General features: G+C 33.0%; 6 protein-coding genes across 12 annotated transcripts; 3 read left to right on the plus strand and 3 right to left on the minus strand.

Moving 5' to 3' along the window:
- The first annotated feature begins 474 nt into the window (after positions 1–474).
- Positions 475–19,534, plus strand: LOC148597795 (ubiquinol-cytochrome-c reductase complex assembly factor 1-like). Of its 2 annotated transcripts, XM_088561482.1 has the most exons (10): positions 475–633; positions 5,166–5,258; positions 6,630–6,704; positions 11,101–11,173; positions 11,866–11,923; positions 13,642–13,750; positions 15,254–15,334; positions 17,456–17,569; positions 18,791–18,852; positions 19,357–19,534. In XM_088561482.1, the coding sequence occupies exons 1-10, from the start codon at positions 535–537 to the stop codon at positions 19,358–19,360; spliced, it is 768 nt and encodes a 255-aa protein (XP_088417608.1). In that variant the 5' UTR covers positions 475–534; the 3' UTR covers positions 19,361–19,534. The 2 variants fall into 2 exon arrangements, with proteins under 2 accessions (XP_088417608.1, XP_088417607.1); XM_088561481.1 differs by lacking the exon at positions 18,791–18,852.
- A 303-nt stretch (positions 19,535–19,837) lies between these two features.
- LOC148597796 (phosphatidylserine synthase 1-like) lies at positions 19,838–57,116 on the minus strand. Of its 2 annotated transcripts, none has more exons than XM_088560569.1 (13): positions 56,924–57,116; positions 44,189–44,280; positions 43,528–43,572; positions 41,907–42,025; positions 36,775–36,933; positions 36,144–36,295; positions 34,232–34,291; positions 33,146–33,227; positions 31,378–31,490; positions 29,926–29,991; positions 27,590–27,689; positions 25,526–25,588; positions 19,838–24,420 (listed from the first exon to the last, which is right to left on the minus strand). In XM_088560569.1, the coding sequence occupies exons 1-13, from the start codon at positions 57,085–57,087 to the stop codon at positions 24,205–24,207; spliced, it is 1,431 nt and encodes a 476-aa protein (XP_088416695.1). In that variant the 5' UTR covers positions 57,088–57,116; the 3' UTR covers positions 19,838–24,204. The 2 variants fall into 2 exon arrangements, with proteins under 2 accessions (XP_088416695.1, XP_088416696.1); XM_088560570.1 differs by having other exon boundaries at positions 19,838–24,389; positions 56,924–57,102.
- Positions 57,117–63,780: 6,664 nt separating this feature from the next.
- On the minus strand, positions 63,781–73,287 carry LOC148597797 (uncharacterized). Of its 2 annotated transcripts, XM_088560572.1 has the most exons (6): positions 73,232–73,287; positions 71,526–71,586; positions 69,636–70,127; positions 68,275–68,362; positions 66,669–66,862; positions 63,781–64,373 (listed from the first exon to the last, which is right to left on the minus strand). In XM_088560572.1, the coding sequence occupies exons 3-6, from the start codon at positions 70,084–70,086 to the stop codon at positions 64,099–64,101; spliced, it is 1,008 nt and encodes a 335-aa protein (XP_088416698.1). In that variant the 5' UTR covers positions 70,087–70,127; positions 71,526–71,586; positions 73,232–73,287; the 3' UTR covers positions 63,781–64,098. The 2 variants fall into 2 exon arrangements, with proteins under 2 accessions (XP_088416698.1, XP_088416697.1); XM_088560571.1 differs by lacking the exons at positions 71,526–71,586; positions 73,232–73,287 and adding an exon at positions 70,835–71,148.
- A 1,197-nt stretch (positions 73,288–74,484) lies between these two features.
- On the plus strand, positions 74,485–77,313 carry LOC148597798 (protein transport protein Sec61 subunit beta-like). Its single transcript, XM_088562101.1, has 4 exons — positions 74,485–74,520; positions 75,604–75,680; positions 76,358–76,453; positions 77,092–77,313. The coding sequence occupies exons 1-4, from the start codon at positions 74,485–74,487 to the stop codon at positions 77,174–77,176; spliced, it is 294 nt and encodes a 97-aa protein (XP_088418227.1). The 3' UTR covers positions 77,177–77,313.
- Positions 77,314–78,913: 1,600 nt separating this feature from the next.
- LOC148597799 (failed axon connections homolog) lies at positions 78,914–92,177 on the plus strand. 3 transcript variants are annotated; one of them, XM_088560574.1, is made up of 6 exons: positions 78,914–79,100; positions 88,424–88,559; positions 90,000–90,196; positions 90,651–90,847; positions 91,031–91,144; positions 91,683–92,177. In XM_088560574.1, exons 1-6 carry the CDS (start codon positions 79,018–79,020, stop codon positions 91,772–91,774), a joined length of 819 nt encoding a protein of 272 aa, XP_088416700.1. In that variant the 5' UTR covers positions 78,914–79,017; the 3' UTR covers positions 91,775–92,177. The 3 variants fall into 3 exon arrangements, with proteins under 3 accessions (XP_088416700.1, XP_088416702.1, XP_088416699.1); XM_088560576.1 differs by lacking the exon at positions 78,914–79,100 and adding an exon at positions 87,077–87,296; XM_088560573.1 differs by lacking the exon at positions 78,914–79,100 and adding an exon at positions 88,071–88,239.
- A 266-nt stretch (positions 92,178–92,443) lies between these two features.
- LOC148597800 (neo-calmodulin-like) lies at positions 92,444–108,473 on the minus strand. Of its 2 annotated transcripts, XM_088560578.1 has the most exons (6): positions 101,033–101,083; positions 100,192–100,225; positions 94,999–95,142; positions 94,084–94,254; positions 93,223–93,303; positions 92,444–92,611 (listed from the first exon to the last, which is right to left on the minus strand). In XM_088560578.1, exons 1-6 carry the CDS (start codon positions 101,066–101,068, stop codon positions 92,580–92,582), a joined length of 498 nt encoding a protein of 165 aa, XP_088416704.1. In that variant the 5' UTR covers positions 101,069–101,083; the 3' UTR covers positions 92,444–92,579. The 2 variants fall into 2 exon arrangements, with proteins under 2 accessions (XP_088416704.1, XP_088416703.1); XM_088560577.1 differs by lacking the exons at positions 92,444–92,611; positions 101,033–101,083 and adding an exon at positions 108,371–108,473 and having other exon boundaries at positions 92,646–93,303.
- Between the last annotated feature and the right edge of the window lie 2,998 nt (positions 108,474–111,471).

The raw sequence follows: 111,471 nt of genomic DNA on the forward strand, positions 1-111,471 counted from the left end.
TGTGTGCCCCAGGTGGTGGAATGGGGTACCCCTGGCGTGTTACATGCTGGGGTTGTCAGGCTATAATACGGAAAACCTGACCGCAAACCATAGTGGTGCACCGTGTTGGGAAAGATGCCACGTTCCTCGCACGTTAAAGAACCCTGCTGTGGTATTCGATAGGAGAAGGAACCTTTGCGCTCCGCCACAGGAGGCTAAATTGCCCGACCTTACCCATCTCCCCTTTTTCCAGTGGCAATCAAAATTTGTCGACCCTATTATTCTTGTGTCCCATCCTTTTTTTTTCATTTCCTATTCATTTTATCATCCTTTCATGTTCATCGTCTGAATATAGCTGAAATATTGCTGCTCGGACGTTAAACCCCAACAAACAAACACAGTACAGTCAATTTCGTTTCGTTTCGGTTCATTTCGTTTACTTATTTTTATTTTAAGTTTCGGTTTGTAGTCGAATCTGCCTCATATAACATACAATGTTTCGTTCCCTTTTTCATTTGTCCCCTCGTCACAACAATCGACTTATGCAACTACTACATGTACACTGTACATATTAAAAAAAGAATGTTGTTATCCAGTAGAGTGCTTCAAATGTCAGCTAAATCAAACTGTTTACAAAAATTTAACCAACGTCAGGTAATTATGGGGACGACCGTCTTTAAATCCCTTTTGTTTAAGTTAGAACATAGATTGAAATATCAAGCCATTCAAAGGATTTTTGGTAAGGGACGTAAATAGAATTAAAGGATTGGGGAGGTAGAATTTGTGAAAAATCAAGATTTCTTGTTAAAAAAAATTACCACTTTTAAGGGGGTGGGTGAATGTCCCCTCCACCCACCTCGGATCTGCCACTGATATCAGAATTTATATATCGTGCATTCATCTGTTCTTGATAGTCATGAGTTCTCCATAGCGATATGCATAGGCAATTTGAAATAAAATACAGAATCACACACATCTTTTCACAAGGAATTTACTCACTGAGCACTTCCTCACTTCTATCAGGCTTTGATTTCGCCTTGTTGTGTATAAAGGTGTGTATAATATCAATAAAATTTAGTACCTATTTATTTTACATTTCTCTTTAACCCAAAAAGTTAATTCTTTAAGTACCCATCTCTCCCAACACACATTTTGAATGTATACAAACTTTTATTGAAATTGATAGGTGATATAATCAGCATTCATGTGCTGTCAGGATATGGCATGTCTAGTCAGTAAAAAAATCACATGGTGTGCAGTTCTGGTCATATCTTATTATTTCCTACCCAAAAACATTAAAAACGTCGTGATGTTATGAATTTTTTAAGGGATATAGAATAGCAATAATATGAAAAGAACATTTATTTTTGACGAATTATAATAGAAATAACCTTGTATATCTTTGCTTCTATGCTTGGAACACCGTATCACAGCAAATTAAAAAAATATAAGACATGATTAAAACTTTTTTAGCCATATCAAAGCTAATCAATTATAACATTCACTGGAAGTAATATATTGACCCTGAAAATATGAAATAGCAATGAAAATATATTGAATTATTTATTTTCTTTATTTTTTACTTTCGACTTAAGTCACTCTTGCCCTCCATACAAAAAGTCATATCTTCATCAAGAACTGATAATGTTGTACCCATAAAGTCATAATAAGTCACCCCTCTAAAATGTGTATTTCTCTCAATGTAATGATACAATCTTGCCAATCTTCTGGGAAAATAAAAACAAAGATCAGTTCATATTATGACTTAAAAATTGTAATTATTTAATAAGTAGTTCAACAAAGAGGTAAAAAAACATTGTTATGCTATTAAGATCTGATGACACCAGGATATCAGTTTCATGTCCAGAGCTTGATTTGTAAATCCTGTTAGCACCTGCAGTGATCTGTTGTGTTGGCATAGTAGCATGCACCATTCAAGTTCAAATGCCAATGTTTAGGTCCCTTTTCAGGTACATGTAGTTTTGATATGGATTCATCATTATGGAGTAATGGCATTGCCTATATTTTTTAGATGTGTCAAATTAATGATAATCAGATTTGAATGGTTGTGTATGTTGTTTTCTGTGAAGTATGTTGGATGAATGCTTAATGTTTGTAATTTGATATGCCCGCAAAGGCCTTGTGATTAGGAAATAAAAGTATTTGTATAAATTCAAGCATTGTAAGTTTCACCACAGTTATCATTTGTACATATTGGAAAAAGTATCAGTTCCCTATGGAAGATGGGAATACATTGTATTTTACCATAAGGCCGGAATTAATTCTTGATTGTTTACCCTTTCCCACCTGACCTGAAAATATAGCACAAATCAAAATAATTTATTTTCTTCCTGTGAAAATTTTTTTTTATTTTCTACTGGCTGTAATTGTTGCTGTTTCTGGAAATTTCATTTCCGATGTTGATATTTGGTTTGGTTTAAGAAGTCCATAGGATCACCTCACATGTACTTCTGTATGTCTACATCTAGAGGCATTCCAAAATTGCTTACCAATTCAATGCACATCAAAGGAAACATAACAAGATATATGTACTTGTCAACAATCAGTGTTCTCCCCAGGGCCTTTCAGCATCATGGCAATGTGATGCTATTATGATTTAATGTGATGCTTTCTGAACTAATTTTCCTTTAGATAATATAAAAAATGTGGTACTAGTACTATAATTTCAAAGGAAAAAATGCTACCCAAATTTTCAAGTTTACCAGGATACTGTTTGAATTTTCTAGAGAGAACTGTGTTTTTTCTAAAGATCTCTCGGCACAAGCTTTAATTTAGAAATTGAGGTACTTGTATATGTGTAATCTTGAAAGTATCTGAGCAGAACAACAAACATTTGGTATTCTTTGGAAAAACAATTAATTCAGTTAATAAGGAATTCAGTTTACCAGGATACTATTTGAATTTTCTAGAGAGAACTGTGTTTTTTCTAAAGATCTCTCGTCACAAGCTTTAATTTAGAAATTGAGGTACTTGTATATGTGTAATCTTGAAAGTATCTGAGCAGAACAACAAACATTTGGTATTCTTTGGAAAAACAATTAATTCAGTTAATAAGGAATTCAGTTTATGTGTTCGTAAGAATCAGGCAAAATGAGAAAAATCAGAAACATGCATGTCAATACCCAAACGATCTGATAATGTAATATCACTCAAGGATACTTTCTCTCTTTGAAAAGACCATTATTTGATCACTGCATCACTGGCTTTGCTCAGAAAATTTTTAATAGAATCTTAGAAAAATGAGATTTTTGACAGAATAGTCTGCTCTTCAAATGTTCATTTTCAGTGCATTTCATTGAAATGGTAACTCAATGGTCCAGCATGATATGGCAAATCTTGTCTGTTTTCTTGATTTTGATGATGCAAATAGTCAAATTACACATCAAAAAGATGAGTTTTTTCATTCCATGTATCATGCACTATGAACAGGATTTGCAAGTATAAATTATTAAACACTGTGATTTTATTTTTTTCCATTTTTTCATTTTTTTTATATCTTTCTCCTCATTCTAATCTATATAATACTAAAAGCCCAACTACAATGTATTTATAAACAATAATATAATAGAATATTGTAATATGTATGTTGGACTTCAAAAAATATAATTAAAAAAAATTATTTCTACTGAGACATGATCTTTAATATAACATTTTATTTGTTTTGATAAATAAAATGTTAAATTTTCTCTGTTCAGACAGTCATTTTGTATTACTTCCAGGACATGACTATTTTTTTGGGTTGGATGGAAGTTAAGATACACATGTACATGTACAATGTAATAAACATAGAGCTCACACCCCAAAGCGGTGCTCTCTTATATACAAAGGTTACATGTAACTCCTTGGTCTTTGTTGGTTTGTTGATCTAACATTGATCAGCACTCAATCACTTTTTGAAAGTTCCCCATGTTGGTGCTTCCACTGTTGTCTGTCTCAAGTTGTTACAATCACTTGATTAAAAGAGAAATTTTCCTATGTCCATGCATATACAAGTTTCAAATGGTGATCACACAAGGGTCTGATCGACTGAGTAATATAGAAGTATTGACAGAGCAGGTGTTTTGACCAAGCCACTCATATATTTCTTTTGATTTGTTCCCATCAATAAACCCCCTTTTTCTCAAACTAAAATGCATGTATGCTGATTAATTTGGTTTCAAATTACACTGATCCAAGTACAATGTACATTTGTAGTTATACATTTGTACATGTGCATATGTACATGTAAATGCACGAAGTTGACCAAGCTAACTTTTTGTTTCTTTTCAAGCATTTACTGAAATTAATGAGTCACCCATTTGGATAACTTGCAAAGAGAGTCTGAGTTTTTTAAGTTGCCTATTTATGTTTAAACACTTATTTGAATATGAAGAGCAGACCATGTGAAGAGGGATGTTTAGATAGAGAGTCAATTGGAAGAGCCATCTTCACATATTACATGTAGGGGTGGATAAAAAAGTCAACTAAAAGGTGTCAGTAGTTTCAATCTAGAACTTGATCTGGACTGATTTATGCTAATGTTCTGCCATACTTTTATACAAATATCAAATATCCCTACAAACGTATATAAAAAATATCGTTTTCAATATTATTTTGCTATCTTAAATGTTACTACTTGAAAAATTCTTCTCTAAAATACTGGACCAATTAGAACTAAATTGGAATGATTGTTCTTTAGATTATTTTGTCTAGAACTGATGTGGGATTTTATATCCATCCAAAAACATGGCAGCAGTTACTAAAAATAGAACATAGAGGTCAAACAGCAGTTTTTGCAGATACATGTATCTCTTGAACTGTTAGATGTAGCAAAATTCTGACATGATAAAGGTGTTCAGCATGATAAGATCTATTTGTTTTCAATTGTTCATGTAATTCTGTTAAGCCATTTTGGAGTTTTTTACCCTTTTTTAAGCTTTATAACTTTTTTTAATATTATTACTTTAAAAATATTCTACTCAGAAACTACTGGACAGAATTCAGTATTAGTTGATATGGTTGTTCTTTAGCATTAGGTATTTTTCCAACTTAGCTGCTTTTACAAAAACTAACATGCAGCTTATCAAGCTAGGTGAGCAATTCAGGCTCTAAAAGAGCTTCTACTTCTGAATACCATATAAAATACCATTTGTTGTACAGTGTTAACATCAGTTTAAATATTTTAGATATGTAATGCTGTTCTGCCTGCTTCCTTGTCCACTACACATGAACCAGCAGTGACCTTACATCAATACACTTGCCCAGTATATCCTGTATCAGTAAGTATTGATATCTATAAACTTGCCCAGTATATCCTGTATCAGTAAATATAGATATCTTTAAACTTGCCCAGTATATACCTGTATCAGTAAGAATTGATATCTATAAACTTGCCCAGTATATCCTGTATCAGTAAGTATAGATATATTTAAACTTGCCCTGTATATCCTGTATCAGTAAGAATTGATATTGATAAACTTGCCCAGTATATCCTGTATCAGTAAGTATTGATATATTTAAACTTGCCCTGTATATCCTGTATTAGTAAGAATTGATATTGATAAACTTGCCCAGTATATCCTGTATCAGTAAGTATTGATATCAATAAACTTGCCCTGTATATCCTGTAACAGTAAGTATTGATATTTATAAACTTGCCCTGTATATCCTGTATCAGTAAGAACTGATATCGATAAACTTGCCCTGTATATCTGTATCACTAAGTATAGATATATTTAAACTTGCCCTGTATATCCTGTATCAGTAAGTATTGATATTTATAAACTTGCCCTGTATATCCTGTATCAATAAGAATTGATATCAATAAACATGCCCTGTATATCCTGTATCACTAAGTATAGATATATTTAAACTTGCCCTGTATATCCTGTATCAGTAAGAATTGATATCAATAAACATGCCCTGTATATCCTGTATCACTAAGTATAGATATATTTAAACTTGCCCTGTATATCCTTTTTCAGAAAGTATTATTATATATAATATATATATTCTGTATCAATGTGTAATGTTTAACGGTCCACCAGTTCACTTGCCCTGTATATTCTGTATCAATATGTAATGTTTAATGGTCCAACAGTACACTTGCCCAGTATATTCTGTATCAATATGTAATGTTTAACGGTCCAACAGTACACTTGCCCAGTATATTCTGTATCAATATGTAATGTTTAACGGTCCAACAGTACACTTGCCCAGTATATTCTGTATCAATATGTAATGTTTAACGGTCCAACAGTACACTTGCCCAGTATATTCTGTATCAATATGTAATGTTTAACGGTCCAACAGTACACTTGCCCAGTATATTCTGTATCAATATGTAATGTTTAACGGTCCAACAGTACACTTGCCCAGTATATTCTGTATCAATATGTAATGTTTAACGGTCCAACAGTACACTTGCCCAGTATATTCTGTATCAATATGTAATGTTTAATGGTCCACCAGTTCACTTGCCCAGTATATTCACTGCATCATTAAGTAATGTCTATAATGGTCATATTGACCAGATGTCAAACTTATTTTTATTGTTAATGACATCTTTAAAAGAATTATGAACAAAATAAAATCTTAAAGGTATAGCTGGTCAACAACTTCTGTAGAGTGATTTTCATTATGTATTGTAGTATATACATACCAGGTCATTGATGACAAAAATCCGAGAATTGATTGGGCAACCTAAACTGAAGTATAGCAAGAAGGTAGGACATAGCATTGTTAGACAACTTCATCATTTCCTGTTGTTTTTTATTGTTGTTTTCTATCTCAGGCTATTGCTATGATATTGAATATCAAAATCATCAATATACATAATAAGAGGACTCAACAGATCTTCACATATGGCCCTATCAGACTTACAGTGAATTTTTTGTTGTCTCCACATAGAATTTTCCTTATTTTGTATATACATGTATATGTATGACTACAAAAAAATGTGCCCTCATATATACAGATTGTTAAGTCTATAAGTTAAACATATCATTTTTGTGTCAGAAACTAGTATATTTTATGTGTCTTATATTTGTGGTAGATCATACCCAATATTTCTTGTAGATAGATTTTCCTAGTTTTTTGGAGAGATGATATTTAATGAACATACTTTAGAATTTTAATGTAACAAAACATGGGTCACTGAATTTGATTTTGAGATAACTGAGCCTTAATAAAGGCAACTTTTTACATCATTTTACATGGATTCTGTAAGGAATTTTTCACTTTTTCGCAAACTATTAATAAACTGGTTGATATAATAAAAAAAAATACATATATAATGAACATTTAACTGACATTCTTTCTCATTTCCAAACGAAAATTGGGGACACCAAACTCATTTTTCTTGTTATAAAAAAAACAAACTAAAATTCTCATTAAATTTCTATGAAACAGCTACCCACCAGTAATCTCCCCTTGGAAGAAGATGTTTACAACTAATGTTTCTGATTTTACCAAACAAATGTTTGTGTTAAAATTGTTTTAATACATTTTAAGCATATTATTTTTACATCATTTTAAACACTATTGCTTTAATTGAAAATAAATTTGTCTGTATGATTTTGCAAAATGACAGAAAATAATACTCTGTGCAATAGGTATGTACTACATTGATATCAATCCATGTGAAAAAAGCTTGGATATAGTTGTCTCTACTGTTCAGAGTCAGATACCTGTTAACCTTCTGAGTCCTCTTTGCAGGAGATTTTGCATGACAATATTTTCAACAAATATTTTGTATCACATGTATACAAGTCAGCATATATATATATATATATATATATATGTATGAATAAGTATGGCAAGCCAAAGTGGACAAAAATAAATATTGTCTAATATTAAAAAATCATTTTTTAATATTAGAAATTGATTTTCTAATATTAGAAAATGGGTTTGTTGTATTCAATTACAATTTTTTAATATTAGAAAATCATTTTGTAATATTAAAAAATGTGACTGATTTTGCAATATTGCAAAATGATTTTCTAATGTTACAAATTCTTTTTCTAATATTAAAAATTCATTTTCTAATATTACAAATTCAGTTTGTAATATTACAAAATGTGTGATGTTTTGTAATATTACTAAATCACGAATTTGTATTATAAGAAAAGAATTTCTATTATTAAAAAATATTTTCTGATATTAAAAAATGATTTTGTAATATTAAAAAGTCTGTTTTCTAATATTACAAAATAAATGTTTTCTTAAATGATTTTTCATATTACAAATTCATTTTCTAATGTTATAAAACACTTTTTTAATATTTAAAATTCAATTGAATTTCTAATATTAAAAACAATTTTTTAATATTGGAAATTAATTTTCTAACATTAGAAAATGGGTTTGTTGTATTCAATTACGATTTTTTAATATTAGAAAATCATTTTGTAATATTAAAGAATGTGACTGATTTTGCAATATTGCCAAGTGATTTTCTAATATTACAAATTCATTTACTAATATTACAAATTCAATTTGTAATATTACCAAATGTGTGATGTTTTATAATATTACTAAATCAGGAATTTGTAATATTAGAAAATGAATTTTTAATATTACAAAATGAATTTCTAATATTAAAAAAGTGATTTTGTAATATTAAAAATTCATTTTCTAATATTACAAAATATTGATTTTTGTCCACTTTGGCCATAAGTGTTTAATATTTAATGCAGTTTTAACAATACATATACAAACCAAGGAAGTAAAGCCTGGTGAGAAATTTCTCAAATTACGTGTAATAAAAAATTACTATCTGGATACATTTTTTAACAGTTTTGTAAAATAATCCTCTTCCAGAACTGATAATTCCATTTTGGTAAATGTTTGCATGAATACATGTATTTCTTCTTTTTTTTGTGGGAGTTTTGAAAATAGCAGCCTAATTGTCATTGTTTTTTTACAGTAAGTATCCTTTTTGTTAGAAATGATAAAAGAATTTAATTAAATTGCCAACCTTGACCTTGACATAAATATCCATTCGAAATTGTAAACTATGCAGGATTTTCTTGTTGAAAGGGAAAAGTCTAGAGACCATCATTCAGTTAACCAGGCACATAAGAGATGTATGCTATTTAGGTGCAAAACAGCCAAAATTGAAAAAAAATATGAAAAATACTATAGTGAGAGATCTTTCAGGAGAAAACTGAAGGCAGGAGATTTGTGTCTCCTGCACAGGAGAATATATTTTTTTCAGGAGATTGGTTTATTTTGCAAGAGTCTCCTGCAAAATATGGGAAGGTTAACTTATGTGATTGTGGTCAAAGGAAGCTGCACCCCACAATGAGTAATCAAGGGAACCAAGGTTATAGCGGTAATCAAAAGAATGTAATCCAGGGACAAAGACCCGACATGGAAAACAGACATACACAACAAAGAACATACAGTAACTAAAATCATACATACAAAGTAACAAAAGCAAATGAGCAACTCAGACTCCACTTGAAACTGGGAGCATGTACTAGGTGCACCGGTAGGGTAAGCGTCCTTGGCTTTTCTAGAAACAACCGCCGAGTTGCTCATAAAAAATCAAGTCCAGGGTTGATGAAAGAGGAAAGGAAAACTATGACCCATTGAATAAATCAGTTTTCATGGTGCAGATGGATATACCATAACGATCCATGAGTTCATGATGACGACCATAAAACTTCTGTTGTGATGACTTCAATCTTGTAGCAACATAACCCTGTTCCAGAAGCCTATTTGTTAGAGTTCTAGTGCGATACAAAAAGTCTGCGAAGTTTGGGCAAGCTTTGACACAACACATGAGTTGAAATATGAACACTCCATACGCAGGTGCTGAAGGGATGTTGCCACATATGAAAGGAAAGTTGACAATTCTGAATGAAAAGTCATCACGTTTGTCATAAAGTTTGGTCAATAGTTTTCCTTTACCATCGATTTCTAAGTGTAGGTCAAGATAAGAGGCTGACTTCACAGTGTCTGTAGTATCCTTTATCTCAAGTTCTTTTGGGTAGATGCGATGTATCAAATCCCAGAAATTAGGATTGTTTAAAGATAATATGTCATCTATATAGCGGAAACTGAGATTGAAGGATCTAGCCAAAAGATATTCTTTCTTTCTGATCAGATCAGCTACAAAGTCAGCCTCATAAGAGTGAAGGAATAGGTTAACAAGTAAAGGAGCACAATTTGTTCCCATTGGAATGCTGACCGTTTGTTGAAAAACACGTCCACCACACTGGACAAATATGTGGTCGATTAAAAATTCCAGCATTTTGTAAACATCTTCCTCTGTATATTTGGAAGATGATTTTGAATTATTTCTCACAAAGTATGAGGAATCTCTACCAAGAAATACATATTTGTATCTAGGTTTATCATCTTTTTTGGAAAAACAACGATGTACAATGTTTTTAAGTTGGGATTTTAACTGAGATTTTATTCTGCCTACCTAACCTATATTTCTGTCTTAGGCAACTTACTGCTATGGTATGCATACAAAATTGACTATTGTAATAGTCAGTTATATGACTTATTGACAGTGTCCATACCAAAATAATGGAAAATTATGGATCTCACTCGATGATTAGTGCCAGTATTCTTTAGGATAAATAAAGACATTTTTTAAATTGGGTACCAGTGGATTGCAGGCTAATTTTCATGATATTTCATTATTATGTGTAAGGCTTACTTCAAAATTAGGTACAATCCCTGGGCCCAATCAGAGCAGCTATTTGATGGATAAATGATTGAATGATAGTTGACAGATCAATAACCAATGACCAGATTGGTTCAGGTACTGTAGTTTTGCTTAAAGAACAAATTGCTCATTCTTGACAAAAGTTGGCAACCGAAAGCCATATAAGTTATAAGATGAGTGGATATGGTGAACATGTCAAAGAAAAAACAACCCCACCGGGATAAAAAATGTCAGCTCAATGCCACCTATTGGTCTTCAAACCTCCACACCCCTTGCAGGCTGTAGCTGGCCCTAAAACAACATCATACACAGGTGCAGCTAGGAACACTTGCAGGCTGTAGCTGGCCCTAAAACTACATCATACACAGGTACAGCTAGGAAGGATGCATTTGTTGGAAGTTTCTGTATAATTTTGACTGTATATATATTTTGTATTTCAGCACCTGCGTGCTATAGGAACAACCATGTATGTGCATTATTCTAGGTCTATAGACAGTATACAGATGATGAAAGGTATGGCAAGATTTAGTCATCCCAAATAATGGGTTGATTCTTTTGTGCCACAACTCATTTGCACCAGTATATTTTTCAAACTTCGTACTTGAATAGTGCCAGAAAAATAAGAGTACTTGTGCACCAAAATATAGGTGTATTTGCAATTACCTTTAAAACTTGTTGTAAATATGACTTGACAACATGTCTCTATAGCAAAAAAAATCATTTATGCTCCACTTTATGTTCACTTCAACTGTAGGGAATTTACTTAAAATCAATGTATGCGTTTACAGATAATTCACTACTAAAATTTGACTGGATTAGAGTATCATGTTCTGAAAAGGTTAAAATTCACAAATTTAAACTCAGCAAAAGAGTAACACTATTCATTAAAAAAACATGTGTGTAATGATATTTCATTTTAAGAATGGGAAAAGTCTTTCAATGTGTTTCAAAATTTATGGTGGTTAATATATTTATTCACAGTCCTGAGTCCAATTTTCAAAAACTTCAAAACCATACTTTTTCTATCTGTGATCATATCATGCTGCACACCATAGAGCATTTTATTGGCACATGATAATTGAACAGAAATAGTAAACACTTGATTAATGCAGATTCTATAATTCATTTACATTTGATTTTATAATAATTCATAATTTTAGTTCACATCTAATGCTCAGACTAATTTTGTTATTGAATGTTTGCAGAGTTAGAATTACCTGATACCTTCTTATCTTGGTACAAAGTGGTTGTCCTGCATGTATGGTATGTATTTCTATATTTCTGATGGGATATTGTAACATGGTATGAACTCTCATTCAATAAACTGATCAATTCCAAGTTTTTTTCCTGGCAAAAAAAAATTTGGTTTTATAATGCTGTCGTAGCTTCTAAATTTTAGTTTATTTACAAAAACTTGGGTAAAATTTTTCTCATCTTTTTTCAAATTTTGACACATTGTTTCTAGGGACATGGCATAGGGCCCTATAGTTTTTGGAGGACTTTGCCTCACCCCTTTGGAAATAAGGGGCTAAATAGGGAAAATGGGTGTTCTCTTTAAAATTGATAAAAATATTGTTGATCCAATTTTTATGATTCAGATGTCAATCTATTTCTTTTAAGGGTAGGGTTGTCTTTAACCCTTCTGGTGTTAGAGGGAAAGGGGTACAAATCGGGCCGCCACCCCAAAAAAGCAACTTTTTTTTATTTTTGGTTCGATTTCTAAAAAATTCCTTTTATTGAATTCCTTATGAAACTATGGGCATGTGTTTTTCAAAGCAGACTTCAGATACCTCTTACAGTTTTCGAGTTATGAGAGGTCAAAGGAGCCACACCTTAGAAAATTAAAAGTTTTGGTCTGATTTAGAAAATTTTTAATTTAACTTCAATTTTTGTGCTGCATTGTGTCCAAACCAGTTATTGTGTCCATAACGAACTGTAAATTCCTGTGATTAAATGTGTTAAAAACTAATATCGTGTCCACACTTGTCCAAAGTGATCATAGTTGGACATGTTTTTTCTGGAAAAATCCCCAAATATGATCCAGTAAAATTGTGAACAATCTCACTTTCTGATAACCCTCCTCTCAATGCATGTGAAATCTTCATCAAATTTTGTTTAGCAGTTTGAGAGGAATTGCTGATGAGAACTGGGACTGATTAGAAATGGGACAAACAAATGGACGAACGGCATGATCACTATATACTGGTACCTCCTACTGTTCTAGTGCATATTAAAAAAAAAACATTTATTGAGAACTAAGTATTTAATTTTAAAATTTGTTTTATAAAATTGTTTAAAACAAAATGTATACTATCAATTTTGGTCAAGATGGTTAAACAAGTTACTTGTTTGTCATTTTGGGTTGGACCTTTACTGACTTGTACATGTATTCTAGTTTACCTGTTAGTTTTTGTAAAACTGTAGATATTTCATTGTTTTATCTTGTGAATATCATTAGCATTGTATTTACAGTGCCATGTATATGATGTTGTTGTTGTATTCAATGTCAAATCTTGCTACCCATAAATTATGTAGCTCAAAATTTTATTGAGTACATTTATTAATCTTGGTTCCCTTGATTACTTTTATAGCTATTAGCTTATAATAATAGATGCAAGTAAACAATTTTTTTTTATTGAGTATGATATTTAGTTACTAATGCAAAATGTGCTGTTATGCAGTGCAATGAAAAAGAATGTATATAGGTTACAGACCACCAATTCAACCAATGACCATTTGGTACATACGCAAAAATAGTGATGTGAAAAATTTCTTATTATATTTCAAAAATTAAAACTATCTGAAAGGAAAAACATTTCTGTTCATTTTATCTGTGCATTTTTGTTTTGGTGCTGTAAATAATGATTTCTGAATATACCACTATCTTCTGAAAGCAATGGGATTTCCTATGCTATTTATAAACCCTTCATATTCAAATTTATCTGCCTTATGTAAAAATGATATTTAAATTCATTTGACAGGATGATAATGTTGCGTCTTACTAGAGAGGGACCTGAAGGAAGAATGGCTAGAAATGGACTTGTTGCTGCTATGTGGAGAGATATTGATATCAAGAATAAAACTTTACTGGTACATATTGTATCATTACAAATCGTTGTGGAAATTAAAAAAAAAAACATCTTTATGTGAAACTCATGCTACTAATATTTAGTAGTTTCATTCGCATAACAATTTCTAAATCACATGAGGTTTTTTATTAATATTATAAAGAGATACAGACGAGACAATTTCAATATTATCTGCATATTTACCATTTCAAAGCTTTTCCATCTCTTCCAGACTCAGTGCTTAACCCCATCTCTTAATGCAAATTAGTACAGTATACTATAAACAGGCTTCCAGGCTCAGTGCTTAACCCCACTTGTTTATGCAAATTAGTACAGTATACTATAAACAGGTTTTATTAATCAGGACATTGAAGGTCAAAGGGGTTCAAACTTTTATTCTATAATATTCTTGTGAACATACTTTCATAAATATTGCTCCATTTCAATTAACAGACCATTCAAATGGATCTGCCTATGCATTTTGGGTGATGGCTTGGTATTTAGTTGTTTAACTTCAAGTACAATTATATTGAAATTTTCATATGTAATAATAGCATAATATTATTATACTCATATAAATAAAGTTATTTTTGTTTACGATTGCATAAAAATTGTAGTCATATATGTAAGATTATATTAGGCAGTCGTCGTCTGCTTCATTGTTCTTGTTCTCAGCAGACATTATATTTAACAATAACTTGAGTGTAAGTGAATAGATCCTTAAGAAATTCTACCACAAGATGCAATACCACAAATGGAATACTGGGATTGATATTGGGGTTGTGATTCAAGTCATTTTGAAATAATGGCAAAAGAGACGTTACTTTGATTATCCTAAATTTTAGAGCTTTTTTCATGATGGAATGGTATGTCCGTATTTGCCCCTACTCTTAAGGGTTTTACTTGTGTAGTGGTATCAAGCCTGGCCTTTGGAATTATTATTTTTTTTGAGGGGGAGGTGTATAGTTTCTGTTTGATTGACTGTCCACATATCGTGTAGGTGAGATCTGGGATGAGGGCAGAAGCCCCAGACAAAAGCCTACCCCCTGTAGAAATTTTTAAAATTAAATTTAGAAAATATATGTACCTTATTATTCAAAATACTTTGTAAAATAAGAGATTTTAATGTCTTAATGTTCATAATTAATTATTTAACTATGATAACAACCTTTAATTACTTTGAAATTGATTTCAATCAGAAAGTATTTAACATTAAATGTTTTGTTTTCATTGGAAGTCCTGAGATGTTTTATAATTATTTTTTGTTGATATACTGATTAGGATTTTATGTTTTCTGTGCATTAATCTCTTAAACTACTCAGTGGGAAAAAATGATGCATTAATAGGAAGATTGGGCATCATGAAAGTTATTTCTACTGTCAATTGTCTACATAATCCAAATTTACTAAACCATTCAAGGGGTTTTGATACAATTTTTTAGGAAGGTTTAGCTACATACATGTATGAAGATTGTAATAATTGTCAGTTGCTCTCCGTATTTCTAGATGCACTTGTTTATTTTCAGGAGCATGGTAGTACCAGGAAGAGAGCAGATTATAAACATTTACAACAACATTTCTATGGATCTTTGTTGTCTTATGACGAGGTATTTGTTACTGTTGTAGTTTTTATACAACTGTTAAAAAATTGGGTTTGTATAATGGTATAATGTTGTCCTTGTTGTTGTGGTACATAACACTTCACGTCCAGACAATAACTTCAGTAAAAATGTATACCACAAAATGGATTTGTTTAGGCGGCTGTGACTTGAACTGTTTAGCAATTAGGGACCAAAAAGGGACCATAAACAGGTATTTTCATATTGTCTGGATAATAACTTGAGTAAATATGAATGAATGGCTTTGAAATTGTGCCACAAAGTGACATTCCACAAAAGGAAGGCTGTGATTGATTTTTAGGATTATGACATATAAGTGAATGAATTGCTTTAAAGTTGTTGTAAAAGGTGCCATACCACAAAAGGAAGGCCGTAATTGATTTTGAGTTTTGTAACTTGAACTGATAAGGAATGAGGGACCAGAAACAAGCATTGTCATTATTTTCATAGAATGGATCTTTTTAAAATTGAACCAAGGGTTCCATACCACCAAAGGAAGGCTGGTTTGTGCTTATTGTGGAATAATGGGGCTAAAAAGGGGCCACTACAATTCTGTTCAAATTCTTTTCCTGTGTCAAATATTTATTCACAATAAAAATTCATTGCTTGAATGGTTTGTCCATACTTGCCCCTACTGTTCTGGTTTTGACCTAAGTGGTTGTATCAAGCTGTGCCAAGTGATGCATTTTATTTGTTATATGATGATAGATTGTTACTTGGTAGTTTTATGTTGTTTGTCAATATGTACATTGAAAAATCAGGGAGTCTTTAATAGTAGTCTCTGCCTCTACAAAGACTTTAACTAGATCAATCTTTTGATGTTTTTCACCACCTGCATATGGAGTTTTCATATCACAACTCATAGGTTATGCTAGAGCTTGCCATAACTACACAGACTTTTTGTATCATGCTAGACTTCTTACAGTTAAGCTTCTGGAACAGGGTTATGTTGCTACAAGATTGGAGTCATCACTACAGAAGTTTTATTGTCGTCATTATGAACTTTTGGATTATTACGGTCGTCTGAATATAGCTGAAATATTGCTGCTCGGACGTTAAACCCCAACAAACAAGATTATTATGGTGTATCCATCTGCACCATGAAAACTGATTTATTCAACGTGTCATAGTTTTCCTTTCCTTTCGTCTGACATGGACTTGACTTTTTATAAGCAGCTTGGCAGGTGTTTCTAGAAAATCAGAGGACGCTTACCCTACTGGTGCCCCTGGTCCATGCTCCCAGTTTTTAGTGGAGTCTGAGTTGTTCATTGACTTTTGTTATTTTGTATGTATTATTTTAGTTACTTTATGTTCTTTGTTTTGTTAGTCTGTTTTCCATGTCTGGTTTTTGTCCCAGGATTACATTCTTTTGATTTCTGCCAGAATCTTGGTTTCTTTGATTACTCTTACATATGCTAAATATTATTTTAAAAATATGTTGGTTTGAAAGACAATATTGACCAATATCTGTCCAGAGAATACTCATGAAATCAAAATCTGTAATCGCTGCCTCTCAGCCAAGATTGAGCCATTAAAAAGATAGAATTATTATATAGATTGAATTATCAGTGATTCATTGAATGTTACCTGTGTTAGAATTATTGTATAGATTGAGTTATCAGTGATTCATTGAATGTTACCTGTGTTAGAATTATTGTATAGATTGAGTTATCAGTGATTCATTGAATGTTACCTGTGTTAGAATTATTGTATAGATTGAATTATCAGTGATTCATTGAATTATACCTGTGTAAAAAAAAATTAAAAAATGTGAAATAAAATCTTGAATTTCCTTCTCGGACTTTCTCCCGTCAAAATGTCACAACATGAATCACCAAATTTGAAATTTATGTTGAAAATAGCATTAACTTATGGAGAAAATTTATATTATTAATTAGGTAATCAATTGGTTATTGTGCATAACCAGAATATAATCACTTGTGCCTAAAACCCATGAAGATGTAATTCATATGTCACATTTCAGGGTATACTGTGTCATGAATGACTAATGTAACATCTCATTTCAGGATATACTGTGTCATGAATGACTAACATATCTTCTCATTTCAGGGCATACTGTGTCGTGAATAACATTCCTTCATATTTCAGGGTATACTGAGTCATGACAGAGTATTAGCTGGTGCTGTGTGGAGAGACTTTTTTGAGTTGAAAGAAGTTGATGCAGAAAAGATAGATATTATGGTAGAGTACATCAGAAAACAGGTTTGCTATTTACATGTTCTTTAATAAAATGGAGAGGTTTTACACAATCACATAAAATATTCAGTCACTGTCATTATTGCCCATGGTCACAATAGCTTAAGCATAAGTATATTGGTGTCTATCAAATACGTACCACAAAGTTCTACACCATTAAAGTAAGGCTTGTATTGATTTCAGTATTATAACCATAACCTTTCTGGAATAAGAGACTAAAAGAAGCATTTTAGTGGTTTTCACACAATAGTTTGTCATAGTTTAAGTGTATGGACCTCAAAAGTCAGACTAGGATTGATTTTAGGGGTTATGGCACTAATCATACCAATCATGATTCCGTAATTATTTGCCAAAATATAAGCTTTTGCTTACACTATGTATAAATTGTACATTTCTTATATCTATTTAAAATTTTAAAGTTTTTTTCAGAAAAGTATCAAGTTTGAATATTTCACTATAATGTAGGGTTCAACCACTGTCTTATTAAGCTGCATCATCTGAAGCATTATCAGAATTTTTTGCTCAAAATGATTTTTTTTTGTAGGGAAGCTTAATAGCATTTACTTGGTCAGGAAACCAAGCTCTGTCAATCATTCACTCAAAACTCAATTAAGAGATTAAAGCAAAGATGTAGTGTCCATAATTGTCCTAATGGTTTGGGTTTGACATCTGCAGATGGGTTAAAGTTGCTCTCATTCAGAATTTTAAGAATTGATTATGTGATTTGTGAAACTTTTTACATTTAAGGTAGCTGAGTGATATGTATAAAATCACAAAAAGGTTACTGTGAAAGTATTATTGTTCGTGGGGTACCAATTTTTGTGGTTTTCATTGGAAGGCCAATCTACAAAGTTTGGTTTCCATTGAAAAGGAGATTTCCATTGATGTGTGTACTGAAAATCTCAAATCCATGAATTCAAGAATCCACTGACTTGTGTTTCATCCCTAATACACAAAAATTGATATCGACAAATCAAAGTACTTTCACAATGTTAGGTTTTTTGTAATTCATGTATTCCAATTTAAAATACAAAGTGTATAGTCATAACACAAAGAAAGTAAAGTGGTAGAGTAAATCTTTTTCATCTCAGAATCAATTATGAATATTGCATTTCAATTTTGTTTCTTATGTTCATTTTGAAAGGTCATTCTTTAAACTACTATTTCTGATCCTCAATTAAAATCTGGACTCAAAAGCATTTTAATTTGTTGTTATTCTATACAAAGAATGGATTTGACACTCCATGGGTATTTCTAGGAAAACAGAGTCGACCCCAGATTGAAACTCCGTGAGTATTTCTAGGAAAACAGTTGACCCGAGATTTCCGTGGGTATTTCTAGGAAAACAGAGACAACATTTTGGTTTTTTTGTCATTTTTTCCCTTTCTGGATCCTTGAATTTTATTTTTTTGATTACATATCAAATACTGGTTCCCTTGAATTCCCTTTAAAATGTTACTTATTCTCACATCGTTTGTGTTTTTGAAGTGTATACAAATCTTTTAAATAAGGTACAGTTAAGTAAATCTACACAAAACTGATCCTGAAGTTATCTTGTTTTGGAGCTTTCTGAATATTCCTTCATCTAAATATGATGCTGAACCTTCCTGTAAAATATTTTCAAAATCCCTGGATATGCTTACAAGAAAATATGAACAACAGATATTTCCTTTAGATATCCACCAAGTTTGTTATGCTGAATATTTTTCTATATGTGGCTGGTGACCCTCAATAAGCATCTTTGAATTTTTTTTTTACAAGTTTAACCAACTCTTACCTATTATTTTTTGTAGATAAAACATCTGGATGAACAGGAAGGTCACTTAATGTTGGCATCAGGAAGGATAACTCTACTCCCTTTCCAGCAATCTTAACACTCCCTGTCTATAGATGAATACTTAGAACTGTGTCTATTGAATGACCTCAATTATGGTTTTGTTTTCTGAATTAAAATTAAATGTTTACTAGGAATGTTTTATGATTCAAGAAAAAACTGGATTCTACAACACTCTAACCAATAGTTATTACGGACGTAGACCTAAGGTAAGGGACATCACTCTTGAAATCAGTGATATGTTTGTATTATATTCAATTTCACCAAAGCCTTTCAAGCTTTCCTTTGAAACAGAATGAAAAGTTACTTTGATGCTCACATGAGGTAGACGTAAAATGCTGAATACAAACGTTCAATGATTTGTATGAGTTGTGTCAGGTCTACCTCATTAAAAACTCCCTTTAACAGAATTCTCTAAACACATAGAAAACAACCATGGATAAGCTGTGATCGTTTTAATAGTGCATATATAAATAGTAAAAATAAACATCAAACTAATACTGAGTATTCCAACATAACAACAACAAAGAACATAATCAAGTCATCATATTGAAATTAATAGACGTGTTTGGCTATTTATGAAATCCTGCTACCATCACATGGTGGATTTCAATTTTTTCACCTTTTGTTTGTTGGGTACCAATTTTCAAGGTTTTCATGGGTAGGTCAAACCACGAAATTTGACTCCCAATGAATAGTATATTCCCATTGATGTGTATACTGAAAACTTCAAAACCATGAATTCAAGAATCCACGAAATTGAGTTTCTTCCCTGATCCATGAAAATTGGTATCAACGAATTAAAATACTTAAACAGTATAATGAGAATAGATATGGTCAGACAGCAACCCTACCAGGCTCAGGCCCTGTCAGGTCAAGGCCACCCACAGGTCTTATTTTCAAAATTTTTTCACCAATTTCATATTACAAATACTCAAATTGTAAGTTTTTTTTTATTAAACCTCACAATTAAAGAGAAATAAATTACATTGAAAGCATTGAAATAAACTGAAAAAAGAGAGATAATCCTTTAATTTGAGCAAAATTTGGTTGCTTTGTTAAGGTACTTTAAAAATAATTTTCTGAGCCATCCTTTGTCAATGTAAAGCTGACCCTATACTATTTGACATACATATACATTAGAACAATAGACATAAGTTGGACAAAATTTATCCTGTGTCACCTATATCATAGGATCTGTCTGATTTTTGCATGGACAGCCTCTTAAATGTTTGCAAGTCGGAGCAGAAATGGCGTAATTGTTATCATTAATCAACTTATACAGGAACAAATGGGTAAATTAAAGCCCATCATTTAAGTTTTTTGTGGTGCAATTTCCAAAATTTGGAGGTCAAAGGTCAACATAAAAGGCTCATTAGAGTTACAAACTTGGACATACAACTGTTTACATTGCAAATGTTAAACCAAAAAATTAAAAGCAAGTTTGCATCTGCTCTAAAAATTTCAGAATTTCTTGGGTCTTTATTTTAACAATGAAAAAGATAAAAATATAACATTTAACTATTTTCCACTATGCAGACATACCTTAACAAAACTATGTTCACAGTTGTCAAGTTAAAGTCAAATGATTTAAAAAAAAAATGACAATAATGCACTAATTTGGTTTCCCTATTGAGCCTTGGCCTCAAATTTAAATTGAAAGTAATTAAACCCTTCAAGGAGTCTGAAAAAAAATCAAAAATCTAAATCTACATTATTAAAAGTTTCAGAATGAGTTTTTATCAATACAGTTTTTAGTTAGTCACATTTTTAGGAATAATAAAGTAGCCTAAAATCATTTTATCAATACAGTTGTTACTTAGTCACATTTTTAGGATTAATAAAATAGCCTAAAATCATACTTTTTTATGGCAGTGAGTGGGTAGATTAATCATTTTTTTCAAACAATAGTTGAAAAATGGTTAAGTTTTTTGGGAATTAGAGAAACAGAACACAAACTATATTTTGTCAAGAGACTTGATCACCCACCATTTACAAGGAATAAAAGTGCCTTCCCTCTTCCTCATAAATTTGACTGACACAGCCCTAAATACATTTTTGTAATACAACTTTTCAATAATCAGTGAATACCATAAAACTGGTGTGATCTGTTGAAGTACACAATGAAATCTTTGGCAAAAATCTGCATTGATAAGCAGGAAAAACAATACAATTTATACAGACATGGCACTGAAAAAACCTTTATTTCACAAATTAAAATCTAACTTTCTGTTATTTAACAACTGTTAAACTGGTCTAGATTACACAGCAATCAGTTCAAAAAATTCCTGCGAAGGAATAGTTACCTTTAAGTAAATACATGTATCCAATAACAATGGCAGAAGTCAGCAATAAAAAAAATTAAAAGTTTTATTAAAGAAAGGTTTTCCTAATACATACCCACAAATAAATAATAAAATAGCACCAACTGGTTTACTTAGACATTCTGGTACCCAACACATTGGTTTTTCTGGTATCATACTGAACATAATGACATTCTGGTAAACGGTGGAATCTGGTACCACACCTAACTTCATGATTTTATAGTACCACAGCGAATATAACATTGCTAAGAATACACAATTTGTACAGGAATTTTATATTAAAGAGCAAACAAAACCACTTACAATAATATAATAAGCCACATACCAAATTTGAAATCAATCCATTAATTAGGAGTGGAGAATTTTTCCTATCATTCCATATAGTCAAATTCAAAATTTACACAAAGTCCTACAAACAGTAAGTTCACACTGCACAACAATCAAAATTGCTTACAACGTGTGCCTCAATTACATAAAGCCAAATTTGTAATCAATCCATTCATTGGGAGCCAAGACAATTATGACAAAATTTGGAATGATGGACTGACAAGGCGATAATAATATACCAAGCACTTGTTGAGTGGTGGTAAAAACACAACATAAGACGGTATTGTATGATGATATCATATAACAAACCATCCTATCGTATAATGATACCACATAACATACCACCCTATTGTATAATGATACCACATAACAAATCATCTTATTGTATGATACCACATAACATACCACTTTATCGTATAATGATACCACATAACATACCATCCTATTGTATAATGATACCACATAACATACCATCCTATCGTATTTCACTATAATTATGCACATATATGAAACAATAAATTTGATATGATGTGAAAGTTCAAGCTGGATATGGATATTTTTTTCCATCAGGTAAAAGTTTTCAACCAAATAATATAATTGGTAATATTTCGGATTGGGAAAAACATTTTTTTACATGAAACCCTTTTTGTTTCACAAATAGAGCCAAGAAGTCCTGAATGAAATGAAGATTGTACACCATAATAATGAAAATAAGCCTCATCATAGTATAATCCCCAACCAATGAAAACAGAGATAAAAGAGTTTTTTCTGGATTAATTACAAAAGGTCATTAACAGCACAACAGTTATAGAGATTTCAAATTTAGCAGAAATGTCAAATATACATGTATGTCTCTTATATCCATACTTTTAATGTTATGAGTTTTTAGGAACACATTTCACAATGTCAAATTTTGGCTTGTATACAACTAATAACTTCAACACTACCAAAGCTTAGAAATAAATAAAATGCTGATTACTGGTAACAAAATAATGAACACAATTAACAAGACGTATAGTTTCATGTAAAATTCTTTACTCTATATTCAGCTTAAAAGAGATATAAACCTTCATCAAGGTAAGCTACAAACTACAACTATATACTGACAATTAAAAAAAATATTTTACATGGCACAGCTTGATACAACCACAGAGTTACCCTGAACAGCACATCATTCAAGCTTAAAACAGCTCTGAATTTGGATTGTAATTAACATTTGATACAGCAAAAGTGTACGTCACAGAATAACTAGCACCCACCTGACTTAAGCAATATTCTATTTTTTAGATTTTATTCTGACTAAAATATTCCCTATCATACCATATAGTGAAAAATGAGAGACTTCCACAAAACAGGAATTTGATAACAGACAGCACCCACAATTGCTTACAATTTTTGCATCATCTATATAAAGCCACACACCAAATTTAAAATCAATCTGTCCATTGGGAGCTGAGATAATTGCATCAAAATCTGGATGAACAGGATAATTCCTATATACCACTCACTCATTGATTGTGGGTAAAATATTGTTTGAATGTGTGTAACTCTATTTGTCCTCTTATTCCTAATCGGCCATAACCCCCCTAAATTAATTCCAACCTTCATTTTGTGGTATGATATAAAACAAATCAATACACCCATACTTGTCTAACAGTCAACTGTCTACAACAACACCATAACATTACACATCCAAAACTTTTGTCACATAAAAAATATGTCACATCCATGAATTAAAACTGACTCTAAAATAATGTCTATATAAAAAATGGATCACATTCTATCATTGTACACTAGAAGACAGTATTGCACAACACATGTAACACTAATATCCAACATCTCAATTAATACATATACAACACTGAACTCATATGAGTGTAAAAGAAATCAAAATATATATTTACAAAAAAATGTCCATAGGACATGACCTTGTTGACAATAAGAATAAAAGATACAAAATGCCCATAAAATAGTAAAATTTATATACCAAGGTTTTTAAGCCCTAATCTAGGTGTGGTTATTGAACAAATGGCCAAGTACCGATATTAGATACAAATTACTTTTATATGGAACAGAGTAAGCAAAGTTTGATTCATATGAAAATCACAACACCCCACTTCATCTCCAATAAATAAAAGATCTACCTAAAATAAGACTTAATGCCCAGCACTAAACTGTATTTGTCTGTTCCTCAAGTTATATTTATTATCCGTTAATTTGTGTACACCATTAGTCACGTTTTTGTTCTGTTGAGGTTTGTCTTTACAGTTACCGTTGAAACATTTGGTTAGCTTGGGGGATTCTGGTAGTTTACCATTCTTTTCTTCAAATTCTAGCTGAGCTGGAGTCAAATAAAACCCTTCATGTAAAGTCTGAAACATAATACAGTGTAGTGAAATGGTTTACTTGGGGACTGTTACCCTAAATTCAATAATGTGAAAGTACTATAATTTGTGGGGTACCACTTTTCATGGTTAGGCAAAACCACAAAATTTGGTTCCCAACAAAAAGGAGAATCCCATATGTGTATACTGAAAACCTCATAACCACAAAATTCAAGAATCCACGAACTTGGGTTTCTACCTTAATCCACGAAAATTGGTATCCACAAATTAAAGTACCAGGTACTTAATCACAGTAGTACTTGGACTAAATCATAAAACAAACATGAATCATAAATGTACACAGCATACTGAAACTTGTGATTTTTATATGATGTGTATTTTTTGTATTTAGTAACCAATTAGTCCTTAACATAAACAAAAAGTGTTCACCAGCCAAAAAAAGACACCTAACACTAATCGGTAAATGGATATTTTTTATCTGTTCTAATCAATCCAAACCATCATAGACATCATCAGCATTTTATCAGTTCTAATCAACCCAAACCATCACAGACACCTTCAGCACATGGTTAACTTTTTTGAAGTTTTAGTACAGTATAATTTAGGCATAAAGGAATATTCCTATACATAAATAGATGTTGTTACATACTACAATGACACCTTTCTGTTTCTGGCCCTGTTTTTGTCCATATCTGTTTATGAAACATTTTTGTAATTTACCCAGTTTCTCTTACTACACGTTCCTCGCACGTTAAAGAATCCTACTGTGGTATTCTCCCGGAGTAGGAACCATAGGGCTCTGCCACAGGAGGCTAAATTGCCCGACCCTACCCACCTCTCCCTATTTCCAGTGGCAATCAAAATTTGTCAAGCCCTTTGTCCTTGTGTCCCATCCCTTTTTCATTTCATCATCATTTCATGTTCATTTTATCATCAATTTCATGTTCATCGTCTGAATATAGCTGAAATATTGCTGCTCGGACATTAAACCCCAACAAACAAACAAACAAACAATCTTACTACCTACCACAATATGTTTATATTTGTATTTCTTAAATAGATGCAGAACTGAAGATTTGTACAAAGAAATTTATAATTTGAGCAATTTTTTTAACAAATGATGTATACGTACCTTCCATCTCCAGGTCTTGGCATAAACAGCACATAAATATACACATAAACCACTGCCTGTTATCTGTAATAGAATAATGATGTAGTCAAAAGGAAAGTGTATAACAAATGGCAATATCAAGGTAAAATTTGGAGAGTATTTTACAGTTCACAACAGAAATAGGTATTTTTTTTTCTGTTTTTCTACCTGTGCACCAATTTACTGTTCATATGACACATAAGATCATTTTGACTAATACAGTAGACTTAGGGTAATTGCATAGCAATTTGTCAGAAAAAAAAATATGCAATTGATGGAAATAATCATTTAAGGGAAAATACCTAATGTTTTCATGTCTTAATAGATTCATGCCTTAGAGCATTGTCAGAGAAAAGTAAAAAATACTATCAAAAAAATAAATTTCTTAAGATAAACTGTAAACACAGAAAAATGTCTTTTCTGTCACACAAGGACACTGTTATACTAAAGTTGATTGATGGTGACATTGCTACTAATTTTATATATTATGCACAATTTACACTAATGGGTGGGGGGAGCACAGTTAAAATTTCACCAAGCAGAGCGATACAAAAAACTTTTTTCAGGTTAAATTTTTGAAATATTCTTCTAGGGTGAGTGCAATGTAGATATCTTTTGTGGTAAAATTAGCGAGAAATTAAAGTATCAACCTAACACTGCCTAAATCTACCCCTGACCACCCATGCTTTGCAAATTTTAGGGGGGCACACGCCCGCCACGCCCCCCCGCCTGAACCCGCCCGATCAAAGTGGACAGATTTCTAAGGTATGCTTTATTGTTTGTATATAAAGAATTGTGATGTTACTGATGTAAAATTTCATTTGGGGCATATGCATAAAATTGATATGGAACTGTGAAGTAATAACATTAATGCAACTACAAACCAAATACATTGACCTAGTACAAGTGATTCATGGTTAAGGAGGTAGACCTAGGGTAGGGGACATAGGTCGTGAAATCGGTAATATGTTTGTATCATATTCTATTTCACCAAAGCCTCTAAAGCTTTCGTTTGAAGCAGAATAAAATGAATCCAAGTTAATTAGATGCTTACAAAGATTGATGTAAAATGCTGAATACCAACATTTTTTTAAGAGTTGTGTCCCTTTCTCTAGGTCTACCTCCTTAATTGACCTTATCAGAAAACTTGACACTAAAATCTTTAGCAAGAATTTTCAGTCAACAGACCTTGACTACAAGGGCATATGCAAAAAAACAGATACAGAATTGTGAAAAAGCGGTGCTAATGCAACTGTATACCAAACATGATTGACCTAGCACAAGTGGTTCAAATTAAGTTGACCTAATCAGAAAACCTAACAAATTCTTATCAAGAAATTTAAAATTTCAAGGTCAAAAGACTGTGACTATGGACCATATGGCATGAAACAGATACAAAATTGTAGTATAATAATGCAAGTCAACTGCATGCCAAATACAAATAACCTAACACAAATGGTGCATATTAAACTGACTTAATCAGAAAACTTTACAAAATCGTAACAAGACTGTGACTACAGGGTATATGCATGAAACAGATACAAAATTGTAGTATAATGATGCTAATGCATCTGTATGCCAAATATGACTGACCTAGTATAAGTGGTTCATAACAAACTTACCTAATCAGAAAACTTAACATAAAATCTTACTGTGAATTTTGAAATTTCAAAGTCAATTGACTGTGACCGTTGAGGAATATGTCATGGAACTGATACAGAATTGTGGTATAATGACGATAATGCAACTGCATACCACATACAATTGACCTAGCACAAGTGGTCCATAATGAACTGACATAATCAGAAAACTTTACATGAAAATCTTAACATGGATGCCAACAACGCCTGAAAAGTAACATTTTAAGTCTCGCTGACAAAACTGAGGGATTTTGCTAATGATGCATTTTTACTTTGAAATCAAAATCTATTTAATCAATAGGATAATCAATTAGTCATTCAAGCCAAGAACACTGAGATTTAATTTGTACACAAATTTTAAATCTTCCCAGCTAACGTACCACAACTAAGAGAAGATAATTCTTACCTGTATAACAAACCACAGTAGTAAGTAGATAATAGATGTCTGTTTAAATGTCTCCAGACCAAATTTACAGCAACAAATTGCTTCCGTCAGAGTTATGGCACTGAAAATATAATTTATTGTAACAATACATGGGGATAATTCAAATTCTAATATGACGTTTTCATATCGTCAAACAGTTTATGTCGGTACAACCCCACCTTTAGCACCTATGCAGAGTCTCTTTTTCTTTCGCTGTCCCTTCGAGACAAAACACTCATTTAAAAACATTTACACGATGATTTAACAGCTGAGAGTTACCTACTTGAAATCAATTATATAAATACACACATTTAACACATACAATGGCATAAATGTACAAATTTATCTAACTTCAATACGGGGGAGGTTAAACAGAACAGCCGTTACTTTGGCTATGCCTAGGGAAAATTTTGCCACAAAAATTACTGTATTTGTCATTAGAAAAGAAATAATTCCTTCTGGGGGTAGATTTGTACTGATTTTAACATGAGTTTGGCATTTATATTCTCATTTAACACCTCGCTGTCCCTCGGTGTTAAATAATCGAATATAAATGCTGTACACATGTTAAAATGAATACAAATCTACGAATTGTTTCTTAAATATAAGACAGGCACATCTAACATTTTGCTTGTTACTAAACATGAACACATGATTTTTTTTCTACTTGTGTTTCATGAATTAAGCCATTAGTCAGAAACATATGTGTTTTTCATGTGTTTTTAATGGTGGTCCAAAACATATGAAAGACATATTTTTCAGGTGTTTTTAAATCATTACAAAGCTAGAAGGCCTGTTTATCACAGGAGCCCTCACTTCATTTGTTAGTAGTGATTTTTTTGTATGAAGACATGGTTTGCAGATTCAGAAATCCTTCCAAGACTTGTGTTGCTCATGGTCTGGGGATCAATTTTGGGATCAGAAATTCCTAAACATATGCATATCTACATATTGTATCCTGACCACATAGTGTCGTGAAATTCTGTTTGGTAGTGTCAGACTAGTTGCAATGAGGACCGATGAAAGTATTAATGGACACATAAAAAATACTAATACCCCCATAACAAATCCCTAACTTTGTTGCTTGTGATATATTTCTGACAAAAATAACAAAGTCTAACTATCACCAAGTTCTGTAATATTTCATGAAAATAAGATCCTATGACCTTGCACACCATCATTATGTGTAGAAACATCCTGCAAAATATATTTTAGATGTAGTTCAAAAACTACAGAAAGAGATAGCCATACAAGCCATATAGCCCTCTTTTTGACGGAAATAAATAAGTTTAACTTTCACCAATTTCTGTAATATTTCACGAAAATCAAAATCCTTTGATCCTGCACACCTTCATCATGTGTAGAAATATCCTGTAAAATAATTTAGATGTAGTTCAAAAACTGTATGAGGAGAAAGACAGAAAAAACATGATCCATATATTTCTGAGTAAAATGACAAAGTCTAACTATCACCAATTTCCATAATATTTCACGAAAACCAAAATCCTTTGGCCCTGCAAACCTTCACCATGTGTATAAATATCCTGTAAAATATTATAGATGTAGTTCAAAAACTACAGAAAGATATAGCCATACAAGCCATATAGCCCTGTTTCTAAGTAAAATGACTAAATGTAACTATCACCAATTTCCGTAAAATTTCACGAAAATCAAAATCCTTTGGCCCTGCACACCTTCATCATGTGTATAAATATCCTGTAAAATATTTTAAATGTAGTTAAAAAACTATACACGGAGATAGCCGGACAAGCCATGACCATGTGTAATCTGTATGGACGGATGAACAGGGGTAAATTAATATGCCCCCCCCCCCAAAGTTTGTCGCCCGGGCATAAAAACATATATTGCAATTATTTCTGTGTCTTCAGACAGATTAAAAAAATGAAGTTCATAACATTTTGGAACAAACCATTAACTGATTAGAATGATTAACAAAGTTATACAGCTATGAAAATAGTGTCATTATTTAATGAGAAGATAATGTTCTTCAAATTACATTCTAAACAATAACTAGGTATGTTTGAAACAGAAACTATGCTCCATTTCAGAGTATGAAGTCCATTTATTAAAATTTAATTGTTGAAGATAACAGGTAGTTCTTTTCTTCTGACATCCATGGATGATGTGCTAGCTCACAGAAACCCTTCTTCCTTTCAGAGAATAAAATTAATGATTGAAGATAACTAGTAGTTTTTTTTCTGACATCCATGGATGATGTGCTAGCTCCGAGAAGCAACAATCTGCAGACAGTCATGGACATACACAGACAAATAGAATATGTAAGATACGTAACTTACCAGAACATCCAACACTGCATGCCTACTCTTCTACATTGTACATCTGTTACATATACATACCACTGTCTGAAATATACAAACAAAAATGATTTAAGGTATTCATGGTATTATGATTGCATTACTAGCACAGAGTCAATTGGGTATTATCGGTTTTATCAACTTTAAACCAGTATTTAAACTTTTGTGGAATAAATATGGATACAGCACAAATTGAATGTGTGATTTCTTTTTTCAGTTAAACCATGCACAAAAAACTGAAACATAAGTGCAAAATGAAGCAATTTGTAAATTATAAAATACTAAAAAATAAAACAATTTGTAAATTATACAATACTAAAGAAAACATTTAATTTCATTACAAACTCATATGATGGGAAAAATCGGCCACACATGTCAACTTAAATCACTTCTACACCTAAACTACTCAAATTAAAGCTTCATACTTCATTTAATATTAATTCCATTACATTTTATCTACACTTTCATTACTAACTCACACAGATACAAAAAAATAGACCATTAATGATAAATAATAAAAAAAAAAAATAAAATAATAATTAACCTGTATTTCATAGTACTTAACAATTGCAAAGTTTCATAGAAGTTCAATGATCTGTTCTTGTTATTAAACCAGGGGTGATATTTACCTGATGGTTGCTACTAAGATGATGCAAATGAGAAACAATCTCCACAGTGGGGTGATATTTACCTGATGGTTGCTACTAAGATGATGCAAATGAGAAACAATCTCCACAGTGGGGTGATATTTACCTGATGGTTGCTACTAAGATGATGCAAATGAGAAACAATCTCCACAGTGGGGTGATATTTACCTGATGGTTGCTACTAAGATGATGCAAATGAGAAACAATCTCTGGAGTGGAGTGATATTTATCTGATGTTTGGTGCTGAGATGATACTAATGAGAAACGATCTCCACAGTGGGGTGATATTTACCTGATAGTTGATGCTGAGATGATACTGATGAGAAACAATCTCTATAGTAGGTGATATTTACCTGATGGTTGGTGCTGAGATGATACTAATGAGAAACGATCTCCACAGTGGAGTGATATTTACCTGATAGTTGGTGCTGAGATGATACTAATGAGTAACAATCTCCACAGTGGGGTGATATTTACCTGATAGTTGGTGCTGAGATGATACTAATGAGTAACAATCTCTGGAGTGGAGTGATATTTACCTGATGTTTGGTGCCGAGATGATACTAATGAGAAACAATCTCCACAGTGGGGTGATATTTACCTGATAGTTGGTGCTGAGATGATACTAATGAGAAACAATCTCTGGAGTGGAGTGATATTTACCTGATGTTTGGTGCCGAGATGATACTAATGAGAAACGATCTCCACAGTGGGGTGATATTTACCTGATAGTTGGTGCCGAGATGATACTAATGAGAAACAATCTCTGGAGTGGAGTGATATTTACCTGATGGTTGGTGCTGAGATGATACTAATGAGAAACAATCTCCAGAGATTTATAGGATGAGATTCTGGTACCTCTAATATATGTTTTAAGAAAAATGTATTCAGTTCTGCTATCTGAAATCAAACAACAAAACTGGTTAAATAACACAATCTCATACGAAAACACCACGAAAATAAGTATGTTTATAGTAATGGGGGTAATCATAATTTTAAACAGAAGAAACTCTTCAAGCCATTTGTTATGCTTGTAAATAGATTTAGTATAATAAACCTTAAAAATTTCAATAATTTAAACAGTTGAATGTTGTATCTTCAATTTCACTGGACCATAAAGCATAGGTGTAATGTCTACCGCTTGTGGTGGTAGCCTCCAGATATTACATAAAAAGTTCAATTATTCACCGCTTATGTGCCCGTGTCAAAGCTCAAACCTATGATAAAATTTAATTTACTATCATTGTAATATTGGGAATCATTTCTGTGCGTTATCTTTCAGGAGAAGGGATCCAGGATGTCCTAGTGAAATTGGAAACAAGTTCCAATAAGATCTTTTGCTAAATATAAAACATGTGAAAACAAAACCTTGGCAAATCTCCCACTTTGAGTTGGAGTTCTCCTGCTCAATAATTTACATAGGCTTACACCTATGAGAAAAAAATTACAACACTTGATTGTTACAATGTTACTGGGAATTGATAAGACAGCACTACTATAATTTACAGGATGTTAATTGGAAAGAGTGAATATCAAACTATGAGTTTATTAAAATCTGGTTAAATACTAGAATGTGAGCATCAATAGTTGATATCCCCTGTTGCCCTCCCAAGAAGCCATACAGGAAACCCTAAAAGTAATTAATATGGAAATACAAAACAAAAGGTGCACAATGGCACTATCTGATGATGAATGTGTGCAAGTTTAATCAAATTTGCAGAGGATTTAGGGTTTAGAACAAGTAAGTCATAAAGTCCATGATTTGCACCAGGAAAATGCAAAATAGGTAAACAAGGACATCATTTGATAAAGAACATGTGCAAACTTAACAACAAACGTGATGACTTTTCATTCAGAATTTTCAACTTTCCTTTCATCTGTGGCAACATCCCTTCAGCACCTGCATATGGAGTGTTCATATCACAACTCATACATTATGCGAGCTTGCCGAAACTACAGAGACTTTTTGTACTGCGCTAGAATTCTAACAAATAGGCTTCTGGAACAGGATTATGTTGCTACAAGATTGAAGTCATCACTACAGAAGTTTTATGGTCATTATCATGAACTTGTGGATCTTTATGGTGTATCCATATGCGCCATGAAAACTGATTTATTCAACATGTCATGGTTTTCCTTTCCTCTTTCGTTTACCCCAGACTTGAATTTTTATGAGCAACTCAGCGGGTGTTTCTAGAAAAACAGAGGACACTTACCCTACAGGTGCACCTAGTCCATGCTCCCAGTTTTTAGTGGAGTCTGAGTTGCTCATTTACTTTTGTTACTTGGTATGAATGATTTAAGTTACTTATGTTCTTTGTTGTGTATGTCTGTTTTCCATGTCTGGTCCTTGTCCTGGATTGTATTCTTTTGATTACCGCTACAACCTTAATTCCCTTTATTACTCTTTCATCAAATTCTATTCTGCAGTTTTACAAGAATTGCAGAAAGAAATTTTTGGGATGGACTGACAGACAGACAAATTAACAGATAGATATAGCTCCCCATTTTAAGCAGTGTGGGTTTGGATCACTATAATTCTATTCTACAGTTACCTGCCAGAATATAACAATGATACAAATAGCTATGATTCTCATGTATGATGAATTAGGATCCAACCATCTGACATGGGTCCAACTGGAAAAAGAAAACAGTGACAAAATAAGCAATCATTCTAAGAGCATAGGATACATATCCCACACTGAAGAAAAATCATTTAGCAAGAATTGAGCAGAAACTTCAATGTTATGTATTGAGAATTCAATATTACTAAATGAAATGTTCTGAAGCAAATACCAAATGTCTCAAACCAAACTAAAAAGAATAAATTTTAAACAACTCATAGCCTTATGTCTCCCGCTGCCGCAAAACAAGTTGAAGTCCCATAACTCCTGTAACGTTTATTGATTCAAAATGGTGACATAATATGATCAACTACATATGGTGACTAACAATCCTACAAAATTTGAAGAAAATCCTTTGAGCAGTATCCAAAGAGCTGCATCTGCAAAGCATTCCTATTGTATAGCATGTACAAATTCAATGAAGTCCCATAACTCCTGTAAATTTGTTGAACGAGAATTGTAGCACAATATGATCAACTACATATGGTGACTAACAACCCTACGAAATTTGAACTAAATTTGTCAAGCAGTTCCTTCCACAAGTGTAACCGTATGGATGGAAACCTGCATGCGCTAACAAGCACAAGTATTTCTACGTCCCCTTCCATGTAGCAGCGGAGTACAAAAAAGTTTTAAAGAATAAGCCACAATGGAAAGTAATCTACAGTAGTATGGTCATGTCTTAAGGTAGATCTAATTTTTTCATTGAACATCTTTTCAGGTATCTTCCAAATTTGTATAGAAATATTCCCTTCCAATGCACAAAAAAAATTGTTTGACATTTATTTTTCTAATTATTTCAGAAAATGCTTTGAAAAAACCTATGAACATAAAAATTATTCACATCTCTTCTTATAAGTTTTTTCACAAGGCAGATGATAATTGGCATGAAAATACTTAAGAGATTTGTTATGAGAAGTCTCTTCTATTAAAAATAACAAGAAAAAAGTTTTTTTAACCTAAAATTTTCTTTTAGGATCTCCGTTGTGAGAATACATAAAGCACTGATTACTTTACCTGGCTGGTGTAAACTGTAAAACAGCTCTCCTGATCTTCCCTGATGTAGAATGAATGTCTCTAAAATATTCATTAACAACTATTACAATATCAGTCTTAAGTTTAAGTGTTTATGAGAATCAGGCAAATTTGGAAATATCAGAAACATGCATGTCGAAACCCCACCAATCTGACAATATAATTTCATTCAAGGATGCTTTTGCTATTTGAAAAGACCATTATTTGATCTCTGCATCACTGGCTTTGTTCAGAAAATTTTCAATAGAATGTTAGAAAAATGACCTTTTTGACAGACTCATCTACCTTTAAAATGTTCATTTTCTGTGCATTTCAATAAAATTGTAACTCAATGGCCTAGCATAATGTGGAAAATCTTGTCTGTTTTCCTTGATTCTGATGATGCAAATAGCCAAATTACACTATCAAAATAATGGGTTTTTTTCACACCATGTTTCACCTACTGCATGATTCTTACAGGGACTGACACTTAATAAAAAAAATTCAGTTTGTTTGTCACAACCTGGGCAAACCTGTCAACAAAAAACCCACTGAATTTTTTTTATTTGTTGAATGTTGATCTTCTGATTCTCTTTCTATTTCCTGATTTTTGATAAAAATTTATTTTTGATTTTATTGATAGGTGTTTCCACTTGTTAGCAATGTCAGTATTACTGGACTGATAGGTGTTTCCACTAGATACAATGTCAGTATTACTGTACTGATAGGTGTTTCCACTTGTTAGCAATGTCAGAATAACTGTACTGATAAGTGTTTCCACTGGTTAGCAATGTCAGTATTACTGTATTGATAAGTGTTTCCACTGGTTAGCAATGTCAGTATTACTGTACTGATAGGTGTTTCCACTGGTTAGCAATGTCAGTATTACTGTACTGATAGGTGTTTCCACTTGTTAGCAATGTCAGTATTACTGTACTGATAGGTGTTTCCACTTGTTAGCAATGTCAGTATTACTGTACTGATAGGTGTTTCCACTTGTTAGCAATGTCAGTATTACTGTACTGATAGGTGTTTCCACTTGTTAGCAATGTCAGTATTACTGTACTGATAGATGTTTCCACTTGTTAGCAATGTCAGTATTACTGTATTGACAGGTGTTTCCACTAGATACAATGTCAGTATTACTGTACTGATAGGTGTTTCCACTAGATACAATGTCAGTATTACTGTACTGATAGGTGTTTCCACTTGTTACCAATGTCACCATTACTGTATTGATAGATTCCACTTGTCAGCAATATTATTGTATTACATTTAAAATGTTTTGAAAATTTAGTCCAAAGAGTTACTGGTGAGAGATATAAGAATCTAACACCTGTTCAAGTGCAATATAGGGAAATCTCAGACACCTATGGGTAAGGTATAATCATTCTCTAACAAGGCTCTGCCAAGTTGGAAAACTATTATATCCTACCCAAGGGTGTCTCCGATTTCACAACCTTGCATGAGAAACACTGGTGTCTGGTTCTTTTTCTCTCATCAAAATTGTTTTCCTATTGTTTTGAATTGAAATGATCCACATTAAACAGCTGATCATGACATATCAATATGGCCAGTGATACATCATGACCAGGTGTAAATTACATTAAAATAGTCACTGAACAAATGAATGAAATAATCAATCAACAGTTATTCACATTAAAATTCAAATGAATTTTCAAAAAATAGGGAAATTTAAACTCTTTATATATGATTGTGCCATTTTTTAGGAACATGTTCTGTCTCAACCCTTGAGTGAGAAAAGGAAATCTTGCAAAGTTCTTTTTAGTGAAAAACAGTTTGATTTGTTACCTTCGAAAGATAGAATTGGCTCTTTGTATTTAGATTAGGATTATATAGCTATTTTCTTATCTGTATTTTTCCAGCAGCTCTGAAGGTGATACAATGTACTTACTTAATACTTTCCCAATGATAACTTCTCATTTCCATCTTTTTACAGATGACCATTCCAATCCATATGCCCAGTCCGTTACATATAAGTATGTCCAATATCAGGGAATCCCACCAGCACTCGGCAAAGTTAGGTAATAAATGGCAGAACACCATCTAAAACATGAAAATCATAAAAGTGATAGAAACATCTATGTTCCCATGGTCAGAGATGCAAAAATCAGGACTTACCAGACATTTCATATAAAAGTATGTTCCCATGGTCAGTGATTCCAAAATTAAGACTTAACAGACACTTCATATAAAAATGTGTTCCCATGGTCAGTGATGCCAAAATTAGGACTTAACAGACACTTCATATAAAAATGTGTTCCCATGGTCAGTGATGCCAAAATTAGGACTTAACAGACACTTCATATAAAAATGTGTTCCCATGGTCAGTGATGCCAAAATCAGCACTTACCAGATATTTCATATAAACAAAAATTTGATGTTGAATTTCATACATGAAACAGACAGACAGAGCAAAACAATATGTCCTCACCACAATGAGGGAGACATAATTCATCACTATTCAAAATTGCTTAATACTTTAGTAGCTTCTTAGCATTCAAATGTTTCTTAACTATTTTTACCTCAGAGAATTCCCAGAGAACACTGATAGTCCATAGTATTCCATAATGTCTGATCAGTAAAGCCTTCAACATCCAACCAAGGAAATGTGCGACAGCAAACAGATCTAAATGTGACCAGATTCTAGCAATATCTATGTGAGAACAGTTTACAGCATAATCCTGCAAAATAAAAAAAAATTAACACAGAGAAAAAAAAATTCATGAGTCAATCTAAATAAAACGTATTCAACAGAAATAACTCATTTTCCATGAATTGTTGTTTTACATGTTATCATCACTGTTTTCTGCTACAAAGTGGGTTTAACATTCTAACTTGTGGTATTAGATAGAACAGGATGTAACTATCATGACATGATTGTTCAAGTACATATAGAATTAACTAAACAATGAGAGATGATACGCATGAGTTTCCTATTGGCCCAAAATTGAATATTATAAATATTTACTCAGAGACCATAGAGTTTCGCAGACAGACAAGTCAAGAATACTACACCTTCTAAAACTTTGTTGCATGAGGTAAAGTTAAGAGAGGAATGTTTGCCTCAATATTAGATACTATCACACACTGAAAAAAATGTTACCATCAGTGAAGAAAAGACATTATGTACTAAATATCTCAAGATAACATAAAACTTTATCTATTAAAGGCATCTTTATATCCATTTATATCTGATAGATGCTTGCCTCTATATCCTTCTAACTTTTTAAGAGCTAAGCTTAGTATGGCAATTTTAACAAAAGTACAAATAGCAAGCTCACTGAGAGAATTTCCTCTGCTTCAAATGGACTTAATGAAAATGTTTGTACGATTATCTCCTTTTATTATCCAACAGTAATTGTGTTCCTACATGCATATCTACATATGATACCCATCCTTCCTGTAATATTTCATCAAAATAACTAAGCAGTTTAGAAGTAGTTGCACTTATGAGGGTTGAATCATATAAAATCCTTAATTTGGGTAATCTCCCTATGGAGTTCTCCAACAGTAATTATATTCCTTCATGCATATCTTAATATGAAATCCAACCTTCCTGTAGAATTTCATCAAATTCCCTGGTGAGGTTTGAGGGAAGTTGCACATACAAGGTTTTAACATGTAAAACCCTTACTTGAATTATCTCTTCTTGGAGTCCCTTGGAGACAGTAAATATAGTCCTTCATACACATCTTCATATGATACCCAACCTTCCAATAAAATTTCATCAAATTGCCTTGAGTGGTTAAGGAAGAGTTGCGCTTCTGAGGTTCTAACATGTAAAACCCTTAATTTCAATTATCTCTCCTTGGAGTCTTCTGACTGTATTTATATTCCTTCATTCACATCTACATATGAAACTTAATCTTCCTTTAAATTTAATCAAAATCCCTTAGGAGGAGTTGTGCTTACAAGAAATGTGGATAGACAAGGTTATTCCTATTAACCCCAATAAACTTTGTTTGTGGGGGTTATAACTATGAAAACTGTTAGCAGTGCACGAACTTTGATACCCCCACTCCCCTACAATAACATAAACCTTTTGACCTTCAAAATAAAAGGTGCACCATGGAAATAATGTATTGAAGATTCTGTGAAATATTCATTACATTCCATTGAGTGGAATAAGAGGAGCAATGAATTAGAGATGAGTTACCCCTGTCCACATATTTATAAATGACTTCATCATGTTTTGCTACCTGAAACCTCCAAATTGATTTTAGTTCAAATTTTTTAAAAATAAGTGAGATGTATACTGGAAATATGTAATAATTCTGTTAAAGTTTAATAACATTCCATGCAGTGGTGTAGAGATGGATAATAGATGGTTACCCAATCCCCATATAAATGTTTATGTGTAACCTCCAAATTGATTTGGATCAAAATTTAAAATAGAAGGTTTACAATGGGAATATGTAATAAAGATTCTGTTAAAATTTCATTCAATTCCAATCAGGAAGAGTAATAGATAAGAGATTGGTACCCCTATGGGTAACAAAAAGAAGGAAGGAAGTAGAGACAGAGGGAATGTTGGACACCCATTTCTGTACTGGTATATACAAGTTCAAGCAGAAGAATAATAAACATAAATGGTTTTATAAATCTTGATATGAGTGAAAAGCTAATTCTTGTGTCGTACCTCCTTCAATTTTCACCCAATTATATTTGACATATATGCAGAAGAACAATGCATGTGTGGTCAGCAGTAAGGTATAGGCATTTATAGGGAAATAAAGGATGAAAAATGGATAAAATCAACAACAAAAAATTAATTCCAAATTTTTGTCTAATTTGTTCATAATATTTACAGTTTGAATTACATTGGTTTAATACATCAAAGTATGTTACCCTCAACGACATAAAGTAAAAAATGGCCAAATTGCTCAAATTTCACCAGAACAGGAGGTGCACTTTAATACTTGTCAGCAATTACACTGAGAGGTAAAAAAAAACTACTGGTACAGTGTGGGTAACAAATTACTTAAAAAGTATGAACTTAAGGTGGTAGACCTAGGGTAGGGGACATAACTCATGAAATCATTAATATGTTTGAATCATATTCAATTTCGTCAAAGACTATCAAGCTTATATTTGAAACAGAATGAAATCAATCAAGTTACTTTGATGCTTACACAAGATTGATGTAAACTGCTGAATACAAACATTCTAATGATTCGAAAGAGTTGTGTCCTTACCCAAGGTCTACTCCTTAACAGAGCATGTATGCTATCATAAGTATATACTATATACATTTCAACTATTGAAAATTGTGTTTGAATTAGGTGTACTGTGCAAAGTTTGGATAACATTTGTTCTATACTTTTGAGTTAAGGGTCACACAATAGTCTGAGATTGCTTTGATGTCCAATGGCTGATTCACTAAACAAGCTGAGGCCATGGGATTACTCTATTGGCTCTCGAAAAGTAAGAACTGGATATGTAATGAAAGTTTATACAAACAAAAATATAATGTATGTGCTTTTCTGCAGTAATTGGTGTTTTAGAATGAAAATTAACGAAACATTGTGACCTTGAACTTATTAAATTTCATGATCATGGAGTCAAATAATGTGATGTTTTGTCAAACTTAGCAGTGTGCAAATTTCACATAGAGTGAGAAACATGTCAATAGTGCTATCTTTGTATATGCAGCAAAATAACTGTCCTTCTTTGAATTTACAGAATTTTGATTTCAAACTAAATCCCATGTTTTTGATAGAGAACAAGCTCTGACATCCCACTACCCCAACTTGACTGGCAATCTCAGACAGTTTATGTATATCTTGTATTTTATATGATCATCTTTCCAATACAATCAAGACAGAATAAAATGGATTATAACATTACACTACACTGCATTACACCATTAATATTCCATGTCATCACTTGATTATTGGCTTCAATGAATGATTCATTAAGTGTATAATTATTGGAGTTTTTATTCATTTATCCAACAGGTTTCTGTAATTAAGTAGTTTTTCTTCTTGATTATGTACAGTCAGGGTTTGACACTACCTTCATTTATTTGGTGGTCAACTGGACTACTTCAGATGTAAAATAGGTAGTCTGCAGATGGTAATGACGGTACTGTTCTTAAATCTTATGAAAAAAAGGCAAAATTTAGGTAGTCCATAGGACTACCATGGAAATTTTTTAAGAAGTCCTCTCCAAAATTAGGGTGGCACAGGCTTCTAGACAACTGTTAGTGTTGATCCCTGTGTACAGTTACACAACAGTAGCAACCAATGTAACAACATAAAGAAACAAATCTTGATGTAAATGAGTAAGTTTTCTTAAAGGAAACAAGTAAAATGTTCAGTTTCTGGGAATTGTACACATTTGGATTACTTACCTTTCCTGGAAATTGTACAAATCTGTATTATTTACCTTTCTGGTAATTGTACACATTTGGATTATTTACCTTTCCTGGAAATTGTACAAATCAGTATTGTTTACCTTTCTGGTGATTGTACAAATCTGTATTATTTACTATTCTGGGAATTATACACATTTGGATTATTTACTATTCTGGAAATTGTACACATTTGGATTATTTACCTTTCCTGGGGATTGTACATATCTGTAATATTTACCTTTCTGGTAATTGTACAAATCTGTATTATTTACCTGTCTGGTAATTGTACACATTTGAATTATTTACCTTTCCTAGAAATTGTACAAATCTGTATTATTTACCTTTCTGGTAATTGTACAAATCTGTATTATTTACTATTCTGGGAATTGTACACATTTGGATTATTTACCTTTCCTGGGTATTGTACAAATCTGTAATATTTACCTTTCTGGTAATTGTACAAATCTGGATTATTTACCTTTCTGGGAATTGTACACATTTGGATTATTTACCTTTCCTGGGAATTGTACAAATCTGTAATATTTACCTTTCTGGTAATTGTACAAATCTGGATTATTTACCTTTCTGGGAATTGTACAAATCCAGATTATTTACCTTTCCTGGGAATTGTTCACCGTATGTAGTTGTACACCGGTCAAATCTGCATTATTTTCTATTTTTGTGAAAAGTACATCCTACAGATCTATTTAATGTTTCAATGAGTTGTACACCCTCCACTTCTAGATTATTTTCTAGGAGATTTCTGGGAGTTGTACACCCCTCAGATCAGAGCTATTTACCTTTTCTGGATGTACACCCTTCAGATCTCGAATATTGACCTTTTCTGTGAGTTGTACAGCCCTCCAATCTGAGCTATTTACCTTTTTTGTGAACTGTACACCCCTCAGATCTTGACTATTTACCTCTTTTCTGGGAGTTGTACACCCTTCAGATCTGAGCTGTTTACCTTTTCTTGGAGTTGTGCACCCTTCAGATCTGGACTATTTAGCTTTTCTGGCAGTTTTACACCCTTCAGATCTGGACTATTTATCTTTTCTGGGAGTTGTACACCCCTCAGATCTAGACTATTTACCTTTTCTGGGAGTTGTACACCCTTCAGATCTGAGCTGTTTCCTTCTTTTTTTTTGTGAATTGTACACTCTTCAAATCTGCGCTGTTTACCTTTTCTGGGCCCTTCAGATTTTGATAATTTACTTCTTCTAAGAGTTGTACACCCCACAGATCTGGACTATTTACCTTTTCTGGGAGTTGTACTCCCTTCAGATCTGAGCTATTTACCTTTTCTGGGAGTTGTACACCCTTCAGATCTGGATAAAGCCATTCTATCATTTTTCTGACATCCTGTCGGTTTTGGAACAGTATAAATATCAAAACATGGAAGTACAACACACTCAAACCTGTAAAAACATTAAACAGTCTTAGTGAATAAGCTGGTAGACTTTGAGTTCTCTTTTAAAGGAGCCACCACAAGTTTACTGTAAGACACAACTTAAATAACATTAAGTTTATAAATATGTAAAGGGAAATATAGATAAACTGTGATCATTTGTCACTAACTTGATATCCACAATCCCCCATTTGACAACCTGCACCTTTTGACCAAAAATTTAAAATAGAAGGTGGGCAATGGGAGTTTTTGATGAAGATTCTGTGAAAGTTTCATTCAATTCCATCACATGCTATTCAAAACCCCCAAATTGATTCAGATCAATATCTAAAATAGAGGGCACACAATGGAAACACATAGTAAAGATTCCGAGAAATTTTCCTTCTATTCCATTCTGTTACTGTGATTTAGGAGGAGTAGTGGATAAAAGGCGAGTATCCTTGTGTTCCCATATTCAGCGATGATGAAGTCAATTGTTATATTAAACCTCCAAAATGATTCTGATCAAAAAAGAAAGTGCACAATGGGAATATGTAATGAAGATTCTGTGAAAGTTTCATTAAATTCAACTGGAGTTAGTAACAGATAAGAGATGGGTTCTCCTCTGCATAAGGGAAGGAAGGAAGGGAGGAAGGACAGGCTCCCGTATCTGGGGAGTAAATATAATTTTTTTAGTTTGTGACAAAAGTCATAGCCTATCAGTCTCGTCACAAATTTCAAGTATTGTGGCAAGCATGATGGGTTTTAAAATGGTATCAGTAATACTTTCTTAAAATCTGGCACTGTTCTTTATATCAATGATGTGACAATCAGTATGATAACATAATGTTAAGGATTAGGTAAATATTTGGAAAGAAAGATTTTGATGCAATTCTTTTTGTTAGACAAGCTGTATGGAATCTGACCAGGGCGCAGAATGAGGGGCGCGGTGTAGGGCTGTCGCCTATTTAGTATGTTGGTGCCTCCTCATCCTGAGGTCAGATTTGTCCTTAAATGTTGTTGGGGGTATCTAGCTCATGGTGAATAGTTTAATGTAGTAAGTTCCTTTGATTAGACACATAACCAGTAATAGTTAATAATAGTTTAATATTACGTACAAATTAATCAACAATTATTTAAATGTACAAGTCCAGATATTGCAAAACTGTATCTACATGTTTAAGTTGCAATCCTTATGTGACACTAATTTACAAAATACATGTTGCCTGTTCGAGGGCTAAAACTGAAATCTTTCTCTATATCCCTATTATTTCCATTGTGAGAGTAATTCATCGTCTTTTCACTCCTTTACTGCAAATACAAAAGATGTAATTTCTGAACACTGATGTAAGGAATTCAGACTCATGTAAGAATCTAATAACGATTATTTATACATTTACTATAACTATCAAAAGCGTTCCTTGGTGTATCTTGCGTATACTCTCAAGATGTTACACAGGGAAATCTTTAAATTTTATACTTATTCATACCGGAAATTGTTATACAGACCAGAGACAACAATAAACAACTCACCAAAAACGATTCTCCATACACCAGGATGTGGTCTGGTAAATGGACCTGCAATAGTGTAGACCATGATTTGATATTAACAATGTATTTATACCCCAGCCAATTCCTTGCTAACACAGTTTATTCTCTTTAGCCACAGTACAAGTAGAAACCCTTAAGAAAGTTCTATAAACACATATCACTAAATTCATTGTCAAGCATTATCATAACGTGAAAATACATCATCCTTCCTTTTTATTTTACATATTTATTATATTTCTTAAAACTAATATAAAAACACTATATAATATTAATGTGTTGTTTAAACATAGTTTGTATGAAGCTTAGGAGCAGGGTAAAATGTGAGGCCAAATCACACTGTGTACTTATACAGGCTGTATCTTTCAATGATACCTTAATATTATTTTTTTGTAATAAAAACAATACAATTGTTTTAAATATAAGTAGAACTTGCTTTATTGAATTGATCACAATTTTAACCCATCAAATTGACTTCTTACTGTTGCACTGATTGCATGGGAAATCCCTGAATTGATAATAATCTTTTAAAATTATGGACAGGATCTAAAAATGCAGGCAAAATTGTAGATCTACAAAAAAACGGAACAGCTGTCATCTAAACCTTGTATTTGTATATGAAGTGGTGATTGATGTATTAACTTACCATTAGGGAATGCTAATAGACTGATGACAAGGAAAAAAACAACAACACAACAGAATCCATGCCATATATTATCTTCTTGTCCAGTGTCATTTCTGTAATTCAATAAAAAGTACAATATAAGAAACCAAGCTTCACTGAATATTATAAACAATCTTATCTATGATTTAGTCATTTTATCTTCTTCTGCAGTGGCTAAATAATTGATTTCACAAAATTAATGATGTGATACTAACATATGGTATTGAAAATATGTTCTTGTGGTAGGTTTTTGATATTATTATCTTATTGTCTATAAATCTGTATCTTAGTGAAATTTCTGACCTTGTTTTCCAATAACGACAACAGTACTAAACAGGTTGAATAACTAGTATCTGCAAGGACCTGACAACAGTATTATACAGTCTGAATAACTAGTATCTGCTAGGACCTGACAACAATATTATACAGTCTGAATAACTAGTATCTGCAAGGACCTGAAAACAGTATTATACAGTCTGAATAACTAGTATCTGCTAGGACCTGACAACAATACTAAACAGTCTGAATAACTAGTATCTGCTAGGACCTGACAATACTAAACAGCCTGAATAACTAGTATCTGCTAGGACCTGACAACAATATTATACAGTCTGAATAACTAGTATCTGCTAGGACCTGACAACAGTATTATACAGTCTGAATATCTAGTATCTGCTAGGACCTGACAACAGTACTAAACAGCTTGAATAGCTAGCATCTCCTAGGACCTGACAACAATATTATACAGTCTGAATAACTAGTATCTGCTAGGACCTGACAACAATATTATACAGTCTGAATAACTAGTATCTGCTAGGACCTGACAACAGTATTATACAGTCTAAATATCTAGTATCTGCTAGGACCTGACAACAGTACTAAACAGCTTGAATAGCTAGCATCTGCTAGGACCTGACAACAATATTATACAGTCTGAATTACTAGTATCTGCTAGGACCTGACAATACTAAACAGTCTGAATAACTAGTATCTGCTAGGACCTGACAACAGTACTAAACAGTCTGAATAACTAGTATCTGCTAGGACCTGACAACAATACTAAACAGTCTGAATAACTAGTATCTGCTAGGACCTGACAACAATATTACACAGTCTGAAAAACTAGTATCTGCTAGGACCTGACAACAATACTAAACAGTCTGAAAAACTAGTATCTGCTAGGACCTGACAACAATACTAAACAGTCTGAATTAGTAGTATTTGCTAGGACCTGACAACAATACTAAACAGTCTGAATAACTAGTATCTGCTAGGACCTGACAACAATATTATACAGTCTGAATAACTAGTATCTGCTAGGACCTGACAACAATATTATACAGTCTGAACAACTAGTATCTGCTAGGACCTGACAACAATATTATACAGTCTGAATTACAAGTATCTGCTAGGACCTGACAATACTAAACAGTCTGAATAACTAGTATCTGCTAGGACCTGACAACAGTACTAAACAGTCTGAATAACTAGTATCTGCTAGGACCTGACCACAATATTACACAGTCTGAAAAACTAGTATCTGCTAGGACCTGACAACAATACTAAACAGTCTGAATTACAAGTATCTGCTAGGACCTGACAATACTAAACAGTCTGAATAACTAGTATCTGCTAGGACCTGACAACAGTACTAAACAGTCTGAATTACAAGTATCTGCTAGGACCTGACAATACTAAACAGTCTGAATAACTAGTATCTGCTAGGACCTGACAACAGTACTAAACAGTCTGAATAACTAGTATCTGCTAGGACCTGACAACAATATTACACAGTCTGAATAACTAGTATCTGCTAGGACCTGACAACAATATTACACAGTCTGAAAAACTAGTATCTGCTAGGACCTGACAATACTAAACAGTCTGAATAACTAGTATCTGCTAGGACCTGACAACAGTACTAAACAGTCTGAATAACTAGTATCTGCTAGGACCTGACAACAATACTAAACAGTCTGAATAACTAGTATCTGCTAGGACCTGACAACAATACTAAACAGTCTGAATAACTAGTATCTGCTAGGACCTGACAATACTAAACAGCCTGAATAACTAGTATCTGCAAGGACCTGACAACAATATTATACAGTCTGAATAACTAGTATCTGCTAGGACCTGACAACAATACTAAACAGTCTGAATAACTAGTATCTGCTAGGACCTGACAACAATACTAAACAGTCTGAATTACTAGTATCTGCTAGGACCTGACAACAGTACTAAACAGCCTGAATAACTAATATCTGCTAGGACCTGACAACAATACTAAACAGTCTGACAGTCTGAATAACTAGTATCTGCTAGGACCTGACAACAATATCATACAGTCTGAATAACTAGTATCTGCAAGGACCTGACAATACTAAACAGCTTGAATAGCTAGCATCTGTTAGGACCTGACAACAGTATTATATAGTCTGAATATCTAGTATCTGCTAGGACCTGACAACAGTACTAAACAGCTTGAATAGCTAGCATCTGCTAGGACCTGACAACAGTATTATATAGTCTGAATATCTAGTATCTGCTAGGACCTGACAACAGTACTAAACAGCTTGAATAGCTAGCATCTGCTAGGACCTGACAACAATATTATACAGTCTGAATTACTAGTATCTGCTAGGACCTGATAACAGTATTATACAGTCTAAATAACTAGTATTTGCTTGGACTTGACAACAGTACTATACCGTCTGAATAACTTGTATCTGCTAGGAACTGATAACAGTACTAAACAGTCTGAATAACTAGTATCTGCATGGAACTGACAACAGTACTAAACAGCCCAAATAACTAGTATCTGCATGGAACTGACAACAGTACAAATTACAGTTTCAATAACCAGTATCTGCTTGGACCTGACAACAGTACTATACAGTCTGAATAACTAGTATCTGCTATATATTTATGACCAGACACAACTACTACAATGAAACCTCTACACCAGACATTTTTTTTCTCTTCAGTTTACATGTATTTTTATACTTGTATTAACCAAATCATTTACCTGTCTAAACTTCACAAAAAAGAGGTTCAGTTTAGACAGGTTTCACTGTATAACAGTACTGTCTGAATCTGAAGAATGTGCTCAAATGATGCAATCAAGTAACATCACTACATCAGTGACATTGTAATTCAAATTTAAAGTGCTTGAATGTGATTTGAATGTAGTGCTATATAGTTCCCAGTACTAGAATGGTAACTTGTAGTCAAGGTGCTAGTATGGTGCTCTGAAGAAAAATTGATGGAATTGTGCTTTAAAACAGTTCATGCAGAAAAATAACCAGTTTACCTGTACACTGCCATTACAGTACAATACAATCACAAATATGGGACATTCATTCCTTACATATATTGATATTTATCCAATGCTGCCATGTTTCAAGTGATTCTTTTTCCCCAATATTGACTCTCATAACAACATCAAATAGCCCTCTTCTTAATTGTCAGGGGACAAACTACAGGAAATATTTATGAACATTGAAGAAGATTTATATTAATGTCTCAATCTGCACATAATTGATTCATGGTCTTGTCAATCACAACCCAGCTTATCATACATCACAGCCTAGGACAGGAAAATACTTAGTACATAACAATCTTCAACCTTGGGAGGGATAAGACCTTAAACCTTGTTAAAAACAACAAACTTACAATCATAGGCCACAACCCTGGGATGAGCTGGAATTAAAAACTAATACTAATTTGAATCTTGATGGAGGCTACTTTCACACAGCCCTGAACCTTAGAAGGAATTAGAATTTGTACCTTAATAGGGACTTATTAATCACAACCCTTACTCTTAGATCAGATAAGCAATTTTTTTAATCAAATCATCAAGAAAATAATGTAAACCATGAAACTCAATCATTTAGACAACATGAATAAAAGCAGTGGAATTTTGAAATAGCCGCAGCATGAGTCATAAAAATCCAAAATAAAATACAACAAATAATACAATAAATAGAATGTTACTAACACTGATAGAAAATCAATTAACGAAGGGTTTAACAATACCACAGAGAGTTGAAGATGTCCAGCCTATCTTAACTTAATCAGTTAACCATTTTCTGTAATAACATTTTCAATTTACACCACAGATCTGGTGGATTCAGTCATCTCTTCAGGAAGTTTGTTCTTCAGAATAAGGATTACATGTATTTTGTACACTTGAAAAAGTGGGAAAGCAGAATATTATATTTAGAGGGTTAGTACTACACGAGTGGAAGAAATACCCGGTCTTCAATAGAGACTCTTTCAATGGCTGGTTGAAGACAAATACTGTAAATTTTGGCTGTAGTTTCATTTTGGTTCATTTGGCACCTCTATTAAAACTGCCAAAACTAAACACACAAAAAATAATGATTTTGAAATCTATTGGCAGTCAATATATATCAATATATTGGTAGGTGAGGAACAAGATTAATATCATGATATATTTCTGCATAGAAATTAAATTGACCCTTTGTCACAGTAATGAATATTACACTGGTAGTGTTAGATTCTTTTTCTGATTCCACTGTGAAGATAACACAAAAATGACACTTTCTGAATCCAAAATTAAACACACCAGAATTTTGACTGAAAACCACCAAAATTTTCCAATTCATGGTAGACATTTCTATATAATACAATCCATGCTGTCTTTTCAATGTTTGTTTTGCTTTTAAGGAAACATAGTTATGGTAATTAGCTTGACAATCATTACACAAAATGAGCAAAGAGAATCTAATACATGTAAGGCACATTCTACATGATCAATACCTACAATGGTTTCAAACAGAAGACTAGAAATGAGACAGAGTGATGGGTGTACTGTCAAAATTATTACAATAAAAATATCTTTTTGTCTGATATAAAAATGTGGACAAAGTATAACTTAAAAATATAAAACCACAGGCAAAAAATGAAGATGTTACATGAGTATAAATAAATAACTTAATCTTCTGCTGTCAGTAAGGTTACTTGTAGTATGTGCTACTAAATGAGTAATCAAGGGAACCAAGGTTATAGCGGTAACCAAAAGAACACTTCTTAAAATGTGGTAAGTATTCACGACTTCCTTATCATTAAGAGACTGGTAGTAAGACACTAACTTAAATTGCGAAAGCCAACACATTGGGTTTCATGTATGGTGTACCAAATGGTTCAAAAGTATTTATTTGTGGGTTTGCAGTAAAAAAGGTGATTAACCAGTATTACAGTAGCGATTAATCAAAAAATAATGTTGCATATCCGGTATTTGATATAGCTTGTTAAAACCGAATAATCAACAATAAATATCGATAATGCGATTGTTTTGTGAAATTTGCTTGATTAGTGGTTAGGTGCTATTTTTACTGTTATCATCAATATGGTTCAAAAGTATTTTTACCAATTAACCCTTAATTGACCTTAAATTAACAAAAGAACTAAAAGAACATATACAGGTAGGAGGCAGGGTCATGTGTCAATCTGTGTGAATGGCATGTTGTAAGGGATGTAAAACGTGACACATTTTAGTTTAATATATGTTATGACTTTCATTAGTATGTAATTGAAGAATGTTTATAATTTTTTTCAACAGGTTATAAGAAATAACTTGATTTGGGTAGTTTACACCTACACATCACAAAGAGGTTCATAAAAGTGAAAACTGGCCCAAACCAGATTATTAATCTGTTAAAATATCAGAGACATTCTTTATCATTTAATCTCCCATGAATGACAGTCTTAATACTAATAATTGAGTTGTGTAATTCCTATACAGAATACTACACTTCCACAGGCAGCACTTAAATGACGCACATGCCACTTTTGTCTTGTACAGTTTGCAAACCTATTCGATGGAATATATTGACATGTGTTGGCATAGTATCATGTTACAAAATGAAGTAACATTCAATTTGTCTAATGGAAGAACTACAAAAACTTGCTGTTCGTGTAAGTAGCCCCAGCCCAATTCAGTTAAGGCAACCAATCAACATCATCACATTTCAGACATATTACTGTCAATTTAAATTATATTAAGCTAAATAGCGATTATGCGATATTATTACTTTTGAAGCGATGAAGACTGTAAATATCATATAATCAATATTTTTTATTGATTTATCGGTTTATTCTATCGTATAGCTGGAAATTTTGTTGATTAAACAACATTTTTTCTTGATCAATCAGTTTATATTCATCGCCAACCATTAAATAATACTTTTGAACCATTCTGTACACCATATTCATGGACTATATTCAGTTGTGAATATCCTCAAATCCTTCAATAGTTACATATATGATTTGTTAAATGACAAAACACTCATATGACTTAAAACACCATTATATACTTAGGTTGACGATGGTGTTTCCCACAGTACAAAAAATACATGATAATGATGACAAGCTTTTACTTGTTTTATTGACTGATTCAACCTTCAAATCAATACCATGTAAATAGATCATGAACTACCACAGCCTTGATCATTACTGAGATTAACCTTGATACAATAAATCTTATTGTCAGGAAATCAATTAATATGAGAACAGCATAAAACACTGTTTCTATTTGTGCCAACATGGTGAGAATAATGATAATGTTGTTGTTGAAGAAAGTCTTCTTTTTTTCAACATGATATTAGGTTTTGCCAATTAGCTATACGATGGAGGGGCAGAGCTATCCAAACTAAAATAACAACTACAGTTAATGATGTATGGAGTGATGCTGTTATGGACGATATGTCAACCTAAAGGAGAAATGAGAGATTAGAACTGTAACCTCTCTGTGCATGCATTAAAAGTTCCAAAAATTTCTTCAGAATTACAAATGTACATCATTTCTGACAGAACTATTTTGAGCCATCAAAGTTTCAGATCACCTACATATATGGGCATCACCGAAGCTCTGTTCCTATCATTATCTAAAAATTCTCAAGCATCAAAAGCATTTAGGACAACATACTCAAAGGGCTACATTTTGCTCTCTTTTTAATGACTAAAAATTGAGGTACACATAAGTGACATTAAATGTGACAGACAACCGGATAATTAAATTTCTTGTATGGCATTTTAAATTCCATCAATTCATCAATCTCCAATTTCAGGGAAGCCTAAAATGTGCCAAAATAATAAAATCTGGAAATGAAGATTTTGAATGCTTATTATGTTAGGTCTTCCTCAACATGACCTAGAAATTTCTTTATTGATTTAGACTTCTATGACATAATACCAGTAAATGCATGGTCATTCTGGGTCAAGATATACTCAATTATTCTTTTGTTTGGATAGCCATTTTATATTCATTTTTAATTCTTACATTTCTTTTCAATTTTTTTTTATGCTCCTTTCTGATATAATGGTTAATTAATCTAAATTTTTTGGGGATTCAAATATTGAAAGAAAAATGTGCCAAATACTGTCCAATTTGGAAATATTTGATAAAAAAATTTCAGAATTGTCGAATTAGGGACATCATAATTTCAATCAATGGAAGACAATAAACGTGGCTGATTTAGAGCTTAAGGAGGTAGACCTAGGGTAAGGGACACAACTCTTAAAAATCAATGGAACGTTTCTATTCAGCATTTGACATCAATGTCACGTAAGCATCAAAGTAACATGGACTGATTTCATTCTGTTTCAAATGAAAGCTTTACAGACTTGAGTGAAATTGAAAATGATACAAACAATTTTCACTGATTTCAAGATTTATGTCCCTTACCCTAGGTCTACCTTCTTATTAACAAATTTCCCTGTACCACAATTCAAGCAGAAGACCAAATATGAATTTAACTATTCCTCAACCTTCAATTTAGGTAGGCTAGTGATTAATTCACATAGCTCTGTAGCTAGAAATCTGCCCTACATTATACCAATGTGTCCTACTCAACTACTAGAGAACACCTGTGTCTCCAAGACCAGTTTATCAAAAGATGGTTCACTGATATGAACAATTCATCTAGAGAGGAATATTACTCTAAATTTAAACATGAATTTCAATTGGAACCTTATCTTTTAAAACTAAAATCGGCGCAACGGATACATATTTGTAAATTAAGGGTTTGTAATATTAAATTTCCTATAAAAACTGGTAGATGGCAGAATATACCAAGGGACGCAAGAGTATTGATAAGTATTGATAAATTTATCAATTTTCATTCAAAAAATCCAGAAGTTGTTAATTTGATTTATCATTTATATGTTCATGTAATGATTCATTGTTTTTGTCATCGTACATGTATGTGACTGGTATTGTGTAATATTTATATGTATATTTATATGCATTTACTCCTGTTACACAGTAATCTGCGGCTGAGTTTTCTTAATAATAAACAGTAAACAGTAAATCTTTTAGACACTGTCTTTTAATTTTGAATAGGTGTCAATTATGATGACCTTAACTTTTAAATTTGCCATTCACAATAATAATTAACAGCTATTTAAACTTAAAAAGACAAAATAGATCACACAGGTGTCTTATGGTAGTAATGTAGAGCACACTGGAATAATGTAAGACAGATTTCTACCTAGAGAGCAATTTAAATGACTCACTGGCCTACCTAAATTACTCACTAGCCTACCTAAATTTCTATTGAATTGAAACACCTCTCTTTCAACTAGCTGTAAAACCTGCTATGTACAAACACTAGCTGCCATAAACTGGATGACTCAAAGAGAAATATTACCATTTATTTATTATTGATAAGCAAACATTTTGTTCAAGTTTTCTTAAAACTTAAGTGGTTAATGCACACCACAATTTTCCTAGAGGAAAACTTGTAAATTCAAATAACCTCACAACCTGCAAAACAACTACAATTCACAGAGAACAAATAAGTTTATATGATTTATACATGTACATGTATACATGTTTCTGTGCTACACAGTAAAGACAGATGTTATACACATTCGTATGCAGATGATGGTGAAAGGAAGAGCAGATATAAACATTGGGTACCAACATGTATATAAAAATCAAGAACATTTTGTCGTTAGGGAAATTTTATTAATATATTAAAATATGATTTAAATTCATTTACCGGTACTACAACTGTATCAGAATAAAATGGACATCTTTTTTTCATTTTGCGAAATAATTAATCCAACAGTTGGATTGTAAACCACAAAGAAATATATGGTATTTAATGGAATATTAACAGAAATCCTACCATATTGTGGGGCAAAATTTATCATCTGTAAACACACAGGAACTGATGAACAGACCAAAACATGAAAAGGAGAGCAATACATTATACCCAGTCACTACTTGTGGTGGCGAGAACAAAATTTTAAATGATCTGAACTTTTCATTTTAGACAACTACAATTGTATCATACTGCATACCGCAATAAACGGCAGTCTATCTAAAAGTTTCAGGATAAACTGTGACTTTAAACCAAAATCCAAAACTCTCTTTACGTAAAGATGAAATGATGTGCAGGGCACAACTTGATATTACCACAGACTGACAATGAGGTTGAACCTTGAACCCTGTAGCAAAATATTCCAAAACAGGGGCTTGCTCCCAGTATCAAATATGCTGCCCCTATTAAATAAACATGAAAAGGTGATCCCAGTTTTTGGAGGTGCCGATATAAACCTTTGCCAATGTGCAGAAAAAAAATGTCTTTCTTGTAAAAACAACGTGACAAGCCCAGATGAAAACTGGTTTGTCTAGGGATTAAATAATAAATTTATAGAGTACTAATATGTTCTATTTTATTTGAAAACAAAAAGCTTTGCTGGGTGAAGCATGATAGATATGCAGCCATTTTAACTCTGTTCACTTGAGGCAAGTATGGCACACTAAACATAGTGACTTACAGTTCATTATTGACACAACAACTCATCTGGACACAATATTGCACAATATTCTGAAATTCAATTTCAGGCAAAGAAATAACATGTCTGTTTCTTGCTACCCTACCTACCCTTTTTTTGCCTCTACCCAAAACATTTTATGGCCATTTTGGCTCAAGTACTGTTAAAGTTGAGATTGTTGCCCCATTAACTCAATGTAAAATGTTTTTGAAAAGGAAATAATTTCCCTACCTACCAACCCTATTGTTTTCTTGCCGACAGCAGGAAACAATATTATAATTATTGTTAACCTAAGTATAAAGGTCTGCTTCAGGATGCATTCATGGATCACTTTGTACCTCGTAATCTCAAAAGCAGTAAATGATAGAGATCATTTGGTATTGTTCATTCTAGACCAGGGCCTTGCACCACTGGCGCTGATATTTTATGTATGGCACACAAAAGTGTGTCATGTGAGCCCTGCAGCAAACAGTATTTTGTAGGTCGATCTCTGAATTCCAGATTTTTCTGTCCCATGTCCTGACGCGAGCGCCAATGGCCTTGATAGTTTCGTAGTGTGGTAGTACTATACAGTTAGGTCAATTCTGCAGATTTGGTCTCATTTAAAATTTCAAAATCATGCAAGAAATAAGCTATAGTAAAGAAATCTGGGAAAAATACTTGTTTCTGGCTCCTTTGTGGCCGCTCATTCTTACTTTGCTTCAAGTCACAGCCCCAAAAATTAATCCAATTTTTCCATTTGCTGTATGGCACATTGTACATATAATACAGTTTCAAAAAGATTCACTTAAAAGTTATTATCTAGACATCAGGAAAATGCATGTTTCTGTCCTCCTTTTTGGCCCCTAATTTCTGAAAAGTTCAAATTTTTACCCCAAAAATCAATCAAAGTCTGACCATTTTTGTATAGAATATTGTGGAACAATATCACAGACACTCCAAATGGTTGGAGTCATAGCCTCCAAAATCATTATCAACCTTCATATTGTACTTTAGGATCTTGATGTAAAATTTGATAAAGACCGACAAACTTATACTCAAGTTATGGCACGAAAAAAAGCGTCTACTGACAAAGATGACACAGACGGAGATGACATGGACAGCTGAAAAGGGTTATCATCCATGATGACTGACAATTGGAAAATGAATCTGGATTGGACCTACCATTATTTTATGAACAGCCTATCACTTTCTTAAGAAAAACTTCTGCTGCACAATTAATTTGTCAAATACTGTCAATTTAATAGGTCTAAATTTGAAGAAACACATAAAAAAATTATAAATGTACCATTGTTAATACAAAATGAGTTATCTCCCCTATAATTTTCAGTTATTTTTTGTTATTTCAACAGTACAGTATATTTCCCGAAAGTTTTGTTTGCAATAGTTAAAAGCAATACTATTTATTGTAAATTGTGACGATTTCTGGAATTTGGTAGCTGCATTATTGAATTTTTGTTACATTTCCTCATGTACTGCACCTCATAGTATGCACTTAATAAAAAGAAAAAGCTGTCCAAGTTTCATAAGATGTGACTAACTAACAAGACTTACTAGCTGCGCAAGACATATTAAGTGCTAGTTTGACTAAGTGAAGGACTGCATTCAATCTACCTCAGTCTAAGGAAATTGATGTTCCTCGAGAAGTATTTGTAGGGAAGATATGCATAATGCATTTCATGATAATAGAAAAACATAAAAATGTTTTCTGAATTATTTTTTAGAATTTGAACTTCAGCATTTCAATTAGGTTTGGAAGAATCCACCACAAAAAGGGGCTTACAAACATCAATTCATTACATTGCATGCACATGCTGTTCAACTGAAAAAGGCCCTGTATTACTGGAGTGGTTGTCTTATTCATACATTACGACAGTAAAACCCATCAGCTTGCTAAATATGTCACAAAATTGTCCTTTCACCTGCCTCGCCTGAAAACCCCCCACGGGGATTTTTCAAAAGTTGGCAGGTATGCTTGTGTAGAGAGATACTTGTATGATTGTCAGACAATGGTGATACTGTTTTTCTGATCGTATTGCAATTGCCTTCTTTTTACTATTAGATGAACAATGTAATTCCCTACACAATGACACGAGGGCTTATGGTTTCAAAGCAATGTCCTCTCGAGGAAAACTCAAGATAATTTAAAACTTCAATGTCATTGAAATCAGTCGAAGTTTCAGGACCTTCTAGTAGATGAAACTTCATAGGTTCTAGGTTAGAAACTAGAATACCACAATAAATCACTGAAACTACTGTTGGATAGTGACATGTAGAGTGGGGTATACCAAAATATCTGCTCAGGAGCTTAACTCAAGATGTCACACAATCTAAATCTTCCTGCACAGATACTTGAAAGTGAAAGAAGTTCCACTAAAAATAATTACAAAAAAAGAGTAAATGGCAATTTTGACATTATACAGTTAAAATTATATTATTGACTCCTGAACTAAAGGCACAAATCAAACAAAACCAAGTCAGGAACAATTCATTAGCGACATTGTAACAATCAGTCTCGTTCTTGATTTATGAAATGCCATCTGACAGACAGACATGTCATACAAAAATTCAGTCTGTCAACTTCTACTCATTAAATTATTTGACAAATTTATGTCTGCTGTTCTGACAATTTTTGTGGAAGTTTTGTTTCCTTACAGTTTATTATGTCTTAATTTATGATGAATGAACCCTCCCCCAAACACAATATTTATTATGCAGATGACGAAATACCCTTTCCGACTTATTCTTCGAAGGGTTTCAGATACCAACATGTAAAAAAATCAGTTACTTGTATTGTATTTCTACTAATTATTTAGTTTCAAAATTATCATACATCGTACGATGACCCACGTGTTTCGTATGTTTACAAAATCAATGAGTGAGCAGCCGACAAGAAATTAACTCTACCTTGTAAATGCCGAATATAGCAAACCAACAACTGAAACTGTCAACAGTGTTAATGTATGTGGTTTGTAGAAAAATGCTAAAGTAATATCATCCACTGATTTCTCATTTATAATCCTAAAATGTTCATTTTCTTCATCAAGAAGGTCATCATCTCGGTTCGCCATGACCACATTCACATTGAAGAGTCAATAACAAGGGAAACAATTTGTACTGAATTTAAATTACCTAAGGCCAACCAATCTAAATGTATGTTACAGTTAGATTATCTTATTAGGGTTTTGTTGGTAGATTCAGATTAACTTCAAATGACTGGCGGCGAAATATAAAAAAAAGTAATTATATAGTTACTGGGGAAAATATGGCATGATACAAGAATATCTATGAGACGCGGAATTTTAAGTCAAAATTATCATTATTCAAGAAGGTTCTTAAATATTTATAGAGGACCCCCAATTCTAATATACAGGAGTTCCTTAATTTTTTTCTGGAGGGTCCAGAAATGTTTGAGGACCTCCTGAAATAAAACATGTTGAGGTCCTGAAATCGAATTGATGAGGTATAAACATATGAACTTTGTTCTGCGTTAATTAAGACCTACATTAACACTACATACAGTTATTTGTCATCGTTGTAATGCTGTTGTTAAAATTCGTGGTCAAGAACAGTTTAAAAGTGCCCCTTAAAGATGGTCCCTTTTGCACTGTAAGAATGCTCTTTTTTTTTTTTTTTTTTTTTTGTTAATTTCAATTATAGCTACAGCAAAAAAACAAATGCACCAGTTGCTAAGTTTTTTTCTTTAACGTTATAAATATATAATCTTTACTCTGAATTATTTTATTTTGTTTTATTTTACTTTTTTAGAAATAACCTTGGATATGCCGGTCTTGAACGCGAACATTTAATTTAGCACACGGTGTAACTGAATAGGACAACCTCTGCTGGTATCGAGCTAGACAGTAAAGGATTTGCAACATTATATACAAATACAGCCACACATACGTCTACATACGTCATTTCGTTGTCTATATCAAAAATGATTCTTTCCTTTTTTTAAATAGAAGTGTTGATTTTTGTGGCTATATATCCTATTTATCGTCTAATTTCTTTAACGCTTTCGGTAAGGTATAACATGAATTATACTTGGTGATTTCCTGAAGTCGTCCTTCCGTCTTTATTACATTCTGTTGCTGTATGTTACTTTTATATTGATTATATTATATAGACAAAACCGATAAGTGATAAATGTGATAATATGGATCAAAATAAAACCATCCCGGATAGTGTTAGTTAAAAGTCTTCAAACCTCGGTGAACTTCAGCTGTATAATGAGTATTGTTACTTTAAAAACAAAATTTTTGATTGATTAAGAGGATTCTTATAATACTACTCGTACATTTTAAACGGTAATAACAAAATAACCGGGGTACCGAACTAATAAAATCTAAGCAATTTAGACAAAAGGAAAGTCCTTACCACAAATGGCAATATCATGGTAATAGAATTACCGTACAGATAAACACAAGTTTCAAAATAAATCTTGAATATAATGGGTAAGATGTGCCGAGTTACAAGAGGAAGTATTATACATTCAAGTAAAAACTACACAAACTAATTTGTTGACATTATGAAAATTCATCATCTATAATCTGTTTATCAGAAATATAATATTTCTTAATTGTTAAGATCTGGAAATCGGATATTCAAACATTTGAGACGTATCAATTAGTCCAAAAACATGTCTCTTAGGCAATGATAGCGCATTAAGAAGTCAGAATAGTCACTAGTAGCACTGACATACCTATACAACTGAGAAAAATAAACCCCTTATGCAGGGAAGGTGGAATATTAATGCGTAAGATTTGAAGGGCAAATTATGATTTTAAAATCAAAATTGTCTCATTTGTCACATATTTTTGTAATCAGATGGTTCGGTGTAAAGGTTTAACAAAGCGGGGAAGCTATGTTGGTAGTCCCTTTAATTTTTTGTTCTGGTGTAAAAATATACGGAAGACTTTCCCCGAATTTAGGATTATTAATGTACAGAACATCGCGATAGGTAATTTATGTATATCATTATGTGAAATTAAAGGATCTAGCTTCTCTTATCTTAAGTCTTGTATTTAACAAGACTTCGAAGGAACTCCGATCCATATGGATATAGAAACATATTGACTAGGATATGGACACAATTAGTGTCCATTCGGATACCGATACTTTGTTGAAAAAATGTCCCCCCCCCCCCCCGAATGTCAGGGAGAAATTCTAGGATCATTTTTTGCTCGGTGTAGTAACTTTTTTTCTGTACTAAAAAAATATGCAGAATCATTGCATAAAACAACAAATTTGTAAGAACTAACATACACGCTCAAGTCCTGCAATGCTTTTTTTTTATTTAAAACAAATACGGGCCAGGGTATTGGTTTTATTGTAGCTAGGAGACAATGGGGGACGGAATGATTGTTGAAATAAGCGGTATTTCATTACTTCTATATTTGCAAATGAAATGTGCAGAAAATGCCTGCTGTTGTCATGAAGGGGCTCCGATCTGGTAAAGAAGCCAAATCACAAATAATATTCGTCAACCAGTAAAGTAAAATTTCGAAAGTTTTTGAGAATATTAACAGGCAAAGAGAAGAGATTTGTACGAATTCTTTGTAATCCAAGAGGCTGTTGGTGGTATGAGTTATACAGACTTAAAGATCTGAAATCATAGGTGTTAACCTTCGAAAATTCTATAGCAAGGTATCCACCTATCAAAATTTTCTCTAAGTGGAAGATTTTCCGAGCATTTGTTTCCGTGACATGTTTTGTGTTAATTTAACAAGGCACTCATTTGACCTTAAATCCAATTTCACTTCGACAATTTCTTGTGACATCCCCTTCACTGTAAGATGACACGAATTATTTCCAAATGGTCTTTACCACCGATTCGACATCACTTTGTTTGACCAGAGTACGATTTAAATAAGTAAAAAATCGGGTGTCTTTTAAAAGACCTATGGGAAATAAAGTACTTGATGGGAAAACTGAAATGGATATTCAATATTTATTCAAAATATTGGACAATGTACACTTTGGCTTAAAACAACTAACCAAATCATTATTCAAGAAAAAAAAACGTTCTTGTCTCTCAGCCGAGGACAAGAGTAAAAAAGATGAAGCGTAATGTACTTTCATTGTTTAAAGTTAATTTTTGGACAAAGTTTTGATGGAATTTAGTTTTGAAAATTATTTGATGATTAAATTATTTTAATTCAAGGCGTAAGAATGTATTTTTTTTTAGAATCTGATGCAAAACAAAGGGCCTGGTGTTTTGTTCATTGAAACGTAGTAAATGATATGTGTCAGGAATCGATATTTGGTTGATTCACGTGGGCTAGTTCCTACTATCAAATATGCAGTCCAACTATAGTATAAGTTATATACTAGTGAAGCTGTATATTTGGTAGTGGGAGCAAGCCCCTGTGGTTGATTGGGCAATATATGCAAAATAGGTGTAACAACATGAACTTTTAAAAATACGAACTTTCCTGTGATAAATTAATTATGATTAATCGATTATCGAAAGTGAACAATGGTATTTTAATACTAACATTTTTACCCAAAAAATTGATAACTTAAAAAAAAAAATTCGTGGGTCAGACTCGAACCAAAAACCTTCGCATTTAAACTAATGCAGAGTACGACTTTCAGTCCTCTTAGGCTACTGACACTACATGGTGTGTTAGGTCGTAATAAAAGCTCTACATAACGTTTACTGTTTCAGTGTTTTATCTAAAGCACATCACCAACCATCTTGTGCTTATAGAAATTTTTTTTCTTAAATCACTCTACGCAAAATAGCATACACTATGATGGTTGCATATATGCTTCTATGGGAATTTCCAACTCAAAGTGTTCTATTTCAAATGTCAAAAATCTATCCAAATTTTCACAGATTTGCATTTTTGGGACGAATAAGAGTTTTTTTTTCTAAAGACTCCTATGAAAATTCCGGACAAGTGGAACAGATCGATAATGTACCTCTAAGTCGAGTACGACATGATGGATCGAGAAGAGAATGCATTTTATCATGGAAGTGAATGTATTTTTATCATGGAAATGAATGCATTTTAATAAGATTTTTACAATATTCCTCAATATTGTAGGCAATTAAAGATTAATAATCTCTTTCTTATATTGAGGAATAGCATTGAAGATGTTGTGTCTAATGTAATTTTTTGTTTTTATTTTTTAAACTACATATAAAATGACCGAATCATAGCCACAATGATCAGGAAGGAGTCGGTTAAGATTTTTTTAATCGTGAACCATTTACTTGATTTAGTGTGCAACTACAAAGAAATGATAGTTGGCTTCTGTTTAATTTAGTTTAAACATGTTTCATTGTCAATATAACAGCGGCAATAGGAACAAGCACAAGCGATAAGACCTAAAACTCCTTCTTTACAACAAAATATAAATAACATTGCAATGTATATTTACAGTTCACATGACTAATTTCCACCAAAGCATTGATCATGTATGAAAATATATCAAATTAATGTATATTAATGGGAAAAAACCATGCACACCTTCGAGTTTAATCATTTCAAGACGGAAAGCTTTTTATTTAAAACTTTTAAAACATTTTTGTTTTTAATTCCATTTCTAAACATTCCAATTCAAATTTTCATGATTGGGATTTTTTTCATTTTTAGGCAACATTACTTTTTTTCATTTTTATGTAACATTACCTCTTTTTCATTTTTTTGAATCCCAGAAAATTGATCTACCCTATAGCCTTGTCATCGCGTAAAACATCAACCGAACATCTACAATTTTTGAAGTTCAAGGGTTTAAGACCGTTTCTTATTTCCATTAGCACATTATTTCAGTCTTGAATTACCGAAAAAAAATGTCTTTAAGTCATTACAAGGAATGAATTAAGTGCCATATTTATCAAAGAACCATTTTCTTTTAATATAGTTTGTATTCAGGGTAGAAAAGTCATATATATCAACCGAATCACAGGAATCTGGAAAGTTATGAACAATTACTGCAATAAAGTTACAATTGTCAAAGTAAAGATTAATATCTCAGATACATTTGTAGTTGAAAATTTGCTAGAGGATGAAAGAAAACGTGATTTGAAGGGCTTTTCATGCAGGTCATGAGAAATAGAATAAGAGTCATTTCTGCCACTTCCTTTTTGCAACAAAGGTACATGTGTATAGGTGTTATTAATAAAAGGTAATAGCTTTCATCATACATGTGCGACCAACGAATCAATATCCATTAGCTCATATTCCAAAACCACGGATTACATCCAAAATTTTCAGTTTCAAAAGAGTACAAAAGAGTATTATAAGTTTACAAGATATGCAACTTTAAGGCTAAACCTCCTAATTGTTCTTGTCACAGTTCTAAAATATGGTCCATCCGGTAATGTCATTACGGGGGGACTAAATATCGTATATAACGAGTCTCTTCAAATGGTTCTTGCTTCAAGACCCAAATATCGTAACCATGACCCCAATTGGAATTAAATCTTAAAATTGTTCATGGGTGCTGTGGAGGGCTATGCCGTTAAATGAATTAAGGGAAAATGATTACTTGGGGGCAAAAGTTGCGTAGTCGTTGGTAAAAAAATGAATGTTCAAAAAGGTAAAAAAAAAAGTAACAGAAAAAGTATGCCCCCTTCATGACAAAGTTGTTGTCGTACCTGCCGACAAAGCCTCAAGTGACATCGGTTTTGTTCATGTTTAGTATCGCAGGTGGATGAGGATAGTAATTAAACAGGACGCTACTACCACGCTATCATTTCTCGGAAGATATAATTGTTAATAACTATAAGTCTGTTTTATCTTCATTCAATTTCTCTACAATGGATGACGATCTCCGTCAATGTATTGGATATCTTACTTTTATAAGTGATTCAGTAAAATGCCCTATCAAGCCGCGTTAAATGAAAACGATGCTTATACTACCGGTACACTTCATCCATACTACCAGTGTATTATACTACCGGTACACTTCATCCATACTACCATTGTATTATACTACCGGTACACTTCATCCGTACTACCAGTGTATTATAATATTGTTAGACTCTTCTTGCACTCGTAATTTCAATACTGTACATTTGTATATGATTTGCATAATCATATATTACATCACTTTATGTTGCAGAAGGGTGCCATAGAACCGTCATGTCAAGCTTAATACGAGATTAAAATGTACCTTTTAAATACATGTACCATACACATGTGTACCACGTGTATTTTTTATTAGTATGAGAGCGGAAAGTTTATATAAAAAGATGAAACGATCGGTTAGCATTGAACTTTACGAAAATGTCAAGTTATTTTACTCTTTTTTGCTAGTAACGTACAAATTCACGATGTCAAAAGATGTGAAACGGACAAGAACATGAATGTATATTAGTAATCACCATCCTTGCATCTACCTAATCCTCTTTGTACTGGATAGTACGTAAGGCCTTCACTGAGGACCACCATTTCTCTGTAAGCTGTCATTGTGTTAATCTGGCCCCAACTTCAATCCCACACTGTCATAACTCTTGAAATCAGTCATACGTTTGTATCATATAAAGATATCACCAAAGCCTATCAAGCTTTCATGTGAAACAGAATGAAATTTAACCAAGTTACTTTGATGCTTAAAAGAGATTGATGTAAATTGCTAAATACAAACGTTCCAATGATTTGTAAGAGTTGTGTCCCCTACCTTAGGTCTACCTCCGTAAATAAGATATGCAAGCAAATGTTGTTTTTTTTATCAATATGAAATGTCCAGCATATATCATCAGATAGAGTACAAACGGTTCATTATTTGGACTAAAGAAAAGACGAAAAAAAAAAAAAAGTTTTATTGCACTTGAGTGAGAGACGTGTACTTCTACGTCATCGTTTGCCTATATACATTTCATTTTGCTAAGATAAAATGTACATGTTTACGCCCAAACGTCGTATTACAAATTCGCCATTATTTCCAGTTTCTTTTCTTGAAAATGACAAGAAATTTGAATTGATAAGGTATGAATTTGTTTTATCAAAATTTTGAATCTGGGTAATAGCAGCGAAAGAAAAAAGTTTGAATTGCCAATTTCAAAATTTTGACAAAACAAACAGACCGGTCTCATATGAAGTCTATAGATATATGTCCCAATCTATTTACATCAGGGTACATCTATCAGACAGTGTTGTTCGTTTATGATTCTCGGGTCTTTTTTCAGTCCATACACCAATATTCCTACACTCTGTCACTATAAAATCGTCAACCTCTGACCCAAAATAAGTTTCAACATCTGATAAAGATATTCTCGAGGCAGACACAGGCATAGTTTCCTTTTCTTCTGCAGACATGACGTCATTTTGCACGAGTGCACAGTCGAATGGGCCGCCTAAATAATTCCTTGTGGCAAGCTCTAGATTGACACTAGGCAGGGCTGAAATATGAAAAAAAGATCAAATATCTAACTTTTTATTCTCTTTTCTTTCCAATTTATTCCGAATCAGTCCAAACTGATGGTGAAAATTTATATGGTTTATCTACACGACTGTGATTCATAAAATGTAGCGAAATATTTATGATTTTAGTAATCTTGAATAAAATAAATGCGTGCAAATTGGTCAAAAGTCTCATGAGTTGTAGATAATCGGACATACTTTTTCGAAGTAATTAAAAAATGTAATGCATCCTTCCATCACAAATTATTAATTTTACGATGTAAGTAGCAGATGTAATGCATCTTTCCATTATACATGTACAACAAATTTTTACTAACGGTATGAGTACTAATGTAATGCATTCCTTCCGTTATACAATTTAACTATACATTCAAGTCCGATTAAGTAGTCTAGTCAAAATAGATAAAAAAATGTGGTCAACCTAAAAAAAAATTGCAACATAATTATTTTTGGTATTTTTTCAATTTTAAAATAATTTCTTTGTAACATACTAAGCGTCTACTAAGACATCTGAGTGGGAACAAGGATTTTTTGGGTGAAAATAGCAAAATTTGTCAAAAATAGTGAAAAACTGGGAAAAGCTTGTAAAACATTTTGGAAGATAATCATTTCGAACTATGCACTTTGACCAGACTGAAGTAATAAATGCATTGCATCTCCAATATACAATTTAATATACTTTAAAGTTGTAAGTAAGAAGTGTATTGTATCTTTGCATTATACAATATAATTATATGTTTACGATGTAAGTAACAAATGTAATACATTCTTCAATTATACAATATAATTATATTTCATACGGTATAAGTAAAAAGTGTAATGCAACCTTCCAAAATACAATATAACAATATTTTTATTGTGTAAGTAATGCTCAAATATATTGCAACCTTCCATTATACAATATAATTATATTTTTACCGTGCAAGTAATACTCAAATATATTGCAACCTTCCATTATACAATATAATTATACTTTTACTGTGTAAGTAATGCTCAAATATATTGCAACCTTCCATTATACTATATAATTATATTTTTACTGTGTAAGTAACAAAAGTATCACATTAAATTATATTTAAATATTTTGTGCGATACAGTGTACTGACCTATTTTAAATGTTTATAGTGTGAATTTCAAGTTGTTTTTTTTTATGTTTTAATCAAAACAAAAAAAATGTATTGGACGGCTATATCCCCTATAGGCACACTTTTGCATTTTGTATCGTACTGGCAGGTTTAATCATATTTATGCCGATCTTCGAACGTTAGTCAGTATAACACTTTATTAACCAACTACACAAAATACGTTAAAATATTCAAAAACTGTCCAATTGATATGAATTCAAACGGGCATCTATACGGGGCTAATATGGAAAAAGAGGGCCAAAATGGATCAAATAAGGACCAATACGGCATCATAACTTCTGGTCCTTTGACACCGCCAGTTTTAGTTAGAATTGGATTTCATGAACTTTTATCACCGGGACTAAAAGCTGCAGAAACACAAAAAAATCATCCATTTTATAAAAAAAGGATATTTACGACTGATTAATGCATGTTCTTGGTAAAACCAAGAAAACAACTGTTCTACAAATCATCTAGTTGAGTTGTTTGATAAAATTGTCAATAAATATGTAATTTCATATTGGTCCTGTTATAGGTTTTTGGTCAATCATATTGGTCTCGACAGCCATATTGGCCCTCGGCGATGCCTCGGGTCCAATACGACCACCTCGACCAATATGACAGACCGCAAACCTATAACAGGGCCAATATGAAATTACATATTTATTAACATATATTATTGACTAATGTTCGAATATTAGACCAAATATGATCAAAACTGCCAATACAATACAAAATGCAAAAGTGCGCCAATAAGGGATATAGTCGTCCAATACGGATTTAGCCGTCCAATACAGAATTTCGCCGTCCAAATTGGCCTAGCGTATTGAACTAGTTAGTCGATAAAGGTATAATTGCGCAATATGGAAAACCTTACGGAATAATACTATAGTATCAATTTCGAGGCAGACGTGTTGAGTCAAGATTAGCTGTATCGACACGAGGCATAACCTAATACAGGCTTTATACGAAAATATCTATTTAATGATATCTTTCTCAACTACCTGACCGGAAGTTCAGACAATTCAAATTTATGCAGATTAATCTGTATTGGTTCTGCAAAAATGCCAGCATTTTCATTTGCATTGTATCCTAAGTCATGCGTTAATAATTTGTTTTAAATTTAGTTTTAGTATTGTGTGATCTCACCTTTTTGGTTCAGCAAGAATTGAAATGCAGGTAATACAAGTTGTGGATCTAGAAGGTGAAGCTTCACAAATAGTGCATTCATTTCTTTGTTATACTCATCCTCCGAGTAAAGTCCTCGAATTATTTTAACCATCCACTGCTTCGTCCATTTGGGCTCCATTATGTGTGCCAATAGCCGCTCTCCCCAGATGTGGCTATTAAAATAGAACAACGTTGATATTATGTTCAGTTCCAGTTTTAGCGGTGTTCCTGTCATTTCTTTCTGTGTTGTATAACTTTTTATTCGTCTTTTGCAAGCTGTTCCCAGGGGCGGATCCCGACAATTTGAAAAGGAGGAGTGCCGACCGGGATGAGGTGGGGGGAGAGACATTATTAACCATTTTTTTGTCATATTACACGTGAAAATGACAAATTTTCTATTAAAAAAGTAAACTCCCGCACCCCCTGGATCTGCCTTTGGTTCTTAGTATTGCGTGTTCCGCCACTGCAAACTAAATTGCTCCTTTGCCCCCAAAAACAATATAATTGTTTGTGTTGCAGCTCTTATTATGGTTTATTTATTTTTGTGCGTTTGATACAATAAGAATTGTGCAAGAAGTAAAAAAAAATCATCAAAAAAAAAACAAAAAACAAAAAAACAACAGGAAGCCACTGGAATTCTATTCAGACACTTTAACGTTAATCGGAACTACTCGACCACTTCCGCTACACTAACAAATAACCTCGGATGCATAAAGGAGAATTTCTTCTTGAAAAAATTGCCGGAGTCATACGCGAATCATAGTAATTCTATCCACCAGGTGGAGCTAAAAATTTTAGTTGGATAGCACTAGAAATGAAGGTACGAGATCACAATTAATTCCCTCGACTTTTTCGTTGTATGCGAATATAGTTCCTTTTTTAAGTGTGTTTTTTCCTGATTTTTTTCTTTGCTGTCATAAACTTTATTGCTTAGTATTAACTGCAGAAATGCAGGGCAAGGATCAATTTTACACGGATTTTTTTTCAGTGGAAGTTGTGATTTGGTCCTATGAAAGAAGATCAAAATTTAAGACATTTGGCAGTGGTCACTTTTTATGTCTACGGGGTCTCCGAAGCAAAGTTGCTAAAAAGAAAAAAATGATGATGAATTTTTCTGGCACTCTTATAGAAATCTGCTGTTATACATGTTTCCATATTGGTGAAGTTTGAATGAGCTTGAAGCGGTGGAATTTTTTTTATATGTCAAGATGGGTCTGTTGAAATGCACTACGAAATTAATTGTGTCCTCGTACCTAAAGAACAACAACGCTTCCAAGAATTTTGGCGCGAAGTGAGGAGCTAAGAAAAAATGTAATTGTAAAAAGTTCAACCAGTTTAACTATATTTTAAAATTTAAGAATCGGATCGGTCAAATTCCGGACATATCCATCTGCCTAGTGCCTCCAAGGTTTTTGTTCTGTGAAACTAGAAAGGCTGAAGTGTTCCGATTGACTTTAACCTCAGCTATTATCCTACAAGTTGATAGGTCAGTCGGGTCCGGAGCTAAGATATGGTGCTGTTCTAAAACTGACCTCCGATAATGTATGATTTTAAAAAAAATCCAATGTCAGCCTAAAATACTCACCCATTATCTTCTATGAAATCTCGGAGACAGACACCAGTTTTATCATCTCTTACAACATCAGGGTAACACAATGTATAAAGAGTAAACCCTGTAAAACAACCAGATTTATATCAGTAACTTTGACATCTTTTTTTGGAAAGTTAGTTCTAAATAACAGACGCGTAGCACCCAAATCTCGTTTGGACGCTTTATTGACCCCCCTTTTCAAAATTTATTTTGACAAGAATTTCGGGTCAACAAAATTATTTGACCTGTCATACCTGTCGTACCTGCCGCTACGCCACTGTTAAATATTTGTAACGTTGATGTAATTTCATAATAATATATGTGTATAAAACTTAATCCTAGTATGATATTGAAAAAGTGCACAGGTAATTGAACTGATTTCAACTTGGCACGAAAAGTCGCAAAGATGCTTACCGGGTACTTACAAATTAACTGAAACGACCGGAAGTGAACCTGCCATATTTCCTGTTGGGGAGGACCGGGATACCCAACCATATTTTGGATACAACTGTAATACCTGCCAAATTCTTCACTACAGAAGATTTATTGTTCGTCATCATGAACTCGTGGATCGTTACGGTGTATCCATCTAGCTGCACCGATTTGTTCAACGTGTCATAGTTTTCCTTTCCTCTTTCGTCTTCCCCGGACTTGACTTTGTTTATAAGCTCGGCGGGTGTTTCCAGAAAAGCAGAGGACGCTTTCCCTACCGGTGCACCCGGTCCATGCTCCCAATTTTTAGTTTTTAGTGAAGTCCGAGTTGCTCATTTACTTTTGTTACTTTGTATGTATTATTTTAGTTACTTCATGTTCCTTGTTTTGATTGTATGTTTTCCATGACTCATTTTTATCTGGATTACATTCTTTTGATTTCCGCTAGAATCTTGGTTGACTTTATTATTCTTTCTTAACCAAAAAGGTACCGGAAAACATGCCTGGCCCTAGGTAGTATACGTGCTAGCATGTCTAGTATTAGCCGTTCTCCTCTTAATTGTGAAAATAGAAAAAATCCTTGCTTTAATAAACTTGTTCTTAACTAAAACCATAAATAAATATTAGTAAAAGTCACTCATACAGGATGTTGTAAGTCTTCATCTAGAGATCTAACAGTTGTGATGACTAGGCTTTTGACTAGGCTTTTCGTAGTTTGAAAGTACTATCATATTTGGAAATGATTACCATCTACAATATGAGAATAGACCCTTTTGTGGTAGGTTTATGAACATGCTCTATATACACTTCCGCGAGGTAAATCTTGGGTCAAACAAAAGAATTTTACTCGCAGAAGTGTATACCAAGCATGCTCGACTACCCAAGAGATAGCACAAAAGGGTCTATTTCTATTTTTAACCTACCAAGCTTCTTCCAGTGTAAACTGTTGTATATATCCCGTAAAACATCATCTAACACGGATTTGTTGATCATTTGATGAAACATGTGCTGGTCTTTTATCCTAGAAATGGCTTGTGCTACTAACGCAGTCGCCAGTTTGTCAACCGGAAATCCTCTAGTATCGATATAGTCCAATATAGGATCACGATCTTCTCCAGGAAAGAAAATGTCGTGCACATGCGTTTCCATTTTCATTGCATTCAATAATATTTCACGAGATGCTTCAGATACAAGATCACGACCATTTTCATATGGAGTAAGACCATTGAGTCTTTCGATATTCAGCCTTTCTCCAGGACGGATAGGTCTAGCAAGCAAGTTAAAACTATTAGAACGACTAACATTAGTACTACGTTTAAGTTTAGGAGTAAGTCTTTGAGAATTACTTCGTCTGACAGTAGCTACAGAAGGCATGTCATCTGAGGGCACATTCAATGTATTACAAAAGGACTTATCTGAAAATAGAAATAATTAAAAATGTATACACGAAGGAACAGTATGGTCCATACTATTATTGTCGGCAACTTAAGTCAGGTCTATTCTAACACTGTCGGCAACTTAAGTCAGGTCTATTCTATCATTGTCGGCAACTTAAGTCAGGTTGTTGTTAACAATGTAACTGCAAAACAAAAAAAAAGTGATTTGAATTGTCTTAATAAGCCGTAACTATACTATAATGTGTAAACGATTTTGTTCATATGCTCCAGTGAATCGCTCAGCCTCATCGAGCGCCTGACTTTTAAAAGCTTTAACAAGACTCAAGCGTACAACATGTATTTACACGTACCATGGCTCGCCGACTTTTAAAGGTTGAACGAACAAATGCACTCTTGTTTTTTGTCGTACGCGTGGCAAATTCATCTTTTAATGTGCATTATTAACGATTGACAGTATCATAATGTAACAATGAACAAACCCTGCATTTAACTATTTGGTGTATAGTACACAGCACGTTTTTGCATAAAAGAGTTGCAATTTAAAATAATTTGTTGAAATGTTTCCATATGCAGGATATATCCCACTGTTTACTGTAACAGGGGACGTGGTTCAGTCCAGTTTTTTGTACTTTGGGGTAACTTGCAACATCTTTTAGTTGCAAGGAATTCAAAAACGAATTCAAAATGTCAAATGTTTTCACATGCAAAAATTGAACACTTCCTACCTTTTTTCGTCTCCTTCATGTTGATGTTCTATTAACCGTGACCACCAGATTAAAATCTTTAAAACATAGCCTTACATTCCCTTACGACACATATAATCCTGTTTGTATATCCCATTTCCCTTCATTAACTTATAACTCAGTCAACGTGTACATAAAGTTTAAAAACTCAGTATTAAAATATATGAAATTTAAAGCACTTGAATAGTTTTAACAACACGTGATCTTTTTCCATTGTAAAGCTTTGAATACACATCACGTTTTTATAGTAAATTGCAGTTATTTTCATTGTGACGTGAATATTTTTGATAAGACCAATATGTGTGTCAGTTTCTATATAATGTCACATTTTCCAATTCATACTAAATGGTGTGTATACAAGAAAATATTGATATTGTTGACAACATTTAAAAGTTTAAATGATACAAATCAGACAAACTTTAATCTCACAAGATCTATCGTCAAATATATCATACGATCTTTACAACATACAGTTTGTCAAAACTGTCTTTTGATATTTGACCAACTATTTAATTTAATTTGTCAACTGACTCTTAGTTTAACTTTGCCGGTTTGATAGGGTTGGTTTGGAACGACATAAAATCCCCGTAAATGGTTTATATGATTGATATTTACGTGTAGTAGAGGAAGCAAATTTAACCTACATTTTAAGAAAAATCCAATTTATACTCACTTCTTTCAAAGTCGTTTTCTGTTATTGTATATTAACGCCTCTAAATCATATATTACGGTAGCTGAAGAATATTTGATATAGAGATGTTTACTGGAATACAATCATATCAATGATAGGACTATATGTATGTGTCGGATTTAATTGAGATGACATTTGGTCAAATTAGCTCTTTATTAGTCATGAAATGAGCTTTAATAGCGTGGAACAGTGGTATTGTTCTCCGATATATTGTCTGTTTTTTTCTTTCTCTTACATGAATTTTATTTTGGTTATAACTCCTAAATAATTTGTCATATTACTTGCTAATTGAAAAGTGTGATTTGGAAAATATTTCATTTCATATCAGTTAAATATGTCAGTATAATCATAACCACTCATCTGACAGATGTAAACAGAATCAGTCCATTTACAAACCATTGTTTTAATCAGACCATCCTTTTCCTGATAGATACAGACTATTGGTTCCAACTGAATACATCTATTAGTAAACAAAGATAAATCGAAGGACAATATAAGATAGATACAACCATTCATTTAAGATAGATACAATCGGACAACTTGTATACCATAGATACAACAAGGTCCACTAACAAACGATATATACGACATGGACCGGTTCGCACAACTTACAGAAGAAACGACAAGGAACACTTACATGAGGTAGAAACGACTAGGACTATTTACGTGAGATAGAAACGATGAACACCACTTACATGAGACAGAAACGACTAGGTCCACTTACGCGAAACAGAAACGACTAGGACACTTACCCGAGACAGAAACGACTAAGTCCACTTACGTGAAACAGAAACGATTAGGAACACTTACCCGAGACAGAAACGACTCTAGGTCCACTTACGTGAAACAGAAACGACTAGGAACACTTACCCGAGACAGAAACGACTTAGACCACTTTCATGAGACAGAAACTACTAGGACCACTTACATGAGATAGAAACGACTAAGACCACTAACATGAGATAGAAACGACTAAGACTACTCACGTGAGACAGAAACGATTAGGTGTACTTACATGAGATAGAAACGATTAAGATCACTCACGTGAGACTGAAACGAGTAGGTGTACTTACATGAGATAGATATGACACAACCACTCGAAAATACTCAAACAAGATACAAAAGGTACATTCCACTCTTAAGAATTATTATTTTGACGTGACATAATTTTGTTTCTTCGATGACATTCACCACTAAATATTCGATTTAGTTCTACGAGTTAGAAAGGGCACTGAGCACTAACTGTTATCATGGACTGGTATATTAACTTATCATGGACTGGTATATTAAATATGTATGTGCTGTTACATAAGAATGATACGACACGGTATATTCGATCTTTTTTTCAAACCTCTGCATTTCAAATAGGTTCTAAAGTTGCTAAAATCACTTATTTTCAATATTTTTTTAGTTTAAGGAGAAATCTCGAGTTGATCATGTACTTTCAGTTTTTTGTTTCAATTGTATTTTCTCTGTATTGTGTGTTGTTATGTCTGCTTTATTCCTTAGATTTTTGATGTTTTGAATTTGCTTTTATTATGTTTATTTTAATTGCATAAATATAGTTGGTGATTCCGAACACTGAACAACCATGTGTCTTTCTTAGATGTATGTGATTGACAACAGATGTCTTTGATTACGATGGCTATTGATTTGACAATAAAAATAAGTAGTATAAAAACTCTTACCTACACACTAAGGATGTTCCATATAAACCCCACTCTCTGATTCTTGAGTGTCCTCTTTATCGCCTTCATGGTATTGTGGTTGTTAGTTTAAATTTTATTTAAATCAATATTTTGATTACAAAATTGGAAAATAGTTCGCCTCTTTTGTATATAATTATTTCTTTTCTAAATAGACCAATTTGTTGTAGGATTATGATTTCCCCAAGGGGCGATTATTTAATAATCATTCACACTTTGTTTCCTTCTTTCCCAATAGGAAACGCGAAGAAACAAAACCTTTATAAAAGTTCTGAACAATCACGAATGAACAAGTTTAAATAATTAATCGACTTTTTCTTGGTATTTTGTAATGAGAATGACATAATTTTGATACCCTTTACTGTCTTGATTTCTTCCATTATTAGTACATGTATATACACACTTTGTCACGTCAACGTACGAAGGAGAAGTACTTCAGTAACAGAATTAGACTGGTATATAGTGTTTGTAGCAGGTAATTATAATTATAATAAGTGAATAATTGTATACATTTCTTAGGTAAAAGCCCATGGCAATATATAAATATAGAAAATAAATAATAGCAGAATAGCACAGTAGCTCATTGCCAGATGAAATGTCATGTAAAACATTTATTTGACTTTTGTCCCCAAGCAATTGATATAAAAACTCTGGAGAATTGTTTAATGTTAAAAATCGCATACTATTTTCGTTATTAATATAATGTAATTCTATAATAATAGTGGATCTAAACTCGCTTAAAAACTCGTTGCTTAACCTGACATCAGTTACTACCATTGCATTGAGACTTAACCTGACATCAGTTACTACCATTGCATTGAGACTTAACCTGACGTCAGTTACTACCATTGCATTGAGACTTAATTGAGTTATTCCTCTTTTGCCGTACAAACATTTATCACGTTGTATCTTAAAGGTCCATTTCTACCCTCTGGCACTTCCGAGTAATAATATCTATTTAAGCCTTTAGGCAGTATATATTATTAATACTGCACACGTCAGTCTGTTCTCAACATTTCAGCTAATCATATCACAATGGTAGGTACCATAATGCTGTTTAAGTTACACAAGGACGTGCATGGATTTCTTTTCTGAAGAACTCAATCATAGGCCATTCAATTCAAAACAACCGAGTCAATTTTGAGTATTGCACTACATCAAATCTTGCCTATTTAGTATTTGGCGTTACGAATCCAAATCCAGTCCACCTGAATTGTAGTGACCGATTATTTCTAATGCTGGTAGTTTTTATCACGCGGCCGAAGAAGGAGGTTTGTTGCTGCAAAACCTTCATTTAACCCACCATTTCGTTTGAAATGCCTGTAGCAATTCAGGATCATTGCGATACCAGCTGCTTCGGTGATGCAATATCTATTTTGTTAGATTTATTTTGGACTTGACTTGATTATGGATCAGATAAGTGTTCGGTAACTTATTTGATGGTATTCTTTAATATGTTTTGGACTGCCGTCGTTCTTCAAGTCGATATCTAATTTTGTCGATGTATTCCATGGAGAACATTGGATGAATTATTGAGTGAATTGTATGGTATGTTTGGTCATTGTTTCATTTAATTTTTTTTTACCTTACATGAAAAGGGGGTGGTTTATAAGGCCTTACATGTATAAAACTAGGTTATCCTCATTGCAAATTTCATGCACCTGTCCACAGTGAGGAGATTTTGGTCGTTAATATGTTTTTGTTTCGTTATACATATATCCCTTTTGAGTTTTATTTTCCAAGAATTTTCATCGTTCTGTTACCGTACGTGGACTCTATTACTTTTGTTGTCCGGCCTTTCAGAGCTCACTTAAAGGTGCGTTTGTTGAAGACCTTTTGGAATCTCAATCTCTGAAAGTATTTACTATTTTGTATTTATATAAATGTTATACACTGGTAAATTTGTTACATTTGACCACATCCGCTCTTTTTTTTCTAAGATTTGTCTCTTTTTCGTGATTTTGTCATATTTGCGATTTAATGGGCATGCTTATATTAAGTACGTAATTGCAAAAAGATTAATTTTCTATTCGTAATACTAAGTAACGATGCTCTCCACAAAATTCACAACAAAATAAACCAGGAATCAAAGCTGGAAGTACACACGACAGACTAACAACACAACACTGTCCTAACTAAGCTTAATGACCTTCATAGGAAAATTATGAGAACTATTCACTAGCATTACATAGCTTCTATATTTCATTTATTGTACAAAGTATACTATTATATAATAGATAGGTATGTGTTTTAAAAATTTAGGGCAAAATGGCAAATGCGCCAAGAAAATTAGAAGAGCAAGTATATTTTATTAACTTATATATGGTTGACTGCAACGTGTACTTCCGTTTCAGCCAGTGACCGCGAGTGCCACATCAGTAGGAGCCGGAAGGACCATATCTCCTAAGTCTGGTCCAACTACAAGACAAAGGTAAGACACTTATTGTCAAAAATATTGAAGATTTGTTATTCATTTCCAAATCTGACGATGAAATAATGTTATGGGATGCAATGTAACTACAATCGTGCCGTCTTAAAATAACTTTGTTACTTGCTCTTCTTATATACTTGTCATGTACGTACATTATCATTCAAAATTGCTATAAATTCAGACTAGATTTAGATATTTTCTTTACAATATCTTTGCATTATATATTAGATCTGTCGTAATAAGTTATCAAGGTACATGTATTTTAAAATTGTTATCATACGACTATACATGTACGCCAAAGAAAAACTGTGATTCACGACACGAGTATGACTAACGCTTATTTTTTCCTCGTTATAATGTACGACTGGAAGAAGTTTCATATTGACTGTTACTTAAGTTACTACCGCACTATCCGTATTGCTAAAAAAATAGGTTGCTCGATTAGCGGCAATTACCTCTCACAAATGTCAGGACAATTTCTTTACTTTTAAAATATTAAATAAGATACAGCTACATTGTATAAAATACCGAGTTCGTCCATTTTGTATCATGCTTTCGTATATTGTACACTCAACCGTAGGAAAAAACTGGCAATACCACAGAAGAACAAAAAAAGTGTATTCACAATAATTGTTTACATTACGTACAGGAATACTTTTTACCTGTTATTTTTTCAGAAAACAAACCACGAGCAGTAAACGGAGAGTTACAGCAGGTGCTGGCAATTCTGGGATATGGAAATATTATAGCGAAGACTCACCAGGTATTAGAGTGTAAGTATTTATAAAACGATGTTTTTTGTTGTTTTTTACATTCTATTATTGCCAATTTAAATCTAGAAAAGCAGAGGACGCTTACCCTACCACTGCATCTGGTCCATGCTCCCAGTTTTTAGTGGAGTCCGAGTTGCTCATATACATTTGTTTCTTTGTACGTATTATTTTTTTCATGTTCTTTGCTGTGTACGTCTGATTTCCATGTCTATTTTGATTTCCATAAGAATCTTGGTTCACTTGGTTACTCTCAAACACTAAATAACATGATAACAATATTTGGTTGTTATCATTTAATAAATAAGAATTAATAATTTTTAATTAACTAATTGTTACCGTAATCAAGACTTTAAAAATGAAAAACTGAAGAAAAAATACGCCTATAGCTAAGTTACTTATTTTCCATTATTACAGGGTACCTGAGATAATCCTTGTAATCATGTTTGGTATTATTTTAGGTTATCTTTTCCGATACTCTTTGTGACAGTGTTGGTATAATTTCAGGGAACATGCGTCATAACTTTCTGTGAGTTTGTTTGGTATTATTTCAGGGGACCTGCATCAGCACTCTTTGTGAATTTGTTTTGGTATTATTTCAGTGACCTGTACTCTATGTGAGTTTATTTTTTTTACTTCAGAGGACCTGTTCCGATACTGGTTGTAAGTCTAACTTTCATTGCTTCTGTCTTCATGCTTCATATTTGGGGGAAATACTCGAGATGATGTTTCATAGGAGAACTGGAAACAATAGACATTTATCTGTAAAACTGAGAGATGAAGATGTGATTGTGTGATGCTATTAAGTAATTCAAATAAAAATATGTTTCATTTCAATAACCATTAAAGATAGTATAGATCTTTTTCCAACTTATCATAAGTTTGACCAGTTACTGCTCTCCGTTGAAAAAATCTAGTTCATTTCGCTTTCTTTCTACGACAATAGGAGAAAATACCGTTCTCAATTTAGCAAAGCCCTTCTCTGTTTAGCATTTACCCTTAACGAATCGTGATTTACCAAGATAAAAATATATTTTTTTTTGAAATCCTCATGAATCGTTTTCGGAAAGTAATGACAGTGAAAATGAGATCTACACACAAACTTTTGGTAACGCTGTTAAAACTGGCCCAATATGTCATAGAGGTATATATAACAAGAAACTTTATATTTAAATCATTTTAAAATTTGTATTAACACAATGAAAATAACTGGTGCGTGGACAGTGAAAGAGTAATCAAGTGAACCAAGATTCGAGCGAAAATAAATAGAATATGTATTCAAAGGAAAAAAAAAGACTAGACAGGAAAAAATCGACACAGGCAGGGAACATGAAATAACCAAAACAAAAAATAAAAAACGAAAACAAAAACGCATACAAAGAAACAGAAATAAATGAGCAATTCGGACTCCACTAAAAACTGGGAGCATGGACCATGTGCACTGGTAGGGTAAGTGTCCTCGGCTGCTTTTCTAGAAACACCGACCGAGTTGCTCCTAGAATTTCACATGGGGGTAGAACGAAAGAGAAACGGAAAAGTGACACGATGAATATGGTGCAGATGGATACACCACAACGATCAACGAGTTCAAGATGACGACTACAAAACTTCTTCAACGATGAGGTTTAAGACATTTTCTCTGTAGTACGCCTAGAGGTTTCAACATTAGCTTGTTAATGCATTACAACAACATCTGCTACATATATATCAAAATGATTTGTTCTGATTCTCATTCCGTCTGTCGTCGCATGTGGTGACTTGCTCGGATTCTCATTCCGTCTGTTGTCGCATGTGGTGACTTGCTCTGGTTCTCATGCTGACTGTTGTCGCTTGTGATGACTTGTTCTGGTTCTCATTCCGTCTGTTGTCGCATGTGGTGACTTGCTCAGATTCTCATTCCGACTGTTGTCGCATGTGGTGACTTGTTTGGATTCTCATTTCAACTGTTGTCGCATGTGATTGGTTCTCATGCCGGTTATTGTTGCTTTTGATGATTTGTTCTGGTTCCCATGCCGGTTATTGTTGCTTTTGATGATTTGTTCTGGTTCCCATGCCGGTTGTTGTCGCTTGTGATGACTTGCTCTGGTTCTCATGCGGTTGTTGTCGCTTGTAATGATTTGTTCTGTTTCTCATGCCGGTTGTTGTATTTTTGGTTTCCTGAAATTGTATCACTTGTTCTCCGTGTTTATATCACGATATTTCAAATGTAAACTTTATCGCGTGAAAATATACGGAAAGTGTATAGACAACACGAAATAAAAAGTTCATGCTGTATCCTCATCGCATATGAATTTCAGTCACATACAAGTGTGGCTAGATATTGCTCATTCAATTTCAATCCAATAATCTGTAACGACTTAATACACATATTTCTTACAAGGATATTAAATAAAACCTATTAAAATCGCATTTTGATATTCTACGTATATCTCTAGAACCTTCTTTACAAAACTACACACCTGAATAACCAAATCATTTACAGATATGTATTAATGTAATGTTTATAACTCAGGAAATTGCTACTGTTTTAACAAATCAAATCATGTGTTACATGTGTTGATTACAAGATGGAGAAGATGTGTTCTACTGAAGTCTATCTATGTATAGGGATTTTTTTGGTTGCTCTGGTAGTCTTATATCTAAAACAAAGGTAAACTGTAAATATTTATATACATTATATATAGTTAAACAACGCGTACGAATAAAGTCTAATTATTACGTGTATTATATTAAAGTGTGAAAAGCCCATTCAAATACTGGTCATGGGTAGTACCCTGCACGACTGATATTTTTAATATACTAACATATTAATCATAGAAATGATGTCATTTCTTATGAAACAAGAAATAAAGAAATACATGTACATGCTAAATCGATCGAGAAAATTTACGTCTATTAAGCTGAGTTGTTATCATTTGAACTGATAAAAAAATCTGAATGTCACAGTTACACTATAATTATGATAGCCGACGGCACCTTTTTTATTAAGTTAATCATGACTTTATCGAAGCCTTACAGCTAGATGTCGCCCACATGAAACGTTCATATCCATTTCATTCAAAATTAAGTCAACTTTAAATTAAAGTACAAATGAAAAATGTTTTAGGACCACAAAAATCTTAATAAAAATTATTCAATTTGTGAGAACCTTGGTTTATCACTACACATTCACTACATATTGGTTATTGATAATACCAAATTGCACGTCATAAAAAAAAACAACGAAAGAAGAGATTGGACCATAGATTATCACGTGTCATTCTGATCTTGGAAACAAAAATCATGCAAAGGGACATAGGGTATAAAATAAAATTCGTCTTCAAGAACATTCCAAAACGCATAGTCCAGTATTTTTTTGTTACTAGCAATACCATGATAACGACTCATTCCTATAATAATATTATGTAGAGATAAATGAATACTTACAAAAAAAAAAAAAAAAAATACGCGGGAAAAGTCTACTTTTTTTCCAGTTTCAAAATACTGCTATTTGATCTTGAACTTGATTATTTTTTTTTTATAAACGTGATTAAGATAAAAGAAAATATGATCAGCTTTGATATTGGTTTCATTATATGAAAATTTAACGGGTTTCAAACCTAATCATTGCCAGGCAAAATGGGAAAAAATCTGAACCATGCATATTAAAACCCCACCGATCTGACAATATAATATCACTCAAGGATACTTTCTCTATTTGAAAAGACCGTTATTTGATCTCTGCATCACTGGATTTGCTCAGAAATTTTTCAAAAGAATGTTAGAAAAATGAGGGTTTCGACAGAGTTTTCTGCCCTTAAAATGTTCATTTTCAGTGCATTTCAATGATAGTACAAATTAATTTACCAATATGATATGGAAAATCTTGACTGTTTTCCTTAATTCTGATGTTGCAAATAGTCAAATTAAACTTTCAAAATATAGGGTTTTTCCCATACCATGTTTCACCAACTGCATGATTCTTACTGGGATTGATACTTAATGATATCTTTGCTATTCTTATTTGTTTGTATGCAACAAATCAGATTTACATGACAATAAAGTTGATGTGATTGAAACAAAAACACACACAAATTATGACTGACTTGTATGATTGAGGTTCTATTATTCAATCAAGACCTGTCGCCGACCATGGCAATACCAGTTTGTAGTTTTTGATTGGTTGATATGTTTCCTAATTCTATCAAAATTGCTGTAATGCCAATTTCAAAATAACTATTATAAAACGCTCAGGTTCATTCCTTGCGTGGCACATGGTAGAACCTCTCGGGGATGGATTTCGTTTCCTCTTTCAACAGTTTTTTTTACTAAGTACTTCTTTTAAACAATTGATTTTTAATCAAGATATTCCTAAATATTTTATTCTAATGATTTTGATGAGAGTTACTCCTTGAAACACGTGAACAGTACATCGACATTTTATATATATATAAATTTGTGATGCAAATTTTTTGTCGTTCCATCCGCGGGACTCGAACTCGTACCGCTGTGACATCTATGGCAACACCGCCTGCAGAAAGTCCAGCGCCCTAGACCACTCGGCCAGCTAGGCTATACAAAAAATATAGCTTTCGCTGGCCGGGTCATTCCTCCTCGTAGGATTAATCTAGGGCTGTAAATTAGTACGCGATGTATGGTAGTACGGGACAGTTCATCTAGGTGTTATTATGTAGGATAGAGGATCAAATCAATGATGCATGTCACAACAAATCAATATTATACAAAGGTCTCAGAATGTGACGACTCTATTCGCTACACTGCTCCATCGGATCAAATTGATACTGGGAAGATATGTAAACGCATAGAAAGGTCTTCCAAATTCCCAACGATATTATACAAAGGTCCGAGAATGTGACGACTCAATTCGCTACACTGCTCCATCGGATCAAATTGATACAGGGAAGATATATATGTAAACGTATAGAACAGGCGCGTAGCTGAGGCCAAATTGAAGTGTAGGCAAAATTACGGTAGGAGGTCTGGGGCCACTTAAGGCCCCCAGCAGGTCCGGGGGCGGGGGGGGGGGTGGCTTTGCCCCCTCCCGAACCTCCGCGATAATAGCGTTTTAGAGCATCATTTATGCCTCCCCTGGATGTATTTTATCTAAAAAAAAAAAAATCGCAAAATTAAGCGCAGGCAAGAGCTTTTTTGCCTAATGGCAGCTACGCGCCTGTAGTTAGGTCTGAAAAATTCCCAGCGAAATTAGAACTGTCAAATATGTGATGCAAATTTTTGGTCGCTCCCTCCGCGGGACTCGAACTCGTACCGCTGTGACATCTATGGCAATCAAGATATTCCTAAATATTTTATTCTAATGATTTTGATGAGAGTTACTCCTTGAAACACATGAACAGTACATCGACATTTTATATATATATAAATTTGTGATGCAAATTTTTTGTCGTTCCATCCGCGGGACTCGAACTCGTACCGCTGTGACATCTATGGCAACACCGCCTGCACGAAGTCCAGCGCCCTAGACCACTCGACCAGCTAGGCTATATAAAAATACAGCTTCCGCTGGCCGGGTCATTCCTCCTTGTAGGATTAATCTAGGACTTAAACTTAGTACACCATGTATGGTAGTACAGGACAGTTCATCTAGGTGTTATTATGTAGGATAGAGGATCAAATTAATGATGCATGTCATAACAAATCAATATTATACAAAGGTCTCAGAATGTGACGACTCTATTAGCTACACTGCTCCATAGATCAAATTATACAGGGAAGATATGTAAACGTATAGAAAGGTCTGAAAAATTTCCAACGATGTACTGTCAAATTTGTGATGCAAATTTTTTGACGTTCCCTCCGCGGGACTCGAACTCGTACCGCTGTGACATCTATGGCAACACCGCCTACACAAAGTCCAGTTCCCTAGACCACTATATATAAACGTCTAAATATGTTTAACATCACCAGAAGATGGTAAAATTTACATTGAATATTTCAGATAACTGATATCCTTCTTCAGCATAAAACTCATAAAACCTTATGAGCATAAAACTTATAAAACTTTATGAGCATAAAACTCACAAAGTTCAAGATCAAAATAGATTCAGAGATTCAGAAGCTGAATCACGTACGCTGTGGGTGATTGTATCTTTATCAAAGGCACACGTAAGCAAATGCTAAGGAGCCTGAATGAAAATAACAAAGGGGGACTTTTTATCAAAATTAAAAATAAAAATTAACTGTGGAAAACAATTTTAAAAAGTCAAAATATAGTAGTAGTACAGCGTATTGATGTATAGCATGTAGTGCAGTACCAGCCTTAGACCAAACCTAAAATTGGATTATTTTTTCTCGTTTTATATAAACATCTTAAATATGTACATAAACATTGTGCGAAGTTAGAATAATATTAATTATTATTAATAAAATCTTGTTGAGTTACAAATTACACAAAATAGGTACCTCCAAAATGTGATGGACAGACGTAGTCGAGCGGCTACTATGGATCTGCTTTAATCGCTGGTGATTCAGGAAAAACAATTTTCAAAAAATGCCCCAATATTGTAATGTTACAGTAGTGATTTTCGAAAAAGTGTGCAAAAGCAATGCTCCAATAGGTACTTGTAGAATCAAAGAAACAGTACTTGTGTGATTTACGATTGAAATTCTCTAATAAAATGATTAAAGCAGATGGCAAGATAATAGAAGAAATATTTTATCATCTATACATCTCTATAAGATCAAAAGATTGTTTAATGTTCCGTGTTTTTTATTAGCGATATCAAATTGGAAATTTTACTTTGAAGGCGTATTATATGGTATCTTCCATCTTTTAAATATTGTATAGTTATAGAGATGATTTCACAACAATAAAAGCGAGAAAAAGAAATATTCATTGATAATAAAGACACAGTATTTCTGTTTTAATATATGTTAATAAATATGTAATTTTATATTGGCCCTGTTATAGATTTGAGGTCTGTCATATTGGTCGAGGCGGTCGTATTGGTCCCGAGGCATTGCCGAGGGCTAATACGGCTGTCGAGGCCAATTATATGATTGACCGAAACCTATCACAGGGCCAATTTGAAATTACGTATTCATTGACAATTTTATTAACCAACTCAACTAGATGATTTGTAGAACAGTTGTTTTCGTGTTTTACCAAGGAAATGTAGGTTTATTTGCATTTATCAGTCTCAATTATCTTTTTGTATAAAATGGAAGATTTTTTTGGTTTTTCTGCAGCTTTTAGTCCTGGTGATCAAAGTTCCTAAAATAACACAATTCTGAAAGCACATTTTAGATATACAAATGTGCAATTAAAATTATATTCTGCTCTTTTGTTTTAGGCATTACAATAGGCATAATAAATTATTGGTTTGCATATCATAGTTATGTTGGATTCCTTTTTGGTTTGTTTTCTATGTGCACATCCTTTGATTCTAGTTTGTGTGGTTTATGTTACATAATGCATGTTTTTATATTTGGTCTGAAGCTCCTTAGAGATTGCGATTGTATTTGAATGATATGCCAAATCAAAATAAGATTTTCTTACCTTACTCTAAGTTTCTTATGTGTTTGGTTAATTATATACATGTTTAGATACATATGCATAAATGATCCAGCAGGATAATGAAGTGAGAATATCTAATTCAAAATGGGGGTGTCAAATGACCGGAAGTTCTGATGGCGTATTGGCCCTGGTTTGATCCATATTGGCCCTCTTTTTTTCATATTGGCCTCGTATAGGTGCCCGGTTTGAATTCATATCAATTGGCCAGTTTTAGACAAATTTTAACGTATTTTGGGTAGTTGGTTAATAACTCAAGATTATAGACCTTTGTTATATTGTTATCGGATTTTATAACATATACTTTCTGATACCGCATCATATAAAATGAACACAAAATACAAAATGACAATTTTCAAAGTTCTCACATGATTATTTTGTATGCTTACCCTGCCGATGCACCTGGTCCATGCTCCCAGTTTTTAGTGGAGTCCGAGTTGCTCATTTACTTTTGTTACTTTGTATTATTATTTTAGTTACTTTATGTTCTTTGTTGTGGTTGTCTGTTTTCCATGTCTGGTCTTTGTCCCTGGATTACATTCTTTTGATTACCGCTAGAATCTTGGTTCCCTTGATTACTCTTTCAGATCCTGACATGCATACTTTATCTTCCTTGAATTATTCAAAAAGAACTTAATCCAATGCAACAGTGTAGCGAATAGAGTCGTCACATTCTGAATCCTTAATATGATATATTTTTGAATCGGACAACACATAAAAAGTCAGATTATAATTAATAAATTACTGTATGTGATTTTCGGCCATGTTAAATATATAAGCTCAAATATCAACAATTATAAATTTTCATGTATACTACACAATGAAAGTATTTTGTAAACGAAACAATCGTCAATATTTAGTCTAGTACAATAAAGGTGCACAATTTTCAATGATATCTAGATATTTTTTTTTTAAAATGTAAAAGGACTGAAGAAAACAGTGATAAACTTAACGACATTATCTTTCCTGTGTCAATTTGATTCGACGGAGCAGTGCAGGAGCCTCGGGTTGATACAGAAAGTGATACTGACATGTAATATTCAGTATAAAACGATTACACGATAAAAAGAGTAGTAAGCTATATATATACTACAATTTGGTCGCTCCCTCAGTGGAATTCGAACCCCTTCTCTTCTCGGACATCTATTGCAACACTGCCTTCAATCCAACGCTCTTGACCACCCGGCCAACTTGGCTACGTATATAAAATATAGCTTTCGTTAACCGAATGATACTTCCTCGTAAGTAAATAGAGCGCGAACATTTATATCTAGCACATGATGTAACTGAAAAGGACAACCTCTGCATCGCAAGTTTGCAACCTCGTATTATACGTCTCAGAATGTGACGACTCTATTTGCTACACTACTCCATCGGATCAGGGAAGATAAAGTAAGCAAGATAAAAAAGGTCTGAAAAATTCCCAACGATGTTAGACCTGTGTTTGTTTCAATTCTATATCTTCTACTATCGCATACCATATATAACACCTCTAGACCTATATCGCATACACTGTATCACACCCTTAGACCTATATTGCATACCCTATATCGAACCCTTAGACCTATATCGCATACCCTATATCATACCCTTAGACCTATATCGCATACTCTATATCGAACCCTTAGACCTATATCGCATACCTTATATCACACCCTTAGACTTATATCGCATACCCTATATCACACCCTTAGACTTATATCGCATACCCTATATCACACCCTTAGACTTATATCGCATACCCTATATCACACCCTTAGACTTATATCGCATACCTTATATCGAACCCTTAGACCTATATCGCATACCCTATATCACACCCTTAGACCTATATCGCATACCCTATATCACACCCTTAGACCTATATCGCATACCCTATATCACACCCTTAGACCTATATCGCATACCCTATATCACACCCTTAGACTTATATCGCATACCCTATATCGAACCCTTAGACCTATATCGCATACCCTATATCACACCCTTAGACCTATATCGCATACCCTATATCACACCCTTAGACCTATATCGCATACCCTATATCGAACCCTTAGACCTATATCGCATACCCTATATCACACCCTTAGACTTATATCGCATACCCTATATCGAACCCTTAGACCTATATCGCATACCTTATATCACACCCTTAGACCTATATCGCCTACCCTATATCGAACCCTTCACAGACCACATTTGAAGTCAAAATATATGATATAATGAACATATAATGAGGACTGATGTGATACAGATTTTTGCATGTAATGTTATAAAAGTGTTTAATTAGTATTAATTATTATTTTTGAAGCCAATTTAATTTGAAGTTAATTAGAAATAAAAGTTTATTTTTTTAAATAAATAGAAGCTTTATAAAAAAAAAAGGTAGTATTATATGATATTTTTACTTGTAATTTTATGTTTTTTTTAAATACTTGACAGTAATTCTCACTTCCACATGTTCAAAAGCTATTAATGTTATGATTAAAACCTTCAGTGTTTAACCTTATATCTAAATGTCATCTTATAATTTAGGATCTTTTTGAGTGTCTGCTGGATATAATAAATAAATAGAAAACAATAATCAAAGAGTGCTGCTGGATATATTTACACGTATTTGCCACATTGCAGATCTTACGTGTCCGTATGAAATGGACATGGGCGGGGTTTTCTAAGTCTCTGGAGGCCAAGGATCAATGACTTGTGATATAAGAGTCAAGATATTTTTATTTGTTATTACACTCTTCACGTTGACGTATTCCCAAACAGTTAGAGTGGGGAAACGCTCTCGGACCCACGTGGGGTCTGGGAGTAGGCCAGAGCGTCAACAGAGCAGCCCAGCCGCTAGCAGGACATACTCTGACTGAGTTCTTAGGCCGGGTATCCCGAAGGCTGGACTCCGCTACCTCCAACTACTAACAGACATTTACTAACAGAATCCCCGTAAGGGGCGGTCGTGTGAGATCCGTAAGGATAGTAAAGACCGTAAAAACCCCCAATCATTATCACTTTTTATCAACTTGATCTTTAGAAGATAAAACTGTTACAAACAAGAGTAGTAAGCTATATATATGTCTCACAATGTGACAATTCTATTCGCTGATCAAATGGTCACATATATATTTACGGATCACTACGTATCATTGGCCTTACATCTTATCGCTTCATTTATGTTGCTAACGTGCTTAAATATTAATTTCTCATGAGGCATGGGAAAAAGATGTACGATCCCACATTCCTGCAATAAACAAGATAAATCTAACGATACTTAGGCAGGTATTTGGACGCTGTAATGGGATTGTCTTTAACAAAAAGGTCAGTTATCTATCGTTTAATAAAAGAAGTGTAAAGCTATCATTCCAACAGTATCTAGTTTATTTTCAAAGCAGTTAAATAATAAATTTGAATGAAATTGAAATAATTAGTCGCTCAAACGAAGCCTTTTTTTTTTGGTACCGTTTCTTAGTATTATTAATGTCATTGTTATTTTCCTTAGTCAAAGCAGTAGTACAGAATGATTTAATTCAACTTCAACTTCGGTAAAATGGCCCTACTAAAAATAGACATTAACATCTCGGGATATTTTAATTTATCCCAACTTTAACCACATAAAAAACAAATGAAATTTTTTGAAATCAACATAGAAATGAATTGGGCTAAGTATCAGATGCGGAAATTTTACATCGTGACTTTATTGTCGCGGTTCGTACTCTGAATAAACTTATGTAATGAGTCAATATTTAAATATTTAGTTTTATTTATTTAGTTTTATATTGTCTCTAAGTATCATTATCCTCTAAAAATAACTTATCACGGAAATTTAATTCAATAAACACCACGTACACTCAAGCACTACCTAGCCAGGTGTATTATGTAATATGCATGGTATGTGACAAAATATTGGTTTTTAAAGAGGCTAGTCGTTAGTCAAGCTTATGACGTAAAACATCTTGGCCTTTACTTGACGAATTACAATGCATTATTACACAAAAAACTAAAACGTTTTCATTTTATGTTTAGGATTAATTTCCGGTGTTAGGTATGTCTGAATATACACCCACAAAGAAAACATTTAAATGGACCGATTTAAACTTGTATAAATATTGCTCTGCAAATCAGTTAAGACTTAACATTTCTCTCAGAATACGACAATGGATGTAGTTTTACGGATATCGTTTCTGCATGACGGCTCTGCATTAGCGATCGCTGCTATTAGCGTTCTTAGTTCTATACTCATTCACAGAAGACGGAAACATAAGTACAGTACACATCAAAATTTCACATGAAAATCTGTCCAAGTGAAAATCCAAGTTCGTTCTAATTTGTCTTGTTACTAACATTTGATTAATACGACCTTACGGTGAACCTAGAGAGGAACATTTTCATCAAAACAGCTTTTAACCAAAATTGATAACAAAAAACATTTGTTGACTTTTTTTCAGAGAGACTCCGAAAGCGGATTACCCTAAAGATACAGTGATTTTACATCAAACTGGAAGAGGACCGTTCGCCCCAAGTTTATCACCTTTTAATGTGAAACTAGAAACTTATCTTAGAGTAGCGAAAATCCCTTATCAGGTATGGACACATTAACTACATGTAAAACTTGCTACGAAGTTTGGTGTTACAGGTTGGTTTAGTTTATAATCGAATCACTAGTATCTTTGTCTTCTATCAAATCACTATTACCTTTGTCTCCTATCGAATCACTGGTATCTTTGTCTCCTATCGAAATTATAAACAATACCAATCTTCCCTAGACATTTTTAGAATTGATATAAAAATCGATCTTTCAAAAAAAAAAAAAAAAATGAAAACATTGCGTTATTATAGATTACAATTATTTTATAGTCAAAATGTTGTATCAATTTAAAAAAAAAAAATGTCTTCTTTTTAAATCGCATACATCATTTACAATAAATGAATAGTAAATTTCTAACACCCACTGAACAACATTATAATGCGGAAAAATGGAATGCCTGGCTATAAAAATAATAAGTCAGCAAAAATAACATTACATTATAATTCATTTAAGTTTATTTAAAGCTTTGATTAAAGTGCCGCATTTAAATCACTGTCATTCAATACTTAATGATTGAACTATAAAATCGTTTGTCTGAACCAAATAGTTCTTATAAAAGGATATGGATTTATATAAATTTTATCACACAGGGATGGTAGAGGGAATCAGAAAATGAAACATATTTTGAAACGGTCATTTTAGGTCGCCTGTCATTATTAAAAGACTAGCAACTTTTAAATAAATCTGTATTATAGAATGCCACGTGTAGAGTACAAGTTAGTTACAAAATACGGAACGTTTTGTTGGCTGTGGTTGGAACGATCACAGAGATTAGCACAAGGTTTAAAAGGTTAACTGCATCGTTGGTGTATTATTCCTCTGGGCCCAATTTACATCAATTTACATGGTATCATAAAGTCACGTAAATGTACGAAATATTACACTTCCAATGTCTTGGTTGAATACGCATGTCCTAACGTCTACAGTTAAACCTGTCTAAACTACACCACTTTTTCGATGCAAGTTCAATCTGTCTTATATTGGCTTCGTTATTGGTCCTAGGCTTGCCATATTGGACTGAGGCGTAGCCGAATTCCAATATTACTCGCCGAAATCAGCCAATATGGAAAACCTTACGCAATTACACCTTTATTGACTATTAGTCCAATACGTCATATTTGCATGGGCCAATATGGATTTTAACCGGGCTAATATGACGTATTGGACGGCTTAATCCTGTATTGGCGCACTTTGTATTTTGCCAGTTTTTTTTTCATTTTTAAACTAATATTTGAACGTTAGTCAATAATGTGAAATATATAGATATTTTAACTTATGTTTGAAAATATTTTTTAACATTTTAATCAACTAATATGATTTTTTTTTTTTTTTTTTTTTTGGGGGGGGGGGGGGCTTATTTTTACTGAGATACTTAAAAGTATTGATTAATGTACACGATTTGATAAAATGAAGTTATGGCAACGTTTATATTTCAGAATGTTCATGATAAAGTTCGTGGAAGTAAGGGAAAGTGGCCGTGGATGGAGTACAATGGTGATCCAATGCCGGATTCTCAATTAATAATAGAACATCTCAATGATATTCGGGAAGTAGATTTAAACAGTCATCTTACAGAGGAAGAGAGAGCAACAGCATTTTCTCTTCAGAGAATGATAGATGAACATACCTACTGGTAAATATTCCAATTGATAATAGTCATATTTACATATCTACATTTATACAGTTATCATGTTATTGTAGATGATGATGATAAAAAGTAGAAAAAGGCTCATCTATCAAATCCTTCATTGATTTCTATTTGTGCATTGTATGAGGTCAAAGAGAGAATGAATTCATAACATATAAGAATTCAAAAAATGTACAGTAATTGTTATTGTATCATTATAATTTATTATAAAAAAATATGTTAATCAGCCAAATACTTAATTGAATTCTACGTCTTTTTGCGCGAGGTCAACGAATGAACTTCTAGCATACAGAAATTCAAAACAAACACTGTAATGTTGTATATTTTTATGTTATTTTTAAAGTAATAGGTTCAATAACAAAATGCTAATTCTTTATTCAATGTCACTTTTTTTTTAAATTCAAATTATCTGAAAAAGAAACATATATCTTTATAAAAGGTTGATGGTGGTATGCAGATGGAAATACGACGATGACATGACAGTCTTTAAGTTAGCCAACTGGGGTTGGTTGAAAATTATGATAGCAAGGTGGCTATCGAACAGACAGACCTACCAACAAGGACTTGGTCGTCACAGCAAAGCTGAAATCATGTCTATCCTCAATAAAGATTTTAAATGTTTGTCAACCGTTCTAGGTAGTAATCTAATAATTCTACTTAAAACAGTAATATGTATATAAATAAAACCCAAAGGGCCCCTTAAAAATGTTGAACAATACAAAAAAAAAAAAAAAAGAACAAAACAAAACAAAACAAACAAAAAAAGAAATACGAAATAATTAAAAATCTAACCTTAAATCTTTTTATTTTGTTTTGCAGGTGACAAGAAGTTTATATTTGGCGATAGAATATGCGAGTTAGATTGTAGCATGTTTGGTCTTCTCTCGCAATTTAAATGGCATCTACCAATTCCTGAAGTAACAGTTCTATTCGGTAAGTATCAAAGACAGTATTATTTTTCAAGGTTAGAAAGGTCACATTTAGTAACTCACGTCATGCTCTTTATATAATAAGAGTAACAACAAAATTACCCAACACTTATCCGTTTTATAATCAAGTCAAGTCCAAAATAAATCTGTCAAAATTGATATTACACCTTTGCAGCAGCTGGTACCACAATGGTCCTGACTTGGTACAGGCACTGCAAACGAAATGGTGGGTTAAATCTAGGTTGTACAGTTTCATAGAACACTAACATTACTACTCAGTGTGGATTAAATGTTCATGCTTTTGCAAGTGTGATGTACTATTTGATTTTAATGTATATACATGTCATAAACTTAGCATTCCAACACATCTTTAATTGATTGTCATGTTAATGTTCCTTTTTAAAAACTTTCAAGTTTGCGTCGAAACTAGTCAATGTTACTTTAACGTACTAAATTCAACTTACTATTATTCTTTACTGAATGAGATGCATTGTTTTTTTTTTGCATTATAATCTAACGTTAACAAAATGAATTAATTTCAGAGCAATATCCAAACCTTGACAGATATTGTGAACAAATGAAAAATACAGTCTGGTCAGACTGGACTGAGTGTATAACATGCAGTAAAGAGTGATTATAAACAGTTTGTTCAGACTGGACTGAATGTTACAACATAAAATCAGAAGTGATTCTCTGGATTCAATGCACCAGATGACATAATTCTACGTGCCATATGTAATTGTTAGCGAGCACTTGTCTCGCCTGATTAAGCTTTCCTGAATTATTAACTAACGGGAAACATAGCTGCCTTTATGCATTGAAATAGACTAAGGAGTAACTGTATTATCTTGGTAGAAAGGATGCTATAACAAAATAAGTTTATTGTTATCGTTAATTTGACGTTGGGAACAGTGATATTAGATTCACATTTCAAAAAACGTGTTTTAACATTTACAGCGAACTATGTTTGCTTTTTTAGCATTTATTTTGCAATGTTTTGTTGTTATTCGAAGTAAATGATCCATTTTTACACAAAATGTACTCACTTAGTCTTTACTGAAACCCTACGCGAATCAACGATTGCAGCTACTATGCTGACTGAACATATTAGATCCCCTGTTGTTCAATAAAAACATACCCGAGTCAGTCCTGTAATGTCATAAAAAATAACATATCAATGTATTCACCTAACACATTGAAACATGGCATCATGTTCATGTAGAGATGAACGTATCGCATATTATTTAGAAAATCTATGACTTACACAAATTTTTTTCATTACACTGATAAATACACAAATAAATCAGGGTTCCTGAAATGTTTTACTTCACTATTTAAAGCTATCAATCATTTACAATCAGTTATGATTATATACAATGAAATTACTGTATAACAACAAATTAGGTGTAGACTGTCTCATTTCTCTTGAATATATGTAGCTATATTTTCCCTTTCATATGCTCACAATACTCTGAAATTTAATTAAAAAGAAATATCATTACAGATAATGGAGGTAGACGTAGGGTAAGGGACGCAACTCTTACAAATTATTAGAACGTTTGTATTCACCATATTACATCAATCTCATGTAAGCATCAAAGTAATTTGAACTGATTTCATTCTGTTTCAAAGGAAAGTTCGACAGGCTTTGGTAAAATGAATATGATACTAACATGTCACTGATTTCAAGAGTTGTTTCCCTTACCATAGGTCTACCTCTTTAACTAACACATCGAACACGAAATGTAGCGATAACAACAAAAGTTGTATTTACGTAATTTTCACATTGACAAAAACTCTGGGCGTATAAAAATCATATGTTGATTTTTCCTTAAAGAAACCATTTAATATAAACCATATTCAAACTTATGAAGGCAAATTTAAGTTTAAAATAATCTCGCAGAATACCAGTTCATCTAATATATTACAATGATTATGTAAAGGTATTAGACCGACTCAATGACTCAAAATGTTTTAAAGCTGAAGTAGATACACCTTCTCGATTAAAGATTTTTTTATATACTAATAATCTTTTAAAAGTTACGGCATCGCTTTGTAATGTATAGACTAAAAATTTTATACCAGAATAATCAATTTTGCCGTCACCATTGGTGTCAGCGTCCTTTATCATCTCAGTGGCGTCGTCATCTGCATTTGCATCACCTGATATAGTAAATATTAAACTTTTAGAATGTTGTATAACTCAAGCTGGTACATTACAGCCCAGTATTGTCGTATAAATCTGATCCATATAATGGTTATGTTAACTAGGAATACCAATATACTGCAGATTATTGACGATCGCACTAAATTTCGATCTGAAATGTTTCTCTATATTTAGCGTAGTCTGGCGGTCATATTGGTGAACTCAAGAATTTCATAATTGAAGGAAGTAGCTTCATTATTATGCTTTCCATTAAAAATCACATCAATAATTTCAAGTTACTTCTGTTTTTAATTTCTTCCTTGAAAATTCTTAACTCTCAATAAGTGCAACTAATATTTTTCACAGTAATAGTTTTCCTTTCCTCATCGTCTACCCCGGACTTGACTTTTTATGAGCTACTCGGCGGGTGTTTCTAGAAAAGCAGAGGACGCTTACCATACCGATGCACCTGGTCCATGCTTCCAGATTTTAGTGGAGTCCGAGTTGCTCATTTGCTTTGATACTTTGTGTGTATGATTTTAGTTACTTCATGGTCTTTGTTGTGTATGTCTGTTCTCCATGTCTGGTCTTTGTCCCTGGATTACATTCTTCTGATTACCGTTGGAATCTTGGTTCTCTTGAATACTCTTTCAAGACATTTTTGTTATGATATCAAATCTATCAAAAGAAACTTTCCTTTGAATTATTTCCTATAAAATTCTTAACTCTTAACAAGTGATTCTGATATTTTTTTTTCATCCTTTCAAGGCATGTTTGTTATAAGATATAAACCTTACCAAATTTGTCCATGAAGTATTTGAGTTCTGATTTGTCAAGGTAACCATCCTTATTCCTGTCCATCAAATCAAATGCTGCCTGGAAATCTGGGTCATCTGATGATTGACGTCGAACCATATTAATTTTTAAAGCGAAAGATTCAAACTCGTCGTAATCGATGTAACCATTACCTAAAAAGATTAAATATGTTCATTTAAAAAATGGCTGAAAATTATGAAATAGAATAGATGACTTTGAGACAGTACAAGCCTGATTAAACCGTCTAAGTATATGAAATAAAAGTTCCGTTTTTAGATAAAAACTTGTATTAAATTTTGATGAACTTTTTTAATGAAACTGAAGCTTTAATACAACGTTGCAAAATTTTTGAATCGATGTGCACTGTTCTGGAAAGGATTAGTTAAAGGATGTCTGTTATCCACGCTTAACATCTGCGCCATGAAAACTGATTTGTTCGTGTCATAGTTCGTTTCGTTCCTCTTTCGTCTACCCTGGACTTGACTTTTTATGAGCAACTCGGTTGGCTTTTCTACCAATACCCTACCAATGCACCTGGTCCATGCTCCCAGTTTTAGTGGAGTCCGAGTTGCTCATTTGCTTTTGTTGCTTTGTGTGTATGGTTTTGCTTGCTTTGTGTTCTTTGTTGTGTATGTCTGTTTTCCATGTCTGGTCTTTGTCCCTGGATTGCATTCTTTTGATTACCGCAATAACCTTGGTTCCATTGATTACTCTTCCATGTCTGGTTTTTGTTCCTGGATTGCAATGTTTTGATATCTGTATAACCTTGGTTCCCTTGATTACTCTTACATCTATCAGTTCATTCTGTAAACTTGTATGTACATCATTTATCACGTATTTGTATAAACCAATTTAATTTTCATACAGTGAAGTAGTGAACGTTAATGTAATTTTACCATCAGTGTCCAATCTGGCAATAATGTCGTCGAGTTCCTGAGGACAGGTGAGTATTCCAAGGGTTCTCATCATAGAACCGATCTCATTCTTCGACACTTTCCCATCGTGGTCATGATCAAATAATGCAAAAGTTGCCTTAATATCTACAAAAAAATAATCGATTCGTTAGAAACTCAGATACATGTATAAAGATATCAATAATGAATCAATTAGTAACAATTAACTCAGAAATTGTCTATCTCACCATCATGTTGACAAGCAGACCAGAACCATCGAGGGACGAGGTTAAAGGGAATGACAGCAGAGACTGTATTTTAATGTTTCCGTTTTTTTTTTGTTTTTGTTTATGTTTTTGTTTTTTGTCAATTATAAATTAGTAATATAAATGTATGAGATGTATCTACAATGCACAAAATGTTGATACAATTTATCCTCTTATTTTTCTCTGATTATAGCAGTGTGTAATATTTTCCTTAGAATGATAATATGATTTGTCTTACAATTTATTATAAACAACAATAAAATTTAATTTGTGTTGAATTTTAACCTTTGTCATTTTCTAAAAATCAATCCTTCAGTCCTGTATTATGAATGCAATTGTAACTCTCTTCATAAGCTTCGTCTAAATAAGCATAACAATGATTGAAACTAACATTGATTTTTTTTTATTTTACCAAAGCAGTCGGTATAGTTTCGCTTTTCATCCTTTGACCTTAAGGACTCTATTCTGTGGAAATGCAAATCACCTGATCACAATTTTGTTTCCCGATTGGCCGAATACTGCTAACTAAATGGCATTCGAAAAAACTGTATCGAAAATTTATAATTGCGTGTCACGTCTTATTTTTTTGCAAGAAATGTAGAAACTTAGAAGTGAAAAGAACAAAATTTTACTGCGTCAACTATCTTTTTTTTAAAGTTAGTACTTGTTTGAAAAATCACATTGAATACGAATTGTATTTATTTTTTTATAAGAAGTTTACTAGTATGCCATATGTAATGCTACGAATATATATATATATAAAAACGTCTCAGAATGTGACGACTCTATTCGATACACTGCTCCATCGGATCAAATTGATACAGGGAAGATATGTAAACGTATAGAAAGGTCTGAAAAATTCCCAACGATGTCAGAACTGTCAAATTTGCGATGCAAATTTTGGTCGTTCCCTCCGCGGGACTCGAACTCGTACCGTTGTGACATCTATGGCAACACCGCCTGCACAAAGTCCAGCGCCCTAGACCACTTGGCCAGCTAGGCTATATAAAAACATAGCTTTCGCTGACCGGGTCATTCCTCCTCGTAGGATTAATCTAGGGCTCTAACTTAGTATGGTAGAACGGGGCAGTTCATTTAGATGTTATTATGTAGGATAGAGGATCAAATTAATGATGCATGTCACAACAAATCATTATTATACAAAAGTCTCAGAATGTGACTCAGTTCTAACATCGTTGGGAATTTTTCAAAAAAAGATGTAATTAAGAACAAACAAGAATTTTAGAAGGAGGTATGAAAATGTGAAAATGCTTCTTTTGATTTGATTTGAAGTCTTAGATAAAATACCCAATTGTGTCTTTTTTCGGACGCAGTCGGTATAGTTTCGCGTTTTATCCTTTGACCTTAAAGACGCTCTTCCATGGAAACAAAAGTCACCTGATTGCAATTCTGTTTCCCGATTGGTCAAATATTGATAACTTAGTGGCGTTCGAAAAACTGTTTTGAAAACTGAAATTGCGTGCCACGTGTTATTTCCTGAACGAAATGTAGAAAATTGAAATTAAAACGGAGAAAATTTTAGTGCGTCGACTATCTTTTTTTTTAAGATAGCACTTGTTTTAATTTGATAGCAATATGTTAGGAACATTGAGTATTTCATTTGTTTTACTGAACTTTTTGTTCACATAATATGCAAATATGAAAATCTAAGCAGCACAGCCGGTTAAATTTCACGATTTATACATTTGAAAAGATAATTTTGAAATCCAAATTTGAGTATCATTTCAGTGATGTATATTCTTCTAAAATGACACATTTACCAGGGAAGATATGTATCAATATTTTTGTAGCTTTAGAGAATAGACACATTTTAGGTAAATTATCAATTTAATTCATAGTAAATAACTTTTAATTTACTTTGCAAAAATATTAAAAGTAAAGGATATAATACTTCAGGTTCAAAATTCTGAGTTGAGATTATTTTAACTAGTCTTGAAACTAATTCCAAATCTGTTTGAGTTATTATTATTTTTTTTTGTAAATGTTTTCTTTTCACCTGTACATTGCCTTTGAAGTCCGTTGATCGTTTTTAGTAAAACTGAAATTTTCCATTTTACTTTTTGAAATGTTTTAAACCGTGTTTTCTTAATTTTTAAATCAACACCCAAAAGCAGTCTTTAATGTATGAAATTCTTCAAAGATCCAAATCGCCTCGGTATAGTTTTTTCTTTTCAAAACAAGGGCGAAAAGGGACGCTTCATGAGGGGTCCTTAGGTAAATACTTATTTTACAGCCAAATGTCAATTTAATATCTAATGTTGTGTCATGATAAACACTTACTATTGAACATTTTCAACTTTAGAATTAAAATTTAAAAAGAAATAGAGATATCATAATATATTCCAAAAATATCGTTGTACCGAGTTAGTGACCAGCAACTTACTCCAAACGTTAGGTGTGTCAAACACTTACCCAGGTAATACTCATATACCGGAAAACTAACCCCTTAATTCGAAACATTTCACTCGAAATAAAAAAAAACTAAGTATACTCTATAGAGTTGGGCAAGACCATGTATAATGAAACAGCACAAAATATTCTTGGTCCAAGAAAGAAATCAAACGAAGAACAGCGGAGACAGCGGGAAACTTGTTGATGAAAGAAAGGTTTTGAAAAATAAGATAGATGGTACAGGATCTGAGAGGCTAAAAGAAAAGCTAAAAGTACAATACAGGGATAAAGACAAAAAATTGAAGAAGAGTATGAAGAAAGGTAAGAAACAGTGGTTTGAATATCTCGCAATTGAAGCAGAAATAGCAGGCAGCCAAGGAAACATTCAAACAATTTACAATATAACAAAAACATTATTGAGCGATCGGCCTAAACAGAAAGAACACATAAAAGATGAAGATGAAACTCTTCTCACAAGAGAAAATGGGATAAAGATGATATGGTAGGGATACTTCAACGAACCACCAGCAGACCCTGCTGAATAATTGTCAATTAAAGTGAAACACTACTAATAAACAAATAAGATCAGTCATTAAAAACCTCAAAACGAAAAAGCATCTGGGAACGATGACATCAGTACCGAACTGTTAGGAGCATATCTGGACACATCATCAAAACAGATACACATGCTGCTTACAAAAGTATGGGAGGATGAAACTAACTGACTAGAAGAAAGGGCTGATAATTGAATTACCAATGAAAGAGTAATCAAGGGAACCAAGGTTATAGCGGTAATCAAAAGAATGTAATCCAGGGACAAAGATCAGACATGGAAAACAGACATACACAACAAAGAACACAAAGCAACCAAAATTACACATACAAAGTAACAAAAGCAAATGAGCAACTCAGACTCCACTAAAAACTTGGAGCATGGACCAGGTGCACCGTTAGGGTAAGCGTCCTCTGCTTTTCTAGAAACACCCGCCGAGTTGCTCACAAAAAGTCAAGTCCGGGGTAGACAAACGAGGGAAGGAAAACTATGACCTGTTGAATAAATCAGTTTTCATGGTGCTGATGGATACACCATAACGATCCACGAGTTCATGATAATGACCATAAAACTTCTGTAGTGATGACTTCAATCTTGTAGCGACATAACCCTGTTCCAGAAGCTTATTTGTTAGAGTTCTAGCGCGATACAAAAAGTCTGCGTAGTTTCGGCAAGCTCTGGCATAACGTATGAGTTGTGGTATGAACACTCCATACGCAGGAGCCGAAGGGATGTTGCCACAGATGCCACACATTTTATAAGAAAGATCATAATCAAAAGAATAACAGACAAAGTCGACAAACATCTCTGGAGGAACATGCGGGATTTCCAAAAGGACGAGGTACAATAGAGCAGATACTAGTATACAGAGCAAACAGTTGAATGGAATTCAAACCTATACACATGTTTCATAGACTTTGAGAAATCATTCGACAGAGTCCATCAAGAAACACTTTGGAAAATAATGAAACACTATGACATTCTTGTAAAACAAATACAGCTAGTGAAGTGCTTGATTACGCAGATGATAAAGGCACTCTTATCCAGACAAAGGGAACAACTACAAAAGAAATTAAGTAACGTGGTCAAGCATGCCTATTCCATCTGCCTCAAGATCGATGCTGCAAAAGTGATAAGAACACATGTAAACACCAATGATGAGTGGGAATAGAAAAGATCAGAACTACCATCAAAAGAAGGTGGAAAAGGTTGGGATATGTTGTCAAAATGGAAAATACCAGACACGCCAAACTATTGCTAACCTGGACACCAGACGGAAAAAGAAAGAGGACTAAAGGAAGCAGGGAGGATAACTATAGAACGAGAGAGAAAAGATCTGTGATTTCACTCATGGACCGATGCAACCTGAGCAACAGAGGATAGCAGCATATGGAGAGAACTTGTAAATGACTGGGGCTACTCCTTTATATTGTAATATAACAGAGCACAGCAGCATATGGAAAGGACTTGTAAATGACTGGCCCTACTCCTTTATATTGTAATATAACAGAGGACAGCAGCATATGTAAATGACTGGGCCTTTATATTGTAATATCACTATTTATTAAATATTGTCATTAACGTGTTATTAATATAATGATGTTAAGAACGTGTTTTTAAGCGAAAATTCTTTGAATTATTTTTCGACATGTATCTTTTTGAAAAACGGTGCAAAATTTGGTTTAAAACATCAATTTAAAAAAAATAAATTTCGAGAAAAAGAGCATTGATTCTAGAAAAAAAAATTGGGGATAGATCAAACATGTTTGTAAATGTGGGTGATGTTACCAATTGTTTTACGATAAAAATAACTAAATCTTTAAAATCGGTAACGCTAATACTGTTTGGTACAAAAATAGTCCCAGATCGGGATGTTGCTCCAAGGGATTTCAGATATAATTTTTTACTGTTATTACAAAGATTCGGGAGAAAAACTAAATGGTTCTAAAAACGGAGAAAACTTACCTTTCTTTGATTCTTCACTGAGACTTCTTCTCGACTGAAATAGTAAAATAGCCGTACTTATAAAAAGATAAATGAAACAGGCGGTGAAACCCTACAAAATCCACTTTCGTTCTAATTCAGTTACAGACCACGTAACTACTCTTAACATTTTAAATCAAGATAGTAGTTTCATTTCTGGTAGTTTCAACTTCAAGCAATCTGCCGTGACAGATCATTAATACTGCCCTAGACATATTTTAACTGCAAAATCCAAGGCCTCCACCCCAGAGTAGATTAAGCAAACCCCTGCAGGAAAGACAATAATGACATTACAAAAGTGAAATTATGACAAAGTATTTTGTTTAAAAATGTCCTGGCTGTTGTTAACGATATTGACACTTAATCCAAATGAACAAAGCAAAATGTCATCTTTTTTTTGGTCAGACAGATTATTGTTCGGTCCGGTAGATTTTTGTTTCATTCGGTCAGACGGGGTAATCAATTTGTTGCACTATTTCAAAAATATTATATATTGTGTTTAAATTTGTATTTTGTATGAGTTATAGTTCTCGATTTGGTTCATTATGTAAAGTTTTGTCCAAAATACAGGTTGGTTGACTGAAAATTATATGATTTAATAAAACAGTTTTTTTTTGTTGTTTTAATCTTTATATCATCGACAAGTTTTGTGAAAATAAGTAAAGAATACATATGATGAAAAGTTCAATAAAAAGGTTGAACAATTGGCCGATAACTGAAATGACACGGTTTTGCAATCTTTACAGGCTAAAAACCACTAATTCCACTTCCCATAGGCTTCTATGCTAATTTCACAATATTCAATGGCTTCTCTGGACTTTACCTTAACTTTAACCTGCAGAGGACTATATATCAGCATGATTCTACATATGTCAGCTCACAATCCTCAGAATGGCATGTGGGATTAGCAGACTTGCAGTGCAGTACTGGTCACCGGAAGTGAAGTGTCTATAAATAGCATGGGAAATCCCAGTGTTTTCACAAGATAGGGGTATATTTAGAAATCATTATGGAGATTAGGCTTCACATCACAAGAAGCAAAATGCACCTATAAAATGTACAGAAATGTTTTTCCTTTCAGAAACTGTTTAAATTTTTTAAATGAGATGAGAACTTTTTTCACAGCACTATGAGGAACAGGGGTAATTTCTGCGTAGGACTATTTTTGCGTACGTTCCAAATGCTCATTGGTTGAATTGGTGGTCTGTAACCTAAAGGGTCACTTTCTGTCTTAGAAAAAATATATAACTATACAAGTATCTTCCTATACACATACTGAATGCATTTGCAAAGTTTCAGTGAAATATGACAAGCACTTTTTTAAATATTTGATTTTTAAATATAGGGTAACCAAGTTGCGCGAGCAAAAAAGTGACAATATTCTACCATACTTAAATGCATTAAATATTTGCAAAGAACTTTTTCTGACTTTTCAAATAAAAAAAAATCAATCACAACTTGTTTTTTAACAATATTTATAAAGAGATAGCCTTTAAAAGTAGTCATTTTCTGAAAAATCGGTCTATTTTTAAAAATTTATGTCTGACATGCCTCCCCCTTTTTCTTGATCACATGTCAAAAACCCTAAATCTTTAAATTTTCGCAAAAGGTGATATCTTTGGCTTTAAATTTGTAAATACAGTGTTTTCACAATAAAACATGGCAAGTTAAGGGCACCTAAAGCAAAAAAAGTACTCAAAAATGCATTTTCCATGTTGCCATAGGGAAATGCTTATATGTCCTTAACCGCAGTAATGAAAGTGAGTTTTTCCTCATTTCTAATCAAATTTTTGCTCAAATTTACACAAAACTTGACTTCAAGTGCTGATTACCACCAGATTTAAGTAAATATAGCCCTCAAAGTTAAATATTTGATATTTTTACTAAGTTTTCTACACTTTTCACAAGATAGGACATAAATTTCAGCCAAAAAGACCAATTTCCCATAATTTGGACCTATAACTTAAAAAATTGCATATTTTGAAGGATTTTTGTAGTGTATTCCTCTCATAGCAAAGTTTACAAGATCTTCAAGTAGTTTAAAGCTATTCCAAGAAACTTATCATTTTTCCATGGCCTCAGCTTAAGGCTAAAAACCACTAATTCCACTTCCCATAGGCTTCTATGCTAATTTCACAATATTCAATGGCTTCTCTGGACTTTACCTTAACTTTAACCTGCAGAGGACTATATATCAGCATGATTCTACATATGTCAGCTCACAATCCTCAGAATGGCATGTGGGGTTAGCAGACTTGCAGTGCAGTACTGGTCACCGGAAGTGAAGTGTCTATAAATAGCATGGGAAATCCCAGTGTTTTCACAAGATAGGGGTATATTTAGAAATCATTATGGAGATTAGGCTTCACATCACAAGAAGCAAAATGCACCTATAAAATGTACAGAAATGTTTTTCCTTTCAGAAACTGTTTAAATTTTTTAAATGAGATGAGAACTTTTTTCACAGCACTATGAGGAACAGGGGTAATTTCTGCGTAGGACTATTTTTGCGTACGTTCCAAATGCTCATTGGTTGAATTGGTGGTCTGTAACCTAAAGGGTCACTTTCTGTCTTAGAAAAAATATATAACTATACAAGTATCTTCCTATACACATACTGAATGCATTTGCAAAGTTTCAGTGAAATATGACAAGCACTTTTTTAAATATTTGATTTTTAAATATAGGGTAACCAAGTTGCGCGAGCAAAAAAGTGACAATATTCTACCATACTTAAATGCATTAAATATTTGCAAAGAACTTTTTCTGACTTTTCAAATAAAAAAAAATCAATCACAACTTGTTTTTTAACAATATTTATAAAGAGATAGCCTTTAAAAGTAGTCATTTTCTGAAAAATCGGTCTATTTTTAAAAATTTATGTCTGACATGCCTCCCCCTTTTTCTTGATCACATGTCAAAAACCCTAAATCTTTAAATTTTCGCAAAAGGTGATATCTTTGGCTTTAAATTTGTAAATACAGTGTTTTCACAATAAAACATGGCAAGTTAAGGGCACCTAAAGCAAAAAAAGTACTCAAAAATGCATTTTCCATGTTGCCATAGGGAAATGCTTATATGTCCTTAACCGCAGTAATGAAAGTGAGTTTTTCCTCATTTCTAATCAAATTTTTGCTCAAATTTACACAAAACTTGACTTCAAGTGCTGATTACCACCAGATTTAAGTAAATATAGCCCTCAAAGTTAAATATTTGATATTTTTACTAAGTTTTCTACACTTTTCACAAGATAGGACATAAATTTCAGCCAAAAAGACCAATTTCCCATAATTTGGACCTATAACTTAAAAAATTGCATATTTTGAAGGATTTTTGTAGTGTATTCCTCTCATAGCAAAGTTTACAAGATCTTCAAGTAGTTTAAAGCTATTCCAAGAAACTTATCATTTTTCCATGGCCTCAGCTTAAGGCTAAAAACCACTAATTCCACTTCCCATAGGCTTCTATGCTAATTTCACAATATTCAATGGCTTCTCTGGACTTTACCTTAACTTTAACCTGCAGAGGACTATATATCAGCATGATTCTACATATGTCAGCTCACAATCCTCAGAATGGCATGTGGGGTTAGCAGACTTGCAGTGCAGTACTGGTCACCGGAAGTGAAGTGTCTATAAATAGCATGGGAAATCCCAGTGTTTTCACAAGATAGGGGTATATTTAGAAATCATTATGGAGATTAGGCTTCACATCACAAGAAGCAAAATGCACCTATAAAATGTACAGAAATGTTTTTCCTTTCAGAAACTGTTTAAATTTTTTAAATGAGATGAGAACTTTTTTCACAGCACTATGAGGAACAGGGGTAATTTCTGCGTAGGACTATTTTTGCGTACGTTCCAAATGCTCATTGGTTGAATTGGTGGTCTGTAACCTTCAGCTATAACATTGATAAAACCTAAAAATCAATAATTACTTATTGACTAAGATTGGAGGGAAGTATCTCAATAAGGCAAAAACAAACATACGCAAAAACTGAACAAAACAAATTTCCGTATGACAAATTTTCATAATTTCAAAAAGATTTGATGTTAAAGTAAGCTGTCATGATATAATATATATTTTCTATAATATACAACCAAAATGCTACACCGTCTTTATGTAAAAGTGCGTTCAGTGAAAATGTGGAGAGCGATTAAGTGGACAAAGGAATCGAATGCCGATAGAAGATACAAGACTAGGTAGGTAATCACGATAAAGTGGACAAAGGATTCGAATGCTGATAGAAGATGTAATAATAGATAGGTAATCACGATACAGGAACTGTACATCTTACACTTAGTTGTCCAAGATGCTGTTCTGTAGATTTTTTCAAAAATGATTCATATTATAGTGAGACTTACGCAACATGTTAAACTGTCATTATGTTGTCTTTATCTAATACCATTCAGTTAACCAATGCATTTGTCCTTGATTAGCTATACTGCATATTGTATTCTATTATTTTCTGCATTTGGTCTTTCAAGGAGCCCAGCCATTGACTCACACTTCTTTTGTTAAAATAATGCTGGTTTTTCTTGCGTTTTGGGGCAAAAATTGACTAAAAGTAACCTGGACCCCTGGTTATTTTTATTGTTCACTAAATTTGCAATAAATCAAATGTGTATACTGTGTCTGATTCTTAAATGAATGTAATGAAATAAGTTCTTAGACTTCCAAAGATTGAAATTTAAGTATCACATACATCAAATAAAAAATGATGAATCAGTTGGAGGTTTTGATATAAAATCAAACTGTGAAAGAAACAGCTTCACGATTTATGACGAATAATGTTTTAATGGTTATCAATGGGAGTTTGATAAACTCGTTATAAATGACGTCTTTTCTTTTTGAAAACCTGAATACATATATATAGAACTTTTATTATCATTCATAACAAAATTGGTGTAATTTGTACTGTATACATATTTAAATTTTTATTTGATTAATTTTTCAACGAGTTAAAGGTATACAAAAATAAAAGTATCGGGGCTAAATTCAAAGTAGGATTTACTAATATGTGTCTCAATAATGACTGTTATTCAGTAATATTTCGATGTGGAAATGATAAGACAGGATAAAGACATCTGTAAAAGAATACTTAAGTGTGTTGCATTTAAACTTTAATATTTGATAATAATAATACTGTTGAAAATATAATTAATAATATTTCTACCAACTTATTGTCTTCTTTAGTGTCCAATAAAAAGTTGAAATTTAAAGAACACTCCAGATAAGAATCATGCACAATGTGATTCATTTTTGGAAAGACCACATAATTTATTATTTTGATATTTTGTTTAAAATGTTTAAGTAAACAGACAGTATCATGTTGCTGTTCATATAACCCTTATTCATAAATTCTTTAGAATGTACTGTAGAATTCAAAATTAAGGGAGATAATTCTGTAAATGACACTGAAATGCAATAGAAATTTAAAGAGCACTCCAGATAAGAATCATGAAAATTGTGATTCATTTTTGGAAAGACCACATATTTTTTATTTTGATATTTTGTTTAAAATGTTTAAGTAAACAGACAGTACCATGTTGCTGTTCATATAACCCTTATTCATAAATTCTATAGAATGTACTGTAGTATTCAAAATTAAGGGAGATAATTCTGTAAATGACACTGAAATGCAATAGAAATTTAAAGAGCACTCCATTTAAGAATAATGCACAATGTGATTCATTTTTGGAAAGACTATATATTTTTTATTTTGATATTTTGTTTAAAATGTTTAAATAAACAGACAGTACCATGTTTCTTTTCATATAACCCTTATTCATAAATTCTATAGACTGTACTGTAGAATTCAAAATTAAGGGATGTAATTCTGTAAATGACACTGATATGCAATAGAAACTTTATTTTTTATGAGAATTATCTCCCAAGAACAGATAGACTGAAATGAATAATTATAAAGCAACTTAATAACAAAAAATGAAAATATGTAGCCTTTTTTGGGGTGTATCACATATTACAAAATTTGCATGACTTTTACAAAGAATACTATTTAAAAACAGTTTTAGCAACTCAGTTTTCAAAATTAGTCAATTTGTCAAATTATTCTACTTTTTTCTAAAAATAGTTTTAGCAACTCAGTTTTCAAAATTAGTCAATTTGTCAAATTATTCTACTTTTTTCTATACTTCACAAGAACTCTACAAAATATGTTTAGAATTTTATTTCAACAGATCTGAAAGCTCAGGTTAGGATTAGTGCTGCAGTAAAAATGTCAAAAACCATTCTCGTTTGTTCGAATTTTGAATATGTAAGATAAATACAAACAAAATCCATGAAACAAAGACATGTGCAATCAATTAAATTAATTTCCAGGGGAGGTGCAGGGGTTGACACCCCCCTTTTTATTGGAAAATTTGTCATTTTGATGTGTAAAATCGACATCCGCACCTGATTCCAATATCTATAGATTTCAATATCGGAGTAAAAGCATTACGTTCTTGTGTTGGTCAATATCGCACTTGTATATTTTCAAATGACATGATATCACATTTTGATAATCATATTCAAACGTTAAAAACAAATGTATATGTATAAAAATGACTGCAGTACGCTATTAATACAAAACTACCACTCATATTGATAATGCAAATTCTGAAAACTGTTCACTTGTTTCAAGGAGTAACCTCTCATCAACAGCATTAGAACCATCTAAATCCAAAAATGTATACAAAAACAAACAAACAAACAAACAAACAAAAAACCCCAAAAAATATCGAAAAAAAAAGAAGCCAGCACCGAGAAGTTTTATCAAGTTCAGTTCAGTGTTAAAGCGGTTTTAAATTCTATAATTACTGTAAATTCCATGTTAGTCATATCAGTGGAGGGAATTCTTTACGTAAAAAATGAGTAATTTCTTTAAGAACACTTTATAAGATAACATTTAAATAGGGACAGATATGAGGCCATTCTGTAATCACCCTGTTAATTTTAATATACACCGAAATGGCTGTTAACTACATAGGCAGTCTTACAATCATAAATCTTCGATCATAAAAATACGTAGTTAAAGAGTAATCAAGGGAACCAAGGTTATAGCGGTAATCAAAAGAATGCAATCCAGGGACGAAGACCAGACATGGAAAACAGACATATACACAAATAACATAAAGTAACTAAAACAATACATACAAAGTAACAAAAGCAAATGAGCAACTCGGACTCCACTAAAAACTGGGAACATGGACCAGGTGCACCGGTAGGGTAAGCGTCCTCTGCTTTTCTAGAAACATCCGCCGAGTTGCTCATAAAAGTCAAGTCGTGGGTAGACAAACGAGGAAAGGAAAACTATGACCCGTTGAATAAATCAGTTTTCATGGTGCAGATGGATACACTATAACGATCCACGAGTACAGAAAAAAGTACCTCTCTGCGTAACGGAAGGAAGTGCAGACTATCATTGTATTCTACATAATTTATAAGTGGTGTGTAGATGTACCGACTGTTCGCAGCCCTCGGATATGCTGATATTTTTCAGTTGCCAACGGTCTGCGGCTGTGTGGATAGTAGAACCTACTTTCAACACTCCGCAGCTATCGTATGGTTGACAGCGCTGTTGTGTATCACGTGATAGGCATCAGCTATCCAACTAGCTAGAGAGCACTGAATGTGTAACGTTCGAAATTAAAAAAAGACGAGAGTTATTGTATTTCAGACTTAGAACAATAAGTTGACGTATAGGCATATAAACCATGAAATGCATAAAATGATTTACGTACAAATTTACATATCAGTAAAATAAATAACATCACTTAATTTATCCACTTACTATCAAAATACAATATCGAATTAACTGCATAGTCGAAGGAAGCAAACATTTATTAGTACTTTTTTTTATATAGGGACATGAGGCCTTACCGCGAAAATGTAAAAATTATTGTTACGGCACACCGTACCTGTCAAAATTATTGGTACAGTCGGAGCAGTACCAACCGTACCGGTTCCTACGCCCATGGAATGAGATGTACAAAAATAAAGACACGATTTCAAGTCATATTTATGCGATATAAATATTACTGTAGACCTAGTCTATACTTGTCCATGCTAAATAACTCGCAAGTTAAAACATAGAAATAAATAACCCTGTGTAAAAAATAAACAAGATACAACCTAATGGATTTATATTACGACTTACGGTCATCCTGGTAAATAAGATCACTTTGCTCTGTAGAAAGGTAAATGTGTATAATACATTTAAATATATTTATCTGGATTTACAAGCAGGGGGGATTAATCTAATTAAATGCTTCCGTCACAAAAGGTAAATAATCAAAACAGAAAATGAATCCTATTTACTGTTCCGTATATAAATCAGGCAATTGGTTATTCTGCGGCATGATTGATTGATTGTTGGGGTTTAACGCCCGAGCAGCAATATTTCTGTTATATTCAGGCGATGAACATGAAATGGGTGATAAAATGAACATGAAATGATAATGACGATGAAATGAAAAAAAGGATGGGACACAAGGATAATAGAGTCGACAAAATTTGATTGTCACTAGAAGGGAGGGATGGGTACGGTCGGGCAATTTAGCCTCCTGCGGCGGAGCGCAAAGGTTTCTACTACTATCGAATACCACAGCAGGGTTCTTTAACGTGCCAGGAACATGACATTTTTCCCAACAAGGTGCACCACCGTGGCTTACGGTCAGGTTTTCAGTATTATAGCCTGACAACCCCAGCATGTAACACGCCAGGGGTACCCCATTCCACCACCTGGGGTACACAACCCAGTTGCTCTCTGGGCAGGGCGCCTTAGTCCCAAGGCAAGGGTTCTGAGCACTATTTAGTCGCCTTTTACGAGAATCTTGGCGCTGCTGCGAGCCATATTCTGCGGCAAGAATACATTTTAATAAAGTTATTTGCATGTACGTATTAACTAGTACTAAAAAAAGGCGTGTTAACGTGTTAAGGGTTGGTCCGGGCGGGCATGACAGACCTGGGGCGCACTAAATGCAATATTTATATCGCCTGTTTCATATAACTTGACTAATAAAATCTATTTTACCCTTGGATTTAAACGGTATCATTATTTTTTATCTTTGTTATTTTTCCGACGCTGTCGGTATATTTTCGCTTTTTTACCCTTTGACCTTAAAGACGTTCTTCCATGGAAACGTAAGTCAGTTTCCCGATTGGTTAAATATTGATAACATAGTGGCGTTTGAAAAAAACTGTATCGAAATTGCGTGCCATATCCTGAATGAAATGCAGAAAATTATATGTAGAAAGAACAAAATTTTACCGCGTCGGCTATCTTTTTTTTTCAAAGATAGTACTTGTTTTTGGTATTTTTCATTCGACGGTATTTTTTTATTCTGTCACTTAACCAACATCACTTGAAATGTTAAAACTAATGTTTGTTTAATCCCATTTTAATGTATTTTTCTCCAAATATTTCATATATTTTACCTGCCTTTAAATCAGACAAGTACTATATTTTACATGATAGAGCATGTGAAATAGTCTTACCACAAGTTAAACTAATTATACCTGAAGTCTAGTTCCTGATCTGTAGAAAGGATTACAAAATTAACTTTAATTATGGACAATTGTTCACATTTAATGCAGCCAAAACTTAAACTGCACAAGTTCGTTTTTGTTTATTCACACTCATACAAATTGATCTTATTATATAAATTGATTCGTGATCTGTAAGTTTTTTAAAAACTTTGAATATCTTAATTGTAGCTATTATATTCACAAAATAAATACTTGGCTCAAATAAAAATACAATCAATACTAGACAGAAAGAGTAATAAAATCAATTTAACATTTGGTGTCCAAACCAACACTTATGTAATCCATACAAAGTTAACTTATCATGTGAGCTCTAATTTTAGTGGTGCAAGGCAGAATGAAACAATATTATAATACCTCTTTTTCCTATTTAACTAGAAGCAACAATGTCCTAGGTTTATAATGCACGAAATGAAGGATGGGACGGATATACGGAAAGTGCTATAGTTTTCAACTTTATTGTTATAGTGTTATTTAAAAACTAACTAAGGCAAATTCATTTCTCGAAAGGAAGAATGGCAGATATGTATCTCTAACCACCGCCATGTCTGGTCCCTTCATTTGTTTACAGTAATTAGTTTTATTTGTGGTGGCAAAGTGAGTTTTACTAAATATAAATAAACAGATAATTTTGCAACAATCATTAATGAAACATTAACGACCTTAATCAACATCATATATATAGTAAAGGTATAACCTCCAGCAAGGCTTTTACGTTAACACTAAGCAGCTTTGGTTTGAAGTATTAATGTTGAATAACTTGGTATTAACCGGCGCCAAATGTCTTGACTTAGGAAAACTTCAATCACGGTAATTGCTTTTAAAACGTATACATGCACACTACAATAACTTGTTATGTAAAATAAACATGTAATGGTACTTCCAATTATTTGAATAATTCAATAATATAGTTCAACCTAATAATCATGCAGATGATGTTTCCGTTGACAATCTTCTCAATTAAGGGAACTATCATTTGACTTTTAAATGGGGCTAGGATCAAATTTGAAATAAAAAGGCAGGACTGAAATTTTCAAGAAATAAAAACCTAGATCATAAGAGAAATAACTAGAGGCTCTAGAGAGCCCGAATCGCTCATCTGGTAAAAAAATAGTCATTATAGCTATCTAAAGCTGGACTCTTGACCTTACTGCACAATGTCACAAGAATCATTTAATCAAAACAGAGCATCCTAGTTATCCATCTAGTTTTCATTTTATAAAATAGATCTTTAATTGTCAGTTTTTCTCTTCAAGGGCAATAACTCAAACATTGAGCAACAGATCATTATGAAATTTCAGCATAGGTCGGTATCACCATGCTGATCAATTCCCCCCACCAGAAAATGAGGCTTAACCCTTTGGTTTTCAAGTTAATTTAACAAGTCGTCAATTTTTATTAGTGGCGGCCATACTTCGACAGATAAAAATTGTTAAGGATATCCTAACAAACATTCATGCAATGTTTGGTTACAACACATCCTATAAGTTGTCTAAGAGGAGATTTTAAAAATCCATTTCAGGAACCATAACTCATTCATTTGTCAAGGAATCTTTCTGAAAATTTCGGCATTCATGTACATGTAGGTAATCCCATCACACTGAACAATTTTAATCCCTGTCAGATTTTAGCTAAACCCAACTGTTTTTGAGTTATTTGCATCATTCTTCAATTTGACCCCTATGGTCTATTTTTAGAAATGGCTGCCATGTT

This window comes from Perna viridis, chromosome 14, assembly GCF_037379345.1.
Source record: "Perna viridis isolate PV_CMFRI_1.1 ecotype Kerala chromosome 14, ASM3737934v1, whole genome shotgun sequence".
NCBI classification, from domain to species: Eukaryota; Metazoa; Mollusca; class Bivalvia; order Mytilida; family Mytilidae; genus Perna; species Perna viridis.

Bases quoted from the DNA above. Each gene is read 5' to 3' on its own strand.
- LOC148597795 (XM_088561481.1), top strand. From the start codon at position 535: ATGTACACTGTACATATTAAAAAAAGAATGTTGTTATCCAGTAGAGTG. The intron at 6,705-11,100 runs GTAGGACATAGC...TTTGTATTTCAG, and splicing joins AACTGAAGTATAGCAAGAAG to CACCTGCGTGCTATAGGAAC. The intron at 11,174-11,865 runs GTATGGCAAGAT...GAATGTTTGCAG, and splicing joins CAGTATACAGATGATGAAAG to AGTTAGAATTACCTGATACC.
- LOC148597796 (XM_088560569.1), bottom strand. From the start codon at position 57,087: ATGGCGAACCGAGATGATGACCTTCTTGATGAAGAAAATGAACATTTT. The intron at 43,573-44,188 runs GTAAGTTAATAC...ACACTATTGCAG, and splicing joins TCTATTAGCATTCCCTAATG to GTCCATTTACCAGACCACAT. The intron at 33,228-34,231 runs GTAAAGTAATCA...TTCTTTTTCCAG, and splicing joins TTACAGTTTACACCAGCCAG to TTGGACCCATGTCAGATGGT.
- LOC148597798 (XM_088562101.1), top strand. From the start codon at position 74,485: ATGCTGGTAGTTTTTATCACGCGGCCGAAGAAGGAG. The intron at 75,681-76,357 runs GTAAGACACTTA...TTATTTTTTCAG, and splicing joins GGTCCAACTACAAGACAAAG to AAAACAAACCACGAGCAGTA. The intron at 76,454-77,091 runs GTAAGTATTTAT...TTTTTACTTCAG, and splicing joins GACTCACCAGGTATTAGAGT to AGGACCTGTTCCGATACTGG.
- LOC148597800 (XM_088560577.1), bottom strand. The intron at 94,255-94,998 runs GTAAAATTACAT...TAATCTTTTTAG, and splicing joins TGCCAGATTGGACACTGATG to GTAATGGTTACATCGATTAC. The intron at 93,304-94,083 runs GTAAGGTTTATA...TTACTATATCAG, and splicing joins ATACTTCATGGACAAATTTG to GTGATGCAAATGCAGATGAC.
- LOC148597799 (XM_088560573.1), top strand. From the start codon at position 88,133: ATGGATGTAGTTTTACGGATATCGTTTCTGCATGACGGCTCTGCATTA. The intron at 90,197-90,650 runs GTAAATATTCCA...TCTTTATAAAAG, and splicing joins ATAGATGAACATACCTACTG to GTTGATGGTGGTATGCAGAT. The intron at 90,848-91,030 runs GTAGTAATCTAA...TTTGTTTTGCAG, and splicing joins ATGTTTGTCAACCGTTCTAG to GTGACAAGAAGTTTATATTT.
- LOC148597797 (XM_088560571.1), bottom strand. The intron at 68,363-69,635 runs GTAGGTTAAAAA...GTTGTTTTACAG, and splicing joins TTTACACTGGAAGAAGCTTG to GGTTTACTCTTTATACATTG. The intron at 64,374-66,668 runs GTGAGATCACAC...TTCATATTTCAG, and splicing joins ATTCTTGCTGAACCAAAAAG to CCCTGCCTAGTGTCAATCTA.